This window comes from Diceros bicornis, chromosome 10, assembly GCF_020826845.1.
Source record: "Diceros bicornis minor isolate mBicDic1 chromosome 10, mDicBic1.mat.cur, whole genome shotgun sequence".
NCBI classification, from domain to species: Eukaryota; Metazoa; Chordata; class Mammalia; order Perissodactyla; family Rhinocerotidae; genus Diceros; species Diceros bicornis.
In genome coordinates, this window is record NC_080749.1 from 83,755,841 (window position 1) to 83,900,019 (window position 144,179).

Consider the following 144,179-nt stretch of genomic DNA (forward strand, 5'->3'; position numbering starts at 1 on the left):
CAATAACATCAAATCAGGTGCTGACTTTGGAAACAAGCATAAGTCAGTCATGGTTTCGAATTATGATGCTGCGGAAGCAATGCATAAGCATCTGAAATTTCCCTGGATTTTCAGAAAGTAATTTGTACCTTAAGAGCTATCTAAAACTTCAGAAAAAATAAAAAATAAAAATAAAACTACACAGGAAGCACAAATAGCAGTTTTTTAACATGACTCTCGGGCTTTCAGAAGTTCCTAACTGGCATTTGTAGAAGGTCCTATTAGCTTGAAAATATATGAGCATATTGGTTTGACTACTGCTGATTTAATAAAAGACTGTAATTTTTACTTAAACCATCCAATTATATGGTAAAAATATTATGCTTTTCTCTCAAAATTCAGGCTATTCAGGCCACATCTGGTGTCAAGAAATAGAAACCTATTCAGTCTAAGCTAAAGTAAAAGTGTGATTTATTGTAAACATAGTTATACCAAGCAAATCCAAGGAAAAACATGCACAGCTAGGTCTCGTGGGGTTGATGAGCCTGCCCAGCGCTGAAGACCTCACAGGCAGACCTCTGTGCCCTCTCTAGCTCACCGCCTTCACCACCACTCGGACGCCAACTTACTCATCCATTTTCTCAGTTCAAATGCTTTGGAAGAGCAGGAGAAACTCTGATTGGTTCTCCTTGAGTGAGGTGTGTCTACCCTGGCCCAATCAGTGGCGGCCAAGGTGGTCAGGCCATCTGAGCAAACACGGCCACCTGGGCCCATGCCTCAGGTACGGGCTGCAGGAGGAAGAGGCTCTCTCAGGAGGATGTATGAGCAAGGATGCAATGACTGACAACTCCATTTTAACGTAGTTGGAAAAATAGCAATTGACCCCGAACAATTTATGAGAAAATGCAGTCATAGGTAAACATATCAGTGGATCCAGGTAACAAACGATTAAAAGCTGACTTTTTTGTGTGCTGTCACTGTTATTTAATTGGCTAGCATAATACGATCTAAGACTGAAGTAAATCTTTCAAATTATTCTTCCCTAAGTATAGGCACTCATGGGTCTTTCTATATTTACTACACTGCCAAATAATTTCATAGTTGGTCTAATTTGATTTGTTACTGTTCCACACTTTTGCCTTCAGACTCTGTAAAAGGAAGAAAATGAAAAGATGTAACTATTTCAAAAATGCACTAGTAACTTAAGTTTTTATTAGTTTTTCTTCTGCCCCCCTCTTCCTCCGTTTACTGGGTTCCTGTATTCACTGATTCAGTAGTGGGGGAGCAGGGGAGAGGGACTCTCTGAGGGAAGTCAACCACAGGCTGTCAGGAGACATTTTCACAGAACAAAACCACATGCGGGCTTCCTTCTTGCCTTAGTCTGGTCTGTGTGCAGTCGCTCTCGGCTCCTTTGCTTCTCATCCTGAATTCTGTCAGCAGCTATATCGTCAGCCCCATTTCCTCCTCATCCTGCTTCTACTCCATGCACAGATGCTAATTCCCCATGGCTACCCCACTCCCAAGATGTCCACTTTCATGCTGTGCACTTTCAGAATGGAAGGTGCAATGGATCTGTTCCTTTTATTACATTTAAATAAACGTGTGGGTGAATACCCTGATTGGCCAACCACAGAGAAATCTACATCAGCCTTGTTTTCATAAAATATCGTGACAACTCAGTTATATACTTTGAAAATCTGGACTCTGGGATACATCTGTGTCCATTTCCTTACTCACTCATTCTTAGGGAAGATCCGGTTGTCACTGTCATAGGCCTTGTTAGAAAAGCAGGAAGCTAGGTTCTGGGGAGAAGGCATGGGGGTGTGGGAGGAGGGAGAGAGGGTTTGAAAGGAACTGCATCACAGGGACACTTGCCCCTCTTCTACCCAGTTCTATCTACAGAGTAAGAAAAGACTAGTTAGCATTTTGTCTACCACCCACCATCTGCAGGTTCTTGACTGTGTGGCTTTTCAGAGACGGTTTGAGGAATCAGGTCTTTAGAAGCTACTGCAGTAACTAAAGAATGAAAAGAACAGAGTTTTTAGTATTTAAAGCACATTGGTGTTTGCAGTTATTCTCATTCTCCTCTCTTGTTCCTTCCACTCCAAGTTTTTCTGAATGCCTCATTCTTTTAGGAGTTGTAAGATGATAGATCACTATTTTATGGAGTCTCAACTCATGACAGTGGCTTGTCCATGGCCCCATGGGCAATATGAGCAAGCAGATGTCCAGCCCAACAGCTCAGTGAAGCATCTTGCTACCAACCTCCCCATGAAGGCTTGGTCCCCACAATAAAAATCACTGGGCCACTTCTCTGTGCTTGCCAGCTCCCTCCCACACGGAGAGCTTCAGGAAAAGAAGCAGTAAAAATGGAAACAGACTAGACGATTATTATTTTTTGGATATACGATTTGTATAGGCAGATTGAGAAAATATATAAGCCTCTACATAAATATTTACAAGTATGATAGTATGTGTGTGTGTATGTGTGTATATATATATATAGAGAGAGAAAACCCCCAGATTTTCCCTGTTCAAGAGAATTCTGACTTGGCCCTCTCACTCACCTTCTGAGGAGGAACCTGATTTGCGTGTCAGCTATTTGGGGCTTTGCAATGAAGAACTGAGAAGAAAGGGAAAGGTGAGAAGGAGGGGACAACACAGAGGCTAGACCTGAGGCAGAGCTGAGGCAGAGCTGAGGTTAAGGTGTTTGGGGAGGGTTTGAGGGAAGAGTATCATGACATGGAAGTAGTTTCAGTATTTAAAAAATAATGTTTGTTGACTTTTTTTTATCCCTCCTTCAAAGTGTTTACGAAGTATAAGAAAAGAAACGGAGTTATTTCAAAATTCCTTCGGTTGCTGGACTAGGTTCTGACACCGACGGCATCCTTCTTTAAGACTGGACAACAGGAGCCACGACTTTCAGCAAGAAAGAGACCGTTTCTAACCCGCCTGACTTACCATCATCTGACATAACTAGATCTTTTTCTTCATCTTGGATTAGATCAGAATACATGCTATCTTTACGTTCTGAAACCAGAATTAAATAAAACATGTTGGGTTTAGAATACAACTAACAACCTGTGAGATGTTCTAAATCATGGTTTTCAAACTCCGTTGGCCACGACCCACAGTGAAAATGCATTTTATGTTAGTCTAGTGTGTGCACCGTGTGTAGGGCATGAAACAGAGACAAGAAACAACACTTACCCTTTCTTGTCTTTTCTACTTATCATTTTCTTTCTTCTCTATTCTAGTTCATTGGGAAAAAAAACTCCTGTCTCTTTACCCTTTTATTATCAATTTTATTCTAGTTCAAGGAAAAAATGCTAGTTATTAAATTGATTTCACGACCCAATAAATTTTTTTACAACCTATCTAACCCAAAATATGGAAAGCACTGTAATACACTGTATTTGATTCTAATGCTCATTCAACAAATAGCCCCCAAACAACCTGAAATCAGCCCCATTTTCTCCACTTTATCATCACTAAAGTTCTTTAGGCTGCATAAGATGATGACTTAGCAGAGGGTCTAAGAACCGAAAATTTCAATTAACAACTTAAATCGTTCCTATGCAAAGATTCGGGAATACAGTTTGGCTTCTCTTCCTCCATCCTGGAAAGCTGCCAGTCACTCTTCAGGACAGATCTTAGTCTTCTCTCAGTTCTTTCCCAAGGGCCTCAGAGTCCCCAGTCCTTTCCTTGAGTGTTGCCTGACACCAGTTGGGCCAACTGGAATAACAGTGCTGCACTCAGACACCCAGAGGTGCTGCCTGTCTGCCGGGCCTCTTAAGATCTCTATTCTGGTGGGGCTGAGTTCACCATGCTCCTCTGGACCGTGAGCTGGGCTGCTTGATCATCCTCTAGAGGGCCAACGATTGACCCCATCCAGTTCATGCTTGTCCCGCCACCTACCAGCGGTATTGCTGAGCTCTCAACCAGCCATTCAGCCCAACAATAGCTGGCCACTCCCTACCTCGCCAGTGTCACTCATCCCTTTGGATTCTCTGCTCTAGCACAGCTGCTCAATTTACTGGCTTCTGAATACACTTTAAACTGCCTCAGGTTCACACGTCTGGCCACCCCTTCACCGCGCTGCCTCAGGTTCACACGTCTGGCCACCCCTTCACCGCGCTGCCTCAGGTTCACACGTCTGGCCACCCCTTCACCGCGCTGCCTCAGGTTCACACGTCTGGCCACCCCTTCACCGCGCTGCCTCAGGTTCACACGTCTGGCCACCCCTTCACCGCGCTGCCTCAGGTTCACACGTCTGGCCACCCCTTCACCGCGCGGCCTCAGGCTCACACGTCTGGCCACCCCTTCACCGCGCGGCCTCAGGCTCACACGTCTGGCCACCCCTTCACCGCGCGGCCTCAGGCTCACACGTCTGGCCACCCCTTCACCGCGCTGCCTCAGGCTCACACGTCTGGCCACCCCTTCACCGCGCGGCCTCAGGCTCACACGTCTGGCCACCCCTTCACCGCGCGGCCTCAGGCTCACACGTCTGGCCACCCCTTCACCGCGCAGCCTCAGGCTCACACGTCTGGCCACCCCTTCACCGCGCTGCCTCAGGCTCACACGTCTGGCCACCCCTTCACCGCGCTGCCTCAGGTTCACACGTCTGGTCACCCCTTCACCGTGCTGCCTCAGGTTCACACGTCTGGTCACCCCTTCACCGTGCTGCCTCAGGTTCACACGTCTGGTCACCCCTTCACCATGCTGCCTCAAGTTCAAATGTCTGGTCATGCCTTCACACTTGAAATGCCTCCTCTGCCCATGCTTTTCCCTCTGGTGGGGTACTCGTCACAATCTCTTTTCTGCCCACCCCTCCAGGTGCACACCTCCTTTTCACTAAATTGTATAAGTAATTCCTTCTCATCTTTCTAGACTCAGCTCCCATTTATCTCTTCCTGGAAGTCTTCCTGAAAGACTCCCAGTCCAGCCAGGAGACGGCTATGTGGCCCCATCAAGCCCTGACTCTCTCTGTCAGTAGTGTAGTTTCCGCTTGCTTTGATATCTCCCACGCTGGATGGTGAGCACTTTGAGGGCAAGAACAACGCTTCATTTGTCTGTGTCCCCAGCACCTAGCACAGTTTTTGTTTTTATTGTGGTAAAAACATACAGCATGAACTCTACCTTCTTAACAAGTGTTTAAGTGTACAGCACTGTATTGTCAACCATATGCACATCATTGTACAGCAGATCTTAAGACCCTTTTCCTCTTGCGTGACTGAACTGGCAGAGTTTCTGAATGAATAAGTGCCCATTTGGTTATCTTCTGCCATCTTCAGTCCCAACTAGATTTCAAGATTGTATTAAATTTTCTCCTTCATCCCTTACAAGGATCTTTCCTTTCCTTGTGAGTTATCATATGCCTTCTTTCCCGTCTCGCCCTGTTTCGTGGGGTTTTTGAGTTCATTGCGTGTCTTGGCATGTACCTTCCATGTCCTCGCAGCCCCTACCCAGACGTGTGCATGGCCCAGTATCTCTCACAGTGACCAGCACTCAGAAGGTGCTCAATGAACATCTGGTAATTTCCTTCAAAGATTTCAGTAGATTTTTAAATATAATCTTATTTTTGAGTCTAGGATGAGGGTGATGAAAGACTTGACTCCCATTTTTTGCCAACAGGGGATCAAATTCCTTTCTTTGAAATTTAGTGTTGAGTCTTGGATAAAAAGGGCATTGTTTTTCAACTGATATACCTACCACCTGACTCTCTTTGACCTTCCTGGTTGTCATCTGTGGTGGGTACAGCGGTCTTTTCATCTTTTAAGGCTAAGTCAGCTTCTAAAAGTCAGGAAATGAAGTATTAAATTAACTGAAAAGATTAGACAAGCCTCATGCATGAATCGTCTCAGCGCTATGTTAATAAGCAGAGATCTCCAAACTCGGCAAAGTTCTGATTATTTTCAGTGCTCTGGTCTTGGAATCTCTGGACCAGTGTTCTGGGCAAGGTCCAATGGTGACAGGGTCAAGGTCAATCAAACATATCGTGCCTTGACCTTAGTTACTACAAACACAGCATAAAATCAGGTCATTTTCTTTCACAAAACCCTCTATAACGCAAGTGTTATGGGAAATTTAGGACTAGCTACCAGTCAGTGGAGTCAAATCTAGAATGATTGCTTCACAGCCCATTATCAGGAGAGGAATTGGCAACTCCAGTCTGCCAAATGCCGGAACCACACAGAGGGCCTCTAAATTCTGAATAAATAAAGAAGAGTTCGAGTTAAAACCAAGCACTCACCGGACTCCTGTGCCCACACCCTCTGTCTCTGACTGCCTCTGGGCTTCTCCTGTTTGGCCCAACTCCTGGCGACCTGACCACCAGCCAGAACGGGGCTGAAGTCCCCAAGCCCACGCTCTGCCCACAGCCTCCTTTCTCTCGGTCTCTCTGCCCCTCCTCCCACCGCTGGCACTTTGACCTCACGACACCCTCTCTGGTCTGGACCAGGGGCAGTCCTCTGTTGCCCACCAGGTTCTTTTTACCAGTTCATCCATTCTGAGAGGCAGCAGCTGTTTCAACCGGTGGAAGCTGTACCATACTGGTTGCTAAATATTTTCAATTTCACCCCAGCCTGGAGCTTTTTGTTTTATTTCTATTTATTAGTTTCCTTTTTTATCCAATCCAGACCCCTGTAGTCCATCACTTCATCGGCTTTCTTGCAATTATCCTCAACTTCTTTGGGTCACACCTCCTTCCTTCCCAAATACTAGGTGAAATAACAAAACTGTACTGATTTTCCACTCCCATATTCAATGCCAATGACTAAATCACCGTAGCATCCATTTAAGGCCCCAGTAAAACAAGGACACAAAAACTATGAGAAAAATTAAAACTTTTGGGAAATAATTTGATGGACCAAATAAAGGCATCATGGAGATACTCAGAACTTTGTTGGGATACAGTGTAGCGTTATTTTTTTATTCTAGTTGAAGAGGTGGCGGGACACTGCAGTATTTCAGGGCTTCCTACAAATCATGCATCCAGGTGTCCACTCCCGCGCCCAGGCACCGAGCACGGGTGCAGGGAATCACATGACCGCACACCGGAGTCACACAGATTCACGGTCTCTAACTTCCACTAAGCCCTCAGCTCTGAAAAAGATTCTGTGCTTTTCCCGTTGTCCTTCTTTCCTCTTCTCAACAGTCATGTCAAGCCTCCACTTCTTTCCTGTGACCCCGCCTTTCCCGGAGTTTTGACCCGTGGGACCTGGTTTTGCTGCCTGCTTTGTTCTGACCCATCCTGCACACCTCCCTGGGTCTGCACCCATCCCCTCTTCCCTCCTCTGGGCTCAGCAGCAGAGACGCTTCCTGTCTGAGGCTGATCCTGTGCTCTGAGCCTTGTTTTCTGCTGCTGTCTTGAGGATCTTTCTACTCACTCCCCTCCATCTTCACCCTCTCCCTCTCCAGCGATAGTTAAATGTTAACATCCATCCATCCAGATATCTGTCTGTCCACCTATTTATATTTTTGGATGTGTGAAACATAAACATTGAACAAAATCAAAAGGCACGAGAGACTACGCAGTGAAGAAGTCTTCATTCTCCAGCCACTAAGGTCCTTCCCTTAGGGTCACCATGGTTATCAGCCTCTTCTAATAACTATCTGTTGCTGATGACTCTGTATCTTCCTCTCCAGCCCAGCTCTCTCTCCTGGCCTCCAGAGATATGTGTCCATCGCCCACCAGATATTTTCCCTTAGATGCATCTTGAAAATCTGCTCCTTCTCCTATATTCTTTACCTTAACCACAGCTTCCCATTTTCATGACTTAGCACACACAGCAAATGACAAGGACAATAGAGGCAACCAGCCTGAGGACTCCAGCTGCCCCAGACTCAGTCCCTGGGGCCAAGGAGATCAATAGCTCCACACCCAACCCATTTGTGGCCCAGTGTTTGGGAAGTTCTGTCTTAGGGACTGACACCACCAGATGTCCAAATGCCTAAACATTGGGGCATTCTTGACCCCCTTGAGCTCTCTTATCCTCTATTGCAGATTGGTTGAGCTCTGTCAATTTTATGTCTTTCACATATAGCCCCTTCTCTGCATCCTCATGGCCATTTCTTGGTTAAGTCAAGACCCTCATCACTTCTCTACCTGCAAGAGAACTGGTCTTACTGCTTCTGGTCTCTCCCTCCAATTCATTCCTCCCATTACCAACAGAGTGAGCATTCTAAAATTAGAATCTCCTCCTGTCCCTCCCCTGCCTAAAACCCTCCATTGGTTTTAACAAAGTAAGTAAACTTTGCCCTTTGACCTTTCTCACCTCAAACTTTACTTTCCAGATAAAATGAACTGGCAGTTCTCAGAAAGTTCTTCTTACTTCTTTGCCTTTGTGTCTGTTGCTCCCTCTGAATGGAACAACCCTCCCATTTATCTCCATCTTAGCCTTCTTTCCTCTCATGAATCGGTTTAGATGTGATCTCCTCCAGAAAGCCCTTCCATCACATCACAATCCTGATGGGGGCCCTTCCCATTGTCCCCACAGCACCCAGCACATTCCGCTGGCCCACGGCACTGAGCACACCAGCTCTACAGCAAGACTGTGGTGCCCGAGGCAAGGGTCTTCCCCTCCCTGGTCTCATTCCTGCCCTCCTGGTTCCACGAAATCACCCTCATCAAAGTCAGGAATGACCTCCAGGTCATACATCCTTTGGATACTTTTCAGGCCTCATTTTATTTGATCCCCCAGCAGCATCTGACAGTGTAGACCAGCCCTCGTTTCTGAAACACTCTCTGCCTTTAGGTCTTCCATGACATCCGATGTTGGGGGGCTTGTCCTGGCTCTCTGACGCCCCTTTCTCCCACCATCTCTCAGCTGCTCCTGTTCTCCTTAACCATCAAAGGCCGAGTTCCTCCAGGCCCTCTCCTCTCACTCTCTCTAGATAACCTCCATCATGCTCATGGTTCATGTCTATTATGAGGCAACAACTCCCAATTTGATGACTGCAGTCTAGATCTTTCCAAGCTCCAGAGAGCATGCAGTTCTCTATCTGTTATTTCCACTGTGGATATCCCATAGATATTTCAGAATCAAATATAGGAACCTAACTCATCCTTCCTCTACTCTGGCACCATGCCCTTCCTCTCTCTTCCACCCAGTGCGTGCACACACACACACACACACCCACCCACCCACCCACACACTCTATCTCTTTCTCAAATAATGTTCTTTTACCATTTTTCCCCTATCAGTAAACCCACCCTGTTGCTCAACCAGAAGAAGGCTGAGTCCTCTGGGACTCCTCAGAGCCAATCTGCCATCAAGTCTTGATAATCCACCCCTAAATGTCTCACAGCTCTACTGCCTCTGCCTCAGCTGTGATCATCTCCTCCTTGGGTCACTGCGCTGCCCTCCTAACATCAGTCTTTCACAAACAGTCCAGCCTTGTTCCAATCTGCTTTCCAGACTAATCACAGACCTGCTTTGCCGTCCCTGGATAGGGACTTGTGAACAGGTGCCTGTCAATCTGGAAGGAAGCCTTTGGAAGCTCTTACATCTGCTCCTCAGGGGCCGCCCAGCTTCCTCTCTTTAGGCTTCGGCCACACAAGCTTTTTGGCAGGTTTTCAAACAAGGTGATATACGCTTTCCTGCCTCAGGTTCCTTCCTTACATCTTTGGGCGTGAGCTCCCACGGCACAGTACCCTGTTCTCTCACCCTAAGACTCACCACAAATGCAGTCATTTGTGTAATTTATGACCCCCGATAGACCGTTAGGTTCCAAAGGGGCAGGGACGGGTCTATCTTGTTCACCCTATATTTCTAGCCCCAAGCACTGGCTTACAGTTAGTGCTCCTTGAACTTTAGTGGGAGGGGGGACTATTGGGCTCTCGAAAGGCACTTGATTAAAGCTCTTTGCATAAATGAATTTATTTATTTCCATGTTTCTATTTCCAGACGTAAGATGAGATTTTCTTTAAGACAAAAGGAAGCAAGAAAGTTGATAGCACTTCTTGTGAGTTTATGATTAGAGAAAATGTCAATGAGAAAAATAAGCTTATTGAAATTTATTATTATTTTTCAAGTTATCTAACAGTAAATAAGACAGAAAATAACAAATGTTGGAGATGATGTGGAGAAAAGAGAACCCTCATACGTGCTGGTGGGAATGCAATCTGGTGCAGCCACTACGGCAAACAGTATAGAGATTTCTCAAAAAATTAAAAATAAAAATACCATATGATCCAACCATCCCACTACTGGGTATTTATCCAAAGAGCTTGAAATCCACTATTCAAAGGGATTTATGCACCCCTATGTTAATTGCAGCATTATTCACAATAGCCAAGAAGTGGAAGCAACCCAAATGTCCCTTGACTGATGAATGGATAAGGAAGATGTGGTATATATATACAATGGAATACCATTCAACCATTAAAAAAGACAAAATTGTCCCATTTGCAACAACATGGACGGAGCTTGAGGGTATTATGTTAAGCGAAATAAGCCAGACAGAGAAAGACAAACACCGTATGATTTCATTCATATGTTGAAGATAAACAAACACATGGATAAAGGGAACAGATTAGTGTTTACCAGAGGGGAAGGGGGTTGAGGGATGGGCAAAAGGGGTAAAGGGGCACATATGTACGGTGACGGATAAAAATTAGACTATTGGTGGTGAGCACAATGCAGTCTATACAGAAACTGATAAATAATAATGTACACCTGACATTACACAATGTTATAAACCATTATGACCTCGATAAAATAATTGAAAAAAAAAAAGTTATCTAACAGTAAATGTAGTGTTGTGGGTTGAATTGTGTTCCCAAAAAGATATGTTGAAGTCCTAATCCCCTGGCAGATATAATCAAGTTAAGATGGGGTCATACTGGATTGAGGGGACCCTAAATGCAATGAGTGGTGCCTTCATAAGGAGAGAGATTTGGAAACATAGACACACACAGAGGGAAGACAGGCAGAGACCGGGGTGATGCAGCTACCAGCCAAGAACGACAAGCTCTGGTGCCAGAAGCTGGAAGAGGCAAGAAAGGATTCGTCCCCGAGTGTTCAGAGGGAGCACGCCCTGCCGACACCTGGACTTAGGTCTTCCAGTCTCCAGGACCAGGAGAGAATAAGTTTCTGCTGCTTCAAGCCATCCAGTTTGTGGTAATTTGTTACAGCAGCCTAGGAAACTAATACATATGATATACACAAAACGTATACGGTCATGGTGTTTTCCAGATGTGATTTCTTTGGCGTTCTTATGAGATGTTTTATTCCAAAGGACACATTGAACTTGGCAGTTTATTTTGTTAATAATTTAGTTTAAAAGTAATAAAATATGGATTATAGTTATTTATATTAAATAGTGATTCAGTTTTAACAAATATGTTAATACTCTTTTAATAGCTGCCCCCCCGCAAAATCACATCTAAAAGATTACCTGATTGATATGGCTGAAAATTTATCAAATCTCCAAGCGCAACAAGTTTCTCCTGTTGAAAAATGTTATAATCAGAGAATTAAATGACCACCATTACTAACTTAATCATTTTTAATAGAAATGCATTTTGATTCTTGATTTTTAAGCAACTAACAAATATTTTTAACATACCAGAAACTATATAACCAAAGGAGTAGTGTTCTTCTGCTGATTTCTTCAAACTTTTATTGTCTCCTTATCATTTCTAGGACTAAGATGCAAACCGAACCCACAGAAAACCAGTGCATGCCTTGGCCCAGGGGAATCAGTTCAAGGTCATTATCAAAGTCAGTTCCCTTGTGTCTGTTCTGACGTTACCTGGATCAGATCACTTGTCATTCTGGTCATTATTCGCTCATTTATTTCAATATTTTTGAGATCTGTAAGAACCTCCCAAGTTCCATTCTCGAACTTCACAGGCATAGAGAAGACGATCCCTTCGGGAACACCAAACTGGCCTGCAGGGAGCAAGCAGAAGCATCAGAAAAGCAAACCCTCCTATGAAGCGCCGTAGGAAGGACAGGTGTGGTGCGTGACTCAGTGATAGGCAGACTGCATTTCTGGGGGGTCCTCCCAGGGAGGACTGAACACTTCCTCCAGGGTATTGCTCGCGCACCTCTCCGAGTTCTGACTCACCCTCTGTGTTTCTCTCAGAAGGAAGAACCACGTTCCCTCTTCACCCCTCTGATCCCACCAGGGTCAGACCCCTGCCTCCGCCTCCCTTCTCCTCCACCTTGTCTGATCCCTTCTGTCTGCATTCCAGGCTTCTCCTGGTCCCTTCCCGAGGGAACCCACGAGCCCAAGGCATCCGTCCGGCCTGGCCTTTGCTCTCTAGCCTACACTGCGGCCCTCACGGAGCTGAGGGACGAGGACGGACTGGCAGGGACAGGAGGGGGCAGGAGGGCTGGGGATTTCAGCTCCCAGTCCGGGGTTTGGAGGTGCTCCAGACAAGAAGACGGACAAGGCTTGTTACCAGCCGAGCGACATCTAGATACAAGGGCCCCCACTGGGTGCCTCAATCAAATAAGAAAATGATTCTTGCCATTCCTGTCCTCACAAATGTTGTCCCCAGGGCCACAACAGAGGAGAGTCAAGCAGCCAGGACCTAACAGACTCTTCCTCAGAGGGTGCACGGCCATCAGCTCTCTGCTTCTCTGAGAAGAGCCAGTCGTGCGGGCAGGCAGACAGCACGCGAGGGTTTACTACGTGGGACGGCTTCAGGTCGCATCGGTCACCCCCAAGACTGTGCCACTTATTGATGAATTCCTATAGAGATTAATTAAACTTTCTACAAATAAAGATAAGGTCTAAAATGCCTATTTCACTGAAAAGGTAACATACTGATTTGAATTCACGTTATGGGGATGTTCACGCACCTTATCTTCCACTGAACAAGATTCACTGAGTGTCTGGCCACGAAGGAGCAGCAGAAAGACCCAGCCCCGCCCTGCCCTCAGGGTCCACATGCTAATGGAGGGGACATGCAGCTAACTGCACCCCTGCACAGGCAGCCCGTGCCCTGCTCCCTGATGGAGGAATAGGAGCTGTGTGAGTACGAGGAGAGACAGGTCACTGCTGACCTCGGGGTCTGGGAGATTTCCTGGAGCTGCCCCATGGTCACTGGAACTAATAACACAAGGAATACAGGAGGTGGGTCAGACTGGGGCAGGGAGACAGTGAGCCCAGCTTGTGTACACTGGTTTGAAGTGACAGCAGGACATCCGTGTGCCAATGTTTCGCAGGCCAGAGCTGGCAGAGAGACCCAGGCCAAAGGGTTGGGAGCGAAGGTTGGGAGCGAAGCTTGCACAGGGAGAAGGTAAAGCAGGAGGGAAGAGAAGCTTCAGACACAACCTATGGAGCACAGACCAGCAGCTATTCTTTCTTTCCTGTGTTTCAAAAATGGCACAAGTCCTCTGAATGGTTTTTAGCAGATTAAAACAGTCAGGCTGTAAAAACGCATACACAGTATGTGTGAACGGAGAGCCAGCCGCCACATTCCTGCTGCTGCCTGGAGCCCTATTATCTGGGTCCTGATGTGCCCCTGTGTCTCTGCCCCGTGGCTCCTGTGCCCAGATGTTCCTCCCACACCTGTCTGCCAGGTAAACGCTACTCAGACTTGAAGGCTTCCTGGAGTGTCACCTCCTCTATGAAGCCTGCCCTGATTCTTCCGGCTGCCCACCTAAAATTGACCTTGCTTTCCCTTCCTCAGCTGGGATACAGTGAGAAAAAGTTACCGGAACTATTTTGTTTATGTATCTGGTTCTCCTTTACTCTGCCGAAGGCAAAGGCCAGGTCTAATCCCCATGTGTGATCCCATGCGTTCACTCAAAATATTGTTGAACTTCTGAATGGATAACTGAATGAATGCATGAGTGAATGAATGATTATGGAACTGTGAAAATCCAAACAGCCTACAGACCATGTTGAGAGGTAGCAGGTGGGGACACAGAAGCACGAGCACACGGCATACACACATGGAGGTTTTTAAATATTACGAGACGAAGACCCAGATTTACCTTCACTCAATACTCCTAGAGACACGACCTCCCCGGGCGGAGAGCCGTGGTACCAGTATTTTAGCGTCGTGGCTATGCTGTGTGCAGCTAAGATGGCTCCAAATTGCTCTCCTGTGGCCGTCAACTTTTTCAGAGTCGCCACAAATTCTCCGTTTACCCACTCACTACAAGGACAGGAAGACACAGTTTTACAAGGGAGGGAGGAATGGAAAGGAAAAAGAGTGGTCCCTGGGTCGGTGGATCCAAGCACCAGAAATCCCCTCCACAAAGCAGAAGGGGACTCCCTGAGCCCCATCTTCCAGCTTCCACAGTCCCACAAAGAGCCAACTGAAAAGTAAAGAAACAGCAGACAGGAGTCCCAAAGTTCCAAACTAAAAACAGGATGATGTTGGGGCCACCCGGTGGCGCAGTGGTTAAGTGTGCGTGCTCCGCTACGGCAGCCCGGGGTTCGCAGGCCCGGATCCGGGGCACACACCGACGCACCGCTTGTTAAGCAATGTTGTGGCGGTGTCCCATATAAAGTAGAGGAAGACGGGCACAGATGTTAGCCCAGGGCCAGTCTTCCTCAGCAAAACAAAACAAAACAAAACAAACATGATGATGTACACGTGGAACACGGAGGAGCGGTCACAGGCTGCGAGAACGGGGACCTTCAACACAAAGAATCTATGTTGACGTCATCTCGGAACCAGTGGTGTCCTTCATTTAAGAAAATAATATAAAACGTTGAACGAGTCACATTGAGAACTTGGGAAATGATCAAGTTTTTATCATCAGAAGTTTAGACTTGGGACAGTCCCCCTGGACACAGCGCTAACTGGCTGCCCTCTGAGCCAGCACCACGGCTCCAGGACAGCCCGGCCCCACCAGGCGGTGGACACAGAGGGGCCACACTCCACAAGGGGGAACCAGGGACACACAATCTCCAGGCACGGATGAAGTTCCTGAGGTCTGAGAAGGGCAGAAAGGGAAGGGGCAACGGGAAGAAACGCTAAAACCGGGGAAGCGCTGCCAAGTTTAGAAACAAGCCTCAAAGGCGCTCCTCCCCTCCTCCTCTGCCCCCGCAGATCGGCGGTGTGGATGGCTGGCACAGTTCTGAGCCCTTTGCTGTATAATCCGTTTCATCTTCCCAATCACCCAATAAGGCCTATACTGCTACCATTTCCACTCTGCAGATGAAAAAGCTGCGACACAGAGAGGTCAAGTAACTTCTCTAAAGTCACACAGCCAGTAAGTGGCTCCGTGAGAATTCCAACCCAGGTGGCTTGGTTCTGGAGACTGTGCTCCTCTCCACTCCGATTCTGCCCCTCCTGGGACAGAACACCCAGCACAGCCTGGGCTGCTCACCATCGTAACTCCTTATTCTCAAAAACGTTTCAACTAATTTCAACTTGGCCACTTATCTCTGTCTCCACATTACATAAGATCTGCCCTATGTATGCTTGCATTAGGGATAACTTTAATGGAACAGGTGAGCCACTTTAAGGATAATCTGAACATAAAGATTCATAATTTCAAAACCAAATCAACTGGGGCGGGGACTGTATAGCCAAAATTCTATGGAATTTTCTGTTTCTTCAATAGAGACATAAACAAAGATGAGTATGAACAACAAGTTATTTTTGTACAAAGGTTTCTAAGATGATTTAAAAGATTATAACAACAATTAGACATCTATTCAACATTGTTAGTATACTCCACCTAAACTGTACTGTACCTGTCAGAAATCAAGTGTAAGACAGGGCGTGAGTAGTGTGGAGGGCCCCAAATGGCACTCTCACGTCTGTAAACCTTGGCTTGTCTCAGGTCAACGTAGTTATTTCCACTAATATTCCCCCAAATGATCACGTCTTTGATGGCTGTGAAGAAAAGAAATAAGAATTAGCATAATAAGGAAGGTTAATATGAAAGATCGCTGCAGCCCGCTTCCTGTGAGTGGTTGATTTAGGGTCAGTACTGTTGCTATAAACCAGGTCTAAGTTTATGCCGTAAAAACGTGCCCACGATGCGGACCGTCTCCTTACTCGTCAGGGCTGGTCCCCAATAATGCTCCACGAGTGGTGTGGGTACGTGAGGGAAGCGAGGAACACTGAACGCTCCTGAAACTGCGGCGACAATGACACCACCGTGCTGGCCCTACGGCCATCGCTCTGCCTGCCATGAAGACGGGTTTGATTTGCTTTGATTCTGACAAGGAGCCTTGACTCTAGACTGGAATAGAAATCCGGGCAAATCACATAGTTCCCGGGTGGGTTTCGTTTCCTGCCGAATGAGGGTGTTGTACCAAGAGGACCCTGAGGAACGTCTTCACAAACAGTTACTGAACCAGCTTGGGTACGTGGGGCACTTACAGGCTTAGGAGGAAACGGACCAGCCTGGTCCTCGAAACACTCTGGGGCAGAGGGGGTTGGGGGGAAACAGCCACTGTGCAAAGTGACACCTATCTCAAAGAAAACATTGGGTGGGCTTCGAGAGAAACAGGGACTGGTATTTAATATGATTTTATCCTTGTGGATTTTCTAGCAATATTGTGAAAATAAGTAATTTTATTGATTCATTTATTAACTTATTTGCTTAAAAACTTAACTCCCTTATAAGGCCACACCACTTCCTATTGTGAAGATTAAAATCTTTCCTGTTCTCCTTTATGAGGTGAGATGGCTGTTGGCTTCAAGTAACAGAATATCCTACTGACTCAGCTTAAGTAGAAGGAATTTACTTTTCTCAGGTAACAGCAAGTCAAGGCAGGCAGTGACACTGGTGCTTGCCAGCAGCTCAAAGGCAGTAGTTTCTTTGCCTTCCCCTCATGGTCCTAAAACAGCTGCAGCAGCTCCAAGTATCACACTCTCACACAGTTATGTTAAAAGGCAGGCAGTAGGGAAAACAATGGGACAAAGCTTCCTCTTTTGCCTTTTCTCTTTTAAGGGAGTGAAATTGGCCACTCTCAGCTGCAAGAGAAGCTGAGAACATGAGTGTCTTTTTGGACTTCTATAGTGAGAGACAGGCTAGGGGGAGAAGACAGTGGGAAATGGTTCTTAGGTGGTCAACTATCAGTGTATACCACCCTCCTGAGATTCTCTCTCATCAAAATGACTCATGAAGTAGGAATAGCTGATGCTCCCTCCATCACCCAACCCCCTGATAGCCATGATGTGCACGTGGGCCGTCTGTTAGCTGCATGTTATAGGAGGGAAGGGAAGGGGGTGGTCCCGTTTGGAGCTCATGGGATTCCATATGGGGAAAAAAGTCCTCCACCCCGAAGGAAGGATATGGTAGGCTTTCCTCCCAAAGTCTAAAGAAGGCTTTTACTCTCATTGGGTCTCATTTTTCTTTTCAGCTTTAAGGCCCTTTATAGCTTCAAATGCCCTGAATTACGCTAGAGAAATTACAGTGGACGTCAGCGGTCTTTTCCTCCCAGCATCTCTCCCTACATTTTTCTTCAACAGCATTCTGGTTTCTCTTTAACTAACTACCCCTCCCCAGTTTCAGTCCCTATGGTTTGGGCGGGGCTGTCTTCACCCCTCAGGTCTGTCAACAGGCAGGAGACCCAGACTCCAGATTCCCAGCCACGATGACTGACTTGGAGATCACGGGTTCATGTCCAGCCAACGACACTATCCTGCTACTTTTGTACAAAGAATTCAGAGAGAAAGCCCTCTTTCTACTGGGGTAGCTGAGCCATGAACGTATGAGTCTGGGGCTGCTGGTGGCCATCTTGCCTCCTTGATAATCCAACCAATATTAAGGACAGCCCAGCTGAGAGACTGACGGAGAGAGCACAGCCCATCCTGACGTCATGTGGGCCCAGCATCCAGCTAGGCCTGCGACAGGAACTGACTGCCTCCTGCTCTGTCCACTTACGTGACAAAAAGCTCTGTCTGACTTTAGTCACTTTGAGTGGACTTTCTCCCAGCTAAGCCAATACACGTGGGCTGAGAAACAGGGTTATGTGGGCACTGAACGCAGGGGTATCCTGAAAAGGTTTGCTACCCTCTTGACACCTGGAATCTTCTCCGAGTGACTCTCCCTGATGGTTTTTCTATTTCACGTCATTTTGCTCAGCTCTGTCTTTGCGGTTCCTGAGTTTCTCCTTGTTGCCCCACCGACAATTCTACTTTGACTATTGTCCCCCTAATGTCTCTCTTTCCTTTTCCCAACTTTCTCCATTTTTCTCTTTTCTGCCTCTCATGCTTATTGGCTTTGAGTCCAGCAGGGTGTAGAATTTATGGCACCACCAGACCCACAAGAGAGCAGCTCTCTGGTTGGAAGCCCCCGCCCCCCACCTTGTTTTAAATTTTCTAACACTGCCTCTTCCTGACACTTCCATCAGCATATCATAGATCTTCTGTGATAAATCAGTGTCTACACATATACACACAAGGTTGACAACAGGGAGAAAATGGTTAGAAAATGTTTTCCTTTCCTATTGACTAATTTTGGTATCAATTCGGGTGAGGAATGCACTGACCCTGGGGGTCAGACGCCAAAAATGTATAGGCAAGACCACCAGGGGTTGCTTCCAGGGCTTCACTGTAAAGAAATGGATAATGCAGCTCTTGCTATAAGGTGTCAGGGGCTCACCGAAGTCCTTTACAGCCCGAGGGAGAGCACTCTAGGCTCACATCTCACTGTCTTCAACTTGGCGTGAGCGAGTAGCTGTGCCTCCCGGTGTTCTCAATGGGTGCCGCTGCGCCTGCTCCCTCCAAGGGCACAACAGCTAAAATTGGTCGAATATGAGAAATATTTTTAAATACAACACTCCCTTTTTTTTTTGGTGAGGAAGATTAGCCCTGAGCTAGCATCCATTGCCAATCCTCCTCTTTTTTGCTGAGGAAGACCGGCCCTGGGCTAACATCTGTGCCCATCTTCCTCTACTTTATATGGGACGCCGCCACAGCACGGCTTGACAAGCTGTGTGTCGGTCCACAACCGAGGTCAGAACCTGTGAACCTTGGGCCGTCGAAGAGGAGTGTGTGCACTTAACCGCTATGCCACCAGGCCAGCCCCAACACTCCCTTTTTAAATACAACAGTCCACTCTCTGATCCAGTCTCATCCTCGTGTGATTCCAACGTCTACCAGTTCAAAGACCAACAGGAGCAGAGACCGCTCTGCTATCAGAATCCCACTGACAAGTTTAACATCCTTGCAAACGTTCACAATGTGCCAGGTGCTCTTCCAAGCCCTTTAGAAAGATTATTTCAGTGAATCCTCACATCAATTCCAGGAGGCAGGTGCTATTAACATCCTCATCTTACAGATGAGGAAACTAAGGCACAGCAGGGGTAAGTGACTGCCTGAGGTCACACAGCTGGGACGTGGGGTGGGGCCACTTTAACACAGCCCTGATCATTTTTTTGAAAACACTATTACCTTAGTTGACTAGTATCATGAAAAAAGTGGAATATTAGGCTTCAACTTATTACTTGAAAAATGTAAATCTTATTCTATTAAATATTTGTTTATTAACCTTTATAATGATGGACAAAGTCAGATAGTCATGAAAGCCAGTAGTAAAAAACAAAAGAAAAATGTTTGCACAGCAGTCAAACCACACAATAAGAGGTTCCTTGTACCTGCTTCCTTCTTTCTATCCCAGATGCCCAGAACAATCCTAGAGGGACAGTGTTCTCCCGGCTGCCCTGAAATCACACTGTAAAAACAGGAGCAGAGACAGAAACGGAGCTCACTCACATGAAGGCGTGGTGCCCAGTTTCCTGGCCAGCGCGGCTTTGGCCTGGCCCTCCACCCCCAGCGCCACGGCGACAACGTTGTGTGCAATGTGGGGGGCATATCTCGTGAGCAGAACCGTTTTAAGATTGACAAAGGTCTTTCCTCCCACGATGACTCGGACAGACTCGTGGGCGTTCTTCTCCATCAGGTATCCGTAGAGCCGGCACAGAGGGACCCTGCTGCGGATGCAGTCTTCCAGGCTGTGCACCTCCTTGTCGGTGCTGTCGTCCAGGACGATGACCACATGCGCCTGGAGGAAGGCCTCCTCCACCCTGGTGCAGACGGAGACACTCCGGAGGAAGGGAGACACCAGGTCCCGAATCTCTGACATGAGCATGTTGAGATTTTCTTCTGCCTCCTTTTGGTCAAATAGAGTTATGCTAATTTCCGTATGTGTTCCAAACACTTCCCCGCTGGTCAAGATGGGAATGAGGTTGTAGCAGGCAGGCGCAGACGCACTAATAAAAATGCAACGCCGGATTACGAATGGTTAAATCTTTTGCCCCTTTTAAGCCTTTATTCCTAATAGATACTTCTGCATGTGCATTAACAGGGTGATTAACCTCTTAAATAGGCATACACGTCTGCCTAGACAGGCTAGAAATCAAAAACAGAACAAAAAAATTCTCACTACTAACCCTTTGCTCTGGCCATCTGAAATCAACCCCCAAATAAGAAATGTACCTGTTTATAAGGCTTTTCAAATAAAATAGAACATGCAGAAAGCAAAATTTAAAAGAACTGTGTCATATTACTCTAATTACATGTTTACATTTTCTCTTCAAAAGATAAAGAAATAACAAATTTAATTTAACCATAGCTCCTTTCTATTTTATACCCTGATCTGTGAAGTCATGACAGTTTTTGGAAAGGACCAGTTTCCTCACAAGCAAGCTAGGATCAACACAGGCAGGTATCGGGGATCAGGTGTCTGTGCCCACAGCGCAGCAAGTGGCTGGGTACGCTCTAGCCGGGCCATCAGCAAGAGCTGTAGTGACCCCCGAGGGGGTTGGAAATGCATCTGGGAGTTTTTGGTTTTCACAGGGGGTCTGGGGAGGGGTACAATGGGGGTTTCAACATTATCTGCACCATTTTAATCCTTTAAAAAATATTGAAAGCAGATGTAATATTTAATAAATCTAGGTGTTAGGTTCCTGTATGTTTATTACACCATTCTCAACTCTTGTCTGTGTTTGAAATATGTCATAATAACAAATAACTTTTCCAATGAGTATCTCTACTAGGATCCATGCACTGTAGTGAGAAGGGCAGGTGAGAGACAGACGGAGGCGTGGGAAGTGGGAAGGGGAGGCAGAGAGAGACAAGGAGAGGGAGAGAGTGCAGAGACAGAGAGACACAGCGACCACAAACACCGTGTGTGCCCAAGACCGAGAGCAACGAGGGACAAATGTGAGGAGGAGGAAGAGTAAGGAGGAGGGGGAGTGAGGGGCAGGATCACAGAGAATGAGTGAGGTAGGAAGAGTGGAGGAGGCCAGCTCTGGCAGGTGGGGAGAGGGAGAGGACAACAGTCAGTGAGATGGGGGCGGGGAGGGAGGACAGCAGGGTACAGAGCAAGAACGAGAGCAGCAGACAGCAAGAGAGACGCAGACGAGGGGCCTAGAGCTGGAGACGGAGTTCCCTAAGCAAATATCTTCGCTGTCAAGTCGCTCATATACACACATACATATTAAATCTATATATGAGCTAGAACTCATACACGGGCTGTATTGGGGGATGCATATGTCTATAGCCGCATATGTCCATGTATCTATACACATACATATAGATACATACACCTCTCAACACTGACATTCAGATATTCTCCCATCATGGAATTAATCTCACATCGCTGTCCTTTCTCAATAGAAGCAGCCAATCTCACAGTCCCGGGTTGACTGTCGCACCTGGTGATCCAGACCTGCAGGGGGCTGAGGAGACCTTTCAGGGCTTCTCCCTCCAGCTCCTTTTCTATGTGTGTCTCCAGGTTCTCTTGGGCAATTGCCTTCATCAGCTCAGTCGTCATGCTGGAGGTGACACCGTAGTAAAGCTAAATATTGGGAAAGAAAAAATCGACATGAGAGAACAGATAGTTAGCTGACAAGGGCTACAATGGAAAGTTCTTGTTTAAAGCCAGAATAGAAGAAAAAGAGAGCTGAGAATACTTTAGAAAGCAAGACATTTGAAAAGAGAAAATAATGTGACAGAATGATGTTTTGAAGAGATAAATCCACTTAGTTTACATACCTGGGCATGCTCCAGGAACTCATTGTAGCCCCCCAAAAGCAAGCCCTTTCCTCCACGATCCAGCAGCTCTCTCCAGATGATGGGGGAGGTTTTGTGACTCCACTTATTCTTTTCACACAAATGTTTCAGCCACTCCTATTGAATGATATTCCAAGAGAAGCCACACATTGAATTTGCCTTGAAATTCAATTCAATACTTTAGAATTCAAACACAGCTTGTTTTTTCCTACCACTGAGTATATATAATAAAATTTAGATAGCTTGAAGTATAAATCATAAATATAGAAAAGAGTAATGAGTTAGGTAACAAATTAATCAAATAAGAAAGAATATTCTACAAATGCACTGACCAAATACAGGTATTGAAAGTTGCCCTTGTTGCTGAGGAGACCTGGAGTGCAAGGGTCAGCTTAAAGAGAAGCCAAGTCTTCCAACTCAACCGATTTCAAAAAAATTCAACTGAGTTTCCCCTTGTTCTTTGATGTGAAATGTTTCCAGTCTTAGGGCTATACAAATTTGATACTGCTTTCCAAATATGTGGGTATAATTTATACCATTCAGACTGAATTAATAAGCTAAAAGTTATCTGGGGATTTCTGATAATATTTATTAGAAACAGTTTAAATCATCATTATCTGGTTTGTGTAGACCAGCCTCCCCATGACAAGAGCTGAGCAGAGACAGAGCAACATCCTCACCGGTAAAGTCCATGACAGCCCTCTCGTCTTTGGAGGTGTGTGTAATGGGGCTATCTTACAAATAAACTCCTAGACACAAACTTCCCTTGCTGATGTTGAAGACTCTCTGCCTTTACCCTGCCTGAAAGTAAACAGTGCTGCTGTGAGGATTCCACCATCGTCCCTCCGGTCACAACACAGCCTGACCAGTGAAGTGCTGGGCCTATGGAGGAAGGGACTCCACCCCAAAGGACCTGCAGCCCCAAGCAGGGCATGCTGCTGTCCTGGCAGGGGCTGGGGAAATATGTGGAGGACTGGACCTGAGGGTGCTGAATCCAGAGCGGAACATAAAGTTGGACGAGGTAGAACTTATCAATAGGAATCACTCTTTTGCAGTTCAAGAGCAATCACCCTGCAAGGACCTCAGAAGAGAGTGATGACACGTGCAAGGATAGCTCTCCGGAGCTTGGAGAAAGTGATGGCTCACAGGAAACAAAATAGAAATGCCAGAACTGCCATAGAAGACAGTGGAGGAAGGGATCAAAAAGCTTAGAGAAATGGGCATGCTCCAGCGGATACGCTACTGTGGAGGGTTGGAGACCTGCTAGTCAACTCTGATCTCCAGAAGGGCCTGAAGGATACCACAGTCACTCAGGTGATCAGGAACTCACTGGGGAGAAGCCCAGTGTGGCTGTCCATTCCGGGGCAGGGTTGTTGCAGAACCCGGCAACAGGTGTGATAGAATCTTGAAATAAAAGAGGCTGGGGGCAGTGCCCACCGGAGAATATCTACTGTGAAAGAACAGCTCAACAATTCAGCAGCAAGATCACTTAAACAGCTGGAGGCACCATGGGGTCACCAAAGAGACAGAGGTTATGCAGTGGCCCTAGAGCAGGAACTACACTCACCAAAGCTGATCTGGTCATTGCAGCCACTATATGGACCATGTGCTGGCAACAGAGACCAACGCTGACCCCCTGATAACGGCACTATCCCTTTTGGCGGCAAGTTGATGACACTGGAGCCCTCCTCTTCGGAAAGGGCAGCGACTCATCTTGATTTGAGTCAACATGCATTCTGGGCGAAGAACTGCCCCTCCTGCCTCTAGGGCAGGCCAGCAGCCTGTCCAAGAGCTTACAAAAAGTTTAACTTACCAACAGGGGATCCTGCGGAACATCACTTTGAACCAAGAGACCCACCGTAAAGGCTGCGCAGTGTTGGGCATGTAACTAGGGGTCCACTGGCCCTACCATACATGGCACCACCTAGCAGCCTGATAGAGGGATGGAATCCCCACTGAAGGTGCAGGCACCAGCTGGAAGACTGATACCTTGAAAGGAGGGGACACCCTTCAGGATGCAATTTACACCATAAATCAATATAGTGTTTTGCCCTCTATAGGTAGGATACGCGAATCCAGGAACCGAGGGTGGAATTAAGAGTGACCCTGCTTACCACTACTCCCAGTGAGCATGTGGGGAATTTGTACTTCCAAATCCCCTTTACCCTAGACTCTGTGGGTCTGGAGTTTCTAAACCCCAGGGGTGGGGGGCATTTCTATCAGGAAGAGTCCCATTCAACTTTAAGCTATGGCTGCCACTTGGTCACTCTGAGCTCCTGTGCCAGGAGACCAGCAGGCAGGACGGGAGTCACCACCCTGGAGGGTAACTGGCCCCATGAGCAGCACGCAGGATAGCTACCACCCAATGAGGCAGGAAGGAAGCCTGGAGTCTAGGCGCTCCACTGGGGCATCTGCCGTAATACCTCGCCCAAGTTTGACAGTATGTGGACAAGTGCAGCAGTCACATCCTGAAAAGGGAGTGGTGACTGGGGATCCGACTCCCAAGGATACAAGTGTAGGTCACCACAGCTACTAAGTCACCTGAGCAGCAGGGGTGAGGGACTCTGTGATGGACAGTAGAGAGGTGATGAGTGTCACTGATGGCCCTGAAACGACACGCAGTGGAGGTGATTGGTCACGGACCAACCTCCTTCTGGAAGGTTTCCCCAGGGGGAGATGCCATTCAGAATCCTGGGACAGCCGTCCCCAGGCGGTGTGAACTAACGACAGGAGCGTGTGGATCCGAAAGGCACAGATGTAGCAGGTCCTGTCATGTGTGGTCCACACCCCCTGCATGACCAAGGCACTTGTGTCCTCCGCCACCAGGGGTACTGGCTGCTGAGGGGTCAGCGTTGCGTCTCCCTCCAGAACTGACCTCAGCGGAAGGAAGCTCCCTTTCCCAAGGTTAAGTCCCTTCCCTGGGGGCAGCCCGCACCTAGTGACTGTTAGCTGTGGGAGTACAAAAGCCCAGCCCCCTTGCCTGTATTTGGGGTATCTCTGAAGGGCCATCCTGGCTTCAGAGTTCCCTGTAGGGCCAGCTGGGCCCTCGTTGCAGCTGTATGGCAGTTCTTCTCCTGCTGCCCAATCCTGTTGCCCTCATCCTTCTCAGGATGCTGCTTGCAAGAGCGCTCCCCAGTAAAGGAAACTCCTTCACCCAAATCTCCAGCTCAGTCTGGTTCTGGGGAAACACAGACCCATAGGAGGGTATTTCAAATAAATAGGTCCCTCATGTCACTAGAAACCAATGTGGAGGAGAATGAAGTTAGAAAGTGCAATCTAAGCTACCTGGATCTTGGGGAAAACACAGCCAAATTATTCTACTTATCGTTAGGGGCTCATTTGTTCTACTAGGTATCAGGAAAAAAATATGCAAATGTTTTAGACTGATAAGTAAAGGATTTATTTTACTAGCATTAAAATGTCAGGAGTACGTGAACATTCGTTACCGGAAGTCTTCTGATACACGAGGTAATATTTAATCAAATTAGAACACATTTTTATGCGTGTGTGAGTTTAACAACTGTAAAGGCTTCTTACCTCCCAAACATGAGGATGCTGCGTAATTTTATGTATCCGAAAATCAGGAAGGTTCTTTTGTAAATAGTCTGCCAGAAGTTCTGCTTTAGCATAATATTGGCAATCTGCTCTACCTAAAAGAGTTCAAATTAGCAACGTTTTCTTTCATCACACAGAAATTATCATGTAGTTATAAGTATATGCCATATAATTACAAAACTAATCATACAGTTTTGTTATATTTTATAACATACAGTTATAGTATAAACTGCCACCACATAACTTTTGATTTTCATTATATTGGTAAAAATAAAACAAATTTCATAGGAGGTCAGAATCTTAATAAAATGTGGAAAGGAAAAAGCCTACTGAAGATTTGCTCACCTCCAGAGCTATGCTAGCCCTCACTTCCTCTGGGGGGCTGCCACGCTACTGAGGGAGCCTGAACTACTAATACTGGACTACTTATCAGTAGCCACTAAAGGGCAAGTGTGAAGTGAGGAGCAGTGGTAAAATCATGTGTGGATCTGACATGTGTGGACTCGACATGTGTGCAGGGAGTATGGGGGAAGGAGAGGTGGTAAATCATGTGGATCTGACACGTGTGGACCCGACATGTGTGCAGGGAGTATGGGGAAGGGGGTAAAATCACTTCTGGACCTGACATATGTGCAGAGAGTATGGGAGAAGGAGAGGCGGTAAATCACGTAGATCTGACACGGGTGGACCTGACACATGTGCAAGGAGCATGGGAGGACAGGTGGCAAATCATGCAGATCTGACACGTGTGGATCTGACACATGTGCAGGGAGTATGGGGGAACGGGAACGTGGTAAATCATGTGGATTTGACACGTGTGGATCTGACATGTGTGGACCTGACACGTGTGCAGGGAGTATGGGGGAAGGGGAAACAGAGGGAGAGAGGAGTCTGGGATAACTTCTCTTTCCTGGCTTGGGTAGGTGATCCTGAACTTACTAGAGAGAAACCATGGGTGAGAAGTTTAATTACAGACAAGTGCGATTGGACTAGGTATGACAAGTGGTCATATCTACATGGATATGACCAGCAGGTGGCTGCACCTATAAGTCTGAAGTGCAGGCCCCACGTAAGGCCTTAAGATGCAGATTTTGCAGCCACCTCCACACAGGCGGTTAAAGCCACCGCAGTGGGCGGGCCTGGGTGTCTGACAGCAGGAGGAGCAGGGCCCAGTGCGGTGGCCTCTCTGCAGCAGTCCTGCCCAGTTACTCCCAACCACCAGTTGTCCACCTCACAGCAACTTCTGATTCGTCAACCCTCTTATCCCCCTGTCTATCAGCACCCCATCTAGTGCAAATCCCTGGTTCACGAATTCAGAACACTCTCTGACTCACTTCTTAAATTATCTCGTCCCACTGTGCTTCTGGCAAATCAGCCTGGTAAAAGCCTCTCACCCTGGATGAACCCAATCACCTGCCTTTTCTGTGCCTGGTCTCCTCTGCGAGGCACCCCTGGAGAAACGTGGCAGAGCCAAGCAGGGAGGCGCCATCACAAACTCAAGGTCACCAACCGCAATGGCCCTCAACTCTGTCTGGAGACACCTGCCTCTCAGAACAGCACTCTCCTCTGTTCTCCACAATTACTCTCTCAAACTTCGTCTACTTCCTTCAAAACTCTTCCTTTTCTCCAATATTTTTCCCCACTATCAGAAGATAAGAGATAACCTTGCTTTCTACTTTACAAAAACGAAAGCAAATCATTCAAAAAGGCATCAGTCAGGAAATCCCCAGCCCCAGGTGTGATCTAGGCCATCACACCTACAAGCCTGTGTGCATTTGGGCTCATCTTGCCTTCTTTCTCCTATTCAGTGGAAGAGGGACCCCACCTCCTGTCCAGGTCTAAGCTCACCACTTATGCTCTGAATACCACCCTCTGCTGCCTTCAGGACTGCCATCAATTCTGCTCAATTGCTTATCCTCTCTTTCCAGCGCCTCCTCTCTGTTTCTAATGGCCCTTTTCCATCATGTTGAAATACACTTAAGTTAAAATTAAGTTTTTCCTGTTCTGAACAACAAAAAGCTGATGTCCCCCTCTAGCTATTACCTTCCACCTGCCCTTTCTATTAAAATTTGAAAGCATTCTTTACATTTGCCTCCCCAGTTCTTCACTTCCGTAATCTCTCATCCCTTGCAATCTGGTTTTTCCCACAACTCTCTAGAAGGTCACCAAGGACCTCAACGTCACTAAATCCAATGGATACGTTTTGATCCTCTTCTTGTTGCCCCTTGGCAGCACTTGTCCCCTTCTCTGTCTGGAAACGCCCGCTGCGGTGAGAGTATCTTCAGCACTCTTCCAGTATTCTTTCCTTTCCTTTATCAATCCCCTAAGAGGTCAGCATTCTGCAAGGCATCTTATCTTTATACCCTACACATCCTTCCTGGCCAATCTCCTTCACTCCCTTGGTTTCCAGCAGCAATCTCTTTCTGCAGTTCAGACCTGCCTCCTTATCTAGATGTCTACACCCTCCTGCAGTTTTTCATTTCCTTCTGCATGTCTCATAGGCACTCAGCACGTCTGTGGCGGATTTTGCCATCACTCCCTCACTAAATCTGCTCCTTCTCTTATGCTCTTTATGTCCACCTACCCCGTTATCTAAGAGTAGTAACAGCATCCAGAGAATTAGCCTACTCTTCTGCTTTTTTTCAATGACTCCTCATCTATCCAGTTATCCACACCATTGTTCGGGAATAATTTTAACTCTTTCTTCTCCCTTAATTGCATTCCTCCACCCAACCAGACATCTAGTTCTATAGATTCTGCCTCCCTAATGTCTCTCCAGCCCACTCACTTCTTTCCATTTCCATTGCCTGCGATCCTAGGCCAGGCCTCCATTATCTCCTTCCCGGACTATGCACCTAACAGGGCTCTTGGCATCCAGTCTTCCTCTTCCCACACTGCAGAGATAACGCTCAGATAAAATGCGAATTCGATTATGTTCTCTCTTTCCCAAAACCTTCCATGTACTTTGGATACCAAAGTTTAAAGGACTGAACATGGCTCACGAGAATCTCCATCATTTGACTCTGGCCTCAGCCTACGAAACGCTCTTCCTTGTACTCTTTGCTCCAATCCTACTAAACCTTTCCACTTCCTGCTTATTGTAGACTCTCAACCATCACCAAACCAGCTCTCCTCACTGCAGCCCCACCCCCCCCTGCCCAATCACGCTCCTCCTTCCTACCTCCTCTTCACTAGCCAACTCTTTCTCACCTGTCAGGTCTCTGCTTAAACATCACTCGCTCTGGGAAGCCTTGCCTGACTAAATAAGGTCCCCCGCCACGGCCACTGCTCCTATAGAACCCTGCCCGGCCCCTGCCACAAACGCAACATTCTTTGTCTGTCTTCCTAGCACAGTCAGTGCTCAAAAATATTCTTCTGAATGAATAAAGAAGCAAAGGAAATGGATTTTCAGGCAGATGGGAGATGTTAATTGTGTTAACGCATCAAAGAGGTCAAATAAGACAGGACTGGACAGCTTCTGTGAGTCCTTGGTGACTCCGGTGAGGGCCGTTTCTGTAAGAAGGCAGAAGTAGAAGCCAGACAGAGGGGAAAGAGGACCTGCAGACAGAAGAGCAGTCTACTCTTTTAAGAAACTTGCTGAGAAGGGAAGGAGGCAAGTGCAATAAATAGCCCGTTGCAGTAAAAGCCTCTTCAGTGGCGTTCTGGATGCCAGCCGCATTTTCAATCCTTCCCCTCCATTGCTGACAAGGTGGGCTTCCTAAAACGCAAGCCCAATAAGGATACTCTCCGGCTTAAAATTTGTCAGTGACTCCTCATTGCTTTCAAGACAGTTCAGGGCCGGCCCGTGGCTTAGCGGTTAAGTGCGCGCGCTCCACTGCTGGCGGCCCGGGGTTCGGAACCTGGGCACGAACCGAGGCACTGCTTCTCCGGCCATGCTGAGGCCGCGTCCCACATACAGCAACTAGAAGGATGTGCAGCTATGACATACAACTATCTACTGGGGCTTTGGGGGGAAAAATAAATAAATAAAATCTTTAAAAAAAAAAAAAAGACACAGTTCAACACCTTTACTCAGTGCACTTGAGGCGCAAGGATCTGGCTCAGGCTCCCGGTCCAGCCCGTTCCTCGTCTCCAGCTCCTCCGTTAGGCCGTGAGACTTCTAGGCTCTGCGCCTTTATCTGGAATGGCCTCCCTCTCCCAAACCTTCACAGAGCAGCCCTGTAACACCTCTCGGATCCCTGTGCACGTTTCCTTCATTGCATTAATCACACCGGAGCAAAACTGCTTGTTCACATGCTCCTGCACCCCCGAGACTGGAAGCTCCTGGAGGGCAGGGACGTCTCTCCCCTACCGTACCCCTTGTCCGCAGCCTTGCAGACGGTCACTGCGCAGCGAACGCCTCGGCAAGCCTGCGGTGGCCCACACAGGGTCCCGAGTCGCCAGCACCGGACCAGGGGCGGTGCGCGGGCGGCGAGCGGGCGCAGCCACTCACCCGCGAGCACGAACTTGGCCATGGGGACGCCGCCGCCGCCGGGACCGCGGTTTCCTAGCAACCCCGCCGCGGAGGGCTGGCGCAGGCGCACTGAGGCTGAGCCCAGCGGCGCCCAGTGTGGGGGTACGTGATCATACGTTGCATTTAAAACCTCTGCGGTCTGCCCCGTTCCTATCCCTGCAGCTACAAAAACGAGTCACCCTCTTAGGTGGGCTCTCTCCTCTCTGAGACAGCCCTTCTCCACCCGCCGCGAACGTAGGCTTTTTGACCTATGAAGGATCCGTACGATCTCGCGATACGCGCAGCTGCGGGGACGCTGTCATGGCGGCGCCTGCTGGTAACCACGGGGTCCCGGCCTAAGGTGAGTGGAGGACGGGCACAGGCGGAGCCTTGGCGGCACTGCCCCTTAGACTCCTGGCTTTCCGGGGCCCGGTCTCGGGAGTTGCCGGCGTTGGTTTAGGGAGGTGGCGTGGTACCGGGGGCCCCGCTCCGGAAGGACGGGCTCCTGGCGCTGTGGAGACCCAGGGACGCTGGCGGTTGTCTCCCTCCCGGCGCGGCCACAGGCCGGCGTCGCCTTAGTTTGCTGCCGCCACTCCTGAGCCGGTCTCCTTGTCCAAGTCCCTGTTCTTCATCGTCCGGGTTCAGCCGGTGCGAAATCCTCGTGTTAGACAGTCTCCATCGACGTTAAACCCTTAATTTTCCTTGAACACTTCTCAAAGGTGATGCTAGAATCCGTTTCTGCGGAGGAGCTCTGTGGGAACACTTTTCAACCAAAAATCCCCTTCTTTTTTTTTCCTTTTTAAGCTCCTTTATACAACGGCAACTTGCGGCGTAACCTGCTCCTTTGAGGCCGTGTGCACGTTGTGGCAGGAGTGGAGGACGCCCTCGCTGGTGCAGTAGTTTTACCGTTTTCAGGTAAATCTTGAATGTCTCCGTGGGTTCCCAGTTTAGTCTCTGTTAAACGCATTTCCTTTCTTTAAGTAAAAGTTTTGCTTTGATTTTTATTCCTTTCCTAACCGCTTCCCCCACAGGAAGACGACGGCATGTGTTCTCTTTCACTCGTAGAAGCCACGTTTGTGTCATATTGACAACTTGAAAGCCGTTTGGCGGTGTTTCAGTGGATAGCAAAATGAGTAACAGAACAGGTTCATTTATGTGGAACCTCAGGCAATTCAGTACTTTAGTTCCAACCAGCAGAACTGTGAGGCTGTGTCCTTTGGGATTTTGCAGACCAAAAATTGCTTATTCAAACTGGAACCCAAGAAACCTTCTCTTAAATAATTTTGATAATAGACTGCAAGCGTCTGTTAGATGTCTCTTTCAGAATGCCTTAATTTTTAAATCAGGAGATGACTTTCAAACAAAGGGCGTAAGGACTGTGACAGTGCTTACCCTTGACAGAGTGCTTTGTCCTAGAAGACTGTCCTTTGACTCTAAACACTCCCTTGACTCTGATAATGAATTGAAGAAGACAAACTTTCATCATGAGGCCTCCAGTGAAGATGTTCTCATCAAGGAAACAAAACCAACCCCTGTCAACTCTAGAAAACTGTCTCAGGAGTGTAATTCTCTGAGTGATGTGTTGGATACATTTTCCAAAGCACCTACATTTCCTAGTAGTAACTATTTCTCAGCAATGTGGACAATTGCCAAAAGGATGTCCAATGACCAGAGGTACTTTGAAAAACAACTGATGTTTAACCACCCAGCGTTTAACCAGCTGTGTGAACAAGTGATGAGAGAAGCCAAGATCATGCACTGTGACCACCTGCTGTTCAGTCTTCATGCTGTGGTGAAGCTTGGAATTCCTCAGAACACTCTGTTGGTACAGACTTTGCTGAGAGTGGTGCAGGTAAAAACAAAGGGAGACTTAACAGCCTTTTACTTGGTTTGGCGTAGGGTATCTTGAAAGAGTGAGGGGAAAGAGATGTAGCCTCCTTGGAAGAGACTGTCAGTGGAGTGATAGTGTCCTGTGTATTTGTTTTTGCATATATATGGTTTGAAGACCTTAAGTGAGCTAGGTCGTTCCTTCCTTTTACAATGGAAATTTATGAAAGCTTGCCCCATTTTTCTTCTCCAGAGTTGAAAATAGTAAGTAATAAGCTAAAATGAGAGAGACAAAATATACAAGGAAAGATTGGGTAGGTGAAGGAAGGAGAGAAGGGAAGGGAACGAACGTTTGTTGAGTACCTCCGCCTTTGACTTTCATAATCTTGTTTAATCCTCTCAACAGCCCTGTGAGGTTGATGTTACCTCAGTTTTGCAGATGAGGAAACAGACTTAGTGACTTTAAGTAACTTGGCTAAAGTCATACAGCCAGTGGATTTGTTTATTTGTGTAGTAAACAGTTACTGGGTGTGAACTGTGTATCAGTTACTGCACTTGTCATTGAGGATATAAAGATATAGAAGACATGATTACTGCCCTTATAGTCTAGAGGGGAAGGTAGATATTTTGTATGCAATTGCAAAAATAAGCAACATTCCTTTAATGAGTTATGCATTTTCTATGTTATAGGCACTGCTGAGCATAAGGGAATACAATTGTGAACAAAATAATGGCCACATAGAGCTTTCAGGGCAATGAAAGAAAAATATTGGCCCTGAGTTAATATCTGTTGCCAATCCTTCTCTTTTTACTTGAGGAAAATTGTCACTGAGCTAACATCTGTGCCAGTCTTCCTCCATTTTGTATGTGGGGCGCTGCCACAGCATGGCTTGATGAGCCGTGTATAGGTCCATCCCAGGAATCCAAACCGTGCACCTCGGACCTCCGAAGTAGAGCACGTGAACTTAACCACTAGGCCACTGGGGCGGCCCCTGAAAGTATAGAGTCTTATGAGAGTGTGTAATGGGCTTCCCACCTAGTCAGGAGAAGACCTTCATGATGGGAAGAGGAGACAGGGAGGAGGATACAGGGTTAGTGTTTGATGCAGAGATATGTGCGGAGTTTGAATCCTGTAATGCTCAGTTTAGCCTTTTAAAATAGGTGTTGTTACTCTCATCTTAGTAATGATTAGGAAGTTTAGGCTTAGGTTAAGTAACTTGCCCAAGGTCACATTACTGTTAATGTCACCGTTTGTAGGTTCTTGATAAATACTTGCTGAGTGAAGGAACCAGCACCTAGTCCATGGCAGAACTAGGGGTCAAGCCCAGTGGGAGATGATGTCTAAGCTGAATCCAAGGAATGACCAGCAGTTTGTGAGAGAATCGATAGCCAAGGGGATGGTGTTTCAAGCAGAGAAGGTTGCATGTACATCCCAGAGTGAAAGTTGGCAAGTTTGGGGAGCTGAAAGTAGTTCTGTGTGGCTGAAGTACAGAATGTTGGGGTTGTGTGTGAGGGAGTGGGGAGGAAGTTGTGTTTGTGGTGGTCAAGGAGGAGGGGTTTAGGGTGTAGTGGGAAGACATGAGGCTGGAAAAAAAAGGGGCCAAATCAAAGCCTTTTCTGCCTGGCTAAGGAGTTTGGATTTATTCTATAGGCAGTCCTATAGTGGGGATCCACTAAAGTATTTTAAGCAAAGGGTCAACATGCTCAGAGTTTGTGTTTTTAGATCACTGTATGATTGGAAAATGCATTGGAAGAAGGATGACGTTGGGTGAAGGAGCCACTTTTAGTTTCAAACAAGGGAGTCAGTGTCCTGTTTGATGTCACTGAAATGACACCAGATATGATGAGGAAAAGATAGCTCATTAAAGTAATTATTTGCCTTTTAAGAGTGGACACCTCAGACTTCTAAACTCAAAGATATCGTAATTAAATAATTTTTAAAAAGACAGGAATTTCCTGAGGATGATCTGATATATATCCTGTCCTACTATAGAATTCAAGAATTGGGTTCATAGGTATAAGAGAAGTTTTAACTTTAACTTTTTACATGACTGTGATTTCCATAAGTCCTCAACCAAGAACTGATTTTTATTTTGTGTGTGTGTGTCTTTAAACCACACAATATCCATGTTTATTTGGTAGACCGTGTTCCCTATATAGTTATTAAAAAGTGAGAACAGTAAGTCACTTTACCTGGTCAGGGGTGCTCTGACTAGATTTTGGACAGGTACTCACATCAGCATAGCTCCTGCGTCGGTGAGGCCTGAGCAGTGGATATTTGGAGTCAGGATATCTGTGTGTTTGATTGTGTCCCCCTGAGCTGTTGGAATGTTGTAAAGGCTCTAGCTAGAGGTGAAAGGACAGGATGTCATCAGTGAGTTTGCCATTCAAACACAGGGCCACATGGTCTTTCCTTTCACAACAGATATGGATGGAATCTTGTAAATTGTTACGGAAACCCTCCCATGGGAATGAGACTTTTTTTTTCTTCCAGCCTTATCCGTTTCTCATCATTATCTGGTTCTGACTTGAAACTCTGTGCCTTGTTAGTCATGTAATTGTAGCAAAAGCGCCTTCCTCTTCGGCCTGTTTCCTCAGATGCAATCACAGCTACTCTTGTGAGGTGTATGGACTAGTTGTGATTCAATTGTAGAGCTCTCGGTAAGCTGCGTTGTTGCTGTTCACTTTCCAAATTATGCCCACTGCCATTTCTGGCGTCTGAATTAGTACCCTAAACCAAGGGACCTGGAAGAAGGATCTGGGACCTGGGGCTCCCCTTGAGACCCAGATAGTGGTGGTAACATGTGACAGCAGATGTGGATCAGAAGGTTCACAGCTGATGTTACAGTTTGACACCCAGGAAGGGATGCAGAGAAATTATGAGGGTGCAGCTGTCTGAGAGTCTTCAGGGCAAGCTGCCCTGTGTGCCTGAGTGCCTTTTATATTGCTGCACTTGTTGTCTTCATGATGACCTTGAATCCTAAGAAGAGGTAGAAATTATGTTTGATGAAAGATTTCAGAGGGGCAGCCCAATGGCGCAAGCGGTTAAGTGTGCGCTCCACTTTGGGGGCCCAGGGTTCGCAGGTTCGGATCCCGGGTGCGCACCAACGCACCGCTTGTCAAGCCATGCTGTGGTGGCATCCCGTATAAAGTAGAGGAAGATGGGCACGGATGTTAGCTCAGGGCCAATCTTCCTCAGCAAAAAAAGAGGAGGATTGGCAACGGATGGTAGCTCAGGGCTGATTTTCCTCTCTCACACACACACACACACACACACACACACACACACACACACACACACACACAGTTATTTCAGAAGCAGAGGAATATAGTCAATGTCAAATGGATTTTCAGTGATAATGGGGAATGTAAAAAGTATTGATGCGTAGAAGTGTGTATTGGTTATTTGGAAAATTCACTACATATGACGTTTTATTTCCCAAAGATGCTGTTTATTGTGGACTGACTCTGTATGAGTTATTGGTTCCATACTTAATCCTTTAACTGAAAGCCTTGGTTCAGTGGTTTTGCTTGGGTGAACCAGTCGACTATGGCTCATCATCTGTAGTGTTTCTGTAATTATGTTTCAATAGGAGCGTATCAATGAGTGTGATGAGAAATGTCTTTCAGTTTTGTCAACTGTTCTACAAACCATGGAGCCATGCAAGAATGTGGACGCTCTCCATGCGGGATTGCGGTGAGAGCTTGTGTGCTTTCTTCATGTGGCATTCTCTGCTCCTCTCACAGCTCATCTCAAAACCCAGGATGCAAGCCGAGCTGCTTTCTTTGGGTGGAGGGAGACTTTGTTGGAAGTTATAATCTGTAATACCGTATTAAACTTAAAATCCCGCCTCTGGGTTAGGCAAATCTGGAAATAATGCTTCTTTTAGGGTCCGCCATAAAAGCTGTGGGTGACTTTGAAATCTAAATTGATCTTCAAATGTCGTTCTGATGTGGGCTGGGGGAGAAGTGACGTGTATTCAGTTCATAACAGTTATTTGGGCACCGTGTGGAGCTTACATGACACTGGCCTGGCTTGAAAAGTTTTGTAATTTACATAGTTTATAATTGAGTTTTATAATTTATGAAATTGATGCAACTGTTGTAATGTCTTAGGTAAGTGAGAATAATATTTAATTCCCTTTTTCATTGACTATGCTTTGAGATGTCTTACTGTAATCTCCTGATACAATTTGTTCATTCATAAAGATGGCAGAATAGTGTCAGAGGAAATAGTGGTAGACGGGTCCCGGATCTTTCACTGACTACTTCCTCAGTTGGGCAGGTAGATCATTTCTATGGGCTTCATATTCTTTGTGTAGAAGTAGAAGCTGGGCCAAATGACTTTTAAGATTTCTCTTCTGGTTAAGATTCTAGGATTGTGGTATTTATTGTGTTTGATTACAGGATACTAGTTGATCAGCAAGTTTGGAAAATAGAACGTGTCTTTACATTACAAGCTGTGATGAAATGTGTTGGAAAAGATGCGCCAGTTACTCTTAAAAGGAAGCTGGAGGTAAAGACCTGAATTTTCTCTAGTGGTGAGATTTGAAAAAAATGCTCCTTGTGACCTGCTGTCACTTCCTGAAGTCAGTTTTTTAGGAGGGCATTGTTGTGCTTTTGGGTTTAACTTTGCTGAAGTGAGATAATAGCAGTAGATGAATATTTATCTGTCTATATAAATATATATATATTTCATCTGTATATCTGTTTGAGTTATTTTGCTTGAACTTTATCTTTTTTATTTAAAAATAAAAGTTTCATTTATTTTTCCACAAATGATAAATTAAATTTGTTTGTTTTCTTTAGATGAAAGCCTTGAGGGAATTAGACAGATTTTCTTTTTTAAATAGCCAGCGCATGTTTGAGGTGCTGGCCACCATGAATCACCGTTCTGTGGTACTTCTGAATGAATGCAGCAGGATGGTCTTAGGTAAAGGGGGACTTTTCTTACGTGATTTTTAGCGTCTGACCTACTGTTCTGGACTATGTTTGTTTTGCTTGTTTTAAAAACTTTGCTGTTATATGAAAAATATCTGATGATATGGTTAGATCTTAGATTTTATTTTTGCCTGTAGTTTTTTAACAAAATACATTGCTGTTTTTTCCTAAAGAAACAATAGTATTGAGTATAGAGTATCTTGGATCTTAATTCAAAACCACCTGGTAATTTTTGTTTGTCTAACTCATTCTTAAAGGTAATATCCATGGGTGTCCTCTTAAAGTATTGATCAACATATTGCAGTCTTGCAGAGACCTCCGGTACCGTAATTTAGATCTTTTCAAGGGAATAGCAGATTATGTGGCTACAACATTTGACATCTGGAAGTTGAAACAAGTAAGTGCCTTAGCAGTTTAGAATAAGCCTCAGAAACTTTTCAGAAGCATATTAATTCATTTAGCATTCGAAGTATTTCTCTATAGCTTTATAGCAGTTAAGATACCAAAATATTCAGGTACTAAATTGACTTTTGAGAAATTAGCTCCTTATCATTTCTGTCAGGGAGTTACCTGTACTATACTTTTCAACCTTTTGACCATCTTTCTATGTGAAATAAAAATTATAGTGTCCAAAGTTTGCTCTTCTGTTTGTTTTTTCAAAAGGTTGTATGGTACTCTGAATAATTAGGATTGTTTCTTTCTCCTTTTTCTTTGTTAGATTTAGAATACTAAAGATGGGTGGGTGATGTGACAAGGTTATGCTTTTTGAAGAATTAAATGTCGTTACTTAGTGATCGTGTCTATTTTCTATTTATGGAAAGTTTGCTTGTTTCCTCCAGAGTAAGAGCCTTTAAATTCAGGGGCTGTGTTAGTATGTAAACATCTAAACAAAGCAGCTGGTAAAAACTTCTTGTTGCAGTGAAGTAGTGGTAACCGTGTTAGATCACTAGGTTCGGTTTACTTTGAAGGGTAAGGTAAATATTGAGTTTGCCATGGAAGTTGATTTTGGAAAGGGAAGTACTAATTATGAGAAGGACCAAAAAGGAAATGAGAGGAGAGCCAGGAATTTTAATTTAGTCATAGTATTTCATCTTTCTTCTCATATATAGAAATTTCTATGGAATATAGAAATTTTTGAATTCTCTCTGATATATTAGAATCTATGACGTGTCTGGGTTTGGAAAGGGGAGCAGTTTAAAATTGAGTCGGTCGTTTTGGAAAAGCTCAGAGAAGGTATATTTAAAGTAGTTTTCAGATCCGTTGTCTGAAAAGCATGTAGGAAAGGATTTATTTATTTTTATTTTTTTTGTTTTATTTATTTATTTTTTTGAGGAAGATTAGCCCTGAGCTAACATCTGTTGCCAATCCTCCTCTTTTTGCTGAGGAAGATTAGCCCTGGGCTAACATCCGTACCCATCTTCCTCTACTTTATGTGGGACGCTGCCACAGCATGGCTTGATAAGCAGTGCGTAGGTCCGAGCCTGGGATTCGTACCTGCGAACCCTGGGCCGCTGAAGTGGAGTGCACGAACTTAACCGCTATGCCATCAGGCTGGCCCCGGAAAGGATTTATTTTTAAATGAAATGGAAATATGGAAACCATTGTATGCCCTGGTTCTCAGCTTATGAGAAGTCGCGTATTAACTTAATACCTGATTCAAGAATTACTGGAACAGATTTTGTGAGGACAAGATAATTGTTCCTTTTTATGGAATATTCTCTCAATCAGGACAATTCTATTGCTGTTTAAATTTTTTGAGATCTAAAGAATTACTTCTATCATTCTGTAATTATTAAAAAGTTTTCCCTCAATTCACTTTTTTTTTAAGGTTCTCCTCCTCCTCATTTTATTTGAAAACCTTGGCTTCCGACATCCTGGCTTGATGGACTTGTTCATGAAAAAAGTAGTAGATGAGCCTGGCTTCCTGAACGTGAAAAACGTTGTCTCCATTCTACATGTGTATTCTTCTCTCAACCACTTCTGCAAACGTCAGAACCAAGAGTATGTACTTGTTCTTTTTTCCTTTTTTGTTGCCACATAGCATACTTATAGAAAAGATTACAAGTCATCATAAGCTCAGTGGATTACTGCAGGTGAACACATCCTTGGCCATCTCCATGTCAAGACCGAAAACATAGTATTCCTTATTTATGAAGCTAAACAGAATTTCATTGTGTTTTATTTTTGCTAATCTTTGTCTTGTTTGTTTCTTCGTTCTTATGATATGTTTGTTAATTCAGTGTAGGAGTCCTCATTTCAGACTCTCCCAGCTTGTTCCCTCAGGTCCTGAGTTCATTGTTCAGTTTTCACCCCAACTGTGCACTTGGCCCCAAACTGCTGCTTGCTACTCTTCTCATCTTCAACCACAGCTGTGCGTCTCTGCTATTGAATGCAGCAGCTCCTCGCACGTGCTAGGCTCTCTCGTACCTCTGCTTCCCACTCGGGACCTCTTTCCTTCCTCTCTAGGTCAGTCAGTGTTCAGTCAAGACCACAAATGCACATCTGATGTCCTTGGTTAGAGAGTGATGAGAAGCCTGGGCTCTGGAGATGTCTTGCCTAGGTTTGGATCCCAGCTGTGTCATTCATTAGCTACTTAACTTTTTTAAGTTACTTATCTGTGCCTTACTTTCTTCCTCTATTAAAGTGGGGTTAAGAAATGAGTCATTTCTAATAACATTGGGTTGTTACGAGGATTAAATGAGTTGACCTAGGTCAGGTTCTTAAAACAGTGCCTGGCACACAGTAATTGTTAGGTTAAAAAAAGTTCTTAGATTGAAAAAAAAATTTCTCATTAGGCCTCCTCCACAGAGGCCTTGGAGGAACAAACTGGGGCAGTTCTGAGGGTCTCAGTGGCAAGATTCACTGGCCGTCCCTTTGCCATCAAGTGACTTGACTCCAGCTGCTTTTTGTCCCTGTGGTTTATCCTCAAGGTTCAGATTTCCAAAAGAGAAAATCTGATTGACCAAGTTTGGGTCACATGCCCATCCCTTTGGGCAGGTAGTGGTGCTGAGCCAACCACAAGGCAACTGCCTACTGTCCTCTCCATCACCCTGAGAGACCTCGCTCTTCTGCAGCTCCTGTGCCCTCCCCAGCTGTCTCCGTCAGAGCCCCTGTGTTTGTCGTGTCCAGTACAGATCTCTGGTGGGACCTCAACACACGGTTGTGATTATTTGTCAGTGAGCCTGTCTGCTCCTCACTTGGAAAGCTCTCCCAAGTCAGACCCAGGTTCCTATTATTCTGAACTTAGCATGGGGCCTGGCACAGAATAGGCACTTAAAGGTTGCAGAGCATCCCCCAGATTCCACCTTTCTCTGCTCTCCTGGCTTGGTTTTCTTATGAGATTGGGCCCCATAACCTCCTACACTTTCTTGACAAATATTGTCAAGCTGAGTGGTAATGAAAACTCCAGAAACAGCCCCGTGCATTCCATGGGATTAGGAGAACAAACCTGTGTGGTTAGGGAGTTTTTCAGCTGACTGTAGGCCTCCCAAGAGATAACTTGGTCCAGTAAGATTGTTATACTGGAAGTAGAGGGGGATAACAAAGGTAACCCTAACTAGTCCCATAAAGGTTGGGAATTCAATAAAACACACGAGGAGCAGAATTGTATGGGGGGATTATGAACGTTTGCTTGTGTCTGTCTTCTCTGCTTTCAGCCAACCCACTGGTTCTCAGCTGGGGGCGATTTTCTCCCAGGGGACGTGTGGCACTATCTGGAAACGTCAGTTTTCATGCCGGGGAGAGTGGGGTGAAGAGGACTAGTGGGTCGCAGTGAGGGATGCTGGTAACGTCCTGCTGTGCACAGGACAGCGCCGCCACAAAGAATTGTCCAGCCCAAAATGTCAGTAGTGCTGAGATTGAGAAACCTGGCCTACCCCTTACCTGCCCACCTCAACATTTCTCCTTTGGAGAAAAGGGGGCAGTGAGAGTGTGGTTAGATCAAGATCAGTCAGTCAGAATTTCCTGGATGCCCATGAGTGTGCAGTTGCCTGAATTTGGTATTCTGAGGACTATCGAAAAGAAGTTTGTGTTCCCTCTCCTTGCTAGTCCAGTTAAGGAGGCGAGTCTTGCACATCCAGAGGAAGGCAGTAAATGGTAGGTACCAGTGAGTGCTCTAGGGAGGAGGAGAGAGGAAGATGGCGTCTTCGACTGGAATGGCAAAGGTTTTGGAGGTAGTATAACTGAAAGCATTTGGGAGGTGAGTTGACTAGAAGAGATGGATTAGGTAGGAGGTGGGAGAAAATTTGGCTTAGCACATTTTATGTCCATATGCTGTACGGTGGTCATTTTATTTATGTGATGGCCTCTGGGAGAGAGGACGTGTGAAATCCAGAGTATCTTCCTGGGCTTGAAACCCAAGGAAGAAAACATTTGACATTTAGACTTTATTTCAGTCCTTTGGTTTCTTCTCCTTGATCTGTACTTCGCCCTCTAGGTAACCCCAGGTTTGCACCTCTGGTCACGAGTGTGCTCCTGAGCTCCAGAACTCCTGTGGGTTGCCTGTGGTCACTGTAGACCTCGCAAGTGTCTCAAGTTCAGCAGTTCTGGAAGTCAGCTCATTCTTCTTCTTCTTGTTCTCTTGTCAGTTATTTAGTATTTACCAAACACCATTCAAAGTGATTTATTTTTTTAATCACTTTACTGAGGTATGATTAACATGTAAAAAGCTGTATGTGTTTAATGTATACAAATCGGTTAGTTTTTGGCTCTTTATTCTTTTTTTTGTGTGTGTGTGTGTGAGGAAGATCAGCCCTGAGCTAACATCTGCCAATCCTCCTCTTTTTTGCTGAGGGAGACTGGCCCTGGACTAACATCCGTGCCCATCTTCCTCCACTTTATATGGGACGCTGCCACAGCATGGCTTACCAAGTGGTGCGTCAGTGTGCGCTCGGGATCCGAACCGGCAAACCCCTGGGCCGCCGCAGTGGAGCAGGCGCACTTACCCACTTGTGCCACCGGGCCGGCCCCTGGCTCTTTATCCTTGACTCATCCTTTTCCACTAACATTCTTCTCATTTCTCCTCACTTAAGTTGATTTGTACAGAAAATGTGTACCAAGCACTCGAGTACTTAGCACAAAGATAAATAAGACACAGTCGTTTTTGCCAGAGGATTCTGTGTAATGGGTGAGGTAGACACATAAATTGGCAATTAAATATAGCACAAAAATTGGCGTGATAGAGATGTAAACGGGCTGTGTGGAATAGAGGAGGGACGTGCCAGGACGCTAGCCTGGAGAAGTGGAGCCTCCCGATGGATGCAAGCACTGCTGCCTGGAGGAGGTGGTCCCTGAGCAGATCTTAAGAGATGGATAGATGGGGAGTTAACCACGGGAAGGTAAGCAGGAAAGAACATTCTGAGTGGGAGGGACTCCGTATTCAGGTTAGGGAGGGAAGAAACAGCCGAGCCTGTGCAGGGAATGACTGGTAGTTTGGAGTTGCTGAAGCATAAGGTTGGGCTTAAGGAGTGGGATGAGAAGATGGGAGAGGTGAAGACCCCCCAGGCCCCAAACTTAGTCCTCTGTGGCCCTGCCCTTCCTTGCTGCGTCCTCCACGTTCAGTCGGTTCTCAGTTTAGTGAGTACTGCCTCAGTTTAGTGAGTACTGCCTCAGTTTAGTAAGTACTGCCTCACTGTGGTCTCTAGGGCCTTAATGTTCCCGTCCTGTTGTAGCTCCTGCAGCCCTGCTTAGCCCCCACGGCCGCCCTCACTCCCTGCCGCGCCCGGCTGCTCCTACCCGCAGGACCTCGAAGTGCGTCTCGGACGTTTTCCCTACAGCCTCTCTGTGACTTGGCACGCTTGCCCTGCTGTAGGAAGCAGGGGTCGGTGCCTCAGTCTCACTAGCTACAAAGAGCTTGCGCTCTGTGGGCTCCTTTCTTGGCTCAATTCAAATGCCTTTTCTCGTCTTTTCCACTTACTGAGATTCTCCTAGTCCCACAGCTGCTGTCTGCCTTCTTTCCTGTGCGCTCACACAGTACTTCACATGTAGTTCCTTTCTTTCTTACATAATGATGTGTAGCTTACGCCTAAGAGTCAGACTGACCTGGGGTCAGAGGGCGTATGGGCCATTTATTAGCAGAGTCACCCTGGGCAAGTGAGCTCCCCTAGCTTTGCCCTTTCCTCTCTCCCGTCTGTGCCGACTGCCGTATTGCACCACATCACATCAGCTCTGGGAGGAGGAGTGGCTCGCCATTCTCTTAACTCAGAGTACTGATAGCTAGAGAGTTTTCGTTGGTTATAACCTGCAGCGGTGTCCTGGCCTTGTGGACGTACCCGTGATAAAATCTAGCGTAATGGGTGAAAGGCTCTGGAGCTTGACAACTTGGGTTCCACTCTGTACTTCCTGGCTGAGTGTTCTTGGACAAGTTAATGAGCTCTCTGAGCCTGTTTACTCATCTTTAGTATGAGGATAATAATTTCTACCCCATAGAGTTTTAACAAGAATTAAACGAGTTAAAGCCTGTAAAACATTTGCCCTATGCAAGACATAAAGCAGTAGCTAACATTTATTGAGTGAATATATTATTACACAATAGCCACCTAACCCGAAAGATGTGTGAATGCTTATAGCATGACTGATTTTCTTATTTCTTTTCTTTGTGCTCCTTAAAGCCTTGGTTCTGTGCTACCTCCCTAGCCCTGCCATGACGTTGTCTTCTGTTTATATTTGAAAGCTGACTCCTCCTTGTTCCCCTGAAGGTTCCTAGAAGTTATGGCTAGTGCTCTGACTGCTTGTCTTCACCACCTCTCTTCTGAAAACCTGTTGAATGCCGTGTGTTCGTTTTGCATGATGAACCATTTTCCCCTGGCCCCTGTTAATCAGCTCCTCCAAAAGGACGTCATCGGCGAGCTGCTGGCATCAGGTAGGTTGTCAGTGCCCAGTGGTGACCGAAATAAGGCAGCACCGCTGGCTGCCGTGTATTCCGAGTGGGGTCTTAGCTGGAGCAGTGTGAGTTAAAGCGTGCAGAGCGGGTGCTGCTGAGGAAAGGACTGGCAGTGGTGAAGTCAGGTCAGTGCTTCAGACCAGCGACCCTGTGAAGCCCCCTGTAATGACAGATGCTACATGTCGAACACAAGAAATAAGAAGCTACTCCTTTTATGTACTTTGTGCACCTGTGCAGGGACTAAATGTTCAAGCTGTTCTTTATGCCTCGATCAGAGGTTTTTGTACTTCCTAATCCTTGCAAGTCACATTCGAAGCCAAGTTCAGTCAACTTTTGCAGCTATAAACACTTTGTCACTTATGGCCCGTGATGAGGGCCCAGCCTGTGAGATCAGGAAACCAAGTAGTTACCAAAGGAGTGAGTTTATTTACTCTTGGAGCCAAATTAATTGTTGACTTTTGGTCTTTAATATTAAACAAGGAAAAGCAGTATCAGGCGAGATGTACAAAATTTGATGATGTGTCTGAGAATAGAGTAGTTTAAATTCTTTTAAAAACAGGGTTATGAAATTCTGAGTTGTGGAGAAGGAACACCACGTGCTGATTTTTCAAGCATCTGCTGTGGGAGCCCTGGGTTCCAGGCCCAGCTTTGCCATTAGTTCATCATGAGGCGTTTTAACATTCCTGGGCGTTCCTCATCTGTTCAGTGAAGAGTTTAGGCTGAGTCACCTTGAGGGAGATTTTACCCCCTCAGACGTTCTCAAGTGCTGGGCGTCGCTGTAGACACAGAGATTCCTCCTGATCAGAAGCAGATGATCAGAAATACAGGCTCATTAATACAGTGTCTGACATGTGGCAGTAATGTTTTTCTTAACTGTATATTTCTTGCTCTCCCTGTTTTTTAGGTGACATGGAGAGGAATGTTCACAAGCTTCATATTTTGGCTGCTTGCCTGAAACTCGATGATGCGCCTTACCACAAGGCTGTGGATGTGGGGTTGCCACCGCTGCCACCTGCACTGTTGTGTCCAGATGCCAAGGTCGCAGAGGTGCTGAGTAGCCTTGTGGGAGACGAATACTTCTCAAAAAATGTGCAGTTGCCACATAATTATCATATTGGTATGGGACTCCATATGATTTTCTTCTCTCTTATTTTACTTATTTTCTTTTTTTTCTGACAAAGGATTAGCATCTGCCTCGGCAGTTCAGTGTGGTGCAGCATTGGGCCTGGAGCTGACGGCTGGGTTTGGAGGCTCGCTCTCCCCTTCCTGGTGCTGTGGCCAGGCCTGACCACCTCCCTTTCCGTGTCTGACAAATGGCACCTGTGGTAGCACCCACCTCATGGGGCTCCATGGCACAGAAATGAGATTGTACCTGTAGAGTCCAGACTAGTGTGTGGTACGTGGTGAGCTGAGTGTATCTTAGCTGCTGCCGTTATCGTTATTGGTAATAATGTGATATATTTTGAAGCAGAAAAATCACTTTGAGCAAAGTTTGAAAAATTAATATCAATTCATTTTTTTCAGATTTTGAAATCAGAATGGATTCTAACAGGACGCAGGTGCTTCCATTTTCTGGCGCGGATGCGGTAACTTCTGCTGCAGATGTTCAAAGGTTGCTTTCCTATATGCATTGCTGAGCCTTCTGAACTCAAATCTTAATTCTCAGAGACTCATTGAGCAGCTGTGATAACACTGACCCCTTATATCTGTGTGGTGCCTGCAGTGCCCCATTAGACTGCTCACCCGTCAGTCTGCTCCGTGGGTGTGGATGTGTGTGCTGTGCTGAAAGACAGTGCACTGGAGTTAGGCCATTTAATGAAATAGGCAATTTTTAAAAATTAGGTTTTAAACTTAAACAGTTCAGTGAAACAGTGTTCACGTCATTAAGCTATCCGTGCAGTGTGAACTTTGGACAAGATAATGTCATAGTGACCATAAAGAATTAAGGCTTCTACAAAAATCAAATACCCAGTAAATGTTTTGCTCTACACCAAAACCTTTCTAAAGGTAGGGAAACTTGAGCTTTTTAATGATGCTGTGTTGGATATGGCTCAAAGTGTATTGGAGTTAGTCGTGAGTTGTTTCCTTGACGCGCACACGGCAGATGGAGTCTCTGGGAGGAACGTGATTCCGCCCCCTGAGGGGAAGTCTTGCTTTTGAAGCAGACGCGGCAGATTGTGCTGCACACACCCCGTGTCCAGTCAGCCTTTGTGGAAAGGCTCTGCTAAGGCCCTGTGGGGCACACAGATGAGTCAGACCCCCAGGAACTTATGTCCCCTGTTGCTTTATAGGACATGCACCTACATACGGGAGGCAGAGATACAGACAAAATCTTTAGCGACTCAGACTCCTGTCTGCCCATCCCTCTCCTTTCACATACAACTCCATAACTTTACCCCTTTCTGAACCCATCTATCTGTGCCTTGGCCGTCTTTTTCAACTGCTGTCTACCCTATACATGACCCATCTCCCCTCAAAAAACGACCTTCTCTCGCACCTTGTTGAAAGATGATTTTTCTTTTTCAGGTACTCCACTTTGTGGCATAATAATATAACATAGTAGTGCTCAGGCAGAGTACTGAGAAGTGAGGAATCTGAGCATTCCTTTAAAAACATTAAATTTCTCTTATGTTATCTCAGATAACAGCCAGGGTATAAAGGAAGACAGTAGAGATACAAATGTCTTTTTTTCCCCAATGAACTTAATCTTTCCAAAATGCCAAGAAGAATGAAAAAGCAAATTATGCCTTCCACGTTTTTGTTACACATACAGATTTTATCTTTTTAACAGTCTTGCCTTTCTCTTAGTGTTTTCTTCTTTGTATGTGGTCTCCCCATTCTGGTTTCTAAATGCTTCTCTCTCTGGGAGACAGTATGTAAAAGAAGAGCATTTACCATTTGGTATTTCTACGTCATTACTTGTGCTAGAAGTGTAAATAATTATATTTAGATCAGAGATTAGCACTACACAGGAAAGCCTTAAAATGGGTACTTTCATATCTGAAAATTTTCCTCATCAAGAATGTAGCCATCCTTAAAGATGGGTGAGGGATAACTGTAAAGCATCGTTAGGAGCTTCTTGTACTTGCATGTCTGCAGAGGCCACTTAGCAAGGAAGTGAAGGACTAAGGTGATAGGGAGTGATGAGGACTGCGGTCAGTGGCAAGCTCTAAGTGGCAGTCTCCAAGGAACGGGGGTGCAGCAAGCTTGGGAATGGTGATGGCGTTAGCGACTAGTCTCACGGGTATATTTCTGTTTCCAGAGTAGCTGTGCTGTGTGTTCCTAGATCTGTTTACTGTTTGGATTCAACTCACCCCAAGGGATTCCTGGCTATGAAGATGCGGCATTTGAAAGGAATGGGTTTTCATGTGATCTTGGTAAGGAAACAATGCAAATGAGATATTCTTCCGTTACCGAGGTCCATTCCGCCAGGAATGTTGTGCCTGAGGTTGGTCACTAGGGCTGTGGAGGAATTGTCAACCGTGTCGGAATAAGTGTTTTAGTTATCGTTTTCTTTGAAAAAGAACATTTCTAGGACGTGATTTGACTTCTCCTCAGCCGGTTATTGTCGTTTACTAGAGTGCTGCATTTGGTCAACCTCAATCCTTTGTGTTAAGAGGAAAAATGTAAATAATATATTTTCTAACTTAGTTTAAGACACATGAAACCATATTCAATTTCCAGGTTGTCTTGAAGAAGGGAAGAAAAGGTGTTAATTAAAGCTTTGTTTTCATGGGCCAGTGTGAGGCTGTGAGAGGATGTTTGTCCCCAGAAAAAGCTGGATGGTATTCCTCTCCCCTCTTAGCTTATGCTTCATTTAGATTCCAAGCACCACAGCTTTTCCTGAACAGCCTCCCCAGATGTCTCTCTGTGGAGCAAGAACCTTGTGAATAAATTTATATTTATGTTAATGTTGGGATCTATCTAAATGCCACTCATTTAGTCCTGCACGTAATGTGAAATGTAAACATTCGGACCTTCATTCTGTACTTCAGTATCCAAAAATGGATTACACGCAGTTACTGAGGTTAAGATGGCCCGTTTCTCTTGATGGGCTACTATTTAAGACTTTTTTTCCTATTGGCTATTATAGATATTCTAAGGAAGATTATCTCAAGAAAGGGATTTTTGCACCCTTTAGGGGACCTTTAAAGTTTTTATAATTTTCACTGTTAGAGCTTTCTTCAGCCCTAGCACATAGTCTTACTAAGCCTTTAAAATATGAATAATTATAAGATAACATTTGCTTTTAAAAAGCAGTTGGCTTGATACTGCTTTAATGTGCGGGAACTCTCGAAACTAGTTTTTATGTGTCATTACCTTCTTGCAAACTGATTATTTTCCTCTTTCTTTGGTAAGGTCAATAATTGGGAGATGGAAAAACTGGAGATGAAGGATGCGGTCACATTTTTGAAGACTGAAATCTATTCAACTGAACCCCTTCCCTCTGCTGATGTAAATTTGCAAAGCACACGTTAAAGTAAAACGCAGCCTTTTCGTATCAGGAGACATAAATTTGTAAAAATAACTTTAATAAAGACTGCAGTTCAGTTGTCAGTGAAATTCACCTGACTGCTCACCATAACAAAATGTGTTACTTAGTTCACTATTAAAAATAATTTTAAGAATGGAAGAAATGTTGTTACTGGCATATTTTAGAATATGCGTAGAAAATTCCAGAAGGGTCATTTTTCCAACCATACCTGTTCCCTCTAGTGCCCAGGTATTTGACAGACTCTTGAGCTGTGGGTTTTACTTTTTCTCTTCAGCTTTGATGCATTGAACATTGGTGTCTTGGTTGTGGTGGGCTGCAGTAGGTGGTGTGGGCAGTCATTGTGTCTGGAATCTGCGCATTTCTACCCTTGTTGTGAGCTGTTCGAGGACGCTGGCACTGACCATGGTTTCCAGCATTGGCCGCATAGCAGTTGGACCAGGTTCTCAAACTCTAGACTGAGGAAGAATTAATGAGGTAGCATGTTAAAAATGGGCGAGGATCGGGCATCTGCGTTTGTAACAGGCGTTCTGTGTGGAGGTGGTTCATGGGCATACTAGGAGGAACATGGATGAGATGATACGGAGAGGGCCAGGAGTCCAGATTTATTGAAACTGGTAGGCTGGGGGCTGCTAACACCATAACTTGTGCCTTGTTGAGGCACATTCCTTTCTCTGTCTTTCTTCCCTTTCTCCTCTCACCATTTCATGAAGTCTTTTAAATTAAATACATAGCTGACCTGTGCTGTGAGTCAGACCTGAGGGCTGGTTTTCAGTTATGTTTGTTTGTTCTTTTGTTGAAACATTTGTTCAAGTTTGCTGTGCACCCACCTACCTAGTATTTGACCCGCTGGGGATACAACGAGTTTCAGTTGTGAAACCTGAGTGCCATCCATGTAAGTTGGTGTTGTTTACCCTCATGCAGGAGGCTGAACGTTCATGTTCCCCCAGAATTCATACTTGAAACCTAACCCCCAGTGTGATAGGATTTGGAGGCAGAGCTTTGGGAGATGATTAGGTCCTGAGGGTGGAGCCCTCATGAATGGTATTAATGCTCTTAATAAAGGGACCCCAGAGAGCTCCCTCGTCACCTCTGCCATGTGTGGACATGCTGAGAAGATGACCATCTATGAACCAGGAAGTGGGCCCTCACCAGACACCAAGTCTGCCAGAGCCTTGATCTTGGACTTCCAGTCTCCAGGACTGTGAGAAATCAATTTCCTTTGTTTACACTTCACCCCGTCTATGGTATTGGCTGATGCCAGCCCGGATGGACTAAGACACCGAATATACAGACATGCAATTACTGGACATCTTACTCCATGCCAGGTGCTGCTGAGAATTCACACGTTCTCTCTCCTTTCCTCGTCTTCACTGAGCTGTAGCTGCTGCTGTGATTCTCAATTCCTTGTCTCTAATGTGAGGATAAACTATGTGCCAGGGCTGCACAGAGAGTAGGGCAGGGCTCGAGTCTGAACCTGAGCTGACGTGGGCTTCTGAGAAGAGCAGGTGAGGAGCCCCAGGGTGGCAGTAAAGCACTCCAGCAGTATGACTACCACGTCGGAGTTTCATCAGCTGCCCCCGCCTGCGTCTAGAGGAGGTTAGAGCTGAAAGAAGACTGAGCAGTCACTTCATTCCCCTCCTTCATTTGTGGATGAGGAAGTTAAGGCTCGAAGAATGAGATTTTCTGGCGTCTCAGCCACATCACTGATTTCCACGTGATTTCATCCTCTACTCCGGGTGTCTCAGGAAACCAGGATTCTGGTTCCAGACTGGAGCTCATCTGGTTTTGTGTACTTGGCCAAGTGGTTTAACCCTTACAAGCTTCGGAGCAAGAATTGAAAATATTCTGTTATTAAAGAAACTAAGATTCATTCTTTACATGTTAAGTGTGTATCTGTTTCTTTTAGTGGCTACTTATCACTCATATTCAAAGGGTTGGACAAATTGATGAATACCTGTGACTGCCCTCTGGGGAAGTCGTCTTGGTTTGATAGAGCAGATAGAAAGGCGTTCCTCTTTTACTAGTGTTCCTAGTGTTCGTGTTCTTCATTTCTCTGTGGTCTACAAAGGTCTGTGAGAAGCAAGATACAGAGTGAAGGAAAACGGTTTAAGTAATAAATATGTCTTCTCAGGATTATTAATATAAAGATTTACTCTCCACTCCAGGAGAATGTGTAAATATTTTCCCTTTCTGGTTTTTATTCAGTTGAATCACAAGCAAAACCACACAACCCCAGTTTGATTTCATGGACCCGTTTCTCACACATGAGGGAAGTCAATAGATAAACAAAAAGGGGGAGTTTATACATGCAAATTCTGACTGTTCTTGATCAGTCACAAAGTATTTTATATTTTAGTCTCACTATCTCCATCTGAAATAGGATGAACCGAACCTACTTTACCATATTAACCAGCTGAAAGGGGGACTGTGAAAGGAATAAGCTGATGTGATGGCTTGTGCGGCCTGCCTCTGACGTCCCACGCTGAGAGGTCGGCCACCTGGGAGAGAGAGTAGGTGGTTATAAAGGACTGGGGTGTTTTTATGTCTAATTCTGCGTTCTGACTTGACTTTTGTTTGTGCGTATTTGGAGCAGTGTTAAGATTAAACAGCTTTCTTTGGATTCTTGAATTTAATGTTTACATTATAATTACATCAAGTGTACACAAAGGTAAACATCAAGCTGAGGGAAATGACAAATATCTAAATAAAAAGCTCCTATAAATTGATAAGAAACACACTAACATTAGAAAAGAAAGATAAGCAAAGAGCTGATCAACATGAAAACATTTCAGTCTGCTAGTATCAAATGCACGCACATTGACACAGATGAGGTATTTTTGCTTTTCAAATTAGCAGTGTTTTTTTCTTTAAGAATCACGGTGCTGGCAAAGGTGTAACGAGGCAGACATCTGTGTAAGCTGCTGGGGAATAGAAACTAATGCAACCTTTCTGGAAGGCACTTTGTGGCCTTTCTCCCCATATTTTTAAAGATAGCTTTATTGAAGTAGAATTGACAATAAACTGCATGTATTTAAAGTGTACACTTTGATAAGTTTTAATAGATCGTGTATATACATGTATATGTATAAAATATCCTTGAAAATGCCACCATCATCAAGGTATGAACACGGCCACCCTCCCTCTCGGCCTCTCCCTCTGCTCCCTGGAGACGACCCATTTGCTTGCTGTCACATGGAATGCCCTTTGGCTGTGTGCATCCAGAGTCTGGAAATACTGGTACCTATTGACGTTCATGAAGTGATTTGATTTGTAATAATCTTGGTGCCTGTATGCTTACATAGTATACACGAGAAATATTTGCATTATTCTACGTCGTGTGGAAGGATTCTTACTGCTCCATTGATGTGTTGTTTTACCACACACGAGCCAAAGGTTGGAAACGATTTCAGTGTTCATCACTAATGGCGTGCACATACCTCCTGAGCCCTTGCTGCTCAGAGTGTGGTCCAAACACCAGCAGCATTGACATCATCTGGGAGGTTAGAAGTACAGAATCTTGGGACCCACCTCAGATCTACTGAACCAGAACCTATATAACCAGAACGATATCCCAGGTGATTTTATGCTCATTAAAATTTGAGAAACACTGTTCTAAGACATTATTTTAGCATTTGTAAAATATTATCTGGATGTGCCATAATTTACTTAATGACATGGGGAGAACTTTACAGTTATATTAAATGGAAAAGCACACACCAACTCTACTAGGATTCAAATTTTGTGTTTAAAAAGTGCAGTTTAAATAATGCATAGAGGTGCATAAAAAGGAAGGAAAGAGATAAAAACATAGAAAGTGGTATTTATGAATAGTAGAATTGTGAGTGATTTTGATGTTCTTTATACTTCATTTTTCACATTTCCAAGAATGAATATGTATTACACTTAAAGTCAGAAAGCAAATAATTAGTTGATCCCAATCCCTTTCTAATGTTTGATTCCCCAAACAGCGTGTTAGCAATTAGTGATAACCACTAAGAGCTTAATGTATACCCAGAACTATGGGATGTGAAGAAGTTAAGACGGAGATCCTCTCCGTTGCTTACAAGATAAGGCACCATCGCTGTATGTTGAAAGATAGCGTGATGTATGACAGGCCCAAAGTGGGAAGACGAGAGGTTGTCAGAGGGGAGTGGTCACAGGCTTGGGTTTGCAGAGCTAGCGGTACGGAGGGGGTGAACAAGACTTGCCAACATGCAAAGGGAGACCATATGTGACCTGCAAATCATTTCTTCCAGGTTTTTTATGAGATGGAACAGTAGTGGTGGTGGTGCATGTGATAAATTCTGATGACTAAATTTTAAAAGGGAAAGGAGCCAAGAGCATTATCCTCTGCTTAGAATGTTAATGCAGCACGTAAATAATTGTCTTAGGTTTACTGTGAAACCTTGTGTATGTGATAGTGTGGTGTGTGTTGCAGACTGGCTCATTCTACACCATTCCAGGCCCCAGCTTTTTTATGTCATGGTGCACATAGAAAATGGAGAGTATTTTGAGTGTTTATTTGGAACTTAGTAGAAAAAAATATTTTCTTTCTGTGATATAAAAACTAAAATCAGTAAAACCCAAAGTATTAGGGAAGATTTTAAATATTGATTTTGCGTAAGATTCCTAAATACATTTTTTTCAAATTTATTAATGAGAAGCTTGATCTTGATTTCTAGACATAACTATTAATATGAAGTTGTATGCTTGAAATGGCTATCTGCAATTCTTGATCAAGATATTTTAGGGGCCAGCCCCAGTGGCCTCGTGGTTTAGTTTGGCATGCTCTGCTTCAGCAGCCCAGGATTGATTCCCAGGCACGGACCTACAGTCATCAGCCATGCTGTGGCGGTGACCCACATACAAAACAGGAAGACTGGCAACAGATGTTAGCTCAGGGTGAATCTTCCTCAGCAAAAAAAAAAGGAATATTGACAACAGATGGTAGCTCAGGGTGAATCTTCCTCAGCACACACACACACACAAAAGATATTTTAATGACAAGTTCTTCAATTTCTTGGTAGTCACCATTGACAAGAAACTGTTTACAGAAGTAACTGATGAAGCAATTTTAAACTATTTTGAAAACCATTCAAAAATTGCAAATTATATTTAGAGGCTCACAGCTCCTGTTCTGTCATTGACAAATGTGATGTTGCATTATTTTGTGATAGTACAAATGGATCTCAAATGCAGTAGGATTTTTTCACGTCGGGTATTGCCCACCAGTGATGAAGTTCTGATTTAGAGTGTGTGTGTTAAAGCGCTCACTCTGCAGCAGGCGCTGACACGCAGACGTACGGAAACGTAGGGCGGATTTGGGGCGTCTACCTGAAGCTCTGCTTGTGAGGAACTGGCCTTCCCCAGACCCAGCCGGCTGCACCTACCGTGGAATTGTCCAGCAGCTGGTGTCCCTTGGCCGTGGCGGCCAGCGGCGCACTCTGCAGTCCTCTTAAGCAGCTGTGCAGGCGACTTGACACGGTCCTGGCTTCACACCACACACCACAGCAGAGCGGGGAGGCCCGATGCCTCCCTCTCCTTTCTCCACAGCAGCTGAGGGGTGAGCCCTCAGACCCTGCTCTGTTTGGCTACCCTCTAGGGGGTGCTGGTGAGGAGGTTACTGACCAACAGGGCTTTGGCTGCCCAGCCCTTTGTGGCTACCCAGAGGCTGAGCAGGCACGTGCCTCTGACACACTTGTAACCCATCTGTGGTGTATGGGTGTGCTGTGGCTCACTGGTGGACTCAGAAAACTGAAGTCCACATTTCCCAAACCCCCTTACAGCCTGCCTTCCAGATGTGACCTAGCTTCCTCCGGGCAGGTGTGCCTGCTCGAGATTAAGAAGGCAGATGAGACGGGGACCGTGTTTCTGCTGCTTCTGCGACAGTCACGGCGCATTTGACTCTTCTGGGATGGCAATAGGGGAGGTCCCAGGCTTGCCGCAGGACGCGGATGCTCGTTTTGCTGGTGGGGATTGTGGCGAAGGGAGCGTGGCTCTGGGGCTAGCAGTAGTGGCATCTTCATGATTTCCTGGCTTCTGGGCTGCTGGCAAAGAGAGCGGCAATTCTGGACCCCCAGTTCTGTGGTGGTGGTCTTAGAGTCGTTCCTGGAGGAACCGAAGGCTGCTGCTTCGGCCTGTCCCGTGGTCCTGTAAGCAGAAGGACACTTCTGTGAATGGCCGGAAGTTAACCTCCAAGCACATCGGGTTTAAACCAGATAAAGTGGTTTCCGTTATCAGCGACCGAATACTGAGTGATAAGGATACCATAATGTATGTGTGTGTGCATGTACGTATATATGTTGTAGAGCCAAAAATAGGAGACTTTCGTTTAAAACTTTCTGAATTTTGCTCTAAAGAATTTCACTCAAGATTAGAGACATACATCGTGTTACTAAGACCCACGAGGCATATCCGTGTACACCGCCAGCTGGTTTACTGTTCCTCACCCTCAGAGGCAGCAGTGAAGCTCCCCTGGTGGGTGAAGGGCGAAGCCAGCCCCCTGCCTTCATTGTCTGCTTGTTCCTGCACCCACTCTTTGCCGTGCTTCCCCATCTTCACCCCTGTGACGCTGCCTATTCCATCCCAGGCAGTCTCTACGCCAGGACTCCATCGTCTTGAAGAGGGAGGGAGAATAACATCCAACTTTTGCCCAATTTTTTCAGGAAACCCATTCCTATTTTTGCTAAAAAATGCAGTGAATGGAGAAAAATGGAATTTATTGAATATATAGAGACTTTCATCTTCTCATAACTTTTCAGTTACATTAGACAAAAAGCCAATGATTTCATATTTTGGAACCTTTGAAGTGCTTCGATGTCACTTATACTCATCAGAAAATATTCCACCTGTCTTATTAAATGCCAGTCTCCAAGAAAAGCAATTAAAGATCACTGAAATGAGGGACGGTGCCCTTCTCACCAGCTTGAGGTTCCAATCAAGTTGCATCCACTGCTGTTGCAATCAAGTTGCTCCTGCAGCTGCTGCAGGCTGTGCTTGAAGTAGGGTCCCACACGTCCAGCCACCCGCCAGGCCTCCCGTGTGCCGGCTCGCTGTCCCGCTGCCCCACTGCGCCAGCAGCACTCTGCACGGCACCACTCCCCCAGTGCTCTCCCAAGGGTGCTCTGTGCTCCACGGCCGCTTTTTTCAAAGCTCCCCCAGGCCAGGGCAGTTAAATCAGGACAGGTTCTCCAGTCTCAGCCTCCTCTCTTACCCAATTAATATTTCTTGGGTGATCTTGAGTAAACATGCAGCTTTAAAGAAAAACAGAGACAACCAAGGCCGTGCTGGTCACAGTTTTGAGAATGTGGATGTAAAAGTACTCATGAACTTCCTTGAACGTGTGTCCCATTGTGAGTATGGACCAAGTTTTGTTTATCCATCCATCCCTGGCACTTGAGTTGCTTCCACCTTTTGTATCAATGTGTTGTCTTTGATTTTTTTCCCCAGAAACTTAGTTTCTTGAGTGTCAAACTGTTTTAAATGTTGGTTTCTCGTTTCTAGAGCATTTTCTAATCGTAAAGACTATATATCTCTGTCCCTATCTATTGTCTGTCATCTCTTCTGCTAAGAATCTTTAGTTTATTTTTTAACTAAGTACATGTTACTATAGTATATTTTATATGTCCTCACATCCTTTCACATGGGTTTAATTTTTGGAAATAGCGAAAGGTCACATACGGCAAATTTGGTGAACTGAGTGGGTGATCAAGTAACAACAGTAATGGCCATTTATTAAGTGCCTACTGCATGCCAGGCACTGTGCTAGCATTCCACACCCATAATCTCAGTCAGTCCTACCCCAATCCTGGTTGGTGGCTATTAATAAATATTAATATTCATTTTATAGATGAGGAAACTAATACTCAGGGGCTTTAAATGACTTTCGTAGGGGTGTACAATTAGAAAACAGACGGCTAGGTCTGCAACCCAAGTCCTTCTGACCCCAAAGCTCATTCCTGCATCATTACACCGGTATTTCTAAAGCTTTCCTGATGATTACAATTACCTGCACACTTGATGAAAATACAGATTCCTGGGCCCTATCCCAGATATACTGAATGAAAATCTACAGAGGAGGGGTCTTAAAAATTACACTGCGTGACCTCATGGTATCGCCACCATGTTTCCGTTCAACAGGTAACATGCATCTAGGGTGAAGAGATGATGCTGTATGGCTCACGTCCCTGCAGGCAAATCCCACAACAGACACTCAGAAATGTTAGGAGCATTGGAATGACAGTACAGACTTGGAAGTGACTTCCGAAAGACAATACTAATTTGAATGTTCTGCTTTATAGTCATTAAAGTGAGCAGCCTCGCTGCTGTGCAGGCACAACGCACGGTAGGATAAAGAGAGGCAGCAATTTTATAGTGGAAAGAGTAGGACAGCCCTGGTCTGGGATCCTGGGCAAGTCTCTTAACTTCTCATCTGTAAAATGGGGATGCTAATAGCCAATTTGAAGGACTGTTGTATATAATGGAAATAATTTCCTTGCCTTGTCATGTAGTAGATGCTTAACAATTGGTAGTTCTTTTAATAATAAAGCGAATTCTCCATGGTGATTGCACGTGGGAACCACGCCCCTTGCCGTGATCACTGCGTAACCAAAGCTAGTGGACCAGGGTTTCCAGCAGACGTTAAGTCTGGAGCTGGATCTGGAACAATGTGTGCAGAGAAGCTTCTCTGCCTTCTCCCGTAGATACGGGGCAGGGGGGCGCTGCAGTACTGTAAAGCAATTTTTACTGGAAATAGCAAGAAACGGATGAAATGTCCTGTAGGTGGTGCTGCCTCATCGTGAAAACGCAAGTGGGACGCTCGGCATTTTTAGAGGTGACTTCCCTCTGGTTTGAATTTCAAATAAGAGCAGGACAGCTCCCTGGGATGTCTGGGAAAAAACGACCGGGAAGAAAGACTCCTTTTAGGAGGACTGCCCGTGAGGGCTCGCTGCAGTTGGAAACAGGAAGCCGGGTCAGGCCAACTTCTATTCATTTGCTGTTGGAGCCGTGACTGATTTTGACAGATCGAAAACCGTTTATAACGCTGCTGTGGGGGATAGTTTAGCCTGGGATGTTAGTGCTAGCCCCTCCAGGGACCAAGCTTGGGATCTGAGGGATGTGAGGATCCCTGGAATATTCAAATATATGCTAATGCATTCTAACAAGAATAGCCCGTTATTGTTTTGTGTGTATCACTGTGCATTTCTCAGCTACACTCGTTCTTTCCAACCTCCATTTCTGGGCAACCTATTTTTCTTTCGGCATCAGAAGCGATAGCATCTGGGAAGTGAATCTGATGAATTCTGTCTGGCAACCAACATCCTTCAGACTGCCAGATGCTGGGGGAGGAAACTGAGATGCTCAGGAGCTGGTTCAGGGCCAGAGGTGCCTGTCCTTGACGTCCCAGTGCCGGGGGAGGCCGGCCAAGTGCGGAACTTCTGAAACTCCACTTCCTGAGTTCATTTCCATTTTGGCAACATGTGCCTTTGGTTTCCAAGGGAAGGAGTTCACATGTATTAAAATGTCTCAGTTGCTGAAGTTGCTTTGTGTCCTCACTAAAGCCTTCTGCCATCAATCCCCATCTCCTAACACATTTTCAAATGTGTGTCTTTGGGAGGTAACCATAGCAACTAAGCTTATTCAGAAATGACTGAATCTAGGCAATAAGGGGCGAGGTAACCCCATGGTATTTTTCACTGGAAACTCACAGGACACTGTTGATTCTAGTAATTGTATAGGCCTAGTACTGTTGTCTAGATGCTAGGCACTGTGCCACTTTCAGACATCTGATTCTCACAAGGTAGTCATCACTATTCTCTGAACCATGTGAGAGAACGTAGCAGCGATTCTGATGACTGGTCCAGGGTTGTACTGCTGCTTACAGCTGCTGGGCCCTGAGGTCAAAGGGCTCCTATATGCCCATGTGCACTGTCTTCTACAGAAAGCTGGACGGAAGTCTTTCAACGTCCATTTCACAGGTAGTCAAAGTAAGTCACAGAAACATGGAAATTGTTCAAGGCAACAGCAGAGCTGCAGAAACTCTGCCTCATCCCAGTAATACCTTTCTGTCACATGCAGCTTCGGAGCTGCCAAGGTCGTCTCATCTCTGCTCGCAGCAGGTCTCTGGGATTACGATATCTATTTACACATGAGGAAATTGAGACACTAAGACGTTAAAGGACATTTCTCAAGGTCGCAACTATTATATTGAAGAACAAGAAACCAACTCCATCTCTAATTCCATGCTGCCTTCTTAGATTTGGTCTTTTAGAAATATTTCATCCATCTACCCATCCATCTGTCCACCTATTCATCCATTTCACAACAGTTTATGAATGTATTAAGTACCATATATTATGTGTGGTTGACAAGGTTTTCAGGATTAACTTTAAGTCATCAGAGATGAACTTTATATATAATGGGACTATCTCTGATTTGGGTATTGTGGAAATACTGTTTAATAATATAAACTTTTATATGTGAGAATTATATATTCTAATTAATCTAAAAATCCATACTTCATGTGCTAAAGATATTAAATCATAAATTTATCTCTATAAATTGCCTAAAAAGATGACAGAGAAGGATGTTATGCTTAAAATTTTTAGTTCAGTCAAAGGATGATGTAGTCTCCAGAGAAACAGAATCTGTAACCCTGGTGGAGCCGCCGGTCGTGCAGGGAGTCCGGTGTGTGAAGAGGAAGCGGGGGTGGCCCCGTCCTGGAGGGCATGTCTGGGGGCTTGGACTCATTGTCACTCCGTGAGATGGAGCCACGACTCGTTGAGTGACACTCAGAAACCTCCACTCAGATTTCTTTTGAGAGCTTGACCTGAGTCCTTTGAACTTTGGGGCCCTGGAGATAGGATCCTAACTCTTGTCTGGAAAAGCCCAAAGGCAGGAGGCTGCCTGGAGCAGAGCAAAGTGGCAGGCTGGACTCATCCTGAAAGGCGCAGCCCTGGAGGACTTCCTGCCGGGGTGCAGCAAACCCAGCAGAAAGAGGGCCAGAGCCAGGGGAAAGGGGGTTGGTGGTGGTCAGGTGTCTCTTAAGAACCCCCAAAAGTTCCCCCTGTGAAGATGAGCCAGCATTTGGGCATCTAACACATAAAAGGCATCTTCGAGGAATGCAAAGTCACTGGTTAATAGATAGCCCCCTACCCCTGTCCCTCCTCCCTCCTCTCCATCCTGACCCTGCAAGAGCCGGAGGTGGCACAGCAAGGGGGGCAGAGGAGCGAAAGAAAGAACAATGTGGACAAACAGCAAAAGAAGAGACTGCTGCTCAGCACTGAGCCCGGGGAAGGGAACCTTGAGTTGGGCGAGACACTAATGTTTCTAGAATAGATCGGTAAATGGACTTCTTAATTCCTGAAAATGAGGCTATTCTAATATCCAAGCTTGGCCAAAAATGTGCTGGTATGTGCTGGGTGAGGAAGGAGAGCTGCAGAGCCGGCCTGGAGGGCAGGGCTGGGAAAGAATCGGGCTGTCTCCAGCCTAACCACCGACCGGCCCTGCAACAGGCTGGTTTCGCCTCCTTGAAGCCCTCCAAGCGCACCAGAAGTTTTCAGAGGACCCCTGGGTTTCCTGTCCTTGTTCCTTCACCCCAGCAGCGAGGCTCACTCTAGATCCACATCCTATGTTGGTGTTTTTTAGCTTCTGGTTAAAGAAGCATCCCTCCTCGCCCTCTTCTGCTTGGTTTCACATCTTCACTTGAGGGTTATTACCAAAGAGAAAGGACGCTTCTTCCCTAAACCGCAGACAAGAGCTGCAGACTCACTCTGGGGGACTGTGTGAGCCTCGGGATGAGGCTGGACTCTGAGGGGAGCCAGCATTACAATGAGAAAAAAATGATCTCTTGCAATAAAACGTCTTCTAATACTGCTTACAATAGCGCATAACGTTACGTGGTGTGGGGCCCAAATGAGACGCATTCATCTACAGTGCTTTACGCTCACCAGGGAGAGGGTTTCTTTCTTTGTTTATTGTTTTACTCATGACTAACCAGCAGTGTAATGATAGAGTCATAATGATAACAACATGAAGAATGAAAATGTTCGAGGGGCAAATTGCAGCCAAGATGCTAACTCTGGAACCTGAAAGTTTCCGAGACCGGGAGTCTATCCTGGGATGGTGCGTGTGTGTGTGCGTGTGTGTGTGTGTGTGTGTGCACGCGTATGTCTTGGGGAAGGGGAGGGGCGATGCGCTCACCCTGAATGAGGACAGGGTAGGAGCGGTACCTCTATGTCGTCCACAGGCTGTTTTGCTTGAAGGTCAGGAGTGCCTTCGGCTCTCACAAGCCTTCTCCTTCCTTCTGTCCTTCACACAGAGGAGAATTAATCATTACCAGAGCTACAATGATGTTTCCTGCTTGTGAAAATCCACATGTAACTGTTTCTGAGAGGCAGTATTTGTCTCTCAAAAGTTCCGGAAAATTCTAGCTTCCCAAGGGCTGACCTCCAGTAATTAACACCCCCATTTCCCACCTTCTCAGCTCTGGAACAGGGTTTGGGTCCATGGCTTATGACTTTCCCAAGGCTTCTGGGCTGGTCCAGCAAGCAGAAAACGTATCTCCTCCACTTGGGGAAGAGAATTCTTTTGAGTATCCTCAGTCTTGGCAAATCTTCATCTTTTGTGTTCGGCTGTGGTTTTCACAAATGGTTAAAAGCGGCTCACAGCTAACATTGGTGAACGAGGTGGAAAAACTGAGTTAAACTCTTTTTGGTCAAAATATAGCCATAAAGGGATAATTTTCTCCTAAGATGTAAAAACTAGCTCTGAAGGCACTTCCAAAAGAAAAATGCATCAAAAATTTTGAATGAGTATATGGTGAGTCTCCCAGGAAAACTGTTCTAAGCCCAAACCCACATATATAAAATATAATAGTGGCCACTGTCTTTTAAGCATTTTTCTCCAAGGTTAATTAAATAAAACAATCCAACTTTGACGTTTGTTACTATGCCCAATTTTGAAGAAACCCAGACTTAGACTTACCAGCCTCATGACTTTGAGCAAGTTATTTAATCTTTCAGATTTTATTCCAGAGCCATATATTGCATAGTACGTAACTTTACACCCATAAAATAGAAGGCAAGTCATTTTCAAACAAATGTCATCAATTTTCTCTCACTTTTATACTAGGATTTGAAGCTGCCAATATATTACACATGGATTGACTACAGAAGAACTACACAACTTGAATGTACACAATGAAGACACTGAAATTGTTAGAAGGTTTTGTTTACCTTGGTTCAGTCATCAGTTTAAGTGAAGACTGCAGCCAGGAAATCAAGAGACGACTGAGACTTAGATGGACAGCAATGAAAGAATTAGGAAAAATCATCAAGTGTATGGAAGCGTCATTAGAGACCAAGGCCAAGATTATCCACATCCTCTTACTCCCAACTACTATGTACAGGTGTGAGAGCTGGACAGTGCAGAAGGCTGACAGGAAAAAAAACTGACTCATTTGATATATGGTGTTGGAGGAGAGCTCTACAGATGCCCTGGACTGCCAGAAAGACGAACAAGTGGGTCCTAGAGGAAATTAAGCCTGAACTATTGTTGGAGGCAAAAATGATAAAACAAGCTGCCCTACTTTGGGCACAACATGAGAAGGCAGGATTCTTTGGAAAAGACAATAATGCTGGGAAAAGTAGAAACAGGAAAAGAGAAAGACCAAATATGAGATGGATTGACTCCTTGGGGAAGCCATAGGCCTGAGTCTACAGGAGCTGAGGGCTGCTGAGGACAGGATACTGTGCACATCAGTCATTCACAGGGTCGCCAGGAGCTGGAGCTGACTTGATGTCATGGACCACACAATTTATTTCATTTTTGAATGGATTTCATCATGGATAAAAAAGACTTCCCTCCCTTTTTTCTCTCTTTTTTTGTATTTTGAACTGTTAGGAGGCAGGGGACAGAAGAAAGGCCATTGGTCTGAGGACCAAGAGACCTGGGTTCCAGCCTCTGCCCTTGTCATTTACCTTCTCTGGATATTGGTTTCCTTGTCTGTATAACAAGGAGATCAGATAGACCTTCTCTAAGACATGAAGTGCTCCCTTCTTTACCAATGATTAGCATAAGCCTCGATTTCCAATTCCAGCTTTTGGTCAAGGGTCCTCCCCACTGCCTCAGACCACGATTTAAGCTCATAGAAGCGCAGGTTCTCATCCGGGGACTAAGAATATGCAGTGCTTCGTAAATCAAATTCAACATTAAATTGCACTGAAATAAAAGTTTTACACAGTTAAAATATTGGCGCATGGGATCTAATGAGCTCCACATGCTTGACCTCTGGAAAGAAGTGATTTTTGGGGACTGTAGCTGTGGGAGAGACTAAGGCATCAGAGTCTCGTGTGAGTTACTTGGAGAGAAGGCAATCGATCACAGTTTTTATTATTGCCAAGCCTGGGAAGGTAGAAATCCTGTGGAACCTGTGTGCTCGCCTTCCGAGATAATGCTGACAGTTCTCCAACCTTTTCCTCACTGTTCAGGAAGCTGTGGGCTGAGCGCATCCTGACTTCCTTCCTGAGCTCCCCAGGCTTCTCCTGCCCATGAGGCCGTTGGGTTTTGGGTCTGCTCTGTTGAAAGCAGGCTGTCTTGTTGGACTTGTCAGTGACTTTGACCATTTGTACTTGTTTTGGTTGACTGCTACTCCTAAAGGGGCCTGCCTAAACCCAGGCCTGACAGGGTCATTCCTCTCCCTTATTTAAAAAATTCAGGACGCCCCCTTGTTTGTACACACACTGCATGCTTGAGTTGGGCCTGAACCCACTTTTTGAGACTTCTTGGTCATTATTCTCCATCCTTGGCATCCTGTGCTCTCGCCATTTGCAAGCCTCCAACATTCCAGTGCCATCTTTCTGAGCCTTTCCCCCTGCTTTCTATTCTACAGAATCCCCGCCAACTCTTCTCCACCTGGAAACTCCTACATCAGGGCAGTTCGAACCACACATTCCCTGGGATGTCTCTCCTCGCTAGTTCCTGCCCCGTTTGTTGATAGTCTGCCTTTTCTATGTTCTCATGGCTAGAAAGGAGGGGTGTGTAATCGCCCCCCAATAAATTAGAGAGCTCTTGATGAGTGAAAATGTGTCTGATTCTTCCCTTTATTTTCTGGAGCAGAGTACAGTTGGCTCGCAGTAAATGTTTGTTGAGTGAACAGAGGAAGGAATAATGGGATGAACACAAAGTCCTCAGAACCCGAGTAGCGTCTGTCTTCTGAAGCTTCTCCACCATATATCTCTGCTTATCTTATATAAGATAATCTATGTCTATCGGGGTTCATGTCATGCTTAAATTCTTTTTGAAGACTATTGTTCAAGGATAGGAAAACAACTAATGTTCTTCTGGCCTCGGGAATTTGCTATGAAACAGCACAGAAAGGAACAAACCAGGAGACTCTGTTCTCTTCAAAAACGCTGCTGCCCCTGAGCACGTGGATGGACACCTGTCTTAGAGATGAGCTGGGGATGCAGTTGTTGTCTGTGTCAGTCCCGCAAACAAATAGGTCTCCCAAACTGGACACTGAATAGAGGCAAGAATTTAGGTCTTTCTTTATGAAATAGGATTTCATTCTGATCTTTTTATTCTTACCTTTATTTCAATTTATTTCCTAAACTCCGAGACACTCAAATCAGGAATCAGCTCCTATCTTTATGATACTGGATTCTGAAAATTGAGACTATTCTTATTTTAGAGATTCTTAGTATTAGTTATCTGAAATAAAAATTCAGAAGAGTTGATAGCAATATTTAATAGGACATGGTAGCTTTCAAATACATTATCTCATGTAACCCTTGCAACAGTCTTGTGAAATGGTGGGGCAAAAGGTAGCTGAAGCTCATGGAGCATAAGTGACTTACCAAATTCACATAGCCAGAAAATGGCAGTGCTGAACCAGTTAAGATTATGTGGGTAATCCTCGTCTCTCATTACAAGTATTTGTAAATGAAAAGGCACTCACATTGTAGCACAATATTTTTGGCTACCTTTGCAAGTTTCTAACCTCCCAAGGCAAACAATCCATGTGGGGAAACTGGTCACTCGAACTTCTCTGGGTCATTTTTGTGGTCTAATGAGAGCATGAGAGAAACATCTGTGAGAGAAGACAGGCTTGAGAAAGGAAAACGATGAAAACGGACCATTTGCTCAATTACAGGCTTGACTCAGAATGCAGCTGAAATTACTTAGAGGGAAAAGAAGATTATGGGATTGTGAGTTTGTGTTTTGTTTTGTTTTTTAAGCTGGGACTCTCTCCTTTCTCCATTCTCAGAGAGATTCAGACAACGTTGAAGAGTATAGTGATTCCCTTTGTTTGACTAAGTGGATCCTCTTCGGAAAAGGTGAGGGTGGTAAACATGTTAAGAACTCAGTTCAAACAGTGGACAATTTAAAATTCAGCAAGTTGGGTGTTCCCTGTTTAGCCTTCTCTTGTTAGAATAATGAAATTTAAGGGTTTAAAACATAGCTCGTTTGGAAATGATGCATGAGTTCCCAAAATCCTCATTTAACATATTGCTGGAATAATGCATATGAGTTGGTTAAAAATGGAAGTAGAAAAAAAAAATCCTCAACACTCTTAGAGGAATTTGCAATTCATAAAGTTACTGACAATTTTGCATTATAGTTGCCATGGTAACCATGCTAGGCTTCTGCTCAAATGTTTCTCAGAAGGGGAAGAAATAGTATATAATAAGCTCTTCAAGTGTAATTTTTTTATTGTAGTTGAATTAGTGTGTAATTCTTATGTAAGTATTTTAGTAATCCATGAATGTGCATGCTCGTTATGGTTCTGATTTCTTATCTCTGTATGTTTCAGCAATGTATGAAAAGTTGCTGGCTACTAGCAATGCTTGGTAATTAATTATAAAAATAATAACAAAAAGCATTATCCACAGTAATTAGTTATAAAAGTGAAAACAAAAAGCGTTTCAAACCCGCCTGCAGTAGATTTCCCAGACCAAAGCATTGCTTGCTTATTGATTCACGGTGCTTTCAAGTGAGATTTTAGGCAATGCTCTCAAGTCGCCCCTTGCCCTGCTATCCTTTTCCTCACAAGAGTCCTATACAGTGAATAAATGAGGACCAATTAGACCAAAACAATACGTTCATTTGGCCATGTGGATAGGAGCTAGTTTTAAGTGGTAATTGACTGTGTGTGCTCGTCCAGCCTTTCTGGAGCCCGTCTACCAGCTGGGGCGGGCAGTGCTCGTCTGACAGGGGCTGAGGTCGGTTGGGGTTTGAGTTCACGAAGGTTAGTCTTGAAAGGAGAAGAGGTACGGCCTTTGGGGTCCAACAGACCCTGATTGCATTCCAGCTCTGCGTTTGGCCAGCTGAGGCCTTAGGCAAGTCTCAACATCTGGGACCTCAGTTTCTCTATTTGTACAAATGGGATGATCAGGTCTTTCTTGCAGTGTTTGTAAGAATTAGAGATAATTGGACAGGAAACACTTGGTCCAAAGTCTGGCACAGGATATCAGTTGCCTATTGCTGCTGTAACAAATTACCACAAATTTAGTGGCTTAAAACAGTGCACATTTATTATCTTACGGTCCAGAGGTCAGAGTCCAAAATGGGTCCTACTAGGATAAAATGATGGTGTCCCAGGGCTGCCTTCCTTTCTGAAGTCTCTAGAAAAGAACTGTGGGTTTTTTCCTTTTCCGGCTTCTGGAGGCTGCCTGCATCCATTGGCTCTTGGCCTCTTCCTCCATATTCGAAGCCAGCAACGGCCAGTCGAGTCTTTCGCATCCCATCACTCTGACTGTCCTGCCTCCCTCTTCCTCCACTTTTACGGGTGTTTTGTGATGACATTGTGCTGCCCAGATCATTCAGGATCATCTCCAATCTCAAGGTCAGTTGATTGGCAACCTTAATTCTCCCTTGCCATGTGACCTAACATATTCGTGGTTTCTGAGGATTAGGACATCTTTGGGGGCGGAGGTCACTATTCTACTTACCATACATAGTGAGCACAAATAAATGGTAGCTATATACTTTTATGTCCTTGTTATTGTTTGCAGTGTTGGTAATGGAAGTACCTATCCCACCTAAAAGAGGCCCAGACAGGAGTTGATAGACCAGAGAGAGCTGCCAGAAGCAAGTGCTGGCCTGCCTGGTGCTCTTCATTCCTCTCTGTTTTCTGACACTCACCCTCTGATTGATTTGGGGGTCCTTACAGTTGGAACCCTTGTCTGGAGAGCCACCATGGGGACAGAGTTTCATTTCCAAAGTGTCTTGCTTTTATATGTTTTTAATTATGAGAAGCTTTATTTCATTAGCATTGATTTTTTAAAATTGTCTTCTCAAAATGCACTGATTGCTGAAGCCTAGGAGTTGCCTCTCAGGAGGAGAGGCTTCAAGGACTGGGATGCATGTGTGTGAGAGGACAGTGGGAGTTCTTGGTGGTAGTATTCCAGGAGATGGTCTCTTCACCCTGTAAAGTAACGCCAGCCGTCAGCCCTTCAGGAAAACAAGGCGGCGAGGGGTCGCCTGCTCTCTCTGCGCTGCAAACAGAGGAAAGAGAATCATCTTGAGCACAGGGATGATCAGTGAGAAGGAAAACATTCTGGCCAATGTTCCACAGAACACTATGAGAAGGGGGATCGCGGGAGCTGCATCTCTGGAGAGCTGGTCAGCTGGGATGGTTTGGGTGTGGCCCTGGTGACCCTGGCAGATGGCTGAGCACCCGCCCATTGCCTTCCTTCCTCACAAGTCAGTGCGTTTCCCTTCCCTCACTCTTTCTTGCTGTCTTCTAGGTGGAGTTTGCGTTCTCGCCAGAGCAATCAAGCATCTGAGCGCGTCTGTTTTCACTGTCTCCCGTGGATTTGTCCCGCTGAGTTAGAGGTGCTCTGGCTTCCTCTGTATACGGTAGTTTAAGGGAGCAATTTCTTAATGTCACCACCACTCTTCCTAATCATTCTATAAGAAGACCTTATTTCTACTGCTCCTTTCTTTCCACATCTATATGTGTTTATTTTGATTGCTTTTTTTATTCCCTGACTCTTTTTTGGTCTGTTTTTATAATTCGACTTCTACCATTCTCATTTTTCTGGACTAGTTATTTCTTCCTCCTTTGATTTAGTCAATATATTTTCTCAAAATAATTTAATAGTGATTCTTTTATAAGAGCAAACAAACACTCCTCCAAGTTAATTTCTTTTCAATTTGATTTGCATAAGGAGAATGTGCGTGAATTCCGAGTCTTATGCATCAGCAAAGAGCAGTCAATGTGATCTAAGAACCTGGGTGACTGTCTCTTTTCTCAAGAAATCAGCCCCTTGAGGAAACACAAGAAATGTACTTACTTGCATTTCCCCTACAATTTACCTGCTTAGTTCCTTTACATTTCTGTGCTGCTAATGTCTGTAATCCCCACTACCGGGGGCGCGGTGGGGGGGTGCACTTTGAAAGAAGGAATTTATGATTTTGTTGATTTACGTTTTACCCAAATTAACCTTCTTTGGAAATACAAACAATCTTTCCTATTGCATTAAAGGAGACAAATGTTGCTCTTTACTGGCAGCAAGATAAATTGGAAAGAGGAAGGATATTCCAACCGTAAACTTGTCCTCTCTTTACTCAAGACACGGACAGAATCTTGGTCTCTTCAATGTGCATTATCGATAAACACAATAGCAGCTCAATAAGTTAGTTGATATTTAAGTATATAAAATAGTGTTTTAATTTCTATCCAAAGCATTAATTTCAGGGACTTTGCTTGGAAAGCATCTATTCCCTCCTCCTTTTCCAGCTCTTGGGGCAATTCAGTTTTTCCCAGTGTTTTTGAAATATGACTAGAATTTACTGCAGTTCCATTTCCAGGTCTTATTCCACTTATTCCACACTCTCAGTGTCTGGGCTTCAGCTGGCAGACAGTAGAAGAAGGGACCTGTGTCAGTCGTCACAGTAGATCAGCGAGGATTTTAGTGGTGAAATTGCTCCCTCAGGTGTCAGACTAACCCACCCTCCAGTCCCAGCTCTGCCGTGTACTGGCAAGTTTCTTAACCAGGGTGACACAGCAATCATCCAAACCAGGGCACTTTTAAGAGTGAAAGGAAATGTTATCAATAATTATGCCAGGACAACAGATGTAAATCAGGCCAAACCAATGCCTGGTCACTCAACTGTTAGCAGTATAAGCTCTTTCCTCTGCAAAATCTGTAGGAGAAATGTAAAAATTTGCAATTATCCATCTTGTAGGATGTTGTCAGGATTAAATGAGATAATGGATGGAGCATGGTTAGCACAGAGCCTGGCGTACACCAAAAGTCAGTCAACATTGTTACTAAACTAACTATACATATCCAACTTTTCATGTTCCTCAGGGCAATCTAGAATGTTAAACTATCAATAATTAATATTTATCACTTGCTTATCATGCAGAACTCACCAAAAGGTCTTGAGTTTATTTCTCGGAACAAGTATGCTGTCTTTAAGTACAATATAGAAGTCTCATCATCCTAACCCCTTGATCTGGGTGAATTAACTTTTTATTAAATCCGTTTCACTAGAATGCTACTCACTGTTCTTGATTTTAGATAAAGGGGGTATAGAGGAAGCTATAGCAGTTCTCAGTTTCAGTTTAGAATTTTCTTTTGCAATCTAATCACCAGTGGAGAATTTTCTCCTCTACTAAAGGTTCCTGAGCAGAGATCTGCCTAAAAACTCCAGAACATTTTGCATGGCCGTGTCAGAGGTTAGCTATGGCTCAGCAGGCTTTTAGTGTTGCTGCTCTTGCAATAAAAGAGCTTGTCATGGAGACCAAAGAGACTTCTCTGATGTCTTAACTTTGTTTAGCAAGAAAACAAGAATTGGAGACATTAGAATGTCCTTACTACAATTGTGGTAAAAACTCTTCTGAGTTGCACAGAAAGACTCGTGATAAGTAAAGGGGCTGGAGGCCTTGGAGAGCACTTCATGTTCGTCAGAGAAGGATTCTGAAGAACCCATCCCCAGAGCTGCCTGATGGACCCAGTAAGTGTATGCTTCTTTCTATTTTTGAAGATATTGTATTAGATCTTGTGGAAACCTGTGGACAATGTTTTCTTGCCAGCATAATGGATTTAATAGTTGAATTATTGATGACTAGTCTCTGTTAAGTTGCTCCATAAACTGGCTTCATTAATTCATTCATTCATCTATCCATCCATTGATCTGTGCATCTGTTCAACAAATATTTATTGAGCCTACTATCATGAGCTAGGGGCAAAAGATTTAAGCAAGCAATATTCAGTCTTTACCCCGTGATAGATTTGCAAAAATGGCTCCAGTTCTCCACCCCGCCCTCTTTGCCACATAACTCTATGGTGCTCTTCTATTTTGACTCTGCTCTCAGCTGTGAAACTTGCTTTGGCCAATGAGTTGTTGACAAACATGACATCAGCAAAGGCTTGAAAGCACTTGTGCAATCAGGCTTGTTCTCATTCTTACCTTCTTCCTCACCATAAGATTGTCTGTTCTAGCCTATCGGATAATTAGAGACACTTGGAACAGAGATGAGTTAGCCTAGTCATTCCAGCCAAGCACATTCTATATCAGCTGAAAGCCAACTGACCCCCATGCATTGATAAATCTCCCTATACCTGTGGGATTGTCCAACTGAGACCAGAAGAATCACCCAGCCAAGCTCAGCCAAGATCAGCAGAGCTGCTAATCAATCATCCCAGAGGTGTGAGCAAGACTTGCTTACTGTTGTATGCCATTGTAGTGTTGGGGCCGGTTGGTAGTCAGCATTTACTGTGGGAACAGTTAATGATATGGCTTCAAAGACTCTTGTCCTTGTATCTTTTCTCCTTGACAACCACACTTCCATTTTTCCTAAGACATGTTGCATATCTGCCTACTGGATGTTCTCACACATTCTACAATAATTTCTTTGGAAGAACAAAATAGCTGTTTTGAGGTACTTGCTTCTATGGGTACATGCTTCTGAAAGACTTGGATTGAAACTGCAAATACATTATGAGTGTCTATGAAATGGAGGAGGAGATTCATTCACTTATCTCCCATTTATTGGGTGCTTGGGTGCTGGCTGTGTATCAGACACAGTGCTGGGCATTGGGGAATGGAAGGGAGCAAATGTAAATGAGCCTATTTGTGCAGCCCTTGTGTTCCACTGGAGGACGCTCCAAATGGTACAGAGACAACAAACAGCACAATGTGGCAAGTACTAATACGAGCACAGTTTTGTTTATTTTCAAGTCTAGAGAGACACGTCTTTCAATAGAAACACTCAAATTAAAGAAATACCAAAATACTATTAAATTATTCATCCATTCAATAAATACAAGTTGAAAACCTAGTGTAGACAAAACAGTAAATTAAATGCTTGAAGCTATAAGAAAAAGTCCTTAAAGGGTTTATAATCTAGAATGGGACACCAGCATACAGAATTAATATAAACCAGAAGGAACTAAGTGCTAAACAGAGGCTCAAAGTATATTTTAAGTGGAGAGCAAGGAACAATTAATCCTTCTTAGGAAAATCCTGTAGGGCTTTAAGGATGCTATGGAATTTAAGCTGCACTTTGAAAACCTCTGGTTTATATCTACCCAATAAAAATAGTTCTATAAAATAAAAGATAGCAGGCTGTGCCAGAGGTCTTAGACCATTGGCTGTCAGATTTGGGAAAGAGGAAGCTGAGCAATGCTGCAGAAGAAGAGAATCTGGAAATGGGGCCAGAGGACCATTTCTCTCCTTGTCACTGCAACCTGCTGGCTGTGTGATTCTCGCCAATTCACTTAGCCAGTTTGGTTTTCTCAAGTCAAAAATGAGTAAAGTGATTCTAGATGATCTATACAGACCCTTCTAGCCTTAAGACCTTGAGTAACCTAATTAAATAACTCATTATACGCTTAAACACAATAAAGTGCCCAATATTTTCCATTAAGGATAAGCCAGCAAGCGCTCAGTTATCTGGCATCATGTTTAAACTGATACAGTTTGACTATTTCATACATTTCAGTTATTCATACATGAATACACTTCAATCTCAACGTAGCAAGCTCAACGTGGTGGAAATTCTATCCTCTCGGACAGAATCATCAATCCGAGTGAAGGGCGGAGGCTGTGGAGAAGCTATATCACAGACTGGAGACACATCAGACAGACGCGGGTTCAGGTGCTGGTGCTGTCACCAGCAATGTGGTTTTCACAAGTCACTTAACTACTCTATGCCTCACTGTTCTCATCTACAAAGTGGGAATAATAATCCAGCTTCATCAAGTGAGGAGCAAATAAGGTAATACATTCACTTTACTCACAAATAGTGCACTGTGGGTCATACATGAGTGAATAAGTGAGATTTCTGCATGGAGGTGTCCCTCCCCATCCACAGCAGATGTGTTTCTGAAAGATTATAAGTGATCTGAATTTTTTTATACCCCCTTCATATTTGAAGTGTGCTGTTTAAAAGTCCCTGCTGTGACTCTTCTTTCTAAACAATTGTTTCTCAGATTCCATATAATTTGAATTCATAAAGCAGGGCAATTATTTCTTAAAGAATGGATTATAAAACGACTCTGGGTGCCGGCCCGGTGGTGTAGCAGTTAAGTACGCGTTCTCCGCTTCAGCCGCCCGGGGTTCGCAGGTTCGGATCCCGGGTGCGGACTGACACACCATTTGTCAAGCCATGCTGTGGCGGCGTCCCATATAAAGTAGAGAAAGATGGGCACGGATGTTAGCCCAGGGCCAATCTTCCTCAGCAAAAAGAGGAGGATTGGCAACAGGTGTTAGCTCAGGGCTAATCTTCCTCACACACACAAAAAACCGAAAAACTACTCTGAATGTGGAATAAACTGCGTGTTGCCTACCCAGTCTTCACTTTGTCCTTCTTTCTAAATAGGCTGTTATTGAGGCGCCCATGTGCTCAGCCGAAAGACTTCATCTCACAGAGCTCCTTGCGTACAGGGCGGCCAGTGTGGTAGACGCTGAAGGCAACAGGTGTCAGGAAGAGGTGCCCTTGACCACTAACTTTTACCCTCTTCTCGTTTGGAGTGAAGGTTGGATGTCTAGAGGCCCAGAGACATTCTGTGGCTTTGAGATTGAAGTCCTACACTAGAGGTGGTGGAGCAGCCCGACAGAAGGAGCCGCGGTGCCAGCCCTGGACTGTCCATCTTCAGACTTTCCTTTCTGTGAGAGAGCAATAACCTTCTCTTTTGGTGAGGCTTCTGTGATTTCTGTTCTCTAATATGAGAGGCTCATTGCAGTTCTTAACTGAGGTACCTAACAATATTGATGACTTTGTCAAGTCCATGAGCTGGGGATGTGTATGTCAGAATCAGAAATCAGAGTAATAATCATGCCTAGAACCACCCCCCACCCCAAGCTAAATATCTGTGAAAGATCCTACAAGACCAACCAGTTAATATTGACAATGCTGCTGTTGGTCGGTGAAGTTCATCAAACATTCACTTAGGTGCTGGGGAAGCATCTAGGAAGGGTGCCTAATCTAGTCTTGAAGGACCAGGGAAGTCTCCATCAGGAAGATGATGTATATACTGAAAACTAAAGGAAAGTGGCTGTTAGCTACTAAGGTGGAGGCAGAAGGGAGTGGGGAGGCAAGGGAAAGGCATTCTGGGTAAAAGGAACAGTGTTTGCGAAGACACAGAGGTAGAAGTGAACTTGGGCTACTTGAGGGAACTGCAAGTACGTAGCATGTAAATGAAACATAGGGTCAGAGGTAAGGGAGGTGGAGGGAGGTAGCAAATGAGGCAGGAAACTAGGCAAGGGAGCAGATCAAGCAGACACTTTGCTCTATCCTACAAGGAATGCACTTTCATTTTTGAAAGACCATCGCGATGGTGAGGAGGAGAAGGAATGGGGCGGGCGTGAGCTGGTTGTTTCAGCAAACAAGCTACGAGATGATAGGACTACACTAAGGGTGTGGTATTAGAAATATGAAGAATAGGCAGATTCAGGAAATAATATGGGTTTTAGCCAAGAGGATTCCTGAATGCTTGGCTTAGTGCCAAGGAAAATGTCCTGGCTTCTGGCTTGGGATCTGTGTTAGTGCAAAATTGAAACTCTTGTGGATGGCATATTTGCTGCTGCTTATAAGAATCCTAAATGTCTGTTTCCTATTTAAAAATAAGCTTGGTTGCGACTGGCTTGGTGAAAATTGAATTTTATTGATAAGAGGGGTAAGCCATCTGGCTGTCCTCTGGCTGGTTGATATCTATTTCCCTGGGTGTAATGAAGATGTAACCTCTGCCACAGGAAGCTATTACCTGATATTATTTATTTCCTGATAAAAAGGAGCAAATCATGTCTGGACATCTGTGGAAAATGAGTTTCTAATAAAGCTAAGGTAGTTAAGGTCTAAATGGGAGTTTCTCCTGCAATGATAAATGTCTACTCTCCTGAAATAGTTTCCAGAAAGCTCAGTAGGTAAGAGGGTCGAGATGTTGTGTAATTGTCAATGAGGCGATGAAAGGATGTTTATTGGGTTTATAATCAACAACGAACCCTAACTCTTATGAAAAATGAAACTGTTTTGGGTGTACCAGTTAAGCAATAGGAGCTTCAGTTTCAGAAAAAAATATATTTAAATATGTATTTAGTATAACATTCTGTGGATAATAGAAAAAAATGTGGAGGATGCCACTGGGAAAAAGAGCAAACAGTGACCATGTGAGGGAGTGCTGCACTGACAGCTCTTAGGACAGATAATAGCGTGTTGCTGACCGTTTGGTGCACACAAAGGGCTGTGTTTTCTATTGCTCCGTGTAATTTTTGTTCATAAAATCCTTCCCTGCTAGACTGCTGCCTGTGTTGGCAAGCTGCTGCTGTTACAGCAAGAGGGGAAGCACGCTCTCACCTTGACTACCTGATTCTTTTTCTCCCTTAAACACCTTGACGAAAAATAATGAGCTGCTTCTCTGACACTGAAGGTAACAGAAAGTCACAGGACCAGCGTGCTATGGAGGAGCGTGTCACACTCAGTTGCCGCCCTGGTCTCAGGTGCTTTCTCTCGACTCAGGTGGGGGTTGGTGATCCTCCAGAGGTCGTAGTGGTCACTGGGCTCCAATGGGATATGCGATTATGTTCAGCTGGCTGTAAGTAGACACCAGCAGGGCTTCCTCTTTTTGAAGAGTCATCTAGAAGCAGTCTGTACTAGTCAGGGTCAGACTAAGCTGCTATAACAAGAAGACCCAAACATACAATGGCTCAAATAACCTGGGAGTTTACTTCTCTTTCGCACAAGGGTCCAGAGGTAGGGATAAGGAGAAATCCGGGGTAGGTGGAAGGTTCTGCTCTACCAGCTATCTAGGGTCTCAGATTTCTTCTAACCTACTGCTTTGCTAAGTTTCCCTTAGACTGTTGTCCTCAGCTGCTTGGTCAAAGCATCACATCCTCTTTCTAGCCCAAGGGAAGAGAGAGAGAGGAAATTGAGGGCAACCAACTTCCTTTTAAAAGATATAACCCAGAAGTTGCTCATTCCATTGGCCAGCATACCATCACGTGACCACACCTGCCTGGAGGGGCACCTGAAAAATGAAGTCTCTAGTTGGATGGCTGAGTGTCCAATTAAAACTCAGAGTTTTCTAGTACTAACAGGAAGATGGGGAAAATAATAATATTGGGGGCCGTATAGTAGTCTCTGCCACATAGTCCTTTTGATCTGCTTTAGTGACTGTTCTCTTTCTCTGAGATGAGTTTCATTTTATGGGGTGTTTGGGGAAGGGTCCCTTTAGCTTATTGATATGCCCAGATGGTGACTGTTCATTGCTGAGAGAGAAGCCATTGGAAACCAAATGTTTCAAATGTCATGTTTAAACTGATACAATGTGAAGATTTCATACATTTCCATTATTCATACATGAATATACTTCAATCTTAATGTAGCAGACTCAACATGGTGGTAATTACATTGTCTATCATATTTACCATGCTCCCTTAAACTATATTCAAGGGAAGCCTGAATATATGTTGAGGATTTTCCTGTGTTGTTCCACAACCCTGTCCCTGGAACATGGCAATTAAGATTTGCTACCAAGAAGTAAAGGACAACTCTTGAAATGAATGGGGTGCTTTGTTTATTTAACATTTAACACTTTGTTTGTTTATTTCAAAAAGAAAATTTTGTTTCTATTAGGTCAAATGTACCTCAAAGAATTTGGGTTTTGTTTTCTTCTGCAATGTTAAAATGGTGTTTTTCTGGAGGGCTACCATGATGTTCCTTGATGGGTTAGGGCTGGTGACGTGAGACGCCTAGTTTTTGGAAGTTTAGGAGACACCAGGGTTTCCCATCTGAGAGCCCAAAAGAACCATCTGGGGTCGTTCAGGACTCTCTTCATGCGTTTACCGTGACACTAACAATATTACCCATTTTATAGTATGGTAACCTCTCTTTCCCACCATTAGACTCTGAACTACTTGGGGGAAGGACTCTATCTTTTCCAACTTTGTGTCTCCGAGCCTTGTGCACACCTGGCACAAAGTGGGGGCTGTTTGAAATGTAGAGTGAGTGGATGAGGGAGAAGGCAAGTGGGGCAACAGCCCTATGCAGGACTGAAAAGGATGAAAGGAGGAAAAGACGGGCATGGATGCAAAAAGCCCAGGGAGCTCCTGTCTGATGGCTCTGTTTTCTCTATGAGGTGTGAGGAGCTATCTTCAGTTGATAGTGAATTTAGGGAGAGTAGGAAATTTTGAAATGGTTACTGTGGGAAATACAAGAGACAATTGATGAAGAAGTATAGGGGGTTGTCTGGCAGCATTTAGGATCTCTCACACCTCCTATCCCATCTTCTGTTTATTAATACCCTCTTTTCCTCTCTTGTCTTCACTATTTAAAGATGCTCACATGCTTGCATCTTAAACATACAAAACCTTACCTCAACCCCAAATCCCTCTCTAGTAATTGCCTTCTTCCTCCTTCCCTTCAAAGACAGACTCCTAAGAGCTACTGCCCTCAATTCTCTACTTTCCCCCTCCCTTTACTTCCCCTCCACTGAATCCCCCTCCACTGAATTTCTTTCACTGAAATGGTTCTCAGTGAGTCCTAGTGATGTCCTTCTCACTAAATGCAATGCAAACTTGAGGTCCTTAGCTCATTAGATTTCAGCAGCTTTTGACTGCTCCTTCCTTCTTGAAATATTCCCTTTTCTAGGCTTCCAAAACATTCCCATGTCTCCTGTTTCTGTAACTGCTCCTTTCCAGTATTCCCGCAGGTTCCTCTTCTTCTGCCTGTCCTTGAGTGTTGGTGTTCCTCTCCCAGGGCTTTGTCCTGGGCCTTCTGTTCTTCTCACGCCACGTTAGCTTGCTGCACAATCTTATTCTTTTCCACATCTTCAGTTATATCTTTACATTGATGACTCCCTAACCCACATCTTCAGCTCACATCTCTCTTCTTAGCTCCAGACCTCTATACCCAGATGCTTCCTGGACCTCTACAACTGCACGTCCTCTAGAAACGTAAGATCATTATGTCCACAACTCATTACCATTCTCTTGACATCTGCTCCTTCTCCCATGTTGCCCAGTTTAGCCAATAGCATCTCCATCCATCTGGCAGACAAGCCAGAAGTCAGGGCATCGTCCCCACCTGCTAGCTCTCTGTCACCGTTGTTTCACCTCTTAGAATACTGCTCCACATGACTGCTCCCCTAGGCTAGCCACCAAGATCTCGCCTAGATTACTTCAATAGACTCCAGACTGGTCTCTTTATTTCCAGTCCATCGCCTCTCCAACCCAAACCTCCACATTGCAGCTGGATCATGCTTTCTGAATGCAAATTTTATCATTTTCTCCCCTGCTTAAACTTTCTAAAAGATATCCCTGTCCCTTCTGCATGAAGTTCACACCCTCACCAGGCTTATAATCCTCGTTGACCACTGGTTATCTCTCCTGCTTCATTTTTAGCCATTCCCCCTCTGGCGCTCTAGGACACATCCAGACTGACCTTTTCTTCGTTTTTTAAACATACCATGTTCTTTCATCTCAACATGATACTTTCTCTGTTTGGAACTCTTTCCTCTCTCCTCTGTGCCTGATAACATTCATTCAATAAATGCTTTGTTACTGTATTGTAGTGTTGGCAAGGCACTGTGCTAGGCACTAAGGTTATGACAGAGAATGAATAGAGAAGTCTCTGTTCACTGTGTCAGGCCTGGTGCTGCTCTGCTCAGGTCTTTGTGTCATCTGTCACAACAGGCATCCAACTAGGGCTTGTGTGTGGATTCTTCAGGGGCCCCATGGGAGACTTGTCACTGCACCCTTCCCTAAGGAAGGACGCTGGCTGGCTCACCAAATCAAAGGAAAAGCTAAATGGAGGAACAATACTCAATAAAGCTCTAGAATCTCAGGGTCAGGAACCCTTGGATTACCTCCCCATAATGCTAACATGGTTGTGATTCATCTCCAACTAGCTTCCTAAAATCGGAGTATCATGAGGGATGACTTCTATGTGACCTCCCAGTTAAGACTCAGATTCCTGGGAGGGGGAATCTGACTGACCTAACTGTGGGCAAGAGTCTACATCTACAAGGTGGGATACTGGGTCTGGCAACCAGAGGTACTGTAACTACAGTTACAGTATTCCAGACAGGAGATGATGGTAATTTGGATTATGATGGCAGTAGAGATGGAGAAAAGTGGATATATTCAGGATATGTTGATGGGCAGAGATTGATAAGATTTACAGAGTGAAGTGGTTGTCAAGGTGGAGGAAAAAGTCATGGCTGATGCCTAGATTTGGGGTTCAGGCAACTGAGGGAAGGTGGTGCTATTTTCTGAGATTGGAAGACTAAGGAGGATGAGATTGGGTTGGTAAGATCTGGGACCAGAGAGGAGATCATGAGTCTATTTTCGTCATGGTGAGTTTGAGGTGCTTAATCAGCTGTTGGACATGGAACTGAAGCTCAGTAGAGCAGTCAGATCTGGAGATAGAAATATGGGAGTCTTCAGCATGTAGATGCTATTTAAAGTCACGAATCTGGATGAGATAACTTAAGGACAGATGGAAGGCAGAGATGAGTAGAGGCCCTAGAACTGAGCCCTGGGGCACAACTATATTCAGAGATTGTAATAGAGAAGGAAGAGCCAGCAAAGGAGGCTGAGAAGGGAGGCCAGCAAGGTACATGCAAAAATGGAATTTTTCACCACTGTCACAGAAGCCAGACTTTATATCAGTAACAGATCTTCTCCTGTGTGGATGTCTGTTCATTCTTGAAAAGCATAGTCTGCTTTAGTCACCCCCCCGGTTGGATTCACTCATGCCTTCCCTACGTACCCTAATATACCTGATTTAATCCATCACTATCACAAATTTTAGGGACAGATCACCCAAACCAGATGGTCTGTATGGCATCACTAACAGCTTAGACCACAGGCTGTCTCTCGGCTCCATGGTGTGTATTTTCTTCCTTTCTTTTACGAGCTATAACCTGCCCAGTTAATACTGCTGTTCTGTGTTTATGGGACAATTCCCCACATCTTATGCCTGCTGTGGTTGTGTGCTTCCCACTGTTGACTGCTCCAGGTCTGAAGACTTTTTATAGGCCAATAGAGTACTCGGGGTAGATGGATGCTAGGCAATCCCACAATACCAACCCCTGTTTTTAAGATGAGGAGGCTGAGGCCTAGAAGTGGTCATCCTGTCCAAAACGCTGTGATGATATTTTCACAACTCGATTAGGCTGACCAGTGGAACTAGCTAATGCTTTTGAATATCCTAAATATAAGTCCATAAATATCAGAGACCGGGAGGCATTGGTGTCTGGGGGTGAGGCAAGGAAAGTGGTGTGTAGAAGAAACGCTAATACCGGTTCTGCCTCCTCCACGGTTTTGTCCTTAGACCCCATGAATAATGCCGTGAAAGTTCCTGATAAACAAGAAAGTGACATACAAATGTGAAGCTGTATTTCTGTTTCCAGATAAGCCAGGTAAATATTGGCTAATTTTCTCAAAAGTCACCTGTGCTTAAGGGAGCCGTTCGTTCCATGCTCTAACATTCCTCTGGGTTCGGATTTCTCAGCTCCCATCAGCATTTATAAAGCCCCAACCCCGGACCAGGGGACACTTCCAGAAAGTCAGGCGCCTTTGTGGCTTCAGCAGGAGGCTCACACACACTTTGGGAGGACCTAGGAGCCAGTAGCTGGTTCTCCCTGTAAGGCACAAGTCTCTGAAGGACCAGAGGGCGCCTGAGGGTGGGAAGCCAGCTGATGACAAGCTTAGTCCAGGGCAAGATCTGAAGCAGCAGGACCCTTGTGAGTCATCTAGGAGGCACAAGAATGTTAGGCAGCCCCAGTCAACGACTGATAGAACACACATTTAAACAAACAGAGGTGAATAACACACTCTCTTGAAATGAAGGCAAATGCGTGTTTGCTTGATTTTATTTTCTCAATTTCCCTTAGGGGGCCAGGTGGCCTAGGAGTCCCACAAGTGGAATTGCTATTAATCACGATCATTTACCTTCTGGAGAGGAAAAAATTAAGTTCAACGTGTCCAAGCTGTATTTCTAAACTTTGGATGCATTTGGAAACCATACCTTTACTCCTCCAAGTAACTGCTAACTACAGAAGGAGAAGAAAAGCTTATAATCAGCGAAGTGACATCAGACTTTTTGGCACTTTCATTTAGGACATTTATCCAGCCTGAAAAAAACATTATTAGGTTTCCACTCCAGATTTGTTCCAGAGAAAGCTTTTCACTTTCCCTCCCATGACACGAAATCTTAATATAAAACACACAGAGGCTACTGGGTAGAGAAAGAACAGAATCAGAACGGAATTTAGGGATCCACAACGATAATAAATATCACTCCACAGGCAAGGTAAGAAGACCTCTAAACAGATCCCTCAGCCCTGCACCCTCGCCTTCTCCACCTGCTGCCGCCTGGGGTACAGATGCTGTGAGCGCTCCGCGTCTGCAGGGTGGATGCCGGGCAGGGGCCTGGTAATACCTGAGGATGGACACTGAAGCTTGAACCTTCAGTGAGGGCAATGGGCCCAGACCAACCATGGCCAAGTTCATCTTCCATCCCTTCTCGTCCTGTCACCTTGGTATACATATTGCAAACTAACTGTCCCATGTTAAGAGAAATGTTCAATGGTAAGTTCTCATTCTAAAATAATGGTCTGATAAAAGCAGCTCCATGATAACCCACATTCTGAATAATTCAATTCCTGTACGTCCACTGCTGCCTCTGCTTCTAGCGCTGACATGACCCTTCCTCTCTTTCCCTTTCCTTTTCCATCCTCTTTCTCCTTCTTCATGTAATCAAGTTTCCACTTGTTCCCACAATGACAAAAACTGGCTTTGAGGTTGCCTACAGTGGTATGTGAAATATAAAATACAACAAGAAATAGATGAGGAAATTGAGGTGAAAAGGAAATTGGATTGCAAAGACGAGAGACGGCCAGGGATGAGGTTAACATTTGGAAACACAATGATAAAGTTCTCTTAAAAGCCAGAGGTTGGCTACACACCCTGCTCTGAGCTTCTTGAGTAAAGAAGCAAATGGGACGTATTGCAATAGTCACGGCATCCAATAGTCAAAAATCTGCCTGTCACTCCTGAGAGCTTCATACACTAACTCCCCACATTTTATTCAGCAGGTACCAAACTTCAGACCATTTTCATTTCTCCATTCTGTGATAAGCTAGAATGCGCAGATAGAGCAAGATATACACCACGGGCTGATTTGAGCCTGAGTTCTCGATGTAGCAGCATTCCTAAATTAAGTTGCACACCTGAATCATCCAGAGAGCTTTAAAAAAATACACCTTCCTGGGGCCCATCCATGAAGATTGTAGTTTTACGGATATGAGGTGGAAAATGAGAAATATATATATATTGTTTTCTCTGGGTGTTTCTGCTGTAGCAAGTCTAAAGACATGTATATAGAAATTGCTGATGTCAGATGTGGTGAGGGGGGCGTCTTGCATATCAGATTCCCCACGAAACAGAGTTTGGGGCAGAGATTTGCATGCAGAAAGTTTATAGGGGAGCGCTCTTGGGATCAGCACCCTTGGTAAGTGAAGGAGGAAGGACAGCAGAGGGAGAAATGGGCTATGAAGGAGTCACAAAAAGGCCTTGACGATTCCAAGGAGAGCATTGGATATGCAGAGAACAGCTCTACATATTTGTCTGAATTAGGGCAAGTGAGGTGGACCTCGGTATTTCGTCTTTGACCAGTCATTGAATGTGGCTACTTCTGAGCAGGAGTGGGGGTGGTGTTGGTGAGGTGGCTCTCTCAGTAAAGACAGTCACCAGGGAGGGCCTCAGTTATGAGCTGTCTGTTGTCAACACTCTTAGCGGCCGGGGGAACGAGTGATAGTACTGACACGGAGAGTCTGGGTGTCACAGCACAGCATCTACTACAGCCCGCCTTTCCAGCCGTTTCAATCTACTTGCTTCTTGGATATCTCGGGAGTAGCTCATTTGAGATTACAGTGGCCCTCTTTTCCCAGGAGGCACTTCTAAGTGGAAGTTTAATGGAATAAACTATAGCCCCTACTTCTGTCTGTCTTCTCTAGGGGAGCAACTCTGTAGCTCTCTAAGGATCAGCTCCCCTTGGCTGCTGCTCTGTCCTTGCTGCTCATTGAAATAATTGTACCCACTTCGCTTCAGAGGACTAAGTGCCACTCCCTCACTCTGCTTTATTATTTTGGGATCCAATGATCCTCATTGCTACCAGGGAGCTCAATTCTGTAATGACATCTCCTACTGTCAGGCATATTCTACAGATGTTGGCCACCGTTGAGCTTCCCAACAACGCTGCTGCCCCTAGCACCAGTGCATTCCTTGTTGTTTTGTTAAGTAGTGTGCCTTCTGAGCCTTCTTGTGGATCAGTCATCTGGTGGGTTTTCCAACTTTACCTGGTATTCTCATTATGGTCTGCTTTTCTGATGCTTTTGATCCTTCCTTCAATCACATGGCACAGTATTTCTACATTACTTAGTGTGGGCCATTGCTTTCTCGAAGCTCCTAAGAACCCTCCTAGTAACATTTTATCACTGTCTAACTGGGTCCTTGCCCAGTGTTAAATTCTGTATTACGGTCTTGTGTCGCTTAATGATGGGGATATGTTCTGAGAAATGCATCATCAGGCAATGTTGTCATTGAGCAAACATCATAGAGTGCACTTACACAACCCTAGATGGTACAGCCTACTACACACCTAGGCTGTATGATACTAATCTTACGGGACCACTGTCCCGTGGTGGTCTGTCATTGAGCAAAACGTCGTTATGTGGTGCATGACTGTACTCTCATACCTATAAATTCTCCCGTATCTGCCTTTATGTACCATCCACCTCCTTGATCCTTGGAATTCAGCCCCACCCATACTCTCCTGGCCCCTGTCAGCACATGCTGTCAGGCCCTACAGCTCTTTTGGCCTATGATCTCTTTCCTCCCTTAGCATGCCCAGCACTTCCCAGGCCAAATTTTGTTGTGACTTAAATCTAGTGATTTGAGCGGCCAGAAGGGGAGGTCAGGGCAGATCTTGAGTAGAGTCTGTGTTGTCTCGCAAGGGCAGAGTCCTTCTGCCTTAGCATTCAACACGGAGGAGGGGGTCATCTCTGCAGAGGGTTCAGGAGAATCGGGGACTCAAGATTGTTGAGTACATCAACTCAGATACCCCATCTCGTGTCTCAAGGTCCCATTCCTTCCTGACTGGGGCCTTGACCTTGGCGTATCAGACCTGCCAGGGATGTTGAGTTGTTGGGAGTCACGCTACTCTTGTTCTTATGAGTCTTGGGCTTGATTCTCAGCTCTGTCTGCCCTCCAGTGGCAGGAGAGGAGAGTCTCCTGATATGCTGCAAGCAGGCTTTGGCTTCCACACTTAGTCTTTTTTTTTTTTTTTTAAATTTCAGGTGTACGTCATTGTACTTCTATTTCTGCATAGATTACATCATGTTCACCACCCAAATACTAATTACAACCCATCACCACACACATGTGCTGAATTATCCCTTTCGCCCTCCTCCCTCCCCCTTCCCCTCTGGTAACCACCAATCCAATCTCGGTCCCTATGTGTTTGTTTATTGTTATTATCTACTACTTAACGAAGGAAATCATACGGTATTTGACCTTCTCCCTCTGACTTATTTCACTTTGCATTATACCCTCAATGTCCATCCATGTTGTCACAAATGGCTGGATTTCATCGTTTCTTATGGCTGAGTAGTATTCCATTGTGTATATATACCACATCTTCTTTATCCATTCGTCCCTTGATGGGCACTTAGGTTGCTTCCAAGTCTTGGCTATTGTGAATAACGCTGCAATGAACACAGGGGTGCATGTATCTTTATGCATTGGTGTTTTCAAGTTCTTTGGATAAACACCCAGCAGTGGAATAGCTGGATCATATGGTAGTTCTATCCTTGATTTTTTGGAGTCTCCATAGTGGCTGCACCAGTTTGCATTCCCACCAGCAGTGTATGAGAGTTTCCTTCTCTCCACATCCTCTCCAACACATGTTGTTTCCTGTCTTGTTAATTATAGCCATTCTGACGGGCGTGAGGTGATATCTCATTGTAGTTTTGATTTGCATTTTCCTGATAGTTAGTGATTTTGAACATCTTTTCATGTGTCTGTTGGCCATCTATATCTTCTTTGGAGAAATGTCTGTTCAGGTCTTTTGCCCATTTTTTAATTGGGTTGGTAGTTTTTTTGTTGTCGAGATGCATGAGTTCTTTATATATTTTGGAGATTAAGCCCTTATCAGATGTATGGTTTGCAAATATCTTCTCCCAATTGTTAGGTTGTCTTTTCGTTTTGTTGACGGTTTCCTTTGTTGTGCAGAAGCTTTTCAGTTTGATGTAGTCCCATTTGTTTATTTTTTCTATTGTTTCTCTTGCCTGGTCAGACACAGTGCTTGAAAATATGTTGCTAAGACTGATGTCGAAGAGCGTACTGCCTATGTTTTCTTCTAGAAGTTTCATAGTTTCAGGTCTTACATTCAGGTGTTTAATCCATTTGGAGTTAATTTTTGTGTATGGTGTAAGGTAAGGGTCTACTTTCATTTTTTTGCATGTGGCTATCCAGTTTTCCCAACACCATTTGTTGAAGAGACTTTCTTTTCTCCATTGTATGTTCTTGGCTCCTTTGTCAAAGATTAGCTGTCGATAGATGTGTGGGTTTATTTCTGGGCTTTCGATTCTATTCCATTGATCTGTGTGTCTGTTTTTGTGCCAGTACCATGCTGTTTTGGTTACTATAGCTTTGTAGTATATTTTGAAATCAGGGAGTGTGATACCTCCAGCTTTGTTCTTTTTTCTCAGGATTCCTTTAGCTATTTGGGGTCTTTTGTTGTTCCATATAAATTTTAGGATTCTTTGTTCTATTTCTGTGAAAAATGTTGTTGGAACTTTGATAGGGATTGCATTGAATCTATAGATGGCTTTAGGACGTATGGACATCTTAACTATGTTAATTCTTCCAATCCAAGAGCACGGAATCTCTTTCCATTTCTTTGTGTCTTCTTCAATTTCTTTCAGAAATGTTTTATAGTTTTCGGTGCACAGATCTTTCACCTCTTTGGTTAAGTTTATTCCTAGGTATTTTATTCTTTTTGTTGCAATTGTAAATGGGATGGTATTCTTAATTTCTCTTTCTGCTACTTCGTTGTTAGTGTACAGAAATGCAACTGATTTTTGTATGTTGATTTTGTATCCTGCAACTTTACCATATTCGTTTATTACTTCTAAAAGTTTTCTGGTGGATTCTTTAGGGTTTTCTATATATGAAATCATGTCATCTGCAAATAGTGACAGTTTCACTTCTTCCTTTCCAATTTGGATCCCTTTTATTTCTTTCTCTTGCCTGATTGCTCTGGCTAGGACTTCCAATACTATGTTAAATAGGAGTGGTGACAGTGGGCATCCTTGTCTGGTTCCTGTTCTTAGAGGGATAGCTTTCAGTTTTTCACCATTGAGGATGATATTAGCTGTGGGTTTCTCATATATGGTCTTTATTATGTTGAGGTACTTTCCTTCTATACCCATTTTATTCAGAGTTTTTATCATAAATGGATGCTGTATCTTGTCAAATGCTTTCCCTGCATCTATTGAGATGATCATGTGATTTTTATTCTTCATTTTATTAATGTGGTGTATTATGTTGATTGATTTGTGAATGTTAAACCATCCCTGCATACCTGTAATAAATCCCACTTGATCATGGTGTATAATCTTTTTAACGTATTGTTGTATGCGATTTTCTAGTATTTTGTTGAGGATTTTTGCATCGATGTTCATCAGTGATATTGGCCTGTAATTTTCTTTTTATTTTGTGTTGTCCTTGTCTGGTTTTGGTATCAGGGTAATGTCAGCTTCGTAGAATGAGTTAGGGAGCTTCCCCCCCTCCTCAATTTTTTGGAAGAGTTTGAGAAGGATAGGTATTAAGTCTTCTTTGAATGTTTGGTAGAGTTCACCAGGGAAGCCATCTGGTCCTGGACTTTTATTTTTGGAGAGGTTTTTGATTACTGTTTCGATCTCCTTACTGGTGATTGGTCTATTCAAATTCTCTACTTCTTCTTGATCCAGTTTTGGAAGGTTGTATGATTCTAAGAATTTATCCATTTCTCCCAGATTGTCGAATTGGTTGGCATATAGCTTTTCATAGTATTCTCTTATAATCTTTTGTATTTCTGAGGTGTCTGTTGTAACCTCTCCTCTTTCATTTCTGATTTTACTTATTTGTGCCTTCTCTCTTTTTTTCTTGGTGAGTCTAGCTAAAGGTTTGTCTATTTTGTTGATCTTTTCAAAGAAGCAGCTCTTGGTTTTATTAATTTTTTCTATTGTTTTTTTGGTCTCTATTTCATTTATTTCTGCTCTGATTTTTATTATTTCCCTTCTTCTACTGATTTTGGGTTTTGTTTGTTCTTCTTTTTCTAGTTCCTTTAGGTGCATTGTTGGATTGTTTATTTGAGATTTTTCTTGTTTGTTGAGATAGGCCTGTATCGCTATAAACTTCCCTCTTAGAACCACTTTTGCTGTATCCCATAAATTCTGGCATGTCGTATTTTCATTTTCATTTGTCTCCAGGTATTTTTTGATTTCTTCTTTGATTTCTTCGTTAATCCAGTCGTTGTTCAGTAGCATTTTGTTTAATCTCCATGTATTTGTGGCTTTTCTGATTTTCTTCCTATAGTTGATTTCTAGTTTCATACCGTTGTGGTCAGAAAAGATGCTTGGTATTATTTCAATCTTCTTAAATTTATGGAGACTTGTTTTGTGGCCTAATATGTGATCAATCCTGGAGAATGTTCCATGTGCATTTGAAAAGAACGTGTATTCTTTGGTTTTTGGATGGAATGCTCTGTATATATCTACTAGGTCCATCTGTTCTAGTGTGTCGTTTAAGGCCAATGTTTCCTTATTGATCTTCTGTTTGGATGATCTATCCGTTGGTGTAAGTGGAGTGTTAAAGTCCCCTACTATTATTGTGTTACTGTCTATTTCTCTTTTTATGTCTGTTAATAATTGCTTTATATATTTAGGTGCACCTACATTGGGTGCGTAGATATTTACAAGTGTTATATCCTCTTGTTGGATTGGTCCCTTGATCATTATGTAATGCCCTTCTTTGTCTCTTTTTACAGTTTTTATTTTAAAGTCTATTTTGTCTGATATGAGTACTGCTACTCCAGCTTTCTTTTCATTGCCATTTGCGTGGAGTATCTTTTTCCATCCCTTCACTTTCAGTTTGTGAGTGTCTTTAGGTCTGAAGTGTGTCTCTTGTATGCAGCATATATATGGGTCTTGTTTTTTTATCCAGTCAGCCACCCTATGCCTTTTAATTGGAGCATTTAGTCCATTGACGTTTAAAGTAACTATTGATAAGTATGTACTTACTGCCATTTTTTAACTTTTTTTTTTTTCTCAGTGTTTTAGTAGTCCTTCTCTGTTCCTTACTTCTTCTATACAGAATTGATGGTCACTTTAGTTTGACCTCTGTCTGAAAGCTCCACTCTTTAACTCCCCTCCTCCCTCCTTTTATGTTTTTGATATCATATCTGACCTCTTTTTTGTGCATTTGTATCCATTTCCCTCTTATCATGGAAATAGATAATTTTTCCTATTTGTGGTCTTCTCTTTTCCCCTTAAATCAGTCCCTTTAACATTTCTTGTAGCACTGGTTTCTTGGTGACAAACTCCTTTAATTTTTGCTTATCTGGGAAAATTTTGATCTCTCCTTCCATTTTGAATGATAACCTTGCTGGGTAGAGTATTCTTGGCTGTAAGTTTTTTCCTTTTAGCACTTTAAATATATCGTGCCATTCTCTTCTAGCCTGTAAGGTTTCTGCTGAGAAGTCAGCTGATAGCCTTATGGGGTTTCCTTTGTATGTAACTTGACATTCTCTTGCGGCTTTTAGGATTCTCTCTTTATCTTTAATTCTGGACATTTTGATTATAATGTGTCTTGGTGTGGGCCTCTTTGGGTTTATCTTGTTTGGGGCTCTCTGTGCTTCCTGTACCTGGATGTCTGTTTCCTTCCTTAGGTTAGGGAAGTTTTCATCTATTATTTCTTGAAATAGATTCTCTGCCCCCTTGTCTCGCACTTCTCCTTCCGGGACACCTATAACACTGATGTTAGTGAGCTTGATGTTGTCCCAGAGGTCCCTTAGACTGTCCTCACTCTTTTTAATTCTTTTCTCTTTTACCTGTTCACCTTGGGTAATTTCTTCTAGTCTTTCGTCCAGCTCACAGATCCGTTCTTCTGTATCCTCTACTCTGCTTTTGAGTCCCTCTAATGAATTTTTCATTTCCAGTATTGTATTCATCATTTCTGATTTGTTCTTTTTTATATCTTCCATTTCTTTGTTGACATTCTCACTAAGTTCATCTATTCTTCTCCCCAGATCAGTGAGCATCCTTAACACTCTTAGTTTGAACTCTCTGTCAGGTAGGTTGCTCATTTCTGTTTCACTTAGTTCCTTTTCTGGGGTTTTGTCCTGTTCCCTTACTTGGAATGTATTCTTTTGCCTCCTCATTTTGCCTCTTTCCCTGTGCTTGTGTCTACGTATTAGGTAGGTCAGCTACGTCTCCTGCTCTTGGATAGGTGACCTTATGTAAGTGATGCCTTAGGAGGCTTCCAGTGTGCTTCCCTCAGTTCTCAATGTTCCAGGGGTGGCCCCTATGTGGGCTACTCGTGTCCTTCTATTGTGGCCTGTTAGCTCTCCCTGTAGGCACCCAGGGAGACCGAGTTATGCTCCTGGCCAGCTGTTGTAATGCTCAGCTGCTTGTAGTTATTGTGGGCCCTTCAGTCTCTTTATCAGGTGTGGGGAGCCCCAGCACAGTTGGCTATAAGCTCTAATACCACATTTATGTTGCAGTATTTCTTTTAACTGAGTAGGCCCCCAGCGTGGCAGGTTGTTAGGCTCAGGGCCTTACAATTGCTGTAAGCCTCTAGCCTATTAGGTCTCTTGTCAGCTCTGAGGATTGCAGCTGGGTGGGGCTGGCCTCAGGCACAGGAGCACCCAATTGTTTCAGGCTTTGAAAGGTGGGGCAAACCTCTTATGTGGGTCTTTGAGAAGCACAAGTCTTCTGCAGCTGACAAGCCCTGTTGCCCACAGGTCCACACACACAGTCAACACAGTCCTGCCCCATGTGAGCACCCCGACCTCCCCAAGCGGACCCAGTCTCTCCACGGCGGGAGCCCCACACACTCCTCCACCACCCCACACTCTCTACCCGCTCCTTGTGCACACCCTGCCCCGCTCAAGTCAGCTCAGTTGCCAGGCTGCAGAGAATCCAGTCACCAATCTATGCAGGCCCACAAGTTGCCTGAGGGCTTGTTGTTGGGTGGGGCCAGTCTCTAGGGTGGGCTGCCTGCCCTGGCTGAGCTGGATTAAATCGGTGCTCTAGCGGGTGGAGCAGACCCTGGGCTAGCAGGCCTCAGGGAGAACTCCAATGGCGTCTATGTCAGCACGCTCACACCAGGCCACAACAATGGCCGCGGCCAATGTCCCAGTCCCTGGAGAGGTCTCACCCCTCTCCGAGATGCACTCAGGGCCTATTAGGTGAGTCTCTTGTCACCAAAGCACTGTGCACCTTTCTTTCTGGTGATTTTAGGATGCTTTCTGAAACGGGTGAGTTTGCGCGCGGGCCCTTTAAGAGCCAGTTTTAGTTTCTTTGTGAACTGGGTTTTCTGGGGGTCCTCCCCAATGCTTTAGTAGCAGGCAAAGTCAGATATTATGCCGCTGGTCTCGATTGTGCTGGGTCCACAAAATGCCCACAGCGGGGGCGCTCCCCGGCTCAGGACCCCGCGCCTCCAGGGAGGCTGCGTACCTGTGAGCTGCTCCCGGCGGCCGTGAAGCTGGCGGCTTGTGAAGGCGGCGTTTTTCCTCTCCAGGAGGGAGTCTCTGCCTCTTCTACCCCAGTTAGGATTGTCTGTTGTTGCAGGAGTTCCTCTCATCCAGTTTTCAGTTCTGTCTCAGGGGTAATTTTTCCACGAGTAGTTGTAAATTGGCTGTGTCCACGGGAGGAGGTGAGTTCAGAGTCTGCCTACGCCGCCATCTTGACTCCGCTCCCCCACACTTAGTCTTTAATTGGTGATGACTTACCCTTGTTATTACTATTTCCTCCGTATTTCTCAAATGCCTCATATATTAGACCTGCTAAATATTCCGTCTCACCAGTATACCATTCCAGTTCGCCAGTGAAAATTTTGTCATGTGCCAGGGTCTACCCATGCTCCACTTATCATCTGTGATAGAGGTTATTACTGTTAATTGCCTCATGGATGATCCAGCCCCAAGTCTTATTTTCGAATCATTTCTTCGACTCCTAACACAATAACTGTCTCAGATCAGCTTCCCTGGGAGGAAGTGTCTCTGGACCAACCCTCGTGGGAAAGAGAAGGAAGCAGGAGTGAGCAGAAAAAGAAATAGGGCCATGACACATTCATGACCAAGCCCTCAGCCAATCCCACGGTGTGTTCTGCAGCTGGGGTGGCTCTGCACCGTCACCCCAAATTGGGGCTTGGCTGGCTTTCACCATGCGGTGTGAGGCAGTAGTGAGTGCTGTAATAAAAAGACGCAAATTCTGGAAAAAGCCAGGGAAGAAGAGAACATTCTAGAAATAACAGGAAAAGCCTCGTGGGAGAAGTAAAATTTGAATAAATTCTTGAATTAGAAAAATGACACATTTAAGAATGCCTGTGATTCTGTGGTTACTGACCTTTAAAACATGGATACTTATCTATTCAGCCCGGTCTAATCTAGCAGATAAACTCATGTTCTGCTGTTCCATTATTTATTTTAGTTGAGTCTCATAGTATATTAAATTTGTGGGGATCTAATTATTGATCCACTTACATTGTATTGTTATTTAACTATTTAAGTGATATTTGCATATATATCATGTTATGGTGTCAAGAGACCTCACCTCAAAGGAAGCCGATTAGAATGTCAGTAGAGCAAATGGTGTCTGCATTTGCTTTGCTACTTGCTAACATTTGCCGGTGGAGTGTTACAATCTAGTAACAAGAGGGACAAAATAATAAATTTGTAGTGAGTATGACATAGTTACCTCAAATTTGCAGCAAAGCAATGGATATAAAGCAATCCTGTTGCTATCACATTTTTTGTTAACATTTGCCGGTGGAGTGTTACAATCTAGTAACAAGAGGGACAAAATAATAAATTTGTAGTGAGTATGACATAGTTACCTCAAATTTGCAGCAAAGCAATGGATATAAAGCAATCCTGTTACTATCACATTTTATTTCTGTGAGTGGTAGAACCAGATAAAGAAGAAATAAAATTATATGATGATATCACAATATTTTGGCAAATCCTAAAACATTTTTGAATTAAAGTGCCTCTTTCTTCTGCTTATAGAATTATTACGTGCTCATTGTAAAAAATTTAGAAAACACAAATGAATGAAAATTAGGATGAATTATTCACCAATAATTCTTAGTTAGGTAGGAACAGCAATATGGCAATTGAAAATAGGAATAATGCCATCAATAAGTGATTTCTGAATGTTATAATGGAAGACAGTTTCAGATTAATACACACACATGCTGCAGTCTACAGCTCACATCTTCTGGAAAAATAATGACTCCCCTCCCCTGTCCCTTTCCCCTCCCCCCTTTCCTTTTTGGTGTTTTTCAGCAAACTAACCTCTTGTGAATAACGTGAAAATCCACTTTTACAAGGCTAATAGAACAAGGAGCCAGAAAGGCTGCTATACGAGCACATGTGAGGCGGTTTTGAACATAACAGGAAATTCAAGATGATTTCAAAGCTGGTGACATGGTGCTATCCTGAGAGCTATTGTTCTTCCCCAGAAGAAATGCCAGACCTTGGCCGTGACACTTCAGAGTTGTTTTAGAGCAGTGCTCCGAGTTGTCGTGTTATGGTGATGTATAATGTGTAATAAGATTTGTTGATTTAGGGAAACCACATCACATATAAAAACATCCATTTGTAACCATTTGACCAGTCTATCTTTAAAGAGATGTGATTGCATCTACTAAATCTCTCTAAAACTAAATCTCTTTTGTGTTAGCTGTGGGTCTGCTCTGTAAATCTTATTGGAAAGAGTTAAGACACAAACGATCAGAGAGTAGAAGTGGAGCTTTGGGCAATATACCCACGCAGTGAATCTTGATGGCGTGACGTGCAACAAGAGCCATGTCCTGAAAGTGAGCCGTGTTATGGAGGCAGATGTTCAACTGGACATATGTCATTCACCATAACTGGGTCTAAACCAATTACCTAATGCAAGAAACAGATGTCTGGGGAGCCTCATAAATGGTATATGGGTGACTTTACAGTGTAGTCAAAATTATGGCAGCTATTAAAATGCCGCTGATGTCCAAAAATAGAAAAAAAAAGTATGTTAAATAATATCTTATAATCATTTTTTTCCTCAGGAATTCAAAGCATCTTATCAGTGGTGACATGACGCATGCATATTAGTAACCATAAAATAGGGCTATCTGTCAGATTGCTTACTCTGCATAGGTCGTTGGGGTGCCTTTATTTAAATTATTGCTTCTGTGGACTGAATTGTATCCCTGTGACCTGCAAACATAAACATACCTCTGAAGGCTTCCAGTGTCCAGGCAGGATCTGTTCTTACAAACACTGCAGCGATTGCTGTGACCTTAAAGAGAAGCCAGTGAGAAAACTAAGACCTGTCTAAGAGGGGGGACGTCGGGCTTCCTAACTCCCAGTTTAGTTTGGTCTCTGATAGATGAACAGAGTGTCTGCGAATACCTGCGGACATGGTGTCTGTGCATTCATCCTAATTAGGGAGCTCTGATTTGATCCAATAGAATACATTTTAGCAAATCAGGTCTTCTAAGTGCCTTCTGCTGTCTTTTATTTTCCTTTATTATTAAGAGTTGTATGTAACATACAGAAAAGTGTAGATAGCAGTGTAACCAATACAGTTACCAACTACCAAGATTTAGCAGATGCTGATATTTGCCGTGTTTGCTTCAGATCTTTTACGGGGAAGTGGTGGGAAGAACAAACTCTCTACATAGGTCAGGAAGGACTTTTCCAGGCCCATTCCCCTCCCTCCTCAAGGGCAGCCCCTTGTCTTGAAGCTGATGTGTGTCCTTGCTGTCCATGATTTTATATTCGACTAGGAGCGTGTGTATGCATAAACAGTACTCAGAACAGATACATGTATCTATTCAGAGTCTACGGAACAAATGGCATCATTACTCTACATATTGTACAAGTTGCTTTTTTATTCAGCATTATGTTTTCCAACTCCCATCCATATTGACGTAGGTGAATCTAGGTCTTCATTTTAACTCTGGTTTAGAATTCCATTATATGAGCTATCCTATAGCTTATTCAGCCATTTCTTTATCCTTGAACATTTTAGTTGTTTCTAATTTTTCTCTAATACTTACAATACTCCAATAAACATTTTTGTGCCTAGAAGTAGAATTGCTATTCATATAATTAATCTATTTTTTTAATTTTATTTTTCTTATTCATTTGAGGGAGTTATTTAAATTTCTTATAACAATCTGTTGTTGTTGTATAATGCAAATATCTTCTTCAAATCTACGGTTTATTTTAAACATTGTGCTCCTTTTTGTTTCTAGCCAAATTTATTAATCCTTTCTTTTATGATTGGTGGTTTTTGTCGTGCTAAAGAAATCCTTTCTTATTAGATTTAGTAAAGATAGCAACTTTTAATTTCTACTAAAAATACTAGAGTTTTATTTTTCACACTTAAATCTTTAATCCTTTTGGAGTGTTTGGGCAGAGTGTGAGATAGAGATCTAACTTAATATTTTTTTCTATATGAAAACCAATTTACCCATTACCAGTCTTTGCATATTCCATTTTTTCTTACTGATCTGTAGTGTCACCGCTTTCGTATAAGCGCATATTTCTGTATAAGGTGGACATTGCTGGCACTCACCAATATCTGGTTATCCTGCCCTTCCTGGGTACACCACAGACTCTACTTCCTGGCTCTTCTTCAGTTCAGCAGGGCCATGTAAACTAACAATGACCTGTGAGCAGAAGTGATGCGTGTCAATTCTGGGATGAGACTGTGGAAAAGCCTCGCTCAGTCTTTCAGCTTCCTTCTTCCCCTGTATTGGAAGATGTGAAGGATGTGCGTTGAGATGGCAGAGCCACAGGTCAGAGCTGCCTGGATTGTTAACCACCTATGGTCATCTGTGGTAACAGCGGGCTCGGTATGAGCGAGTAGCAGACTGTCAGTGCAAACCTCCGTGATTTCAGGGCTAACGTGTCACTGCAGCTTGTCCTGACGAACGCACGGTGGTTCTGATCCTGGGCTCTCTATTTTCTCCCATTGGCCCATTGTCTATCCAAACACCAATAGCACGCTCTTGTAATTATTTTGGCCATGGTTTCTAACAGGCAGGTCTCCACCCCCTTTCTCTTTCTTATCTTCTTTGACTTACTTTTCCAAATGAATTTTGGAATTACTGTTAAGGTTAATGAAGTTGCTCCTGAGACTACGATTAGAATTTTATTAAATTTTTGCTTATATTGGGAAGAAATGACATCTTTGTTATATTGAGTCTCCTCTCCAAAGGCATGGTAAATCTTCTCCATTTATTGGGTTTAACTATATTAAAATGTCATTTTTTGTATATCAAAATTGTTCAAAAAACAAAAGTATATTTGAGCAAATGAAAAGACATCTCTGGCTTTGCTTAGGACATCTCAACATAATCAAGATGTTACTTCTCCCTGAGTTAATTTATAAATTTACTGCAATTACTATAAAAACATCAATACCAACAAGCTACTTTTTGCAGCTGGACAAGTTGATTCTAAACTTAACAGGGGAAAACAAACACACAAGAAGAGTTAGAAAAACACTGAAAAGGAAGAGGTGTGAGAAAAGACTAATTCCACCAGATGTCAAAGCAAACTCGCAAGCGTCTGTGATTAAGACGGTGCGGTGCTGGTACACGGAGAGACAGGACGACAGACAGAAGGTTCATAAACAACCACCTCCGTGTAGAAAGCAAGTACATGAAAAAAGTGGTATCTCAAGTCATTGTGGCAAAGATTTGCTTTTTTACCAAATGATATTGAAACAACTGGAAAGTCACTTGGCAAAAGGTAAAATTAGATGCACTGCTCACACTGCACTCAAGAATGAACTCCAAATTGATTGAAGATCTAAATATAAAAAATAAAACTACAAATGACTAGGAGACATAGACAAATTCCTCTATAACCCAGATGTAGAAACAGTCTTAACTATGACTCAAAATTAGACACAGGAAAAGAAAAAACTGATAACCCGAGAATATTCTGCTAAATAATTGGCCAATATTCTTAAAAATGTTAATGTCATGAAGGACAAAGAAAGAAACATTTGAGAAATTTTTACAGATTAAAGGAGACATGATAACTAAATGTAACACGTGATCCTGGATTGGATCCTGTACTAGAGGAGAAGACACATTATTGAAACAATTGTAAGGCTGACTAGGTATAGAAGTTTAGATAAAAGTGGTGTGACTTGAAGTGTAAATAAAAGTATTGTATCCTTGTTAAATTTCCTGATGTTGATAACTGTGCCATACAGCAGTTATCCTGTACCTCAGAATGTTCCAGAATATCCTTCATAGGAAACACAAACTAAAATATTAAGGGGTTTATCTATCATCTGTCCATCTCTCTGTGTGCCTGCCTACTTATCTGTGCATCTGTTTATCTATCCATCCATCTATCATCTATCTATCTATCTATAGTATATCTGTCATCTCTCTCTCTCTCCATCTATCTATATACCTAACTGCTTACCCAGATATAGATATTTATTCAGTGTCGTGATCATCATTTAGATTTCTTCCAGTTTTCTGCTATTATGAGCAATGTTGCTATGTGCGTTCTTGCGGGTGTGTTTTGGTGAACGCATGAAAGCTCTTCCTTATGGAATATGCTTGAAATCAAACTGCTGGACTGCAGGGTCTATGCGTTTTTTACTGTATTGGAAAACGTGGATGAGCCGATGTCCATTCCCATCAGCTGTGTGTAAGTGTTGCTGATGACCACATCCTGGCAACGTGTGGGACTGTATGACTTTACCATTTCTGTTAATCTGGTGAGTGTAAGTGGCATCTTTTTGTGGTTTCAGTCTGCATTTCCTCGATTTCTAATAAGTGGAAAACATTTCATATAGTTATTGGCTCCTTGTGTTTCCCCTTCAGTGAAATGCTTGTTCATCCCTTTCGCCCATTAGCTTGTTAATCTCTTCTATATTTAGGAGCTTCTAAATATCCTGCATAATCCTCTGTTTGTTCTATGACATGTAAATACCTTCTACCAGTTAGTGGGTTGTTTTCACCTGTTAAATAATGTCCTTCAATGTTCAGAGTTTTTAACTTTGGTGTAGTCAAAAATATCAATATTTTTCTTTATGTTTTTTTTTCTGGTCATATTGACGTAAATTCTTTTGTAACAAGTCTATAAAGAAAAATTTTTTATTTGAAACTTTAGCCTGAATGAAATAGATTTTGTTATATTATGAGGGATCTAGTTCCATATTTTCGATATACTTAGCCAATTGTCCAAGCACCAGTTATCAAAAATTGATCCTTTCCTCACTAATATGCCAAGTCCCTTCTACAACCTATCAATTTTCTGTGTATGTGTGGGTCTGTTTCCAGACTCTCTATTTTGCTTTTTTGTTGTTTTTGTTTGGTTTATATATTTATCCCACACTAATACCTGCTGTCATGCTATTTTCATATGCAAAGCTTGGTATCTGTTAGGACAAGTCATCCAACATTTTTCTTCTTCTTTTTATGTAGAAGTTTTTTTTTTTTTTTCTCTATTCTTGGCAACCCTGGTCTTCAATACAAATTTTAGAATCAGCTTTTCAAGATACATGAAAAATCTGGTTGAGATTTTGATTGGAATTACATTGAATCTATGTATAGATTTGGAGAGAATTGATATCTTTACAATAGTTTTCCCACCCAGGAATGTAATTTATCTCTCCATTTATCAAGTTTTTCTTCTATGTCCTAGCAATGCATTAAAATTCCTTTTATCCATGATCCCAAGTTTGCAGTAAGGGACCTTTGTTCCAGATTAGTTCCACCTGCAATATTTGCTGGCAAACTCCTCAAACTCTGGTAAACCATAAATCAGATTGATATTTTAAACAGATTCCTCAAGAAATTAATACTCCAGTGATGAAGGTTGATAGTTATAGCTATACATAGAAAAGATTAAATACACCAAATCTGCAAAGAAGTTAGTTTATTTGAAATTAAAGTGGGTTGGGACAGTTTATGATCCTCACCTGAGGTGTTGCTTTTTTATTAACCTCTTCCCTAATATTATTTCTGGAACAACCCTGAAACATCTTTTCCATTGGAATCTTCTAATATCAGCTTGTATTTCAGAATATCCATGTAAACCCTACTTTCTCCCCTAGACTCTAAAATTACGTTAATGCTTTCTTATCCAATTTCCAAAATGCTCAAAAGTAAAGATGTTTCCCCTCCAAATTTTTATTATGAAAATTTCAAACAGTCAGAAAATTTGCAAGAACAGTGTAATAGAAACCTTATTCGCACCACCTAATTTCTACAAATGTTAATATTTCCCTATATTTAATCTATCACCTATCTATCTATCTATCTATCTATCTATCTATCTATCCATCCATCTATCCATCATCTATCTAACCTATCCATCCATCCATCCGTTCATCCATCCTTCCATCCATCCATTCATCCATCCATCCATCCATCTATCCATCCATCCATCCATCCACCTATCTCTATCATCTATCTGTCTGTCTATCTATCTATCTATCTATCTATCTATCTATCTATCTATCTATCATCTATATCATGTCTATCTTGTTGAAACTTTTCAGTGTAAATTCCAGTCATCATGATCATTTATCCTTAAATACTTTAACATACATCTTCTAAAAACAAGAGCATTCTGCTGCATAATAAATTCTATTATATCACCTGAGAGAAGAAACAATAATATCTTAAAACCACCTAATATCAACTCCATATTCCGATTTTCCCAGGATGAGTTTTCCATTTCCATTTTTCCTTCTATACCTATTATCAGCATTCTTCTTTAAAGAGGGTTTTTTTTCATCCACGAGGGGTGAACTGTAGTTGCTTCTAAACAGTCAAGTTAAAGCATAAATTCTTACCCTGGAATTCCTAGTGGCCTGAGGATAAACTTAAGGAGTTTCGTGAACTTCTTTAAATTGTGTGTATTAACATTTTTCTTGGGAGGAGGTCTGTGGTATACTCAGATTCTCACAGGTGTCTGTCATACCCCACAGATGAAGAACTACTTTTCTAAATTTTCCTGGTTATAGAGGGTCACATATGGAGTTCTCCATATGTGAATTATACCACCATAATAAGAATTATACCACCTTAGAAATATTGATATGTTCCATTTAAGAATGTATATTGCTGATTAAAGGCCAAATAGGAGTTATAATATTTGGCAAAGTGAAGGGAAATAAATGCAACTCTTAATTAGGATCCTGTTTATGGTGCTATTGAGAAGGATAATGATTTCTTAGCTTAAATAATATTCAATATCTTGATCACAAGTAGCATTAAGGAAAAATAGTGGCTGAGCTGGGTTCTTTGTTACTCTGTAAAATTCTAACATACCTTAGAAATTAAAGCATCATCTTCTGCAGGCAGGCACTAATGACTCTGGGCTGACAGGTTAGTTTAGTTCAAGAATTTCATAGATGATTAAAGTTAATGAGGGAGGTGTAAGCAGGACTCTGCTTAATGAATGTGCTAATTGTTTCTCTTGTTGCAAATATTAGTGCTGCTTTTAACCACAATATACAGAAGATTAGGAGCCAATTCATTACACTTTGTTTAATGAGTTATATTTATACAATATAATGGCATTGTTAAATTCATATTGCGCCCTTCTTAATATTCAAAGCACTTTCCTAGAGTGTGCTATTTTAAGCTCAGAGCCATCCTCTGTCAGGTGAGAAGCAGAGGGAGTGCGCCTGTGGTGGCACGGCTGTCATGAGCCCAGACTCTGAACTCACGCGGCCCGGGCTTGAGTCCCAGCTCTGCCCCTCACCAGTTGTCCGAGCTCAGAGGAGTTATTGACCTCTCTGTGCCTCAGTCTTGTTTATAAAGTGGGGCGAGTGACAGCGTCACTTTGGTGATGCTGGTGAGATTGGTGAGTAAATGCGTGTAGAGTGTTGAAGGCAGTGCCGGGTAACTGCAGCCTCACGGTGTGTTGTTAATATGACCAGTTACACCTCCACCCTCATGGTGCATTCTCCACGTGGCATCTGGGATCATATCTTAAACTGAGATTCCCTTCATGTCACCAGGCTGCTGGAAATACTCTGTGGACTGCCCATCGCACGGGAATGAAACCCACAGTGTCCACCGTGGCCACATACAGCCTGGCTCATGCCTCATTCTGCACACGCATCTCTCTCTCCCCACCCTGGCTCTGCGCTCTAGACCCACTGAGACCCATTTCTCAAACACACCAAGCTCTTTTCTGCTGCAAGGCCTTTGCCTGACTGCCCTTTGCCCAGATCCTCAGATGCCTCTTGATTCACATCTCAACTCAAGACACAGGATGCCTTCTCTGACCATCCTGTTGGTTACAATCTGCACTGCCACTGCCTGTTGAACGAATGAATGAATGGGTTTTTGTGAACCTCGGAGTTCGTGGCACACTGCCATCCTTGGTCCCTGTTTTATCCTACTTTCCTTGTAGCACTTATCACATAGACAATGCATAAGTATATACAGAATATTTATTTCTCTGAGTGAATTTGCAGTGGTGCGTAGGCCCTTTAGAACTCAGAATCTCCCTGGCTTCTCCTCTAACTCTTCCCGTCTGCTCTCTTAGCCAGTGGCTCTCAAAATTCAGGGTGTGCTGTGTTTACCCACAGAGTTTCTGATTCAGTAGGGCAGGGAAGATCTCTGTGGGGAGGTGACATCAAGTTGGGACCTAAAGAATGAGAAGGAGTCCAATCTTTGGGGGCTGAAGGAAGGGAGTTCCAGGTAGAGGGAACAGCAGGTGAAATACTCTGAGCTGAGGAAAGAGCTGTGGTGTCTGAGGAACAGAAGGGACGTTGGTCCGGCTGAAGGTGGTGAGGGAGTGGAGAATGATTCCATGTTGACAGTGAGCAGGCGGCAGGTGGGTCAGGCAGTGCCTGAGTGACGTGGAGAGGAGGGTGGGTTTTATTCTGAGTGCAGTGGGAAAGCACTGGGGGGCTTTAAGCTGGGGAGAAACCTGGTCCGGTTCACGTTGTTTTAAACCAACACTCGGAGAGCCTTGTAAGGGGGCACAAATGCAGCAACGGGATTCGTCCCACCCCTTCCTCTGAAGCAGTCATCGGCTCTACGCAGTCCTCCTGCTGCAGTTTGGGACTCGAAAGCTGCTACAGAGCTACTGTGAGGTGGTGGTTGTCATTGTAGCAAACAGATCCATGCAGTGTCTGCCTTGAGCCCAAACTGGGAGGGAAATCTCAAGCTCACAGGCCCTGCTTAGGGGGCAGCTCGAGTAATTCCTCCTGTGGAGGAATTTCGTATTCTGCCTCACCCGTCCTATGGCCCTGCCCCCGTTGGACCAGGAGAGACGCCAGGGAAGCCAGGACACAGGCCCACAGTCTGTGAGGCAGCCCCGCACGGGGCTCTGCCCAGCAAGGTCCGAGGTGGAGCCGGCCACTCCAAATGGACACCGTCTTGTGGAGCAGCAGGACGAGGAGCTGTACACAGGGAGGTGTTGCGGAAGCAGAGTTAGGAGGCAGAGTTAGAAAGGAGCAGAACTTACTGGTAAGCATAAAAGCAGAGGAAAAATGCCCAGAGCAGAGGGGGTTGCTTGGTCGTAGGAGAAGAGGCAGAAGCCAGGGCAAAAAGATGCTGATCCCCAACAGGGGGAGAGTCGATGCGCTGCCGCTGGGAAGCGGAGCGAGCGGAAGCAGAAAGGACCGGTTTCTGGAGGCGCTGGGGCCTCAGGGGTAATCCCCTGCAGGCAGCTGAGCAGGGCCTGGCTGCACCACTCCTCCTGGGGTCTCTGCCTCTGTGGTCTCGTTTCTCCACGCATCCGGAAAATACCTTCCTGACTCACCCCCATCGCACAGGATAACACCTTCCCTACCACCCTCGTTGCCTGAGCCCTTTGCCGGAATAAAGCCTGACACCACCCTGCACTTAGGAGGGCCCTGTTTACTGAATTCCTCTACATCCCTCAGATGTACAACCTGGAGTAGGTTAGCGGTCCTCTATCATAATTTAGGCCAGCATAAATAATGTCTTCATTTCAAGCTGAAACTTTAAACACCTCAGTACCAAAACGTGAGATAGCAGCCAAAATGACTGTAAATTGCTACAGAATAACAAAATCCCCTCCCAAAATATAATTTCTAATTCATTGAGCTGCACGCTTATGATTTATGTATTTTTGTGTATATAGAAATTCTAAAAATTAAATCTAAAATGTAATAAAATTTTCTCATGGATGCAAAAGAGCTGTATCACATCCCTATTTAGAACCATTTATGAGCAACCCATAACCTTTAGGACATAATCCCAAGTCCTCCGAAGGGCACGTGAGGCCGGTCTCTATCAGCTGTTTCTCTTCCCCTTTGTCTCCTTAAATGTGAAGGACCTGCCCCAGCTTTGTGGAAACCACAGTGTCCCAGAGGGGCGCTCCCTCCTGCCTGCGCTATTGTTCCTCATGGCTGCCCCGGGAAGCCTCCTGCAGCCGCGGCCCCTCCAGTCGGAGCGAGTCTCCTCCTCTGCCCGTCACACCGTAGCTCATTCCCTCCTTCCTGCTGTGATGTGTCCACTGGACTCTGGTTCACTAGTCTATTCTGGGCTTGGCTCTGAGCTCCCAGAAGGCAGGGACTTGGTCTTTCCCCAGAGTCTAGCGCAGGGCCAGGCCCCCAGTAAATATTTACTGAATGAATGAGTGGATCTGCCAAGTCTCCTGCTGCTGTCTCACACAGGCGTGGCTTAGGGTCACCTCAGGAAGCCGGATCCCGTGCCCTCAGTATTTATACCACAGACAATGCAGAGGACCCTGCTCCAACGGAATTCCTAAGCCATGCTGTGCGCAGGTGGCAAGATTTCTGTCACCTCCCCCGGGTCACACCTGGAAAGGGCAGGTGTGTCGTGCAAGCCCTTCCTCGTCTGTGGCACAGACGAGGGGACCGGACACCCCTCCTGTCCCGGGGAGCAGTGTCCTTCTGGTCTCCCTGGAGTCGGCTTTGCTAGCTTTTAATCACTGACTTGGAGCCCCCTCCTTCCCAGGCTGCCGCCTCCTCAGCCTGTGGGGACTGGGCCTGTCTCCTCCTTTGCAGCACCCAGCACAGTTTGACTCTTTCTTTCTTTCTTTCTTTCTTTCTTTCTTTCTTTCTTTCTTTCTTTCTTTCTTTCTTTCTTTCTTTCTTTCTTTCTTTCTTTCTTTCTTTCTTTCTTTCGTTCGTTCCTCCCTCCCCCCCCTCTCTCTCTTTCTCTCTCTCTCTCTCTCTTTCTCTCTCTCTCTCTCCCTCCCTCCCTCCCTCTCCCTCCCTCCCTCTCCCTCTCCCTCTCTCTCTCTCTTTCTCTCTCTCTCTTTCTCTCTTTCTCTCTTTCTTTCTTTCCCGACTCTCTGAGAGCTGGGCACGAGCTCCTCAGCACAGAGACAGTCCCTTCTCTCCACGAGACACAGCGCAGGGGCACCTCATCAGCGTCCGGGAGCACTGGCAGGAGGGTTCAGGATGAATAACCCTCTGAGTAAGTGTCCTACTCCTCACTGGTGTGATCAGTTTTGAAAGAAATTACATAATTTAATTCTCAAAAACAAAGTGGGAGGTAGGACTGGCTATTACTGTGTTACTAGTAAGGAAATAGCCCAAAGAGAGCAACTTTATTGAGATGACAGTTAATGACGGGAACAACAGCCTGGACCCTGGTTTTCTGACAAGAAGCCAGTTTTTACCTCTACAGTTATCTTCAGAGAGAATGTCAGGAGTGCTGAAATAGGGATGGCTCTTGCAGGTGGAAATTCTGTTGTCCCTCTGGCCAGCGAGCTCTGGGGAAGAGTGAGGAATCCACACGGCGGCAGCGCAGTGACGGCAGGAATGACCCAAAGGGCCTACCGACACGCTTCCGATGTTTTCCTTCGGTTATTATGGTAACCTGACTTATTTTAAAACATCAAGACCTAAACCTGTAATTCACACCCAAAACCAAACTCCCCGTGGTCTCACGTGCAAGCTGTGGCATCTCCAGGAAGCTTTCAATGAGCTGAGTGGATGTGTTGACACTGAGGTCTTATCAGTCCAACAGGAGGGAAGAAAACGCGAACATAGAATTCAGTTCCGTCAAGATCTTGTTATTGGGTGGGAACCAATCAAAATGAGGATCTGAGTTCATTATTCTAGTTTTTAGAATGCTCTTTCAGAATAAACACTAGAAAATACTTCATTTTGAAAACGTAGTGCTTTCTATGTATTCCTGTAAAGCACTGTGACTCAGAAGTTGTAGTTACAACGTCTGCACATTGTGGCAAGCACTGTGTGAGAACACACGGAGGCAGAACAGCTTCTGCGAATGACAAAGAGTGAACGGCACTGCTTCACATCTCTGTGAATTAAAGGCTTGGGAAATCTCTATGGACCTTCCCCTTTGATGTCCTATTGTCTGCTAATTTATAGAAATAATTTCTTGTCTATTCTCATAATAAATTTCAATGTTTTAATATAGCATTCTGCAAATGAATTTGACCACAATCCACAGTGAAAGAAAGAGTTATTACTTCTGCCCCTGGTAGGAAGTGGGGAGGCCACTCAAAGGGATGGGCATTTGGACTGGATCTTGGAGGGTGAAGAGGAACTTGCTGGATGGATGAGAAGCGTAATGCTTCCATGGTGAAGGGACAGCATGAATGAAGACTTAGAGGTGAGATACCTCTGCAGTGGGTACTGAGACTTTGCAGAATTCCCATGGGCATGGAGGACAAAGAGAGAATGGAGGAAGGTAAGGATGGAGAAGTAAGACTGAGGAGGTAAGTTGAAGCCAGATCAATAAGAGCTTTATAACACATTCAGGCCATTTAGGCTTTATCCTGAAAGCAACTGGGAAGCATTTCATCATAAGGGATAGTGCTTAAGAAATTAATGACTGGCTCCATATATAAAGATATGAACCTATGCCATCCTCACAAAGAAGTTAACAACTAAGCATACATCTCTTTTTTCCTAGCATTTGGCAGAGGAAATTAAGAACAGAGACAGATTTTCTTACGCTATTAACATGAAGCAATGATGGTTTTACTTCATGATCTACAGCTGTTAGGTAAGCCACCATCCTGTGACCCAGGAAGACATTGGGAGGCAGTTTAGGAACTCAGGCTGGGGGGTTGGGACAGCAGGGTTCCTCGGCCACTCTGAGCTTTGTAATTTCTGGTCTGACGTGACACTCACCTGGGCCTTGGCTTCCTCAACTATAAATGAGGAAGTGAGATTAGTTGAATGATTTATATCAGTGGTTGGCATTTTTTTTTTCTATAAAGGGCTAGACCATAAATATTTAGGACTTGAGGGCTATACTGTCTCTGTCACAACTACTCATCTCTGCCATTGTAGCTTGAAAACAGCCATGGACAATGTACCAATGACGGGTGTGGCTGTGTGCCAATAAAACTGTATTTATGGACATGAAATTTGAATTTTGTATAATTTTCATATGTCATTGAATATTATTCTTCTTATGATTTTTTCAACCCTTAAAAGTGTATGAAACATGTTCTTAGTTTTCAGGCTGTAAAAAACCAGGCAGTGGGCTGGATTTTGGCCCGTGGGCCATTGTTAGCCAATCCCTATTTCTATATCCATTACTTACTTATAGGAAAAATGTAATACTTTTTTCAAGTTCAATGATAGTGTATTTTCCAATTTTTTTTTTTACATTTGGTAATTCATTTTTAAATATAGCCAATCCGTATTGGCAAAACTTATGCTGGTTATCAGGGTGTTGCTTTATGATTACAGAGATGTATTGAAGAACACTCTATAGGATCAAAATAAAATAACTTTCCTGATACTCCCACTGTGATCGCAGAATAGTTTAAAGACAATCTACCTTATCAATCCAGGCATTGTCACCCAGAGGGATAAGAAAATATTTTTAAAATATGGCATTAATATTTTTAAGATGTTGTTTTAAAAAATGAAGAAAGGTTGAACAGATATTTATACACCTATGTCCATTGCAGCATTATTCACAATAGGCAAAAGGTGGAAACAACCCAAATGTCCATCAGTGGATGAATAGAAAACCAAATGTGATATATACATGCAGTGGGATATTATTCAGCCTTAAAAAGGAATGAAATTCTGATGGATGCTACAACATGGATGAACTTTGAAGACATTATGCTAAATGAAATAAGCCAGACACAGAAGGACTAATATTGTATTCTTCCACTTATGTGAGGTCCCTAGAGTAGTCACATTCATGGAGACAGAAAGTAGGGTGGTGGTTGCCAGGGGCTGGGGGAGGGGGGAATAGGGAGTTACTGTTTAATGGGTATGGAGTTTCAGTTTGGGAAGATGAAGAAGTTCTGGAGATGGATGGTGGTGACAGTTGTATAACAATGTGAATGTACTTAGTGCCACAGAACTGTACACTTAAAAATGTTTAAAATGTTAACTTCTATGATATATGTATTTTACCACAATAATAAAAAAATAAGGAAGAGAACAATGAAATGATTAACCTGGTATCACACCAGACAAAAGGAAGACTCAAGCATAGGCTGCAACACTAGAAACTAGTGTGCTAGAACAGAACTCTTTGAACACAAAATAATCTCGACGACTTTAACATCTGTTTTATGAGCCCCTTACTTCGGAGCACATTATTTCAGAGAATCTTCTGAACTCACATCTTACAGAGGAAGAAATGGAGGTTCAGAGAGGTTCGCTGTCAAGGAACCAACAGGCTGGGTTGAGAAGCAAACCCACGACAGTGCCTTCTGAGCCTCTGTGCTAAACCACAGTGGGACAGCACCACCCTGGAATTCTGCACCTGCCCATTTGAGAGTGTTGAAATCCTCTGCCACTGAACACAGGACCTTCACGTGTCCATTGCTGCCACTGAAGGAGAGAGGCCTTGAGTAACTGCCCTTTCTGAGAGTCGGGGTCCACGCACAGGACCTGTGTGCTGCTGGTTTACGGAAAGGCCAGAGGCCGTGCCCTGTGCTGACGGATGCTGCTGTGGGCCGGGTTGATCTGTGTCTTCACTCTCCGTGGAATGATGAATACAGTCTTTTAGATACAGATTCCCACCTCAAACATTCACGTGCCACCACTAAATAATAAATATGTGCATGTCTTACCTCACCGGCTTGACTGCAAGGTAAGGGCAGGAGCTCTGCCTGTTTAATATTGATACCCTCCGTAGGCTCACCCTGTGCAGGGCTTCACACCAAGTAGGCACTCAGCAAATATTTGTTGAATGAATGCATACATGCATGTTAATCATCTGCCTTCAGATTTTCCTTTTGTTTCAAATTTTCCCTTCCATCTGACATATGTAAGTGCCTTCCTTGTCCCTTTCAGGGATGTTACAGATGCCCTCAACTATTTTTTGTGTTCTTCTGGCCTATTTTTTCTCATCACTGCCAAAACAGACAGCGCCAAAAATAGAACCTCCTTGACAACTTCACAGAGGACTTACGTCCCTGGCTCCTGAGGTGGCGATACCGATTCTGTTGGAGCAGAATGGAGTTTCACGACTGCCACATCCTTGACTCTGCCTGACGTTTAAAAGCAATAAAAGTTTTCCCTACGTGGTGGTTAATACAGACAGCAATCACCCCTGGAAGGTGGGGCTCGGGACAAGTAGAGGAATGTCATCAAATAGAGGAGTGTCACAGCTTGTCTTAAGGACGCTTAAAGATGCTCACGAAGGAGACAGAATTTCTCTCTCTCTGTCTCTCTCTCTCCTCCTTCCCTCCCCTCCACTCCTGCCTCCTTTCCTCTTCTCTATCTCTCTCTGTCTCCTTCTTGTGATCTCTGGTTTATGGAAGGGTCAGTGACTCACACGTGTTTTCAAGCCAGTGCATATTATGAAGACACAGGCAAGAATGTGTATGAACACACACTCTGTCTGTCATAGTTCCTTTGAGTTAAACTGGGAAAAACTCACAGCAGTAGGCACCGCCTCCATCTAGAATGATCTCTCATCCATGTATGCTGGCACATATGTTCCCATACTGCGCGATGGGGAACGAGTAGGAGACCTGGGTCCTTCTCTCAGGGACACCAGAGGATGGTGAGAAGATAGGACGGACAGAGCTCATAACAAAAGGGAACGTCTAAGTGTTAAGTGGGTAACAGTAAAGACTAAACAGACAGTCTTAATAATAATAGTTTCCACGTGTGAGGTGTTTGCTGCGCGCCAGGCACCATGCTAAGGGCTGACGTCCTTCTCTCTTGAATTCTCACTACAACCCACGGCCTCAGCTCACAGGTGTGGGAAGAAGGTGTGGGGAGGCAGTAGGGTACAGTGGGTAGTGCCGGGCCCTGGAATCAGATCACAGGATCCTGACTCCAGCTGTGGCCTGGCCTCTCCTGCTGCAGAGAGAGAACACCCCTTCCCAGATATTCAGTTGGTGTATACGGCCTCCGCTACTGGCTGTGTGACCCTTTGAGCATTGATGCCCCTCTCTTTGCTTCCATTTCCTCATCTATGAAATAAGAATAACCATGGAACTTACCTTATAGAGTTGATATTAAATGAGATAATGTAAGTATAGTGCTTCAAACAGTGCCTGACAGGAGTCAATGGTCTACGGGCATTGACTGAGGCTCAGAGAGGTCAAATAACTTACCAGCATTCACTCAAAAAATTTATATCAGAACGAGAATTCCAGCTTAAACCTGGCTGATCCCAAGCCCCTTGGATCTTAACCACTTCACCACAGTGGTGTTGAGAGAGAAGTAAATCGTTATGGATTAGTCTGAAAAGGGGGAAGATTTACAGAGAATGTGACAGGATTTGAAGGATGGAGTAGAATTTACTGAAAAAAGAAATGGAGACTCTAGGCTCTGATGGAGAAAGGTCTCCTGAGTTAACAAAATGCCCCTCTTTACCAACTACCACCTCTGGGTTACTTTCTTTCCCCCCAGCCAGACTCCCCCTCCCTCCAGTGAAGAAGACACAGCAGCTGAAATACCCAACAGTGAGGATGCCCTGAAGGTCAGAAGTCACTCCCTGCTCCTCCACGAGTCTCCTGCAGCTGTTCTCTGCGTCTTGGTTTCTTTTGTTCTGTTTTAGATTTTACTTGCTAATGTGCGTGTGACTTTAAGAAAGAAAATCTAATATTTTAGCACTTACTTACATAAATATTTTATTTAAGTTAGAAACAATATTTATAAATGTGGCAGGAAAGGTATATCCCCTCTGTTCTCCTTGGGAGAGCTATGATCATCTCTAAGTTAAGAAAGTAGAGCAAGTGTATGCGTATGTATAAGTGTGTGCGTATGTATAAGTGTATGCGTATGTATGTGTGTATGCGTATGTGTATGTGTATGCGTATGTATATGTATATGCTTATGTTTATGTTTATGTATATGTGTATGTATATATTTACGTATATGTGTATGCATATCCATTTCTATATCTATATCTGTATTGAAATGCAACAGAAGTTTGGAAGCACTCAGCACCATGAACTACAGGAGACTGCCTAGCAGGAATTTAATCTTTGTAGTTCACTTAGTGTCTAATTATATTTTACTTTCTAACCTCAGGCTCAGCTGCAGTGAAGGTCTCCCCCTTCTTTCCTGGGTTCTGGAGTCTCTAACGGTCTGTGAGGAGAGAGGGTGACTGGTGATGCCCAGAGGAGGAGAGACCGCGGGGAGGGGGAGGGAAGTAGGCATCAGCAAGGCCGGGGCCTGAGGGAAAGGGACGAGTATGGGAGACACTGTTGGCAGGCAGCGGTGTGAGGGAGGCAGGGAAGAGGAAGGCCCTACTCCTGGGAACTCAGGGACACCGTAAGTAGACTGGGGAGGCCACTCACCAAAGCGCGTGATCCTCTGGTTCCGCATGGAGAACCTTATGCACATCTGAGGCAGACGACTGACTAAATCTTTTTGGGATTCCCTGTCTGTATTCGACACCTTTTTGCTGCTCAACCCCCATTACCAGCTGAAGCTGGATTCCACCAATAAGGAAGATGGGGACATGAAGATGGTCCCAAACAGACCCATTTCCCCAGCTGACAGCAAGGCCGCATCACCCCTCCTGCTGTGGTAAGGGGCACAGGTCTGAATGAATAAGTAGTTTTACGTACCATTCACTTCTCCCTCTTCATCCAGCACAGCTCAGATCCTTGGACCATGTTCCCACCTTGCCAAACACCCTGAAGCACATTGCAAATCTCGTAGGGGTGCCGTTTTGTTCCTAGTCCACATCAGGCCTTTGCCCAAGGTTTCGTCCTCTCTTGCCATAAGCAGTTGTTGGTCTCCGTGTCTTCCAGTCTACTTCGTAGCTGATGCTGGAATTGTCTTTCTAAAGCACAAATCTACAATTGTCGTTTTCCTGCTTTTCATTGTCAACTGCTTTTTCTTAATGCTTCGGTTTCCCTTTTTTCCCTAATGAAATGTAACGTGGAATCCCAGTCTACGAAACAGTGGAGCAGCCGGGCTGCGTGAAGTGGGGCTGGGTGCGGGCAGAGGCCCTGCTCACTCGGCCCGTCTCACCACGTCTCATGGCCCCTTGACCTTGACCAGTCCTTGTCCTCTCAGTGGCACCCACAGGCTCCTTTGGAACCCCTTTTGAGCAAGGGGGTTCTACAGCACACGGCCCAGCTTCTCCAGCCCCCTCTGCAGCTCTTTCCTATGCGGCTCCCAGCCCAGGCCAGCCCTGTGTCTCCTGCTTTGCACAGTCTACCTCCTCTCCCTGGAATGTTCTCCTCCTCCTTGCTACCCATGGATCTCCTCTCACCCCTGGAGAAGGAGCTAAGATGTCACCTGCAGAAAACCATTCATAACATCCCTGGAGAGACCTGGTCACCCTTTGTGTCCATGGCTCTCCCCGCCAGTCTCTATTATGCCGTTTTCTATGCGTTGTTCTGCAGTTCTCTATCCGCGTCTGTATCCTTCTTCACTCAGTCATCAGAGAGACCACGTCTTATTGTGTTGTCCCCTTATGTCTGTCTCTACCTCCTAACACAGTGCTTGTCACACAGAGCAGGATCAAATGATCATCATTGGTTAAATGGGGAAAAATGGTACCCAGAGCCCAAGTCAGAATCAGAGAGCATCTTGAATCCATTGAGAGCTTGGCAAATTAGGTGAAAATAAGTGAATGTTTTCTTCATTTTTTGTGGAGTAAACTAACAATGATTTTGTCCTTTAAACTACGTCATCAAGACAAAATGGACTTTTTAGGTCACATTTTCAGCCACAATGTCCTGAGTCAAATGACGCTGAAGAAAATGGTTTCCTGACCTTCCTGGGAAATGATCCTCCTTCTCTCTCAGGCTCAACTCACTCGTCACCTTCTCCCTGGGCCTTGGTGGCCTTCTCATGCCTGTGTTTGTCTCTTCTGATTTAACTCCTCTACAGTGATTGTCTCTACTGCAGAATCCACTCCTGAATTCCCTACCCGGGACTCAATCAGTATTTTGAGTTGAAATATGTTGATCCGTGGAAGCAAAAGCTGGGTCTCGTGGCTCTTTGTACTCTGTTTCCTCTGTTAAGCAACAAAGGACTTGAGTCTTCAAGGATCTTTTTTCAAAGCTTTAGCAAAAAAATTTTTTTCAGGGAAAGAAGGCTTGCTGAAACATATGCCATTTGTTATTTTGAGCACGTGGGTCTTCTTTAGAAGTCTTATAGAAAGGTAAAGATTCCTATCCAAAAAAACCAAAATTACGTAGCAGCTTACACATTTCAAGGATGTGGCAGAATTTAACTAAGGCCAAAAGATGTCTTTGCTAGAAGAGTCCAATAATGGGCACCATGAGGTATGCAAAAGAAAGAACAGGTAAGAGGAGCTGGGTGGTCTGTCACAGGAAGGCTCACTTTCTCTCTGGTAGGAAGGGGGTGCAAGGAGCTGGGAGAGAAGGAGAGTTGGAAATGGGAATCTTGCTGGGGACACTGTGCCCCAGTAGATGGTGATAGGCCAGGGCCCAAGGCACGAAAGTGCTGGTAAAAAATTTCCCCTGGGGGGCAGGCTGAGGAACTACAAGTACAGTGTTCAGTGCTTAGTTGTTTATTATTCCATGGGGTGCTACCCTCTTCATTATTCCCAAACATTCAGAAAAGTCTGTCTTGCACAATGGCTTTTTGTTGGTAGTACATTTCAGAAGAAATGAGGAGAAAGGTGGCTGCACATAGCACGGAAAGAGGAGAGTAGTCCCAGGAGAAGGGAAAGTAAGCTGGGATCAAGAAGTCAGGAGAAGCAGGAAGTCTGGGCATGAGGTAACTAGGATAGGAATAGATTTCTGGGAATGCCATGGCATCTCGAGGGGTGTGCCGTACCCCAGTTTCTGGACCGGGACTCAACCATTTCATTGGGATATTAAAAGAAAGAGTGATCCTCTTCTTTTGGGCTGCAAAAGGAATGTGTAACAGAAGACTGTGTGCGCTTCCTCAGAAGGATGCTTCTCCCCACCAGCAGGGCTATTTTAGAAGCTCTGTAAGACCTGGGCTTCTCGATTTTAGAGAGCTCATGTCACATTTGTCACATTAAATATAACACAGTGTTTCGTTGTAAGAATATGAAACCATCTTAATTGCTTCTGATATTATTATATATTCTCGATATAATTATTAATTTCTATTTTAGAGTTCAGTGTTTTATTTTGGACACAGTAAATTTTTTAAGATCAGATCTTATATACTTTTATGGACCTCTGCAAATCTTGTGTGCCTTCAGCCCTGTGCTCGATGCAGCCAACGGATAAAATGTTCATACGGGAAACAAATCTCTTTCTTGCAGAGGCAAAGCCAATTCCAGAGAGGCGCTATCAGCTTCCCTTGACAAACGCAGATATTTAACCCACATCCACAAAGGCTTGATTTAGACCCTGATTTTTCAAATGGAATTTCAGTAGATTAATTAAAATAGCATAGAAACAATTTTTAGTGTAGGTCTTTATCTATAAGCCTTTTGATTATCAATTAGGATCTTGTTTCTAATTAAAAAACAAAACAAGGCACACAGTAATTAGTAAATTAAAACCTTCAAAGTAAACCTCAAGTACTGATAAGAACTCTAATTTTTTAAAGAGTTTTCATGTCAAGAGACTATTTAAAGGTCAGGTTTTATAGATATTTCCCTTTTAAGTAGAATTCTCTGAGCTACTCAGCGCTGGGTGGCGGTGCCTTTAATTCTATCTGGCCCGGCTCCCTCCATCTGTTTTCCCGTGATGCTCGCATTCCCTTCCCCAGATGTTTGGCACAGCATCTCAACTCAATGTCTACTCTTCTTGTTCTCCTTCACCTCACATGAACCTTCCAAGTCATAATTATTTGGAAATAGACACAAGGAGCTTTCTTTCGAATTACCATCTTTTACTTAAAGAGTGCCAGCTGTAAGGTCAGTCCAAGTCAAAAACATTTCTTCCTCATTGTAGAATTTCTTGGCTGTGTATATTGAAAAAAAGAAAAAGACAGAAAGAAACCAGAAGAGCAAGATGGTTAAGCAACATCCTCATGTTCACATAAGCCAGAGACTCAGGAATAGGAATTAAACATCAAGAATTTTACTTTTGTTTTTTAACATTTGATTTACCAAAAACTGAAGCTATTCTATCAGCTACTCTACAAGTTCAATTTTGACCAATGCCTTTACTCAATAGGGGGTCAAATACCTGAAGGGAAATGATAGAATTCTCTGGAACATATGGCAGGAAAGGATCAGTTGAGTGCCTGCTGGAAAGACGAATGACTCGCCTTCCCTGCTCTCTGCTGTGTCGGTGTTCTCTGCCGCTCAGCTGATCATAGACAATCTTGTGCTCTAGCTAATCTGCTGCTTTTCAAAGCAAGCTAAATGGAAATAAAGGTTTAAATATCTGGAAACTAAATCATGATTTAAAAAAAAATCTAGTGGCATGAAAAAATCTTCCTGACAAAATGTACAGCACGTTAGGAAAATTCTTTTCCAAGACCACCTGCTGATATTCTATTTTATAACTGGAGAGAATGCTGCCTTCTGTCCAAAACCGAGATAGAACTAAAGCATTCTGACAAGGAAGGAAAAAAATACCATAAACCTCATTAGGAACATAGGTAGTTTTCATGGTGCAAAGAAAGCTGCAAAATAGAAAAGCTCTCCTTCCTGTCACATGAAAACAGCTTCTCCTTCCTGGCGTCTCCCATTTACCCTTTCTCTTCGTCCTTACCGCCAGTGTCCAGGTGAAGCCGTATCAGCTCACGCTGCGCTCAGGCCGTGGCCTCCAGCACACAGCTCCCTGCATCCCGGCTCTCCTGGATCCCATCCATCTCTCCTACGAGAACTCCTTCTGCAGGAGCCCTGCATTTGCTTAGAAGCAGTACCTCGAGGGGCTGGGGGAGAAGAGGCACCAAGGACGCACCCAAGGGCATGGGGGGAACCGCCCCGAGAGGGACAATGAGAGCAGCTTTTTGCCTGTGTCAGAAGGAAAGGGATAGAAAGACAAAAAGCACGGGGTGGAACTAGAAGGAATGGGCAGGTGAGGCAGGAGATCTCTCTCTCCTTGATGTGACCTTTTCTCCTTGACCCCCACTTGTCCCTAGAAAGTCACCAAGCTCATACAGTATTTGAAGGTAGTGGTTTTTTGTGGAAACCTAGGATGGAGAAGTGCATGATATCTACACAGATGTGCACGGCACTGGAGCGCGGAGGTGGTGGGAAATGAGAGGAAATGAATAAACGCGAGAAAGCCTGGAAACTGTGGGGAGGCCTGTCACCATCACGGTTGTGGCACTGGGCTCCAGTCAAAGCCCTCAGGGCATGGTACCGGCTGAGTTTCAGCTTGGACGGGTGACTCTGTGACTCGAGTTAGCTGTGGAGTTGACTTTGAACTCCTCAGCCCCACATTCCGCCCTGTGTGAGCTCGCCTCCACTGACTGCATTCCGCCTCCTTTCCCAGATCTTCTTCCAACTCAGCCAACTGTGCTGGTCATTTTCCCATGAGCGTGAGAATGAAATCCCAGGACCACCAGTTACGCCTGAGTGATTTTGGGGAAATTACTCAGCATTTCAGAATTGCAGTCTATTCCTCTGGAAATTGAGAGTAATCTCATAGGGCTGTTTCAAGAACTAAATGTGAGAACGTGTGTAAAAAGCCCATTACCTTCTTCTCACACTGTAGACACTCAGTCTCAGCTCCCACCATCTTTCCCCTCTTTCTTTTAGGAACTTTTGCTCCTTCTGGTCATTTCGCCTGATTCGGTCTCTCTGCCAAGTTCAAAGCCCACCTACTTCCAAATACTATCATACGCTATCACATATAGCCTAGCCTTCTAGTCGTTGACAGCTCTCTCCTCTCTCGTAGATGGCAAACTTCGAAGAACATTCATCTTTATACACCTCACGGTGTCTAAAGAGTTTGCAAATAGTATATGCTCCATAAATATTTACTGAATAAATTCTCCATTATGGTTTATCAAAATGTTCCAAATGATTTTCAGTCATAAACATTTAACTTTGTTCCATTAAAGTCTCAAAAATAAGGCAGAATTTCTCTACTAAATATTTCTCACTCAGTTTTCAAAGACCACATATTAAATATCAAGCCACATCGCCTTGAAGATGTCTGTCTCTGCCTAGGTCATGATCAGTATAATGTTTTGACGTAAAGCAAGGCAATAATATGAAATGGAATGGAGTTTGTTTCAAGCTTCACACTAGCGAAGGGAGGAAAATAAAATGATTTGGGAAAGAGCTGCCGAACACTGGACAGCCTGTTAATGTAAAAAAGGAGATGTTTCTTTTCACCATCCCTAAATGACTTGGGATAGCAGGTGCCTGTTTTATGTTGTTGCTTATGTTTTCAATTGAGGAGTAAACTGCCTGTAGCCAGTTAATCACCTGAGCCTTTCGGAAAGCTTATCCGGGAGGTCATTATTTGCTTCGCTTCCTTCTTCCTCCACATCTCCGCTGCATATCAACAATCGCAGTGACGCACACTCCGAGGGTAATTCCTACCGTAAATTCAGAACCACACATCATGGCTGTTAAACCTGCCAGATGTTCCTAGTCCCCTCCTGCAATTAAGTTCCAATGTAGCACAATTTGAGAAAGATCGAGAGGCCACAGTTCTAATTAAGAATATTCATGAGTTTGCACCTTGGAAAGCCAGAAATCACATAACGTGCCAGAGTGGACAAGATCCTTCCCTTTGAGAAGAGGAAAAAAAAATGCAATGTTCACTAAGTCACCAGGTGTGTGCTACGGGAAGCTCAGAAGTGAAGGGAGGTGTGAGATTCAATGAAGTGTTTGAACTTTCGGCCAAACCTGTCTCAATAAGGATTTAGGGGGCTATATCATGTCTCCTAACACTGGCTGTACATTATCATCTGAAAAGCTTAAAAAAGGACAATCACGCGTGCCTGGGTCCACCCGCAGGGTGAGTCTAGATCAAGAGGAAGAAGCAGGATTGTTGGCAGCCTCATCTCTACGCAGAAGAAGTCACCTTTAGACAGTTGCTATGGTAACCACGGGCATGTTCTCCTTCGACATTAAAAATGAGAACTCAAGGCATCTTCAGCTGGTCTAGAAACAGGTGCCCATGTGCAGCATGTTCAAAACAGGGTCGACCAGCCAAATTAGGCAATGCAGAGGTTTTCTGCTATGCCTGCAATGAGTCATCAGAGGTTCTGAATGGCATCTTCAGAAGAAACACAGGAAATGATCTTCATTATGCTACTGGCCTGAAGCGGCAGGGTTCACGTGTGAACCATTTTCTGTTGAGTCCATTGTGATCCCTGGAGTGAGAACCCTTGAGAAGATGTGGAACACAGGATTGTGAGTTACAAGACTAGGGTCCTGCTTCTGTCATTACCTAGCTGTGAGACTCAAGCAAATCGCTGGACCTTTCTTGGTAACCGTTTCTTTATCTAATAAAGGAAAGGCTTCTAGAGATGATTTTAGACACGTGGGAGTTGGAAGGGGCCTTAGAGGCAATGTGTTTCATCCTACAGCAGATGTCTGTTGTTTTCGGGCTTCCAAAATCCATTTCCCCTTTACACTGTAGCTGACTCTTGGCTTTCCTTTGGAAATCAATCTTTCCTCACTCCTGGGGTCTGTACTGACTCCACCTCTGGCTGCAGAGGAGGGCATTTTACCCAGGTCTGGCCAACTGAAACACCACATTCCCCATTCACACAGTGAGTGCTTTAGGGATGCACGTGAAGTCAATCAACTCCAGTGAAACTCAGTTCTTCTTCTTTTGGAATTATAGAGAAGGACAAACTCTTTACACTGGGCTTGAAGTTTTTAGGAAGCAAATCTGGAGATGTGAGGAGCAATCTTGCCGTGACAGAGGGAGAACATGCCTGACGATGAAGCCAACACCATAAAATTCAGAACTAATAGATGGAGAGTGATAGTGTTCTGGTGACATAATTTAAAGCTCCTGGATCCAACCGTACCTGAAGTTGATATACCCTTTTCAGTTATCTAAATCAATAAAGTTCCCTCTTTTTAAAATTAAGCCAGTTTGAACTGGATTTATTTTACTTGCATCCAAGAGTTCTGATTAATGCAAACCCCTCACTTTATAGGCTTAGGAAACTGACACCAAGGGTGATGACTCGTCTAGACCAAGATAAAATCAGAGGCAGGACTAGAACCAGCTTCTGAGCTTCTCAGTTCAAAGACTTTCGAGATACATCCAAACCTTGAATTAAAAAAAAATGAAGGTACTGACATTTTTGAAATTTCCGTTTAACTGACTCTTCCTTCTGTTCTGGTAACATCAGTCTTGTAATTCTTGATAGATTTATTTTCTTGCATCCTTTTGCTGTCTCTGAATTCACTTATTTTATAACTAGTATCCTACCAACCAAGTTAATAAGAAACAAACATAGCAACAATTCACCACTCAAATTAATATTTTGGTACAGTATAGATTAAATAAACGATAGGTTGTCTGAGTTTTTTTATTTTTCAATAGGTTTATTTTTCAAATCTAGTTTTCAATACGTTATAGCATCAAGACCTCAATTTCCCATCAGAGGCAGAAGAGATGGATATCTTAAAAAGCACGAATGTAGAATTAAAGCTTAATATTTAGGTAAAAACTGAGCTCCATTGACTGCCTTTCTCAATCGGTAGCTAGTGAATTAAGAGCCCCAAATGAAATGTTTTGCTAAATCTGTCAATCCAGCTTAAGAGCTTCATTCTCCATAAACAGCGTACTCCCATAACCCAGTGTCCATCTCTCTATTACAGCACTTACATTGAGTGTTTACATATCTGTCTCCCCCAGTGGATCTTGAGCCCATATATGTCAGGAGCCTTGTTTTAATTGTCTCCAAGTCTCACAAACACTTGATCACTACGCCCTCTGTATGTGCATGGAGTAGAAGTTAGAGCCTGTGGCTCTTCCCAATTTATTCCTTAGAGCAGTGAACCAACATGCTTCCTTTAACTATCTCCACGGTCTGCTGTCAAGTTCATTATCTGTTATTCGTATGTGTGAGAAGAGTTTCTAATATATTCAAACTAATTTCAGGTTCTAAAAGTTTCCACATGCCCCATTTTTAATTAAATAGAATCTCGTGGGATTTTAGTGTCATATCTGGTTCTTATATTTTTGTGTTCACGTCTTCAGCAACCATCCAGCAGTGATATCATGGACTGACACTCAGAGGCTTGTGAACTGTGAGAATCTACATTCTAAAATCTTCTCAAATCTTACTTGTGATCCTTCCCATTCATCTCACATCACCTGGGGTGTGGAAAGTGTGAACCTTTTAGTTTTATATACCTTGAAGTATTGAAACCAACCAGAGACAGGCTAGAATAAGGAACATTATGGAGCTTTATGTTATTGTGTCTGCATGTAAATTTGTAAAGTTCTACCCCATATAGAATAGAGAGGTCGGAAATGCATTTTAATCTAGAGTTGGGATGATATTAAATTTATCAGTGCATAGCTATTTTTTAAACTAGGGAAAGTAGAGAAGAAATCAGAGCAACGTTAATTTTAAAAATAAGAGAAGACATCCCAACAGTTTATATTGGAAATTTCAATTTTCTGTTTCCATTTAAAAGTGGAATAGTGTTTTAAAATTTGCATATTAATGTAAAAGGAGAGAGAGAGATCAGTTCTACATATAGTATCTCTCAGTCCTCGCACCATCCCGAGTAAAGTAAATATCATTACCCACATTTTATAAACGAAAGACCAGCTTTAGGGAGGTTACATAAATGGCCCACGGCCGTGCAGACAGCAAGTGGCTGAACTGCACTGGACGTCAAGTGTGCCTGACCCGCAGTTCTGCCTGACCACTCAGTACCCGGCTTCTCAAGGACTTGATGGCAGCCTTGTGCACCACGTGTCCCCTGCAGGCTGTATGCTTTATGCTGGTTATCTCCGTGAGTGCTCACAATGATCCCGTGCCTTGGGTGCTACTTCACAGATCAGGAAACACAACCAGACAACTTGTCCAAGGCCATAGAACTCCTATGGCAGAGTCATGCTAGTAGACACCAATTCCTTCAGCTCACGTTTGTTAAACATGGCCTCTGTGCTGGCCATCCCAGGACTAGGGCCAGGGTGAGAAGGAAACACATAATTTCTAGTCTCAGGAACTTTAAATATTAGTAAAATATTTTTTGAATGTGGGTATTGACCCATGCAAAAACTAAAGAACAGTCCCCGTCAAAGCATTAGTGTCTCTGAAATTTGACCTCAGACTCTCCAAAGGACAGTGACCCACTCCAGTGCCTCCCTGGAACACTCTTTGAGAATGACTGCTCTGAGTCTAATCCATTTGCTGTGGAATCTGGGAGGAGCCTCTGCTCTCACCCTGGGGCTGTGAGAAATCCTTGGCTTCCTTTCCAGTCTCCCTGGGCAGACACCCATCAGGTGTCTCCGGAGGGAAGAGCTTCACTTGCCCTGCAGACGCCCACCCACCGCCTGCCAGCCTCAGTAGCACGCTGTCTGTCTCCTTCTCCCTCTGCCAGCACCTCCAGTGAGGAGCTGACCCCGTCTCTCCCATCTCCACAACGCCCAGGTCTTCCCTACGTCCCTGCAACCTGCCGTTGCCCTCACTCCAAAACCGCGAGTCCAAAGGTCACCAATGACCCCTGCTACTAGGCTGATGATCTTTTCTTAGTTACCAACTTCCAATTCCAGGATCAAACCCAGAGCCCTTCGACTGGACTGTCCTGTTCTCTACAAGCTGGCCGGGACCAGAGTTCTGTGTTCCTCTCCCGGGCCTCTCCAATATAAACAGTTCGGCTTCAGCAGACAGGTCTACTCCACGTTTCCTGCAGGCATTTTACAGATTTCTGGCAGGCAGACACAGCAGTTTCCTCATCGGGCAGACGAAGTGTGACTCCAAGTGCCAGCAGCAGAGAGGCTCCGAGGACAGAGAAAAGTGACGCTTCAATTCAATTATCCAGAATTCTTCTGTTAGAAAATCTAGAGAGAAGCTGTTTGAACTTCAGCACACACGGATGATCTGAGCTTTAGAGTTCGGGTGTGTGTAGTTTTTAATTCCATGAGGGACGAGTTAGAGGACGTATTTTCAGGACTTAGTATTTGAGTCCTTGAATGTCACTAAGTATGGGGGTGGTGGGCAGTTTTCCACCACGAAGACACTCGATGACCTCCTGGGTAAATAGGAGAGAATCGTTTGGAGAATTAGGAGAAATGCCCGTCAAATGCGCAGCACTGAGAAGGTGTTTGGGAAGCGCTAGTTGCTATAGTTGCTGCCATTGCAGCTGCTCATTCGCGTGCCTCCCTATGGTACCAAATGGAGGAGATTCCGGGGCTGCCGTCACAATTATCACAGCCTCGGTGACGGGAAACAACAGACGATCTCTTGCAAGTTCTGGAGAGAAGCCTGAAGTCAAGGGGTCAGCAGGGCTCATGCCCTCTGGAGGCTCTAGGGGAGGATCTGTCCCCTGCCTCTCCCAGCGTTTGATGTCTGCGGAGTTTCTTAGTGTTCGCTGGCTTGTGGCCGCATCACTCGAGTCTCTGCCCCCGTCTTCACATTGCGTCTCTTCTGTCAGGGTGGGTCAAATCTCTGTCTCTCTCTCATAAGGACACCTGTGATGGCATTTAGGGTCCACCCAGAGAATCCAGGATAATCTATTTCTCTCTAGATCCTTACCTTAATCACTTCCGCAAAACCCTTTTTCTAAATATGGTGATATACACAGGTTCCAAGGAGTGGGATCTGGACTTGTCTTTGGGAGCTGTTATCAGCCAATCACACCAAATTGGAGGCTTCTTGAAAGGAGTGACCCATTTCCTTCATTCTGTACCTCCCACAACATCTAGAACTGTGAATACAAGATGATGGGTTCACAGGTGTTCACAAGTTATTAACAAGTAAATAAATGTGTAGATAAGTAAATTATCAAAGAGGTTCATGCTCGAACCAACAGTGAGTGTGTGTGTGCCTAAGGTCTAATTTAAAAAATTGAAACAGAGGAGGTGTCCAGCTAACATCCATTGAATGGAGAGCCTAATACTAAATATTTTATAACTAGTCAGTAGTTGATATGACTACTAATTAAATTATTAGAAAAAGTTAAATTTTCAATTAAAAAATTATACTATGTCCTAAGCCACGACCCATGCGGTCCATTCCTGTCCTGAGTGGTTTCACACTCAAAGAAGCACAGCCCACAGAGGGATTCCAAAGTTTACCCTCATTTCTCTCAAACTCTTAAAGGTCCAAGCACAAGTGCACAACAACTCTTATTAAAATCTCCTGTTCTGTTCCTGTCTCCACTCTACTCTGAAATTCTCTGAAACAACCGAGCCTCTCACTTTCTTGACCCAAAAGAACGCTCCCGTTCACAGTGCCTCCCTGGATTGCCCCCCTGCAGTAAATGTCCCCCCGTTCTCTGCTTACCCTACCTCTGTCTCACCCAGGGGTGCTGGGAGGCATGGACTCTCCATCGGGAAGTAGGTGGAGGGGGCTTCTTGGGGGACCTGGAATTGACAATCTCTGTTGGGCTGAACCAGCTGGCTTTTACTTTTTGCTTCCTTAAGGGGCTCACCAATCACAGAAACGTATCAGCTCTCCCCTGGCAGTATAGACAGTACCTAGAAATCAGATGTTTGGCAAATAGCACACCTGGGTCCAGTCAAAATAAGATGAATAATTCTTCAACCAGTGTGAGATTAAAAAGACAGGGTTTGTTTGTGTGTGCAAATCCATTTTCTTTCTTAGAATCTTAGAAATCACAAAACATGCACCACCGTAGTCCCTGCACTTTTCATTGCCAAGGAGAAAATTCAGAATAAAGGCCCACTACTGAATGGATTGCTCAGTCAAAGGAGAGCCATGGCACATTAAATTCAATAAACCTCTCAAGCTTCTGATCAGATACATTATGGGAACACTATAGGCTACAGTTTAAAAGATTAGTCCAGGAAGAAACAATATACTACTGTATTGGCTTTCTTGCTGGCAGTCTCAGCTTCAGGCACAAGCCCGATGCTACCTGATAGTTGCCATGGTAACCATGCAAGTGTTCGGCTGGAGCATTTTCAAGTGGAAAAATAGAACATCGTACATGAGTTTGCTCTTTAAAGAGAAAGAGATGGGCAGCAGCTTGAAAATGGGAGCCTGCCAGTAGAAGCTCTGCAATGTCAGGCTTTTAAGTCTTCTGTTTTGTGAGGCTAGTTGAGGCTGGCACGGCTCGCCTGCTCGTGGGGGCCAATATCGGTGGTATCCTGGGTCACTTCCAGGGGACAGACGAGGTGCATCTGTCTGGCTGTGGAGGCTGTGAGGACTCTGTCCCACGGAGACTTGGGCCTGCCACCTTCCACCTTCCCCACACTCTAGCTCTCCAATGTCTTACTGACTCCGTCCGCCAGGTCCTGCATTCACAATGGATTACATATCCATCGGCTTAACGAGCACTGCTCCCCTGCCTCCACGCCCTGCGTACCAATTCCTTGTTGGTTGTAGCTTTTGAAAGATTGAGGGATTCATTCAATGTCCATTCAATGGTCCTTTCAGCCTTTCTGAACATGACCCTACAGAATGAGGTTCCTGCCTTACCTCTGCCTGCAGCTGCCTCCCCGCAAGCCCGACTCCCCCCGGAGGCCCTGCACTTGACCACCTGCGCCCTCATTGGCAGCACAGCTGCTTTATTTTCTGTGAGTTGTCAGCTTCCTGGGCAGAGGTTGCATACCACCTACATGGGCCAGGTCTAACCTTTTATTGGACCTATATAATGTTTGAAAAACTAGATCAACATTCAATCAGGGGATTTCACGTCACATTCCAGATGTCGGCACCTCTAAATCTGCGTTCTTGGAATGGCAGCACTTGGCTAGAGCCGTGGAGTAACTGTTCTCTTTCGATCAAGGTCAGGCCCCTCACCCTCCGCTGTGGCTGCGTGACCACAGTTCTTACCTGCCTTGCTCCTGTGACACCTGAAAGGACTGCCATCCTTGGGGATAGGCGGAACCCCATCCTGTTCCTCCTCCATGTTCCTCATGCATTTGTTTCTCCCACAGCCTCGTTCCTTCACTTGGTAGGTACACAGTACAGACATTGATGAAAATCAAAGGTAGTATCATCTATCTGATGAATACTTACTGCTTACTCAGGCTCTCCTCCTCAGGTAAAGTGGATTTGGGCTGCCTGCATGCCTGGTGATATGCATGGCCTTGTAACAAGAAAATCCTCCAGATGGGAGGAGTTTGTGACAGGGAGAGTTTCACTAGAGTTGTGGACCCACTCCAGGTATCATTCTTTAAATGGATTGAAGGGAACACTTGGCAAACCCGGGAACCTGTGCCATGGCAGTTGCTTTAGGCTGCTCAAGGGAACCTTTCCTATGGTCCTCTACCCATTATCCACCGGTCATCCATCCATCCATCCACCCACCATCCATCCATCCATCCACCCACCATCCATCCATCCACCCACGCACCATCCATCCATCCGTGCACCCACCGTCCATCCATCCATCCACCCACCGTCCATCCATCCATCCACCCACCATCTATCCATCGATTCACCCACCGTCCATCCATCCAACCACCCATCGTCCATCCATCCATCCACCCACCGTCCATCCATCTATCCATCCACCCACAGACCATCCATCCATCCACTCACCGTCCATCCATCCATCCACCCACCATCCATCCATCGATCCACCCACCATCCATCCATCCATCCACCTATCATCCATCCATGCACCCACACAACATCCATCCATCCACCCACCCACCGTCCATCCATCCAACCACCCATCGTCCATCCATCCATCCACCCACCGTCCATCCATCTATCCATCCACCCACAGATCATCCATCCATCCACCCACCGTCCGTCCATCCATCCACCTGTCATCCATCCATCCATCCACCCCCCGTCCATCCATCCACCCACCTACCATCCATCCATCCACCCATTATCCATCCATCCATCCACCCACCATCCATCCATCCACCCACCCACCATCCATCCATCCAGCCAGCCACCATCCCTCCATCCATCCACCCATCCTCCCTCTATCCGTCCACCTGTCATCCATCCATCCATCCACCCACCATCCTTCCATCCATCCACCCACCATCCATCCATCCATCCACCCATCATCCATTCATCCATCCACCCACCATCCATCCACCATCCATCCATCCATCCACCCACCCACCGTCCATCCATCCACCCACCCACCATCCATCCATCCACCCACCCACCATCCATCCATCCACTTGTTATCCATCCATCCACCCACCATCCATCCATCCATCCACCCACCATCCATCCATCCACCCGTCATCCACCCATCCACCCACCATCCATCCAACCATCCATCCACCCATCATCCATCCATCCATCCACCCATCATCCATCCATCCATCCACCCACCATCCCTCCATCCATCCACCCACCATCCCTCCATCCATCCACCCGTCATCCATCCATCCATCCACCCACCATCCATCCATCCATCCATCCATCCAGTCAGTGATTCCATCAATGTTTATGGGAACTTTTCACAACCAGGCATTATGGAGAGTGAGAACAGTGAGGAGAGCAGTGCAGGTCTCTGTCCTCATGGTGCTTATATAATCTAGTCGACTTTTAATTTTTATGCAAAGGGCTGAAGCAGCTGCTAAATGGACTTGACCAATTTCTGATCAAACTGTGCCAGACAGGTCCAAAAAGAAGGAGAATGGGGAGAAGAGATGTAATTGCTAAAACGTAGATGGAAACTGCTTAACTTCTCAACACACAAAGAAATAAAATTTAAACAATAATGGCATATCTTTATAACTGCTCAATTTGGCAAAGATTATTAAAAAAGAATCATAGTGCCAGTTGTGGAGAATGTGTGAGGTAATGAGCCCTCTTGTTTCTTTCATGGGAAGGTAAGTTGGCACAGTCTTTTAAGAGGGCAACTTTGCAATAAATGTGAAAAACTCATAAATAGTTTTCAATTTAGTAATACAATTTCTAAGATGTATTCTCAGGAAACAATTGAGTGTGCACAAAAATTTAGTTAAAAAGGATTTTGCAGAAGAGTTGTTAATAACATAACACACAACTGAAAAAATAACTGAAGCAATCAACATGTGCTGAGCACTTCCTGCCCCATGACCCCAAACAAGCCATGCTGGAGGCATGACACGGGTGGAGGAATGGGCTTGCAGAGGGTGGTCACTTGTCCTCACTGACACAGCTCCAAGGAAACACCACTGGAAGAGGCTGAGCCCATTTAGTTCTCACACCAGGTTTCTGTTTCTTCCGGTAGTGAAAAAAATGTCAGTCTCACATTGGGGAACTGGCTTAATAAATCATGGAGCAGCCGATCCGTAGATGCTGGTCAGCCACAAAAAGTTGCATTGGTGAAGACACATCAGCTTGGAAAGATGTTTGAAATATGCTGCTAGGCTGGTTATCCAGCACTGTTTATGGTGTGGTCCCCATGTGTCAGAGAATCCATCTGTGAGCACACGGAAGCAGAGAGACGTCCAGAGGTGTGGACACGGAGGTTCAGTCAGTGACTATCTCTGGGTGGTAAAGTGATTGTTTCATTTTTTTTCCACCCATTTATTTTTTTATCATCTATATCTTTTAATTTTTTTAAAAAAGTCAGTCTGTGTTGTTCGTGTAAAAGACTATATTTACTTTTAAAATACTATGGCATATTGAGGTGGTGTCAGCATTAGGAGTCATTCCCTGACGCTCTGACTCTGGCTTCCCTGGATTAACATCGCTTCCCCGGGTGTCATAAAATCATCCTGGACTGAGAGCGGGCAGACCTGGGTTTCAGGCCAAACTCATCTATTGATGCGCCCAGGCTGTGTCCCGAGGTGTCACCGGCCCTCCTGGCCTCAGCACGAGGATGGCTGAGCGAGCTGAACTCGGAGGCCCCTTCCAGCCACGACACGCCGCGAGCGCTTCTGCATTCATTCTCTCCTTTCCGACAGCCTGTAACCATTCCAGTCTGCAGGAGAAAGACTCAACGATGTGAAATCATCTTGGTCTATAAAAAAGTGTGGATAAACTCCCGCCTAACCCATTTTAAGAAATAATAACATGACATTTATAAACCGCTTTGCACAGTGCTTATGAATTCCCTCCCCAGAGGCTCCGAGTCTGACTAGTTATTCTGGTTATTGACACGCCTGCATTCGGGTAAAGTGTGTGCAGCTGTGAGAGGGGACACTTCCTCCTGAGATTACTGGGATTCAGTGTCGCCTGTTATGTTGCTGGTGCAAAATGTAAGACGTTTCTTTGACACGGAACATGACCCCAAAAAATAAAGCGTGACTGTTTCAGCCCCGTCTTTCTTCCCAGCTGCATCTTGGGCAATCGCCATTCCTGAGGGCGGCTGAGCTGGGCTGGAATTGCATGTCAGAGTTGCAGCTTCACCCCATAGGGGCAGCTTAGAGCAGGGGACCACCATGAGATGGGGGCCTTTTTCTCTGGGAATGAAGAATTTGAGTGGTATTGGACATCCTTTGTTTCCTGCAAAGTAACCCTAAGGCTGCTGAGCAGAGGTGAGTGTATAAGTGTCCTGGCCCTGAAGTCAGACAAACCAAGAGTCACATCTTCACTCTGCTCCTGTCACCATGGGGTTTGGGGGAAAATGACTAACCTGCTCCCGGAAATCTCACCTGCATAGTGCGGAAACCTGGTCCCCAGTTCATCGGGGTTGTCATGAAGATGAAACAAGGCCGTGTGCCTGTAGCTCGTGACTGGGGAACATCAGGCAGAATCAGTTCCAGCATCTACAGGACGCTTTTAGAAGACAACCTGAAAAGGTAAAAGATAATGTTATACTGCATGTTTTACAGTTCTTCTCTCTGATGTTTCAACTTTTTTGGGTTTGTTTTAGCATTTTTATTCAGCTGCAAACCCCCATTTGGAAAAGTCTTATCAGTTGAGTCGGCCCTTCCTTTAACCCGTCTTGCTTCTTACTCAGTTGTTCATATGTTTCTCTGCACTACTAGGTTGGGTTACCTCATTAACTTCATTCATTCATTTAGTAATTCATTCTGGACACTCACCATGCTCCAGACCCTGTGCTTCACGCTGTGTACAGACGCGTTTCCTGCCCTCAAGGGAGAAAATAAGTGTTAACTTCATTTGCAAATTTTTCCTCTCCTCCAGCCTTCTAAGTAGGATCAACTACTGGGTTCTTCTTTGTTAAATAGGTTCAAAGTATAATGAAACATTACCGGCGCTGTGGCAGAAGATGTCCCTGTGCAGTGAGGATCTCACGTAGGAGAAGTCACTTCTAGGAAGGGAAGCACAGAAAAGATTTCACAGGAAGAAAAATTGTTACAAAGGGCTGGAGCCATGTCATGCTCACAGTTGTATTTCTGCCCCTAATTCTCTGCCCCCCACCCCCAGCACCTCTCACAGTGTCTTAGACACTGTTACCGAATACAAACACAGGTTCATTTACCTGCCACACAGGAGGGTCAAAAACTGGAAACACCAGGCTTGAGGCAAGGAAAGAAGTTTATTATTGAAAGGCAGCCAGACAAGGAGATGGGAGTTAGAACTCAGATCCACCTCCTGGAAGGGAAAAAGGTAGGAGTTTTTATCTGGGGTTTTAGGTAGGGCAGGGGGAGCATGTGCTGGGGTTTTAGGTAGGGGAGAAGGAGCATATGCTTGCGTTTTAGGTAGGGCAGGGGGAGCATGTGCTAGGGTTTTAGGTAGGGGAGGGGGAGCATGTGCTGGGGTTTTAGGTAGGGGAGGGGGAGCATGTGGTGGTGCTGGTTGGCAACTCCCCACCAGCCTGTGTTTGGCCTTGAAATCTGAATTTCTTTTCCTTTGACTTCTGGACTTTTCTGGTTAGTTTTCATCTTCAGCCTGCATTTGGCCTTGTGAGGCTGAATCTTAACATCTGGACCTTGACTTCCTGGGAAAGACAGCTCACTCATATACTAAGGAGGGACAGAAAGACCTGCTTAGTTTTGAACAACAGTTGGTTATGCTGAATGTGCACAGCTGCTGTTAGCAAAGCTTATCTCAAAGTTTTTGCTCTCTTCTTTTAGCCCAGGGAAGATTTTTTAACCTTTCCATCCTTGCTTTCAACATGTCGTCCATTGGACTTAACTGAGTTCTTCCAGGCTCGCAGAGGAGTCTCTTCTTTCAACAGGTGGTGACTTCTCTCTGGAGGTCTAATGAGATAAGACTGGGAGCTGTGACCCAAAGAGGGGAAAAAAATCCATCAGGACAACTCTTAAGAACTCCCTTCTGAAAAACAAAGTGGAAGTGAATTTGGAGTTAAATAGCCTAGAGCATGGGTTCTGGATTTGCCACATAACAGTTGTGTGAACTTAGATGAGTGACACAAAGTCTCTGATTTTAAGCTTATGCACCTTTAAAATGAAAGTAGTGATACCAATGCACAATTGATAAAGTATACAAAATCAGCTAGCAAAGTTTACAGCATTTGGAAGACTCTCATTAAATTTTAGCTTCTTCCCATTGCTTCCAGGAGACAGTCCAGAATATTTTGACCACCCTCCTCTCCGTCCCTCCACCTGGCTGACTAGCAGAGGGGGATGTATTTCAGATGGTACCATTCAGAAATTCAGATCCTGAAGGCTTGATTGAATGACCCCTACTCGGCCATTGTTCAGCATTAATATCCTTCATTGATCATTGCTTTGATCAGCTGGGGTTGTTTTGATTTTAATTTCAGATCCCAATGACAGTTTTTAGGATTGCTTTCAGCAAAACATACCACTTGATTACGTAAGAATGGCACACCTTTTATCCAAGTGTGATAAGTAGTTGACTTAAGTCTAGAGAGTTATCTAAAGTCAAGAAACTTTTAAATTTATGTGAACAATTAATCCTCTGTAGCCACGTTGGATCTACTGGTAGATGCGCCAGATAAGGGAGAACAGTGAGGCGGTGACACAGTGCTCTGCGGTAGTAAGCGACGAGACGAAGCAGAGCACGCTCTGAAGGGGAGAAGGCGTGTTCAGAAGCGGCTAAGCCAGCCCTTCTCAGAATCACAGGAGAAAACTCTTGATTGTATAAACCCACCTGGCTTCTTTGCAATGAGTCAACCCAACAGCTCTAATGCTACACACATCTTGAAATTATTTGTTCTGTGTTTAAAGTGGGAAGTTGAAGTTTGGCAGAGTCATCTGGACCAGCCCAGATCCCACGCGAAGCAATGGGTTCAGAGCTCTCAGCAGAGCAGATTCCCGGTCCATTGAGGGTCTGATGTATGGGGGAATCTCCTTGTGATTCTTTCCATTTCAAGCGCCAGGCAAATGGCCCTTTCTGGGTCTTTAGCTTTTTCTCTGATTACTTTTTAAGTGTCTCTCAGGAAAGGTTTCCTTCAATTTGGTGCTCACTGTTCCGAGCTTTCTATCCCTCTCTCCTTGCTCCCCGACTGTTGTTTTTTTCTACACCATCTTTGGGAAACTGCATCATGTGGAGATCTCCTAAATTCACTGTTCTCCACTCTTCACTCTTTTCTTGGCTGTCTACTCCATTTCTCCCTTATATTCTTGCAGTAATATTTCATATAGTCACTCTTTTCCTCTAACTGGTTGCCAAAATATGCAGCTGCTTCCTCCTCAATATTGTGAAGATCCACCCTCTTATCTGTCAAAAAGGAGGGAAAAAAAGACTTTATTTCCAACCCCAAATTTCAGTGAACTACACAGGAAGAGAATAGAATCCCCAGACATCTACTATTTAGTCAGCAGGGTTTTTCCTCTTGATTTCCCCACCCTACCTTCCCTCGGCCGGGTCAGCCACGGCTCAGGCGCCACCACCACCCCCATTGCCTCCACTCCACTCTGCGCTCGGTGCCCTGTCCAGCAGCGGCCGTGGCACAGCTGATGTGGCTCATGGCATGTCTGCACCGTGTCCTTCTTGTGGCCAGGGTCACAGGGAGAAATTTCCTGGAGAGTGGGGAGCTGTGGAGGAAACAATCTCTCCCTTGCCCCTTATTCTTCCTGTCCAATAAAATAGACATTTCCAGCCTGCCTGAAGTAAGAGGAAAACATTTTTTCCTTTTTCTGGCCCCTTCCCACAAAAGGAGGAGTGGTATTTGTCTGTTTGGTGTGATGGTGGGAGTTGGGCATCCAGTGATCTGCTGTTGGGTGGAGTGAATGTGTGAAAAGTCACTTGCACTCATGGCCTCACTGCCTTTGTCTCTGTTAATAGGGTCCTCTGTGTTCAAAGGGGATGAGGCAGGCCAGGGTCCTCTACACAGCTAGTGCGGTGAGTGATCTGCAGGTCTGAGGTCTTTGGATGTGTGAGGGTGGGAGGAAGGAGTCTTAGGAAGCCTATATAGGCCTCAAGTCCAAGCTATGTTCTCCAATATAGTTTTATTAGTACTAATCAGATGTTTTTACCCCTATATCTACAGTTGGTTTGGGGCTCAAGAAGAGAGGGGGGATGATTACTATCTCAAACTCCAATAAGACCAGGTTTTCTATTTAATTTTAATTTCTGATAATTAAAATTAAATACACATATAAAAAATAGTCATCTAGGGGCTGGCCCTGTGGCGTAGCAGTTAAGCACGTGCGCTGTGCTGCTGGCGGCCCAGGTTCGGATCCCGGACATGCACCGATGCACCGCTTGTCAGGCCATGCTGTGGCGGCGTCCCACATAAAGTGGAGGAAGATGGGCACGGCTGTTAGCTCAGGACCAGTCTTCCTCAACAAAAAGAGGAGGATTGGCATGGGTGTTAGCTCAGGGCTGATCTTCCTCACACACACACACACACACAAAATAGTCATCTATATTTCCACAACTCATTTTTCTCCTTAGGTATTCTCACATCAATCCTAAGAAATTGAAGAGATAAAACCATCTCATGCCCAACGTGATTCTAGCAGCAGTTCTGTGAGAGGTGGGCTCTCATGGAGTTAGCCACATTCTGTAGATGAGGAACAGACACAGGGGGCAGGATGATTTGCCGAGGTGAGAGCACTTCTACAGGCAGCAGAGGAGCCACTATGATATCCCACCTCATTCCTAACATAGGAGGAGCCGCCAAGATGCCCGTCTTGTTCCTAATGCAGAAGAACTGCCATCATGCCCCTTCTCATTCCTAATGGAGGAGGAACTGCCATGATGCCCCTTCTCATTCTTAATGGAAGAAGAGCTGCCACGATGCTCATCTCATTCCTAATGTAGAGGAGCTGCCATGATGCCCTTTTTCATTCCTAATGCAGAGGAGGAGCTGCCATGATGCTCATCTCATTCTTAATGGAGAAGGAGCTGCCATGATGCCCTGTTGCATTCCTAATGCAGGAGGCCAGCTGTCTCTCTTGCTTCATGTTATGCTCTACCAAATATAGTGGACTCTTAGTTAATATTATCTCAACATACATTGAGCATTTTTTATTTACTTTTCACAAGAGGCCAATTGTGCAATTTTCTAGCTGAAGAAGAGAGGTATTATGAAGAGACATGGTGTGGCTCTTGAAGAGAGTAGAGCTCTTTCGTCATAGCCTAAGTACAGGTAGGTAGATAGATACAGATACATACATATGTACATACAAAATCTTTTAACTCTCCTTACTTTATTTCTTTATATTAAGCCATTTTTTCCCTGGTCCTATTATTTTCTTTTCCAGCATTCCATTCATCAGCTTTTGCCGGCCACTGACTTTCCCTTTGTCTGTCTTATTTGGCTTGTTTAAATGCCTTTTCACATCTCACTAGCTAACCTTGTACCTTGGGCAAATCATTTTATGTTTCTCAACTTCAATTCTCTCAAACCTAAAGTGAACCATTAAATGAAACCCCTTGATTCCCTTTAGCTCAAACTGTGGCCCGAGTAGGGTAAATCATTTGAGAGAGAGCTGGGGCCTGGATACTTTGGCCAGTGAATGTGGTCATCCTCGCTCCACTATTTCCTCTACAAGTTTACAAGGGGGTTAAGCAGCCTCCTGGGAAAATACTTAAACCCTACCCAAGGTCTTAACTTTGGAGGTTTGCTCATACACAAACATGTCCAATAAGTGGAGGGGCTCTGACTGAGGCCATATCATAGAAAAGGTGATCAGGGACTGCCAAGGGAACTCACTATAAGTGAAAAACACATGAAGCACAATGAATGGCCTTAAATATTGGAAGAGGGTCATAGCTCTTTAAATGGTTTGGTGGCTGATAGGAAAGTTCACTTGACCCCACTCGCCCTTAGCATAAGTTGTGTGCTCTCAGAGAAAAGAATCATGTGGGAATGGACAAAGCTTTATCACTATGCTGTAATGTTTTGGGATTCACACAGTCTAGCTCTGGGACTGCCTCTTCTTTCAGTTAAAAATAAAAGAAGTGTGTTCTTTTTCGTTTCTTAAAATCTCTGGTCTTAAAGAGAGGTGGTATTATACCAGATCTGCTGGCGTTAGGGCTCCACTGAGTTCTCACTCCATCAGCATCAGGGCACGTGGAGTTCCAGCTCCAGGAACATGGCTGCAGTGATGGTCTCCAAAGCCCAGCTGTAGCTTGAAGTGGAACCGTTGTGAAACTGTTGGGGCCTGAGTCCTAACTTGTTCAGCCACCACAGTGACAATGATCAGAATAGATTAATTAATGCATGTAGCCACCCTGGGGGGCACTCTAGAAATTTCTTGAAGAAGGGGACTCTGCAAGACTGGCTTTTCTGTGGTCAAGCAGTAATGTGAGAATTGATGTTGATTAGAGAATCTCCTATAGACCCATTCATTGCCCTTCCCTTGCTCAGCTCTGTCTGACTTGTGTTCTCTTGCAAGGTGTATTTCTCAAACATCATCAACTGGTTTCTGGCTGCTTTGGCCAATGAGAGGCACTGGCAGGAGACTGGATGGTTGAAAGAGGGAGAAACCAGTGATTTCTCCCCCTTCCTCTGTGCCTTAGGTGGCATCTGTGGCAGTGGCTGTGTATTTTTTGTGGCTTCAGTGCTCCCAGAAAGCCCTGCTAAGGTTCCAGTTTCCACTGGGTGATGCCCACCTGCCCCCTTTTTTTCTCCAGCCTAGGGGTAGAAGCAGTTCCTTATTGTTATCAATCTCTGCCTTGTCTCAATGTCCTCTGGTTGACTTCTTAGCCTTTTCCATCACCTGTATAACCAATTCTCTGCATAAAATTTCTCTTTATTAAGTAATCAAAGTGTTTTCTGCTTCCTGATTATATCTACTAATACATCAATGAAGCCTGAGAAACCTAATGTTTTAGTCAGCTATTGTCACAATAAAACCCCAAAACTCAAAGGCTTAACATAGATTTTCTTTTTACATTGATGGGTCTGTAGGTTGAACATTACTTGGCTGGGTTAGTCTGGACTCCAGGCTCCAGCTGAGTTCAGGTTTGTCCCATGCGTCTGTCCTCTTCCTTGGCCAGTAGTTACCTAGAGCATTTGGTACAATACGTGTATCTTATTCTAGGGCCAAGGTTGGGAGGGCAGCAGCTACACTGGAGACATGTTAATATCGTGGTAGATCACCACAGCACAAAAGCTCAATTGTGCAAGTTCATTCTGCTCTGGTGCCATTCCCTAATGTCTCATTGATTAAAGCAAGTCACACGTCAGAACACAAAAGCAAGAGCTAGAAGAGCACATTCTGTCCACCATACAGCCAGGCTGGGTGCGGCTGTCTGGTTCTGTACAGGAAAGGAAACGATTGAGACCAGTAACTAAATCTATCACGTTTGGCTTAAAGTAAAATTCATCATCTCTAAGAAAATTGAGCTATATCATCATTTATTGCACCTCGTGCAAGTGGTGACTAACTCTTGTAAAATCTGTTGTACTTAGAGTTGATGTTTTACTTTTTTCTGTGTTTTTGGACACTGATGTTGATTTGAAAATCAGAAGTTATAGTCTATTTTTTACTAAAGACCTCCTTTTTTCAAGGAATAGGAGTGTCAGCTATTATCTCTCAACTTTAAACTCACGCTTCTTTCTGCTGCTGAGGCTGGGACCCTGCAGACCCCGTTTCTGCTTTGCCAGCTGGTTCCGTGCTGGGCGTTGCTAGAGGGGACAGCAAGGCTAGAGCAGGAAGCACGGACTTCCTCCTTCGCGTCTGCTTCCTGTGGGCTTGCTCTCAGCTCCCTCTCCTGTGAGTACACCCAGCATAGCTGTTGACCTCAGCAGCTGCAGTGAAGCCCGGTTTGCAGTGTTTCCAGCCCTCAGCACACACCTCAGAAGAGCCCCTCCTCCAGCGTGCAGCCTCTTCCCTCTGCTGCTCCTCTCTGTGAGCTGGAGTGGTAGCTGCATCCTGCTGTGGCTACTTCATCTCTCTTTAGTGTTCTCTTTTCCGGTTGACAGTTCTTCACATCTAATGAGCAATTGCTAGTACTGAATTCCTTTCTTTAAAATAACTGGTGAGATTGCTGTCTCCCACCTGGACCTTGACTGATACCAGGAGACACTGTTTTGTAGACTCTGCTTTACCTGAACAGATTCTGCTTCATCCTTAGGAGACACACATTGGCAGAAGACGAGCAAATGTAGGGGAGAGGAACAGTCCAGGGCTGGGCCAGCCTGGCAGAATTCAGCTGGGTTTTATTGTGGCTCCCTAGAAATGAAGGTTAGCTTCCGTTAGAAAAGCCGAAGACCTTGCAGATGCCCAAGGAGACTGGAATATGGTATGGGCTGGAGACCAAAGAGGTACCAGCCTTCCCTCCAACATAATAAAATAGCTTTTAATTTCTTCTTTGAGACCTCAAAATTATAAGGTAAGTAGGTTTTTTGCAAAGTGAGTCCTTAGGATCAAGTTCTAAACATCTCTGTGTGCGTACAGTTACATTCTAAATGGGTTGAGGCGTGGCCCATCCTGTACTTTAGGGTTTTTTATGAAGGCTTCATCATGTAGACATGAGCCATTATTAACTCAATTCCTAGCTCCTCTTCCTTCCCCGGAGGATGGGAGGAGGGGCTGAAAGTACCAAGCTTCTAATCATGATTGGCCTTTCTGGTGACCAACCTTCATCCAGGATCTCACCAAGATGTGCTTTGTTAGAACAAAAGACACTCCTATCACCCAGAAAATTCTAATTTTAGGGATTTAGGAGCCCTGTGTAAGATGCTCCTATCACCCCCATAGACACTCCTATCACCCAGAAAATTCTAATTTTAGGGATTTAGGAGCCCTGTGTAAGATGCTCCTATCACCCCCATTACTGAGGTAATTACTAGGGTTTTAGGATCTCTGTGTCAGAAACCAGGGTCAAAGACCAAATATTAGCAGAACTGGGCAGAGACCAATATATTCTTATTATTTTAGACCCATTCTCACGCTAGATCTTTATACATGTTGTTCCCTCTGCCTCAAATGATATTCCCACTCTTGACTTTAAATCCCTTCCTCCTGGCTGAGTCCTACTTGTCTTGCCTCACAGCCCTCCCTAGACTAGGTTGGGTGCCCCAACTCTGTCCTGCTGTACAGGAATATTCTTATTTTTTGTAGCACTCGTCACAGCATATTGAAATGACTACTTTCCACATCTATCTTCACCACTAAAATGTAAACTCTGGGAGAGGAACGTGCGTGTTTTATTCTGCTGTGTCCCCAGTAGCTGGCAGTGACTGGCACATAGTAGGGATGGTAGGCATAGTAGGCGTGTTTAATGGAGGGACCAACAAAGAGCTAGGTTTATTGGGGTGGGAGTGGTGGCAGTTAATCTCATGTAGATTTTCTACTTGTCTGTTATACTTTGCATTCTGTGTATCTAGGCCAGTGCTACCCTGTGATTTCAATAGCACTGGCTAAGGGACCACATTTTGAGAAGCAAAGCACGTTTGGAAAATGTACAGAAAACTGAGCGCTGCGGCTAAGGCCCTGAGTAGGGCAGAAGTAAGGTGAGGCGTAGGCGTCCCCGTTCTTCCACACCCACCTGCTTTTCTCCGCACTGTTTAGATCCTGGGCTCTTCATCTTCCTCTAACCAGAATCTATTTCTTAGAGAGCATTCACGCTCCTGGGTTAAATGGCAGAAAAGTTTAAATGACCGTGTTACTCGTTCAATATTGTTTGCATTTTTCACAAGGATCAAAGCCCCTGTTTATTCTGGAGTAAAGGAACAGAATTCTAATTGTGTGACGTCAGGTTTAAGAAGCTGGTAAGGAAACAGGAGACTTGACTCGCTTAGGAATCGCAGCACCGAGAGCCCGGTGCAGGGTAGGTGCACAGACATGTTTGTCGAATCAATAACATCAGACCAGTCCAGCATATCCCTTGGTGAAAGGAAAGTGTACAAACTGTGTGTGCACAGAAAATCTGTGCCACTGTGGGCCTTCTGGAGTTGTCCATGAGACTCATTAGAGAAACTTAAAAACACGTCCCACCTATAGAGTGCTTGCTCACTCATCATGAAAAAACTGAAAATAAAACACTGTTAAAATAGATGTCGCTCTGGCTGAAAATTTGCACGTTTGGTAACTGATTCGCTCTTTTAGGTAGGCAGAAATAAGCATAGAAAACTCACTTGGGAAGGGCCATCAACTATCGGATGTTTGGAATTAAAAGTAGGGAGAAGTATGAATTTCTGTGCCCAGTTCCTTGCATTTGTCCACCATTAAGAAAGAGTCTATCATTTCAAAATGTAGCTATAGCCTCTGATTTTTGGAACTTGAAGCTATTGGTGCTTTGAAGAATGGGTGGTCTTACGCTCTGTAGAGAAGACCTGCGTTGTGGAGGGTCAGAGCTGTCAGAGCCTTTGTAGAAAACAGAAAGGACAACATGCTGTGTTCTTGAGCATTCGTTACCTCGGAGAGGACACTGTCATTCCTTATGGTTACGCCGATGAGCCACCAAGCCATGCTGACGGATTGGTGAGGCTCACACCCTGACTCCGCTACTCCATCAAGGTTAGATAGGCTCTACTTTGCTGCCTTTTGGGGGGTTTGTGTGCTTCATTCTTTTCCTGTCTTTTATACATGCCTCCACGTGACACTTATTGATATCACTGTTGCTGAGTTTGGGCATGCTTCCAAAGAAGCTCGGATTTGCTCTTACATTTCCATCCAATAAATTCATCTGTTAAGTATTGGGAGAAGAATTCTGGAAACTCCATCACTAGTTGGCAACTATCACATTTCTTAAGAGAAGAAAAATCTTCAATCTAGTTGGAACCGTATTTCTTGTGCTGGAATGGATTTAAGACAGAAAAATATACTGCACATTTGGGCACGGACCTTGATTTTTCAACAACCATTTTTCACGTGTTAGGAACTGATGATACACATTTTTCCTCTGGGGATATTCCTTTTCTTAAGGTATTACATTGCCTGCTCAGATGTGTGAAGTATCCACTACCTTGAACCGGTGTGCTAATTAGCAATGGCAAAATTTATGTCCATACATTGAGAAGAAAGGGAATATTAAAGTCTTATTTTATTTAGGTATTTTATGTTTACAAAAAGGAAAAAAATTAAGGTAAAGTAACTTTCTTGGTCTAACTGACAATTTAGAAATGAAAGGTGTTCATTCACACATTGTGTGGGAGGAGAAGAGCAGAAGCTGTCTTTTTTGATGCCTCTCTGGCAGGTTCCACACCACTGGTTCTTGAGCCCTGCCGGCCATGAGCCCTGAGAAGGCTCCCATGCCAGCCTCTGCCCTTGCTCACGCCTCCCTCTGTCCGTTGCCTCAGCACTCCTCTATCCAGCTATAACCCAGTTCATCTTGTAGGTCACCACCACCAAACAGTTCTTTAAACCTGGCCAGCTCAAATCACTGTTTACTCCTGTGACATTTCCATTCTCTAACTCAGTGGTTCTCAAAGTGTGGTCTCTGCCCCAGCAGCAGCAGCAGCATCCCCTGGGAACTTGTTAGAAATGCACAGTCTCGGGTGCGATTCCAGACCCATTAGATAATAAATTCTGGGGTGGTGCCCAGTGATCTGTCTTTTAACAGGCACCCCAGGCGATTCTGATGCATGCCCTAACTGCAAAGATCTCCCCCTTAATTTGAAAATGAGGATTAAAAGACTGTTCTTTGATCCTAGTCCAAAGTAGTAACAAGTAACCAGAGAGGAAGTATTAAACCCATACTAATCAATCAGTGATAGCCCCATGCTTTTGAAAGTCAGCTAGTCAGCAACAGCATCACTCCAGCATCACTGCTTCTGAAAGTCAGCTGATCCCTCAACTCCACAGCTGCAAGTCAACCAAGCTCAGAACACTCCTGCGTCAGAGTCTGCCAACCCTTGAACTGCATGGTGCCTAAACCCTTTAGAATAGCAAGTCCTGCTTTGCGCAGAGAGACCGAGATTTATCAGAATAGCTCTCCGTTGCTTAGTAAGCAATGCATTTAGCTTCTTTTACATATACGCGACTGAGAACTTCATCCTTCAACAAAAGGATCCTTGTAGATTTTGAGAAAGTCAAAATTTGTGTTGAGAGAGAATTTGGTGGTGGGGACTTTTGAGGAACGTGACATGCTTTGTCCAAGACAAGGACCAACTATGAATCAGATGGATTATTTATTTTGTAGTGAAAAATATAAAAGAAAAAAAGGAATGAGATGTAATCATTCTTTACTATACATACATCATTATTATAGAGCAAACGATGAATATTCACTTCATAAAAAGTTGTGACATAATAATATCAGGAGACTGGGGAGAGGGTGGTGTGGGTGCTAACTCATAATTTTCTATAACAGGGGGCAGAGAAAAAAAAAGATACACGGCAGAGTGGGAAGTAGATAAAAATAGACGATGCCACAACTGATGTCAATTGAATTTTAATACAATTCAAGAAATACTTATTGAGCACATACCTTGTACTGTTCGATGCCGGAGATGTACAGATCAAACTCTGTCAGAAGAGACAGGCTGTAAGTAATTTCAACACAGTCCAAGGAAGAACCTAAATCTGACAGCGCCAATGGTGGCGAGAAGAAGTGGCAAAGAGGATGTCATGTGAGCTGAGCCTTTTAAAGATGAGTAGGCACTTCCCAGGCAGACTAAAAAGAGAAGAACATTTCAGGCTGAGAGAATAACATGGGCCAAGGCAGAGGTGTGGAAGAGAAAACGGAATTTGGGAAATAGTGAGTAATTTGGAGAAATGGCCAGAAATGAGGCTAGAAAAATGGTCTGAGGCCAGGACATAAAGGGCCTTGAACATCGGGATGGGGTGTTTAGATTTACCCTGAAGGCATCGTTGTCATTTAACCTCAAGGAATAATGTTAGTTTTAAGGTCTTAGTATAACCCTAAGCTGGAACAGACTAACCATTCTCAATAGGGGTGTGCTATGGACTGAATTGTGTCCCCCCAACATTATAAGTTGAAGCCCTAACCACCAATGTGATTATATTTGTAGCAAGGAAGTAATTAAGGTTAAATGAGGTCATAAGGGTGGGGCCCTAATCTGATAGGATTAGTGTCCTAATAGAAGAGACACCAGAGAGCTTGCTCTCGCTCTCTGTCTCCCCACCATGTGAGCACACAGCAAGAAGGCAATCATCTGTAAGCCAGGAAGAGGGCTTTCACCAGAGCCCAACCACGCTGGCACCCTGATCTCAGACTTCCAGTTTCCAGAACTATAAGGAAATAAATGTCTGTTTTTTAAGCCATCCAGCCTATGGCATTTTCTTTTGGCAGCCTGAGCTGACTCAAACAAAGTGCTATGACATTGGTAGGAACAATCCTTCACAACAGAGGACCATCCTGTACATCGCAGGACATTTAGCATCTCTGGTTCCTGAGGATGGAATACTAGCAGTGCTACTCTGTCACTATGACAACCAAATAATGCTCCTACACATCTCCAAATGCCCCATACTGTGGAACAGTACTGTCCCTGGTAGAAAACCACAAAAAGAAGCTATTAAGAATGACTACTACAATTAACACAGGATCCATTATAATTCTTCCTGATCTCTTAGCAACTGTGGAGGAGGCTTTACTTATCAGAGTGAGGCGATGTGGTATAACAAAGAAAGAGCAACCTCGATATTCTCCCAAGTACTCTGCAAGTAAAAATACTTTAGAACATTTCAACCACAACCAAAATTTCATCATGCCCCTTCACAATCAATGAGAGGCAACCGTTTTCTGTCTTCTATCACCATTGATTTATTTTTCTCTTCTTGGATTTCATGTAAATGGAATCAAACACCATGATTCTTTTGTCTGGCTTTTCTCATTCAATATGCTCTTGAGACTCGTCCATATTGATGTGTGCATCAGTAGTTCATTTCTTTTTATTGCTGAGTAGTATTCCAATGAATGGATATAACACAGTTTATTTATCTCTCTTTTTTTTTTAATTTTTTGTTTATTGCAGTAACATTGGCTTATAACATTGTAAAAATTTCAGGTGTACATCATTGTACTTCTATTTCTGCATAGATTACATCATGTTCACCACCAAAATACTAATTACAACCCATCACCACACATATGTACCGAATTATCCCTTTCACCCTCCTCCCTCCCCCCTTCCCCTCTGTTGATGGCCATGTGGGCTGTTTCTAGTTTTTGGTTATTATGAATAAGGCTGCCAGGAACATCATTGTACAAGTCTCTTCGTGGATATAAGCTTTCATTTCTCATCTAGAAGTGGAATTGGAGTAGACGTATATTCAACTTTATGAGAAACTGAAAAAACAGTTTTCAGAAGTTTTTATGGAGTTTTACACTCCATCGACAATGTCTAAGAGGTTCCAGGTGCTCCACATCCTTGCCTTATATTGTCAGTCTCTTAATTTTAGCTATTCTAAGTGATTGTGAAACAGTATCTCATTGTAGTTTTAGTTTGCATTTCCATGATCACAAAAGACGTTAAGCAACTTTTCATGTGCTTACTGGCCTTTCATATATTTCTTTTTGTTTAAGTCTTCCGCCCATTTTTAATGGGGTCATTTGTCTGCATATTGTTGATTTGTAAGGAGTTTTTATATTTCTGGATACAAGTTCCTTTTTCAGATATTGTAAATATTTTTTTCCCAGTCTGTGACCTGCCCTTCATTTTCTTGAGGGTTGGCTTTGATGAGCAGGCATTTCTGATTTTGAGGAAATCAAATTTATTAAAGTTTCCCTTTTATGAACAGTGCTTTTTGTGTCCTAAGAAATCTTTGACTAGCTGAGAGTCATGAAGATATTCTTCTGTGAGTTCTTCTAGAAGTTTTACAGTTTTACTTTTTCACTTTTATAGTTTTACCTTTTCTTTTTCTTTTCTTATTGCACTAGACTAGACTTCAGTACAATGGTTAGTAGAAGCGGTAGGAGTGTACATCCTTGCTTTGTTCTGGATCATAGAGAAAAGGTGTTTGTGATATTACCTGTGTTTTCCATATATGACCTTTTTCACATTGAAAAAGTTGCCTTGTAGTCCTCGTTTGCTGAGACTTTCTATCATGAATAGGCATTGAATTTTGTCAAATTTTTTTTTGCATTTATTAAGATAATTATGTTTTTTTATGCTTTAGTATGGTAGTGTCAGTCACTGATTTTTCAGATAACAAACTTTCTATTCCTGGAATAAAACCCACTTGGGCATGCTTTTTATGTACTGCTGGATTAAATTTGCTAATATTTTCTTTAGTTTATTCAAATCTGTGTTCATGTGGGATATTGGTCTGTAACTTTTAAAAATATTTTCACCAAGTATTCTTATTGGAGTTGTGTTAGCATCATAAAAATGGTAAATGTTCACTCCTATTTTCTGAGTTTTCTTCTTAAAATTTTTGATAGAAAAAACTGACAAAACCTGGAATTTCTTTGTGGCAATGTTTTGATTGCAAATTTAATTTATTCACTAGATATAGAGTTATTTAGTACCCTGTGTCATTTGTGTCAGTTTTTGTAAGTTGTATTTTTCAAAGAATTTGTTCAGTTCATCTAACTGGTGTTGGGAGATAATTCGCCACGGATCTGTCAAATTTCTGCACATCTTGTGAGCAGAAGCACTAATGGTTTTTGTTTTAGACTATCTTTTCAAGTTACTTGTATGGCAAATAGCCTTGGAAGATGAGATAGTTTCTCTGTCCAGAGTAGAGGGCAGGTTTGTTTGCTGTCCAGTATAATAAAGATAATATTCTCCTCTGGAGCAAAGGTCAGGCAGGTTTGCTTACAGCTCCTTATCAAAGATTAGCGTTCCCTAACCTTAGGATTCTTCAGCTGTGACACAAACCAACTGTGTATGCAGCATCCACTGGAACTGCTTGTGTCACCTGATGGAACTTGGGGATCAGGGGAGAACCTACTCAAACAGGAAACTCATGCACTGTCTGTGTCATGAGTCATAACGTCCTTAGTCTCCGACCTAGGAGTCTCGTGTCTTCTGCCAGCATGTGTGAAACTGGCAGGTTAACTCATTAGACTGCAAATATGGTGAAATCTTCACAGTTCTTGACAACTGGCATAAATTGCTTCTAATATCTCTTATTCTCTTTTGAATATAGATTAGTAATAAAATTGCCTTTTTCTATCATGTTATTGTTGTAGTCTCTCCCTTCCTCTCTCTCTCTCTGTTTGTATTTTGATCAATCTTGCTAGGGGTTTATCAATTTTATTAACTTTTTAATGACAGCTTTTGACTTCATTGATTTTCTCTACTTTTTTTGTCTTTTTTATGTAGTTAATTTCTGCTCTCATATATATTATTTACTTCCTTGTACTTATCTTGGGTTTAATTTTCTCTTCTTTTTCTAGTTCCTAAGAGGAAACTTAGATGATCAATTTTTTTATATCTTTCTTATTTTCTAATAAAGGCATTTAAAGTAATAAATTGCCCTCTAAGATTGCTTTAATGTATCTCACAAATTTTAATATGTGATATTTTCATTACCATTCGGTTAAAAATATTTTCTAATTTCCCTTGTGATTTCTTCTTTGATCCATGGGTTGTTTAGATGTGTGTAGCTAACTTTTCAAATACTTGAAGATTTCCTACATGTCTTATTATGATCGATTTCTAATTTAATATTATTGTGGTAAGAAAGCGTGCTCTGTGTGTCTACCTTGTGCATCTGATGCTCCACATGCATTGGAAATGAATGTGTCTTTTGGGATTGCAGTTATTGTTCTAAATATCAATTAGTTATGGGACTGAAAGCAGTTTTCACATTTTCTGTGTCATTACTGATTTTGTCTATTTGTTTTATTACTTGCTGAGATAGGAATTTTAAAATTTTCTATTTCCTCCTTTTTAAAAACAGGTGAATTTTCCTATTTTTTCCATTTCATTCTATCGGCTTTTGGTCCATTTATTTTGAAACTTTTTTGTTAGGTGCATGCACATTTAGGGGATTATTACATCTTCTTGAAGACTTCTTGGATCCTCCAATTGTATAAGGAAGCTTATCCCCTCCTCCAATACTTTGTGTTCTTGTGGCTATAAATCTTACTTATACAAATGCTATAAGTCCCAAAATACACTATTTCTGCTTTAGACAATCAATAGTTATACGTGTATGCATATATATGTAATATTATATATATCAACATATTTACCATTTTGCCTCATTTCTCCCTGCAGATCCTCAGAGGTAATTTCTCTCAGTTCTCTGACTATACCTCAGCCTTTTGAGAACTAACCCTATGACCTTAGTGAAAGACCGTGGGAAGGAGTTTCTACATTAATGCAGCCTTGCTCTGTGGCTGGGGTCCCCCGGTTTCACATCACTGTGCCAGTCTATGTGCAGCCGTTACAAGCATGTTTGGATTTTGCCTGGTCTTTCCTTACCCCTCCTGATGTCCGATTTTCCTCTCTCACCTCTCTGCCAGGGATGGACACAGCCATGCCTCTCTTGTCTCCTAGGAAGGGCTTGTCGCCTTCTGGGACGTGGTTCATTTAGATTTCTTTGTGTCCTTAGCTCTCTGACAGATTAAGAAAAAAACACCCACAACTATGATTTAATAACTTCTCGGGAGTGTTCTTGTTGCTAGGATGAAAGTAACAGTTTCTTGTGACTTTTTACATCCTTACGAGAAATGGAGTCGCCCAATGTCGCCAATTTATTTATAAATAAATAAATACATTTAAAGAGACATTAAATTTATTTGTGGAACTCAGTCCCTCGGTGAAAGTTGGTATAAGCCCTATGACTTTTCTGATCACTTTCAGTTGATAAGAATGTCTTAGAGTCAGCAATTCAAATGTTCAGTCCAATATCATAATAAACACTTAAAATGTCATTTAAGTTTTTCCCTTTTCTCGGTTCCAGCTCACTGCCTCTGGAGAGGAGGGCGCTGACTGGCCTCCTACCCACCTGTGCTTCTGCCCCTCCTCCTGTCCTTCTAACCCACTTGCAGACCCCTCTCAGGTGGGAACAGCAGGCAGAGAGAAGAGCAAGGAAGTGGAAAATGCCTCACTGGACCAACACCAGTTCTGGCTGAGGTAAATTTTTTGACTCGAATCTTCCGGGGATCTTTCATGGATTCTTGGAGACCTGTGTCCATCTCCCTCCTTTCCAGGGAATCTCTGCCCTGACTTTCCCTCCATGAAGGTGGATCCATCTCTGTTAACAACTGGTCTTCTATGCTTTCCTCAACCCTTATGCACTTTGGCTCCAGTTCTGCTGCGATTTTTCCTTCCAAACGTTCCCTTTGAACAAAACCTAAGACATCCCACACTGTCCTTGCTTGGGGTCCTCATCCCGTTCCGAGGAACGCACATCCTTTGCCCAACACTTAAGTGCAGGCTCCGCGGCAGCCATCTCTTTGTTCACCTTCTAAGCAGCGAGCCACACCTCTCACCCTTCAGGCCCTCTAGGTGGGCTGTATGGCCACCAATGAAATGCAGTGGGTAATCATCTTGAAGCTTCTTCCTTTGTCATGAAATGAAGAGTAAGGATCCGCAGTGCTCCGAGTCACAACCCAAGACTACAGTCTCCAGAATGCTTAATCTCCAGATCCCTACCCCTGTGTATCCTCTCTGTGGGTGAGAAGCTTAAGAGTCACAAAACTCTACAGGAGTTCACCTCCTGTAGAAGTTATATGATCTTTTACTTCACTCTGGGATTGTTAAAAATAAGACAACAGGCCCAAAATAGTGTTGCTTATGCTAAGTTCCATGTCACCAAACTGAGACTTAATTACAGTTTGGGCTCTCCCAGAAGTGGAATCTT

At 44.1% G+C, this 144,179-nt stretch overlaps 2 protein-coding genes across 7 annotated transcripts; one reads left to right on the forward strand and one right to left on the reverse strand.

Annotated features, from left to right (window-relative positions):
• Positions 1–433: 433 nt before the first annotated feature.
• On the reverse strand, positions 434–30,425 carry MDH1B (malate dehydrogenase 1B). 2 transcript variants are annotated; one of them, XM_058549699.1, is made up of 13 exons: positions 29,937–30,425; positions 25,466–25,578; positions 21,911–22,045; positions 21,571–21,713; positions 19,628–20,124; positions 15,652–15,793; positions 13,935–14,098; positions 11,737–11,876; positions 11,380–11,431; positions 5,692–5,772; positions 2,941–3,009; positions 1,921–1,995; positions 434–1,127 (listed from the first exon to the last, which is right to left on the reverse strand). In XM_058549699.1, the coding sequence occupies exons 1-13, from the start codon at positions 29,956–29,958 to the stop codon at positions 1,099–1,101; spliced, it is 1,662 nt and encodes a 553-aa protein (XP_058405682.1). In that variant the 5' UTR covers positions 29,959–30,425; the 3' UTR covers positions 434–1,098. The 2 variants fall into 2 exon arrangements, with proteins under 2 accessions (XP_058405682.1, XP_058405683.1); XM_058549700.1 differs by lacking the exons at positions 2,941–3,009; positions 5,692–5,772.
• Positions 30,077–61,379, forward strand: FASTKD2 (FAST kinase domains 2). Of its 5 annotated transcripts, none has more exons than XM_058549696.1 (13): positions 30,077–30,297; positions 30,741–30,851; positions 30,968–31,788; positions 35,357–35,460; positions 36,171–36,279; positions 36,573–36,696; positions 36,962–37,101; positions 38,533–38,705; positions 43,400–43,563; positions 44,489–44,701; positions 45,109–45,196; positions 46,847–46,961; positions 61,211–61,379. In XM_058549696.1, the coding sequence occupies exons 3-13, from the start codon at positions 31,066–31,068 to the stop codon at positions 61,280–61,282; spliced, it is 2,025 nt and encodes a 674-aa protein (XP_058405679.1). In that variant the 5' UTR covers positions 30,077–30,297; positions 30,741–30,851; positions 30,968–31,065; the 3' UTR covers positions 61,283–61,379. The 5 variants fall into 5 exon arrangements, with proteins under 5 accessions (XP_058405679.1, XP_058405676.1, XP_058405678.1 ...); XM_058549693.1 differs by lacking the exon at positions 61,211–61,379 and adding an exon at positions 47,944–50,365 and having other exon boundaries at positions 30,078–30,297; XM_058549695.1 differs by lacking the exon at positions 61,211–61,379 and adding an exon at positions 47,944–50,365 and having other exon boundaries at positions 30,078–30,273.
• The last annotated feature ends 82,800 nt before the right edge of the window (positions 61,380–144,179 follow it).

Excerpts from the sequence above, each read along its gene's own strand:
- MDH1B (XM_058549699.1), bottom strand. The coding sequence starts at position 29,958 with ATGGCCAAGTTCGTGCTCGCGG. Across the intron at positions 25,579-29,936 it reads GGCCAAGTTCGTGCTCGCGG|GTAGAGCAGATTGCCAATAT; the intron begins GTGAGTGGCTGC and ends GAACTCTTTTAG. Across the intron at positions 3,010-5,691 it reads AGGTCAAAGAGAGTCAGGTG|AACGTAAAGATAGCATGTAT; the intron begins GTAGGTATATCA and ends TTCTGGTTTCAG.
- FASTKD2 (XM_058549693.1), top strand. The coding sequence starts at position 31,066 with ATGAGTAACAGAACAGGTTCATTTATGTGGAACCTCAGGCAATTCAGT. Across the intron at positions 36,280-36,572 it reads CTCTTAAAAGGAAGCTGGAG|ATGAAAGCCTTGAGGGAATT; the intron begins GTAAAGACCTGA and ends TGTTTTCTTTAG. Across the intron at positions 44,702-45,108 it reads GCCACATAATTATCATATTG|ATTTTGAAATCAGAATGGAT; the intron begins GTATGGGACTCC and ends CATTTTTTTCAG.